General features: G+C 40.5%; 3 protein-coding genes across 3 annotated transcripts; 1 reads left to right on the top strand and 2 right to left on the bottom strand.

The window, feature by feature from the left end:
* Nucleotides 1-21992: 21992 nt before the first annotated feature.
* LAYN (layilin) lies at nt 21993-39939 on the bottom strand. Its single transcript, XM_063095621.1, has 8 exons — nt 39855-39939; nt 39183-39206; nt 36605-36902; nt 32031-32188; nt 27774-27806; nt 27080-27163; nt 24488-24587; nt 21993-22356 (listed from the first exon to the last, which is right to left on the bottom strand). Exons 1-8 carry the CDS (start codon nt 39937-39939, stop codon nt 21993-21995), a joined length of 1146 nt encoding a protein of 381 aa, XP_062951691.1.
* A 6529-nt stretch (nt 39940-46468) lies between these two features.
* On the bottom strand, nt 46469-66693 carry HOATZ (HOATZ cilia and flagella associated protein). The gene is made up of 4 exons (XM_063093296.1): nt 66468-66693; nt 65390-65460; nt 47115-47174; nt 46469-46525 (listed from the first exon to the last, which is right to left on the bottom strand). The coding sequence occupies exons 1-4, from the start codon at nt 66691-66693 to the stop codon at nt 46469-46471; spliced, it is 414 nt and encodes a 137-aa protein (XP_062949366.1).
* Nucleotides 66694-81949: 15256 nt separating this feature from the next.
* BTG4 (BTG anti-proliferation factor 4) lies at nt 81950-85913 on the top strand. The gene is made up of 4 exons (XM_063092474.1): nt 81950-82122; nt 82590-82727; nt 83308-83506; nt 85734-85913. Exons 1-4 carry the CDS (start codon nt 81950-81952, stop codon nt 85911-85913), a joined length of 690 nt encoding a protein of 229 aa, XP_062948544.1.
* Nucleotides 85914-122269: the final 36356 nt, after the last annotated feature.

Genomic DNA, 122269 nt, shown 5'->3' with positions numbered 1-122269 from the left:
ATAAGTATTTATATTATTATTAATAATAAGCAAATACATAAATAAGTACATAAGTATATATAAATAAAAACAAAAGGGGGCCATGCTTGGGCCGGTGAATGAGAGTGTGTCACAAATCAAAGATAATCCAGTTCTGTGCATGTGAGCAGAAAAACATCAACAATCCCAATCATGTTTTTGTTTTTACTATTAGTTATTATTAATTCACATTATAATCCTATTTTTGGTAAGCTACTATAATCTTCTTTTTACAGATGAATCAAAGCATAGTGAGTTAACATAATTTGTTCAAGTCCATGAAGCTTGCATATGGAAGAATCTAGAATGTGAAATCTCATCTGTTTGATTCTAGGGCCTAGATCTTAGCAACTGGGTTAGGCTGCTGGTCACTAAGACCATATTACTCATTAAGATACCCACCAAGAGCAGTCATTATGCTGAGGAGAACAACCTCTAGATATGTGGAGATAAAAGTTTACTTAACATTTAAATATTTTGCCACACAAAGTATGAGAAATTTGCACATGTGTGTCAATGTGGAGAAGCTGTGTTAAGAAGAAATCATATACATGTCATTGAGTAATAAGATTGTGAATGCAAGAGCTCAAGTTAAAAATATCATGCACTGTTGGATCAAAGTGATTCATTCCTTGTGTCTGCACAACCTGCCTCTTTCATATGCCCACACAAGAATGTAAAGATATAGAGAGAACATTCACAAACTTTTTTTAGCTGTTGTACATTTGCTATACACCTTATTTATTCTGGTTTGTGACATCACCCAAGCAAGTTTGTCTTCAATTTCACGCTTTAAAGAACACTAAATGTGGAGCTCATGCCCCCTCTACTGGTCAGCCACATTTTGTCATAAATGTCTTTCTAAGTAGGCATCCATCCATCTCCGAGTAAAGATAATTTGATGCTTATTTCTAGCGCTATGAATTCTTTTGGAGAGGAGAGTTAGCAGTGGGAAAGAGAGAAGAGTATATACCTCTTTTTTTGTGTGTGTGAAGACAAAATGTCACCAAGAACTTGGTTTGTGGGCAGATGCTGTATAATCGAACTTATTCCACAACTTTGGGGGAATAATATTGGAGGTATGGAGATCAGCTTCAGTGGCAGCATCTGTAGCCTTTGCTGTACTGCAAAAAAAATCTATTTCTTCAACCCATCGTCCAATTAAATTTATTAGGTACTCTCGCAGACATCTGTCTTATTGGGTGTATCTCTATCCTCTTCTCTCCGAAGGTCGTGTTCTTTTCTCCTTCCTGTGTTTACATGTCAAATCTATTCATCAGAGTAAAATGAGGACCTCTGGGAAGAAATCACGTTTAATTTTCTGTCGGGTTCAGCCCCCAACTGCTAAATAGTGCATACCACATGGTAAATAACAATTATGCTCCTTAGCTACCCCTCTCAAATTGCCACGTAAGAACAGAAAACATCCCCATTCGGTAGCCCAAGGAAATCCAAATCAAAAGGATAAAAGAAGATGCTGACCACAGAGCAGAAGACTAAACACAGTAATTTTATTGTTGTGTCCATAATCACTATTTGACCAGAAACATTTCAGGATATGTTGATTCCAAGATGTTGAAGTTCAATGATCAGGTTCAGAAAACATCTATCAAAACAACTTCCCTTTTCCTCCACCCATAACCTCTAAATCCTTAAACACTGCAGAAGTCTACACAAGGTGGTTCTTTTGTTCTCTCCATCTCACACACTACTTGACTACAAAATCCTGACAGAAATATAGGTGCAATTCTGAGCTTCAAGAAGCTAGACATGAGGCAGCAAGTTTCTAAGGGGGGGGAACCTGGAGCCTTGAGTTCTGATCTTGGCTCCACTGACTTACAGCTAAGTAAGTACTGGGAGTCACTTCAATTTAGTTAGTGTCTCAGTTTCCTTATTTGTAACATAGTAATAACCATATCTGCTTTATATACTAACTTCACTGGGTAGGTAGGCAATGTATTGTGAACTCTTTGTTCCTAGGTCTGCTCACTCTGTACACACTCTGGGGTGGTGGGGAGTGGGCTGGAGTGTCCCATCCTCTCCTACTTCATTATGCATCCTTATATTGAAAACTTCTAACTGTTCTCAGACTGGGACAAGCGAAGCCTGTCCTGGCTTCAGAGTCCTGCATATCACAAACCACAAACCACACACACACACACACACACACACACACACACATTGTTAAAGAGCACATGGACCCACCCCTCTTACAACTTGGGCATTCAGCACTGGCACAGCATGGCCATAAACCTAAACATCCACTCTTATAACCAGCACTGTTTAGGCCCCAGGAAAACATTTTTTCTACATCTCTTGCCTTCTCTCCTCAAAACAGCAAGTGGCTGCATGTGAATGCTATCGAGGTCTGTGGGTTGTACCATTCCCAAAGACAGACTGAGTCCCCACTGCTTTGATGTGTAGAGAGTATTTGAATGATGAAATTAAATGTTAGATAAGAGGAAAAACAAATTAATCAATTCTTCAAGTTCTCTCAGCTAGAATGAATAGATTTTTTTTCCTATCCAAGTATTGTTTTCCAATAGTGCTGAGTGTACTTTGTGTGTGTGTGTGTATGCATTTTTTGTGTTCATAAATTAGGGTGGTATTCACAACTCTTGCACATGGTGTCTGAGGAATATTTTGTAATATTAAGTAATTTACATATCTCTCCTAAGTTATAGCTGTGAAGTTGTAGCAGTCTGCTCAGGCTGCCTTAACTACGACAGACTGGGTGGCTTAAACAACAAAAATTTATTTTCTCACAGTTCTGAAGGCGGGAGGTCCAAGATCAGGGTGTCACAAAGATTGATTTCTGGTAAGGCCTCTTGGCTTGTAGATGGCACTTTCTCAATGTGTCCTCACATAGCCTTTTCTATGTGAGCTAGTGGTGAGGGGGAAAGAGAGAGAGAGAGAGAGAGACTGTGACAGAGAGAGAGACAGTGACAGAGAGAACGCACCATTGGGCTGGTTTCTCTTCTTCATATGAGGACACTAGTCTTGTTGGATTAGAACCCCACCCTTATGATCTCATGTAACCTTAATTCCTTAATTACCTCCTTAAAGGCCTTAACTTCAAATACAGTCACATTGGAGGTTAGGGCTTAAACTTACGAATTTTGGGGGGACAATTCAGTTCATAACGGAAGGTCTAACTAATATGAAGCATGATACAAATTCTTTGCATTGGCAGCTAGAAAGACAATGAGTGAAGAATCATTTTATTTTTATAGACCAGCAACACTTAGTAACAATTTAGTAACATTTCATTACTTTTTTTTTGTTTTAAAGATGACCGGTAAGGAGATCTTAATCCTTGACTTGGTGTTGTCAGCACCAGGCTCTCCCAAGTGAGCCAACCAGCCATCCATATATAGGGATCCAAACCCATGGCCTTGGTGTTATCAGCACCGCACTCTCCCAAGTGAGCCATGGGCCAGCCCCTACCATTTCATTACATTTTTAAAAATTAAATTAAAATACCAGATTTTTAAAAGTTTAATTTAAAATGTTGGTATTTATTCATTTTAATTTGTATTTTGCCTTTTAATTTTAATAAATACTTTTGATTATTTTAGAAGAGACATAACTTTTTTGACAATATATGAAAAATAATTTTACATTTTTATTTTTAGGTTTACTTTAGCTTATTATACTTTTGATGAAAATATAATAAAATTTTACACAGTTTGAATACACTTAATTTTAATTTAACTAATTAAATTAATTTAATCTTTTATATCATTACTGTTTATAAAACACATTATGTAAAAATCTTGATTAGAGCAGTTAATTAGTGATTTTGCTAAAATAAAAGCAAGAAAAATGATAGATGCTCCATAAATATTGGTTGAGTGAGTAGATAAAATGCAAGTTTTAATTTTAGTAGTAAATCACTTTTAAGAGTACAAATTCTACCTCAGACCAGTAGAAATCTATTACATAAGTGATTTCTCAAGCAGAGTTTTTCAAATGGGGATATGGGGTATGCCATGATTAGGGAGGGGTGAGGATTTCTCAAAGCCCTCGTTAAACATACTGCATCTCCTGGAATATCAATTTCCCTCTTAAACTTCTATTTCTTTAAGAAAAACAGAGTAAGTTGTGAGTCTTGAATAAATATTTAAGATAAACACAGGACTGTGGAAAAATTTTGCATTTCCCCAGAATTTTGGTTTGGATTACTTTCCCAGGGCTACGTATGCACACACGTGCATGCCTGTGTGTGCGTGTTGTGTACAGCTTGTATTCTTCTTTCCTAGTACTTCAGTGGGAAAGTTTAAAAGTACTGCAAGAAATAATAAACGACCGACTAGGACAAGAAGTGTTCGGATTAGTATGCCAAGGGAGGGATTGAAAGAAGGTTCCTAACAAGTCCTTCATTTGAAAAGGAGTGAGGCATTACATCATGTTACAGGCTCCGTTGATTGTTTTTGTGTGTGCCACTAATGAGATCAAATCATTGATTCCGTTTCTGTGTGGGCTGGTAAATTGAACTCTTTCTTTGCTGAGATGTCACAACCTTGGCCAACCTATTTGCTAGTGTCTAACTGCTTGGTCATTAGGAAAAGTCAAGGAGAAAGTGTGGGGGGCATAGCACAATCTAATAGTGCTTTGGAAAAACAACTAAATGGACGTTTCCACTGATGGTGAACGAGCAGTGTTTCCTTCATACAGACGGCTCTGCGCTCTGAGTTCTCAGTTCCTCCCAGGCACTTGAAATCAGGAGTGAGTTTCATATCCCTTTCTGTTCCTCTCTGCTGTTGTCTTTTTCTGCAACATGGAAAGAGTCAGTGGTCAGGCAAGAAAAAAGAAACAAGAATATTAGGAGCTAGGTGGCCTGATGCTGGTCCTGCGTAGGGCACAAAGTAGCAATGGACTTCAGAGCAAGTTCACTGAACTTTTCTAGGCTTCCTTTTCCTCATTTATAAAACCAGAGTTTTGGTCACTAGTTGATCTCTAAGTTTCCTTCTAATTCTGATATTCTGTATTATTTTTCAATATCTTCCTCCAAAGTTTTCCTTTACTTTTGTAACCTCCTAATATGCAAATTAATAAAATTCAAAAAAGGCCTAACTAGATGGCTTTTCAGGAATCTTTGTAGGGTCAACAAGTTTCTAAGCTTCTCGAAATAAAAGGATTATGCCTGTAGTTCTGATTTTGAATTGGAAATATCATTATTAATGAATGATGTGTATTAAAAATTTTTCCCCTGAAAAGGCCTAGAAATAGAGACCAAGTAGCAACAAGCACTCCTAGCACTCAGACTGAGGTCTCTATGTACTAGTTTTCTCTAAAACTAGTTTTCTCTAAAAATCAAGGTGTGTAGTGGATGCTGTGGTGTGTGACCCAGATCCCTCTTTTCAGAACTGAGGCTTCATTCCCCTAAATGCTGGGAACATTGGTGGCTACTGGCTCTCAGTTGAGTCACTCCCTTGGCATTGTCCTAAACCAAGGTTTCTCAGCCTCAGCTCTATTGACATGTTGTACTGGATAATGCTCTGTTGTTGGGGGCTGTCCTGTGCATTAGAAGATGCTTAGCTGAATCCCCGGCTTCTACCCACTAGATACAAGTAGCACCCTGCTCCTGGTGGTGACAACCAAAAATGTTTCCACACATTGCCAATTGTCCTCTTGGGGGTCAAAATTACCTTGATTGAAAATGACTGCCCTAAAATGAAGAGAGCCACCTCACCCGAGGTCACACCCCCTTCCCCAAGGGCAGCCCACATTCAATGACTGGTTAACATGGGTTATAAATATCAGGCTCTCTCACCTCACCTCAAGGCAGGACATCTTAGAGGGCTAGACCACCTCCAGCGCTGACAGTGGGGGTGGTTGTGGCTGCACTGTGGTTCATCTCCTTCCTCTGCCCTGTCCGACTTTTGTCCCTCCCCGACTAGTGTTGATTCTGAGAGCAGTCCCCAATATCCCCAATAAACTTATTGCATATAAATATTCAACTCAGAGTCTGTTTCCTGGGAGAACCCAACTTGAGACAGGGCTTCTTAGAGAAATGGTTGATTCAGGCTCTGAAACAGGGAATATGCCAGATAAGCCTAGAACATCATGTGATACCAGAAAGCAAGGAAGCTCTCAAGGAGTACTAGAGTCATGTCAAAAGGACTTAGGAGTCAGCTTAGACAAGCTCTTACCGGCCCAAGATGGTCAAAGACAAACATCAATAATAATAATAATAATAATAATAATAATAATAATAATAATAATAATAATAATAATAACAACAACTCAATGGATTGATGCTTAAATACATGATATAAAGATAAAAAAAAGTCATCGGTCACTGTGGAGGACGCAAGGAACTACCTCTTAACTTGTGCTCGTGTATAAGAGACTATTCTCAGTAACTCAACTCCTAGTTTTTTCTGGGCCTTTGAGGAAGCAGACATTGGTAACTTTGGTTGAAAGTTGGAACTAATATGCATAGCAATTGAGGCTATACAGTTGTTGCAAAGAGATACAGATGTATGTACAAGATAATGGATGTGTTTTGTCTATTTTTCAAGAGAAACAATACAGTTTTACTAAGATGGTAAATTTAATTGGGATAAATATTATCTTGTGATATTCTGGTAAGATCAATATGTTTTACAATTAAAATTAAAAGCTTCATGTTTGCCACTTAAGTTTGTTTATTTTTGTATGTCTAAATATATGCATATGATGGAATATTACATTTTTTTATGCAAAGGGAGCTTATTAGTGATGAAGAGGTGAACGGTAAGTATTTCAGAAGAACATTGAGTTTTGAGTATTCAATCTGCTCACAGCAAGAAAGAGCAAAAAGTTATTTTGTGCCCAGCTGGCAGATTCCAGGTGTCACTAAAATATACTTATTTAAGCCTGATAACATTTTGTAAATTTTTTTGGTCATGCACTTAGATAATTTTTCAACAAAGTCTACTTCTGAGAAATTTACAGTTCCTAACACTTACTGTTATTTGCTAGTGTATATTTTCCCTATAACCAAGACTGTAACCAATACTTGTATTTAGGCGCTTATGACTTATACTCCCATCTTGTCTTCTTTGATAACTTTTTATATTGGCTTTTCTAAATTCAGGTCCTATATTCTGAATAATAACACTGCTAAGATGCCGTTTACAACCAAACTATCTTTGAGGTTTCTCAGACAGCTGCTAGACAACACCAAAGATTTATTTTCTCATTTTGTAAAAGGAAGGATGCTGGAATCATTAGGTACATTTGGTATTCTCTGTATTGTGAGAACTGTTTGTAAAGCCCACAGTATCACAGTATGGGAAGAGCTGGCAAACCACCCTCCCTAGGTCAGTTGCCTATGAGGCATACAAGTAAGACGTTGTTAATATTAAAATGAACATGTTTCAGCAATTATCTTTCAGGATGGATAGAGCATACCCACGGTCATGTGCAAAGATTGGCACAGTAACTGTCAACGAGGTTTGTTTAAAGTTTTCTATCTATTTAAAAACACTTGTGTCAATTGGTTACAATAAAATACGTACTTAGTGTTAAATTAAAAAGCCCTGGAGATCTGTCAGTGCCCTCATTGTCCATATTATGGTACTTCTCTCAGTGCACTTGTTGATTAACTCCTTATAAAATCCTTATGCATTATGCATTATGGATATGCATTATGTCTCACTTTTCTTCTTGTAGATACTGTTGGTTATTATAGTAAATTAACCCAAGCCATTCAGCCTTGACATCAATAGGTGGCTTCTTCTTTTCCTTTACAATTGCCTAAACACCCCTGCTGTTAGGCAATAGATCAGTCATGGAGTCTAGAACATTGAAATAATCATGACCTCAGTAATGGTCTGAGTTAAGTACTCTTAACTATTGATACTAGATAGAGTAGAGTCATGGATATAGGCTTTCCACTGTAAGCTGACACTGTCACCAGGAGTAAATGGTCAGACTGTGTGACTGAGGACTTCAAGGACTTTTTATTAATCCAAAAGCAGATGAATTTGTGACAGTAGGTAATTAATTAAACCAAGATTAGAAAACAAGAATTAATGATGTAGGACTGGAGGAAATTAAGATGAAAAATTTACTTGTGGCTAATCTTCTATATTCTATTGGGCAAATAAGAATACTCCTTTTCTTTCTTCCTGATCTATCATTGCTACAACAGTTTTGATATGACTGGCCCTTCAAAACTCATGTTGAAATCTGATCCCCAGTGTGGCAGCATCGGGAGGTGGGGCCTAGTGGGAGACTTTTGAGTCTTGTGGGCAGATCCTTCATGAATAGATGAATGTCTTCTCTAGGGAGTGAGTGAACTCTTGGAGAAGGGATTAGTTCTCGTTGAGACTGAGTTGTTAAAAAGAGCCTGGCACCTCCCCTCCCTCTCTTGCTGCCTGTTTCTCCACGTGATCTCCTTGCACACGCCAGCTTGCTTTCCGTGTTCTGCCGTGAGTGGAAGCAGCCTGAGACTGGCACCAGATGCAGTTGCCCCAGAACTGTTAGTCAAATAAAACTCTTTTCTTTATAAATTAGCCAGTTTCAAGTATTCTGTTATAGCAACATAGAAAACCGACCAATTCAATCATTAATTCTCTATTTAACAAACTAACCCTGTACAAAATGGAACAAAACACTCTTTAAATGATAGCTTGTTGCAACTGATCTCTCAGAATTCAGAAAATAATCTATAAAATATGTTAGAATGTAGATTATAAGCTAATAAATCAAGAGGAAAATCTAAGAAGAATGCTTCTGAGGAAAAGAATGACACATACTGATTGGCTTGTCTATCAAACCATACATAGGAATGGTCATTATTAAAGCACTGTTTACTGCTTCCTCTTACTTTTCATGAACATGTCATTATTTACACAGGTTTAACACAGACCTGTCATCTTTTCTACTGGTGTATGATTGGATAGAGAAAATCTGTGATACACTTTTAAAAACAAGTCTCACTTAATTGGGCATGATAAGTCACTATTAAGAAATAGAGACTGTACTTCATATGTGGAAATCATGCCCATAAAATCCTCCCAGGAAACTTGCCTTGTACCTGCTCTATGGCTAGTGAAACTTCAGCCTTCCATCTAGTAAGGAATGCCACTTCCTGACAAAGCAGGAATATTGACAGACTTGGGGATCTCAGAGAAGGAAGGACACTATGTAGTTACTAAAGAAAAGTTTGGTAGAGGCAATGTGGATGCTTTTTCCCCCCGGAGTTAGAAAGGACAAGCTAATTGATAACAGCAGTTCAGAGCATCTGTAAGACTGATGTGATCAAACTATGACCACATACTTTAGGAAGACTCTAGACAGAAGTTAATTCTCTAAGCCTTAGTATTATATGGCTTTAATTTTTAAAACTGTACAATAAGGAAATCTTTGAGTATTAATCAATACCTCTTGTGGCACCTGTGTAGATTAAACTGGCCAAATAGAAAAAGCCCACCAAGTTAATGATATGAATCAGAAAATTTCTAACAAACTTACATGGTCAAATCCACACTTTTGGAGCAGGAACTGGCGAGAAGGAGGGGCTTAGAAAGCAGGAAGGATACCTTGCCCTTTTTGACTTAGCAGGTTACGTACCACAATTGAGATAGAAGGTGCTCAACTCTTCCTGGGTTCAGGTTTCAAGCCACTTCTCTGGGTCTCAAACCGCTCCCCTAGGACTGAAGCCCCACATCTGAGTCCTAAGCTGGTAACACTCAGTGTGACCTGTAGCACTTATTTTTGGTACTGGCACATGGAGACTGAGACCACAGAAGGCAGACTTATGTAATCTTGGTGGCCTAGCATGCTTAGTGAAAAGGAGTTTATCCTTTCAATGACCTCCCACTGGAGGCTTTAGCACCGAATATATTTGAATGTATTTGGTGCATGTGATGGAAAATGACCAATTAGCATGCTCTAAAAGAGACCAACAGAGCATGTGCAAGACTAGGTTATATAACTGAGAACCACCCCTTAGTTGAATATTCATTAGCTATCATGAATATGTATAAATAGCCAAACTACAAAAGCTGAATCTCGGCAGAAGGTGAGGCTCCTGCTCGCTCTCTCTAGAGCTAGCCCGCACTTCCCCTGAGGTGTGTATTTCTTACTTTTTGTTTCACACTTGCCTTTAGCAGGCTGCGCTCACTCTCTAGCCAGCCCAGACTTTGTATGTATTTCTTGCTTTTGTATAAATGTGCTGTGGCTACTGCTCAGTCTCTGGAGCTAGGCCACACTTTCTCTGTGAAGTCTGTATTTCTTATTCTCTGTGTTAAACCTATTCTCACTTTCCACTGTGACTCTGTTCTTGAATTCTTTTCTGCAGTGGAGTCAAGAACCTGGTAAGAAGATAGGGTGAGTTGAGGCCAACTATGGGGCCTCCCTGACCCTCTCCCCTGGTACCACAATCACAAAACAAAAGCAAAAATACCCCCCAAACACTTGGCATTTTTTTAAGGCGGAAGGCCCCTGTCTAACACTACTTTCTATATGAAGACCCATGCCCTTCTTGTAAGCTGCTAAGAACCTAATGCAAACAACTTTATTCCTGATTTTTTTGGTGTCAATGGATAGGTGACAACCCTCTCAGATATAATAATCATGTGAGGAATAAACTGACTATGTTTTTTCTCTAAATGCCTGCTGTGTTTTTTGTTTGGAGAGCTCAGTTTTTCTGAAGTATGGTCTCCCTTGCAAAATAGTGAAAGTAAAAATTTTTTCCAGAGTGCTTTTGGATCTGAGTTCTCCTTTCACAATGGATAATTGTTGAAGCTGAGTGAAAGGTACTTCAGGTCCTTTTACTCTTTTTTCTAATTTTGTATATGTTCTTAAATTTCCATAATAAAAAATTAACATATACGGGCTACATGAAATAGCAAAGAGACATTGTCAGTGCTTTCCTGCAAAGACACAGGACTTACTCTAATTTTAACTAGTTTCCAAACTTAACATCTACTTTGAGGCTGTATTCCATTTTAAAGCCCATGCAGCTAGTAGAAATGACGAACCATCACAAAGATAGAACAGCAGTTGGCAGCCTAGGACCAAGGAAAGTTATCTTTTGCGGTTGTGAAGCTGGTGTTTTCTGACCTCAGTAGTGAGGTTAGAATCCTCAATGTCAAAAGGCACTGAAGGGAGCCAGAGTTTCCATATTATTTGCTACATTCGGTATGCATGTCAAAAATAGATCCAAAAGCTATGGCAACTGAAAAATATTTGTTTTAATCGGTGTTTGGGAAACAAAGGCTGGTATCTGGCTTCAGGGCTGGCTTCTTCAGCACTGATATTGGCAGATCCAATTCACAATAAAGTCCTACGGCACTTGTGTTGTTTTTAAAAATCCCATATGGACTTTGCAAAACTGCTTGGCACATTTGCACATTTTTGTTTCTGGGAGGTTCCTTTGGATTTGTTTGTCTCTGGTATTATGATTCTTTATTATATGTTCCCTTGAAGTATAGAACTTGTTCTATTTTGCTATTTATATATTTAACAAATATTTATTGATCTCCTACTGTGTGCAAGACATTGTTCTAGGCTTTCTGGGAAGATATAATGAAAAGGAACAAGACAGATATTGTGTTCTCAGTTTACTTTCAATCCAGTAAGGAAGACAAGTTGTGGAGGAGATAATGAGCAAGGTGCTGGGGATGCAGAGGTGAAGGAAGCTCCTGACTTCATGTTGCTCCATGTAATTAAGACAAATAAGTACAGGGATTAGAGAAGGTCATATGGAGAAAATAACCTTGAAGTTGAGTCATAAAGGACAACTTAGAGTTAGCCAAACAAAGCAGAATGAGGCAGAAGGTGTACTTTGAGGAGAGGAAATACAGCAAATACATGGAGAGGTCCTGGCGTGGAAAAGAGCCCATGTCCAGTTTTTTTGCAGATCTAGAAACTTGATCCTTCCAGGATCTCAGAGTGGACTGGACTCTGGAGATAAAGTTACAGGAGCCAAATACATAAACCCAACTAGCAGTTTATTAATCTATAATGAAATAAATGTTATGCAGACCAGATTGCCTATGTCCTGAAATTTCTCTCCCCACTGATAGACCTATGTGAGAAGTTTATTTATGCCTATTAAGATTGCTTTCCAAACCTGGCATCAGCATTTGGGGGTTAGTTGCATGATTCGGAGCTTCCCAGTCTATGATTGCTGATACATGTGTCTCCACTACACGGAGGGAGCTACCACTGGGAATAGATTGGCTAAACCTGAAGGCCTTGTCCCTTGAGTAGTGTAGCAGGTACACATCAATCAATTGATCACTATATTTTTTTCTATGACTCCCTCTTTTCTGTTTTTTTTTTTTTGTGGGGGCCATCTGATTCTGGTTGCTACTTTTTACTTTTATTGTCCAATCAATTGCCAAGTCATTAATTCTGCTTCCTTAATGTTTCTTAAATTTATCTACTACTTTTAATTTCCTCTGTCCCCATAATCTCTTGCCTGTATACTGAAATATCTTCCTAAGTGTTCATATTCTCTCCTAGTTTTCCCCTTCTCCAATCTCTCCTCTACACTATGGTCATGATGAGCTTTCTAAAGTATAAATCTGATAATGTGATGCCCCTTTTAAAACTCTTGAATGTTGTAGTGAATTGAATTATGTCACCCCAAAACTTATTGAAACTTGAATTATGTCCCCCAAGTTTTATGTATTAGAAACTTAGCCCCCACGGTGACTGTAAGAGAGTGGGAAATCCTATTATGGTAATTGAAAGGTGGAGCCTTGAAGAGGCGATTGGATTGTAGGACTGTGCAGTAGTGAAAGGATTAAAAATGGTCAGGGGCATGGTTCTGAGGGCTTTAAAAGAAGACGAAACTCTGTCTCTCTCTCTGATCTCTCTGCTTCTGCCATCTTGCAATGTGAGACCCCTGGGTCACTGTTTCCACCACCAGATAGATTTTGGACTTTCCAGCCTCAGAAACTGTAACCAATAAATTTTGTTTTCTTATAAATTACCCAGTTCCAGGTATTTTGTTATAAGCAATAGAAATGGACTAATACAAATGTCTCCCCATAGACTTTGGGGTTGTGTTAGTAGGGATCTTAAAAAGAAATAATTTATCTCAGATGATTCAAAAGAAGAGACTTAAATGAAAGCACTATGTGCAGGTACACAGATAGGGTTTAGGATGCAAACTATGCATGGGAAGGCACCCAGAGACCAGCAACAGTAGGAAGCCATCCTAGAGTACCATCCTGGAGGTGAGAGGTCAAGGAAAAGAAATAGCGTTTCTGGATTACAGTGAGAACTTGAGGAGAGGCTAACTGGTGGAGCTTTAATTGCATAGGGTGTGACTATTTCTATTGATATGAAGGGAGAGGGGAAAAAATACCATGGGGAAAAAATACTCCTTCCCCCTGCTCACAGATGACACTCTGGAGCTTCCCATTACCCAAATTGTATGGGAAACCAGCTAGTAGGGGAGTTGGGTGATGCAGTCTGCAGGGGTCATCCTACCAGGGCACAGAGCAGGGCAGAGTGGGGTAGAAAAAGGATCTGGTGGGATGTGGCAATTAGCACAGGAGAAAAGTCCAAGTTCTTTAGCAAGGTTTATGAATCCATTCACGATCTAACTCCTTCTAGCCCATTCAGTTTTGTCCCCTACCCTGATCCCTACCCAATATCCTGAGCTCAATCATGCTGAACTATTTGAAATCCTGAATATGTGCCAAGTTCTCATTGGAGGCATCACCTCCTCTGGAAAGTATTCTTTGCATCTGGAACTCACCCATAGCCCTAACATAGTGTTCTCTTAGAGTGTTTCATTGACTGTTAATCTGGCTTTTTACTAGACTGTAACTGCCACGAGGGTAGACTGTATCTTATTCATTACTACACATCCCCGGTGTCAAGCACAGTAACTGTCATATAGCAGGTGCTCAGGACATATTTGTTGATTCACTGAGTAAAACACGTTAATACCATCTACCAGTAACTACAACCTACAGCCAGACTTCACTTGAAGGTCACACTCTGATGTTTTGGAGACATTTTCTCAGTCACAAGTCATTGTCTGGGTACAGGTTGATTTCCATAGTTAAATTCTCAAATAGCCTCTTTATTTTTAGGTACTAGGGGGTACTCTGCTGCTGTTCCATGCAATGTCTATAGGCAAAAAGTACCAGGAGCCACAAGAAAGGAAGATACAGGTAAAGAGTTAAAGGATTTTGGAAGAAGAGAGAGGCTTTAAGGAGAATGTGGCACTTAGTTGGATCTTGACAGATGGCTAGGAATTGTCATGTAAAGATGTAGGGAAAGTACATTCCAGGCTGAGGAAAGAGGACAAGCAAAGACAGCAGTGGGAAAGTGTGTGCTGGATTTGTGGGAGAGCAGAGTCTTGACTAGTTTTAGGGGAGGGGTGGTAAGTCAGATGAGGAAGTTGGGCCAGATCGTGGGGGTCACTGTAGACAGTGAGGAGTCATTGGTGGTTTTAGATCAAAAGGAAGATTCTGGGACATCCGTCCATTTAGAAGATGCATTGTAACCTTACAAATGCCCACCTTGTACCTGTTACTAAAGTGATTGGCCTATAAATCCACAGGACAGGCTAGGCTGGCTTCATGCTCATGACCTCTCCTCCCAGCAGTTTCCCAGCTTATACCTTTGGCAGCACCTACCTAACGACGCATCTCCTTGTCCAGGAGCAGAGCCATAAAACTCATGATGTCATAAAGACTTGTCATTTTTGTGGGTACATATCAACAGAGGAGACATTCACCATTTTCTTTAGTAAAAAAAGCAGAAAAGTATAAAGTTCACTTGGAGAGGACAGAGGAAGGACAGATTGGTAGAAATAAAGAGCTGATCCCAAGATACTAAGAGCATATTGGCTCAATGACCCTGAAAAAGTCATTTTGAGCAAATTCCTTTCTAGAAATAAAGGGGGAGGAAAAAGTGATCTCTTCCAAAAGAAAGGAGGCCAGTTTCTTTCTTAAACAAAACAAAACAGTCTTTTAAAACATAAGCTGGCTGGTTGTTTTCTAGAGCAGAACAACTTCTTAGAATGTAGCTCTTTACATAGGATCTCTCTGTCTGCATTGGACTTTGTGAGAAAAATACTATTTCACAGAAAGTGACCCAATCTTTGCATTTATCTTTATGTCTGATTACTTTGTAGATATTAGAAAACATTGATTTTTTGTTAAGAGATTCTAGATTGAATATTTCTAGTAGCAAAAGAAGGAAAAGATGCAAATTGAAAGGGCAATTGGAAAGGTGGAAAATTAATGCTGGTTGCACTTGCCAGAGAAGGTTTTCATTTCAACTGGATGCACTTATCAATTGCCAATTAAGCGCAAGGCACTGCTCTAAGAGTTGGGGGTCACAGGATGGATAGAAGGTGGTTTCTACAATTGGGTAGCCCATAGGAACAACAATGAATTCTACGGTGAATTAGACTGTGAAGAATGCTATGATAAAGTGTATGTTGAGGGCTGTGAGAAAAAACAAGAGCTGGTTAGTTTTGTCCGGGAGTGGGGGAAGCTTCAATGGGCAGGTAGGACTTTTGAAGACTGTTGGCCAGGCAGAGAAGAAGAGGTAGGATATATCAGGTTCCCCCTTCTGTGTGCTACAATTGACTCTTTGATGTGCCTCTTTGGTAGCAGGTAAAGCACAGTGACATTTATTTATTTCCAGGTGTGCTTCCCCAACTGGACTATGAGCAGCTTGAAGGCAGGGCTTTATTTATTTTTGTGTCCACAGTGTTGGAAACACAGAAGGTACTTAAGAAACACATGTTAATGAAGAAATGGTAGGGGCATTATGAGAAAAAATGCAAGTGATTTCCATATGTGCTCATATAAATATAAAAACAAAATAATACACATTTAAAGAAACAATTTACATCTCACTTGCACCCACATTGGGATACACAGCTTGGCTGTTTGTGGAATGATTTGCAGAATGTGCAAACCAAAGCCCTCTCTGCTATTCCCCTTATTGGTTGGGTGATCTTGTCTCATTCATGAAAATAATCTCTACCTTGCTGATCAATATTATTATGAGAATTAAAAAAGGAGTTGTTTGTAGAGTACTTGGCACAGAGTGGGTGCTCAGTGAATTAATCTTTTCTCATTTATCGTATCCCAGCCCCTGGTAGAGAGTAGATGTTAGGTAAATATGGGGGGGGCAGGAGATATAAATCCATGCTAGCTGGAAAATGAACTTTAATTTACAGTAAAAGTGTATTGTTGTGTCAGTACAATTAGATTAAAAGTGTACAAAGCTAGTATGTGCTAATATTTAGTGAGCTCTTATCATGTGTTATATTAGTTTACTCAGGCAGCCCTAACAAGGTACCATAGACTGGGTGGCTTAAACAACAGAAATCTACTTTCTCACAATTCTGGAGGCTAGAAGTCCAACATCAGGGTGTCAGCAAGGTTGTTCCTTCTGAAAGCCGTGACAGAGAATCTGTTCCATACCTCTCGTCTTGTTTCTGGTGGTTTGCAGGCAACCTTTGGCATTCCTTGGCTTGTAGAAGCATCACCGAGATCTCTGCCTTCATCTTCATGTGGTGTTCTTCCTGTGTGTATCTGTGCCCCTATTTCTACCTTTTATAAGGACACCAGTCACTGGATTAGGGTTCCACCATAATGACCTCATCTTAACTAATTATTTCTGCAAGGACCCTATTTCCAAAAATGGTCACATTTTGAGGTCCTAGGAGTCAGGACTTCAACATATGAATTTTGGGGGGAGTGGTGGTGGACACAATTCAACCCATAACATGTACCAAGTGCTTTACACATATTTTGTGATTTTTGTGATCTTTATTCTCACAGAAACACTTTCAGGTAGGTAACGTTATCCTCGTTTTAGAGATGAGGAAACTGAGGCTTAAATAATGCAGTAGTTTGTTTAAGATTATACACCCAGTAAGTGGCAGAAATAGGACTTAGAACCTAGACATCCTGCTGACAGACCCAAGATTTTAACTACTTCATTGCATTGTCTTATTTCTCCTGATATCCTTACTTCTCCTTCTCTTTATAGTTGCAGCAAGTTACTTGCCAGAAACCCATAAACATTAGAATGAGGTGAAATTTCTATGGCTTCCTAATACTGCCATCTGGTGGTGCAAACAATTAAAGCAACCTCCAGCTTCCTGGCAAAGTTGCATGACAGGAAATGCTCACAGGCCTTTTTCCCTAGTACACCAGTACTGTCAAGCAATTGTGAATTTTGCTTGATCCTACTTTAAACCAAACACAGAGCATATAAAAACAGAGAATAACAGAACAGCACAAACTCTGAGGCCCTGAAGGGATATAAATTTCTCTGTGTAAAATATGTAACGGATAATAGGAAACTCTCAGCTATCTATTCTGTGATATAAATACTTAACAGATTTATGTTTTTGAAACTTTGTACCTGGTCTTATTCTACTTTGAGAAACTGGTTTCTCCTGGTATTCTTGCTCTGATGACTCATTCACTGTTTCTTTCTGCTGTTCAAATTCAGGATTCAAAAATGATGCAACATTACTTAGCAATTAGTAAACATTTACTGTTCTTTGAAAGAAAGAAAGAAGGGACTGCATGGAATACTTCGCTTTGTTGCTTCTCCATCTCTGGGCGTGCGATTTCCTAGGTATTCATTTGGCACCTTATCTTCAGTTTGCTATCCACTATTAGGTATGTCTTACTGCGAGTTCAGAAGTAATGTGAGAATAACATGCTCGACAGTAAGTTAGAAAAAAAATCATATTGAAATCAAATAATTTTAGAACTGGAAGACACCTTGGAGTTTAGTCTGAATCACACAACCTATTTGTGTTTTCACAGGGGAAAGATGGGAAATCTTGGAGGAAAAGAATCTCTGAATTCACTTTTGGTGGGGGAGCTCATCATAGCTCCCTGTAGCCTGCAAAAGCATGGCAAAGGTGGGGCTCAGGGTCTGGGCCTGAGCCTGGGACTTGGGGGCTGATTGACAGCTTTATCAATAATTCATTTTTGTCTTGGATCAGAGGCTCTCAGATGTTCTCAACCACAACATCATGGCATACTGGTACATTGAGTTTAGATGCTTAGGTGTACTGCAAGTAATATGGTACCGGTAATTATAGTACCAATATTTGCAAATGTTTTTCCTTAAAGAATTGCAAAGTAAGAGAAAAGCTGCAAGTGCAGTACAAAGAACTCTCCCCCCAAACCCTGCAATCACCTGAGAGTAGTTGCCAACCGGATGTCCCAACCTCTCAACACCCTAATTTGTATTTCCTACAGACGAGGTCATCCTCTTAGATACCCTCAACACAACCATCAAAATCAGGAAATTAACGCTGGTACATTACTACCATTTAATTCTCAGACCTCATTCAAGTTTTGCCAAATGTTCCAATATTTTCCTTCATAGAAAAATGATCCAGTTCAGAATCAAATAATGCTTTAGTTGTCATTTCCTTACTCTCCTTTGCTCTAAAACAGTTCCTCAGTCTGTCTTTGACTTTCATTATTTTGAGACTTCGAGTTTGCAGGCTAGTTATTTTGTAGACTGTCCATCAAGTTGTTTTTCTACAATGTTTCTTCATGTTTAGATTCAGATTATGCACTTCTGGAGAAATCACGATGGGATGCTCTGTTTTTCTTCTTGTATCCCAATAAGTGGTACAGAATACAATTTCATTTTGTCCCCCCGCCCTTTTTTAAAAAAAGATGACCGGTAAGGTGATCTCAATCCTTGACTTGGTGTTGTCAGCTCCACACTCTCCCAAGTGAGCCACAGGCCGGCCCTTGTTCCTTAACTGACAATCTTCACGTTGATCATCTGATTAAAGTAGTGTCTGCCTGCAGTGTTGCCTTTGTAATTAACCAACATTCTGGGAGAGACACTTTGATACTATGTAAATATCCTATTCCTCATCAAAATTTCAATTTATCCATTTATTATTTTATATCATTTATTGTTTTATATGGTTTCCTGTCTTATCCAATGGGTTATAATTCACCACAATAATTATTTATTTTGATGCTCAAATTATCCCACATTTGGCAGATGTGGACCATTATAAGCTAGCTGTTGTGATCTATTAACATATCCCCATCATTCTTGAATATGTTCTTGCTTTCTGGAACCAAAAAATTTTCCAAACTAATCTTGTATTTTCCCGGCTCCAGCCCTGGAATCAGTCATTTTTTCAAGGAGCTCTGGTTTATTTTGGTGGAGAAAGGTATTTAGAAGCCAAGATCTGAGCACTAGCTAGAGGGTATACTCATAAGTGTGTATATACATACACGTATACACATACTCAATGTTGAAAACCATGAGGTGACACCAATGTTTCTAATGTTGGTCTACGACCATAGGGTCCATTCCGGTTTTCTTTCTTTTCATATCTGTAACTGCCCTCTCTGACAGTGAGAAATCTAGCTCTCCTCATCCTTAGTAGGCTTTCTTATTTTATCAACCCCCCTTTATGCAACCCATCTCTGATTGTTGCTGCTGTCCCACCCCCTGCATGGATGGCTTCCTTACATCTCAGGCCACCCCTGCACCAGGTCTCTCCTCCGCCTGGACACCTCCTCACCCTGCTCAGGCCTGATACCCCACTCTGAGCTACCAAGTCCCCCCACCTCCCTGGGCACCGATGCCTACCTTTCTCTGATTTTGGCTTTAGGATCCAAATGTTGAGGAAAGGAAGGGAAGGGAAAGGGGAGAGAGAATAGGAAGAGAGAATAGAAAGAGAATAGAAAGAATACAAATAATTTTAAAAAACAAATGACAGCAAATTCTCCTTCCCTCACTGATATTCTGATGTATCTTCTTTTCTGCACTAGAATGTAAGCTCAATGAGATGGAGCCCGAGTCTGTCTTATTTACCATTGTATGCCTAGCACCTAGCATGGTTCCTGATACAAAGTAGATGTGTTTAAAACCTTTTGAATATGTAAATGAATGAATAGCATGAGGGGAAAAAAAAGCCTTACAGCTACCATGCTGGAAAAGGCACATAACCTTCAAGCCGACTTATCCAAACTGCAGCCTGAAGTCTGACTGTGAGCCACAGCTAACATGGTGCATGGCATGTGAGGGTATTCAGGAAATGCTTGTTGAGTGAATTGACCCAAGGGAGTATCTGACACATACACTTCATCTGCCATGTGTGTCACAATGGAAAAAAAGGTTGAGAACTATGGCATTAAATGACAAAATAAGCTTGCTAAATTTCCAAAGGACACTAGCTCAGTGAATGAGCTCGATGTTCAATTTGAACACAGCGAACACTTAACATTGAACAAATGTTTGTTAAATAAGTGAAGTGCAAATGTTAGAGATAGAAATGGAGTTGCATAAAGTCAGACTAGGAAATCTGAGCAGGGAAAAAAAATTAAATAATTAAAATATGGGTTAAGACTGGCTGTGTGCAAACCCAGAGGGAAGAAATCTGTAGGTCCCAGTGGAGAAAACACACTACCGATAAAAGGAAGATGCTGAGGATGCACTCTGATGATAGCCTGACTCCCTTTACAGATTTAAGAATGGGTCCTCATTTCAAATTTTAGTGACATAATTAAAGTAACGTGTTAACACAACTCACCAGCTTCTGTTTACTTCTTACTACGCTTACTGCTTCCTAGGCAGTAGGAGTGCTTTTCAAACTAAAATTACTTAATTGTCTCCTTCACGGAGGGGGAGTGTGAAAAACAGGTTCTACAGACTTTTAAGCTGAAATATTCCGGCTAGTTTCCATCCGTCTGAGAGATGCATTGTTCATCTGTTCAACAGGTATTGACTGCCTCCTCTGCAGCGCGAGGTCAGGGGCTGCCGGAGGCGGAGGGGCGATGCTGACAGGCAGACAGGATTGCTACCATCGCGGAGCTTGCAGCCTGCCAGGGGCCAGAGTTGTGGGGCATGGTGAAGGACAAAGAGACAGATTAAAGAGCTCTGACTCAGACTAGTTAACTCAGTCTAGGTTGGGGCTCCATAAGTGAGGCAAAATTGCTTAACTTTTCACAAAATAAGATGCGTGAGCAAAGATTCAAATAAAGTTATTAAGCTGATGGAGGTTGCTGGTGATTTAAATAATAGCTTTTAGACCTTCAAAGTATATATGACAGATGTAGGCTGAGAAACTTTTCTCTGGATTTGAGACCAAAAGTATTTGAAATACGTCCCTAAAACAAAAGGTAGAATTATTATCATTATTAGTAATATGTCAATGCCGCAGTAAAAAAAAAAACACACGAACAGAACAACGTGTATCATCAGGGCTGGGAGCACACATAAGCCTAGAAGCTAAGATTCAATGTTCATTTTTAGTTTCTAAAGTATTTTCAAGTTTGGATGTCAGGAGAAAGGAAAAAAGGTCCCCTGAGGCCACATGCAGAGGAAGAGCTGTAGAGACAGACTGACGACCATTCTGCTTCCTGCTTTTTATTTGATTTTATTCTTTGAAAAAAACAGATTTGAGAATTGCTGCTGTGCAGGCCAGCTGGTGCCACCATATGTGAACTTTGAAAAAATTCTGTATTTTCTGTCCCTTTGTGATTACATGTGCTGCTTTACAGAGGCAAGGAAAACAAAGCCTAAAAGTAGGTTTTCCATGCTCCACAGCCACAACCCTTATCCCTGCCAGTTAAAGCACTGTCCCTTGAAAGTCAAATATAACCAGTCAGCTGACATTGATTGAGACTTTACTATGTGCCAGTCCTTGGGCAGGGTGCTCTCTCACAAGGTTGAGCTGGGTGGGAGTCTGGGATAAAGGATACAGCAAAAACTTGGGGATCCAACAGGGTTTACTGGGGATCCCAGGCCCACCCACAGGACCTGACTTGAGCATTTTCATAGACCTTCTGAGTATTTTCCATATAGAAAATAGGAGAATTTTGCTTTTTGTTTCTTTCTCATTTTCATCAGTTCAAGTTTTTTTTTTTTTTTTTGTCGTGACCGGCACTGGCCCGCGGCGGGAGCGTCGCCGCGCTCCCAGCGCAGCACTCTACCAAGTGCGCCACGGGCTCGGCCCATCAGTTCAAGTTTTTTCATGCATCCTAATAGCCATATATTTCATTTTCCACCCACCCAGACTCTTTGCTCCTTCCTACTCGGTCAGGGGAGAACTCATAAATGTCATTGGTCACAAATCCACTCTCCACGCTTGCCAGAGTCACAAACCCACTTTCTGATGGGTTCACAGCCATGTTGTCATAGTCACAAGACATGTCATCAGGAGTGGCTTCTCCCGAACACCCCCGGAATGAGATATTCTTCAGGTCTGGCCGGGTCTCAGCTAAGTCAGCTTCACTTTGTTTTCTTATGACATTGTAAACCTCTAGGTCCGGGCTGTTCCCTTGGTGAGGAGAGGGCCAGATGGTGTGTTGCTCCTTTGTGCTAGGGTCTGGCTGCTCCCGTTTTCTAGGAGGAAAGAAAACCAGGGCTGAGTTTTTTAGACCAGGTGATTGAAAATATCCCTGTGCTTCCTGATCAGGCAGGAGGAGGTCATCCTGAGCTCTCATTAAGCTGCACTTCTCACCTGCACAACTTTCAGGCCAGGCTTTGGGGTGTGGGGAAACAAAGCAGGGCAGTGTTTTGTTCAAAATGATTGTGTATCTGTCATTCACTGCTGCTGGAATGTAGGACAGGGTTATTATCCTGGGGTCCCCAGAGTCCCCAGCAGGTCCAGGGATAGAACAGGATGGGGGAAAAAAAATCACATTTAAAAAGACTTATCTCTAAGTGAAATTTAGCATGTCCTCCTATTATGAATGTAGGCAATAAACTAGAGTAAAATTTATAATATCTTTGACTTACTCATCAACAGAAATCATAGGTATTTTCACATCACATTGCAGTTATTATAGATGCCTTGAAATATTTTATTTTTATTTTTTTTAAATTTTATTTTGTCAATATACATTGTGGCTGATTATTGCTCCCCATCACCAAAACCTCCCTCCCTCCTCCCTCCCCCCTCCCCCCACGAATGTCCCCTCTGTTTGCTTGTCGTGTCAACTTCAAGTAATTGTGGTTGTTATATCTTCTCCCCCCCCCCGTTTTTGTGTGTGTGTGTGAATTTATATATTAATTTTTAGCTTGAAATATTTTATACTCATCTCTACTTCAAAATTATAATTATGCCCATCACTAAATAAACATTAATAAAGAAGCACATATATTGTTGTATCACATATTGGTTTTTGAAAATATTTTGCTAGACTATATAATAGTATAATTGCTTCAATGTATTTTATTTTATTATAATTATACCCATCACTAAATAAAGAAGCATTAATAAAGAAGCACATGTATTACTGTATCACATTTCCACTTTCGAAAATATTTTGATAGATTATATAACAGTATAATTGCTTTCTTTGCAACTCAATATATTTTATTTTATGCATTTAAAAATATTGTTCTGTGAAGGAGTCCATAGGGTACACCAGACTGCTAGAGGGGTCTGTGGCACAAAAAAAGTTAAAAACCCTTGGGATAGACAGACTCCAGCTTTAGAGTCATAATTCTCAAATTTTGGTGAGTAATTCTACTTTGGTTTATTGCCTACATTCATAATGGAAGTGCATGCTAAACAGATAGCATAGGAAGGGAAATAAAAAACCAACTGCAGAGTAGGCAGTTGGAAAATATATTTATAATTTTTTGAACTGAGTTCTATTTTTAGATTTAAAGGAAATCACTAATAGAAATGATCATAATAATAGCTAACATTTTGAGTGCTTACTATATGCATGCCTATTCTACATGTATTAATTGCTTTAATCCTTTAATCCTTGCAATAATCCCACAAGGAAGCTATTATTAAATGAAATAGGTTCTACATTGGAATCTTACTAATCATCTCAAATAGGTCATCAAAAGGAGTCAACTCTTGAATCAGTCCTTAGCCTTCCTGTTATAAAATGGGAACACTAGCCTTCTTCTATGTATACATTGTACCATGATGATGGGTAATAAAAAGGTAACTGAGAAGAGCTCTGGGTACCTAAAAAATGCAGGCACACGATCCTGACCATAAACAGGTTGTCTAGGCTACCTAGTGCACCTATTTTGTAATAATCTGCACTTATGTATTCAATTAAAGTCAATTAAAAGGAATTTGGCTCTTTCATTTTGAATTGAGTGGTTTAGTTTCAGATGTTTACCAGAATGCTTTGGAATGGTCGTTTTTCATGTGGCTCACGATTCATTCCTTCACTCACTCAACAAACACTCCCAGAGTGAGCCCATACACTCAAGGGGGCACTTTTGCTGGGTGACTCTTGCATACACAGGAGGTTAATAATACAGGTTTACCCTTCACATCATTTAAAATCTCCCACACACAAAAAATAATGTACGATCACTCTGTTAATCACAACTAAGCACAAATGCTGAGTACTGAATGCCCTGCGTCTGTCAGAGAATTGACTCTCAAATCTGCAGTGTTGATTCCCTTGTAGCTGCCTGGCTTTTAATGAAGTAACCAGGGCAACGTCCACATCTCAAAGAGTGTGGAAGACACAAAGGTTTACAAGGTTTGACTTGCCTCCTTCTGCAGATCCAAACCCAACATGCAACTGTGATGACCACCAGGAGGAGAAGGGGAATGCTGGGAATTAGGATGTAGGCAAGATTCAAGGAAGCTTCTGAAAAGAAAAAAGCACATTATCAGCATCAGTGATCCTTTCTGTGCTTCAAACCAGGCTTAAAAAGGCGTAATCAAAACAGAGTATTCCAAAGAGCACATTCCTAGAAGGAAACAGAGGCATAGTTGCCCAGTTAGCAGAGTCTTCTAGTTTCATTTAGCGGGCATCTTCTGACTGTCTTACTACCCTAAGTAATAATGAAAACGTTTCAATTTTTGGGTCCTTGCAAATATTGGAAGGGCACTTTTGCTATTGAAAAAAAAATTTCTTTTCAGAGAAAAGAGATTCCCTCTTTCCTTGTCTTTCTTCTCCCTTAGCAAAGCAGGGGCTGTTTGGCAGTGTTGATGCTTTGGCCTCTCAGGACAGCCATAGGTGTTCCTCGAGAGGAAGGGAGGAGAGTGAGGGAAAAGAAGCAAGCCAGGAGTCTCAGTGTCACTACCAGGAAAGAGAAGGTCACATGAAGCACATGAATTAGACTGTAAAACCTTCCCAACATTTCTGACTAAGAGCAACTGGATTTATTGGCTCCACCAGAAGTGACTGTGAAGGGCACTCAGAGGTCTGCTTTTCTGAACTTTCTAGTCCTTCAAGACTTAGAAACAGGGTTGTTTTCCTTAAGGGGATTTGGGAGGAATTAAGGATTGGAGACTAATACCCTTCCTACTCCCACTGATCCAAGATTCCTAACCATCCAGAGGCTGTTGCTTTTTCTTTCTGTGAGCCTGCAAACCTGGCAACCATCCACAAACTAACCAACCCCCAAACCCACCTTAAATACCACCATAACAGTGGGCAATAGAAATGCCTCCCACCTTTGCACAGGACTCTGAACTGTTTTCAAAGCATTTTCACACATTATATCTGTTGCTTAGTAAAGAGTTTGACTAACCTTCGTCCCTAGTTCCTGGGAGGGACGCTCTAAATCATTGGAATGTCCCAAGTAACAGGAGTGACTTTGTTATTCATGACTCCTCAGAACATACCAGAGTTTATCATAAGGAGATGTCTCAGGATGGGGGCTAGCCACCCCAGAAAGACAGACCAGGTGGTTATAGGGTTGGGGCTTTGAGCCAGGTGATACTAGCCTCACCTCCTCTGGAGACTGAGTTCTACCACATGGCCAATGATCAAATCAATCACGCCTACATCGTGAAACACCAGTAAAAGCTCTGGACACCAAAGCTCAGTGGAGCTACCCAGTTGGTAAACACATGCTTGTGCCCTGAGGATGATGATACATCCCAATTCCACAGAGGCAGGACATGAAATTTCCCCATTTGAAACCTTCCCAAGACTTCGCTCTATGCATCTCTTCATTTGGCTTTTCCTGATTTGTATCCTGTATAATAAAATGTAACCATAAGTATAGTGTTTTCCTAAGTTCTGTGAATTGTTCTACTGAATTATTGAACCTGAGGAGGGTCATGGGCACCCCTGGATTTATAGCCAATTGGTCAGATATGTGGGTGGCCTGGGGACCCCCAAACTTGCAGCTGACGTCTGAAAGAAACTAGGGCAGTCTTGTGGATTGTGCCCTTAAGCTGTGGGATCCATGCTACCAATAGTGGCTAGTGTCAGAAATGAATGGTGGTATTGCAATATCCTATTTCATTTTATTAAAAGTTTATTTATTTATTAATATTATTTTTTTTACTTCTAAGATGATGTTCTGGAGCAGTTGCAGAAGGGGAGAGAAGGAAATAGGGTGGGAGAAGGAGGAAGGAGGGAGGGCATGGTTGAGGCCTGTGGCACCCCCCTCATTCCTGCAGGGGAGACCAGGGGGCTTCCAGCAGTGGTTTGGTTGCAACTGGGCTGATTGCAGATGTCAGGGGGTGTGGCTGAAGCCCTTAGCCCCTAATAACCTATTTCATTTTATGGACACAATAATGCTCTGAGGCAGGTAAGAAAAACAGCATTACTTCCATTATGTAAATGATTAAACTGAAAACAGAGGAGTTAAGTGTTTTTTAAAGTTGCCCAGTGCCAAAAATCCAGATTTCCCTGTTGAAACTCAGGGTGTGCGGTTGAAAGTCCATTAGCACTCCAGTTTATCACCCCATTTTCTTTTACCTTTTATGATCTAACTTTTAAAATGTTTTCATCCATTTCCTCTGTTTTGCAGATGAATATTATTCACGCATATCATGCATCACAAATTGGGTCTTTCTGCTCTTATTTCTCTACATCCCTTCTCTCAGTACCTACCCCAACCCCCCAAGACTTCTGGGTGGTTCCCAGAAGGCTCTGTCTTCATGCAGATTTTTCACTCCCTGTCTAGTCTGATCTCCCTAATTGTCATAGGATAGCTCCCTTTGCATATTTTACTGATGAAACTTAGCATTTAATACAGTTTTTTGGCAAAGTCACAGATGCCCTGTCTAGCTCCATTTTTAAGTAGCTGTGGGAGAGAACAAATAGGGACTGCACCCATGGGTAATCTGTGAGCAAAGGAATCCCTTTACCTATTTTTCCCAGGAGAGTGCTGTACATACCTTTATTTTCTTTAAATGTTTTTTTGGCCTCTTCTTCCTGTGTTTCTTCTGGAAGCATGGGTGTTGCTGGCTCTGTCCATTCACCTGGAGAGAGACACATGGACTTGAGAACTTGGAGAAAGGCCACATTGTCGAGGTATTCTCTGACGTCCTTCTACATTCAAAGTTGGATGCAAAAAAACAGTAGCGATTTGACCAGTGCCATTTATAAACAGAAAAGTAAAAGACTGAATTATCTACCCTAGAGGTTTGTCTTCATCTTTTTGGTGAGACCCTTGTTGCCAAGGATCAGGTACCGAAACAACTCATAAGCATCCAGTGTGGACATAAAGTACTGAGGTGCCAAGGGGAAGGGCCAATGACTCACTTCTAAGACCATAAATTACCAATTTGACTCATTTCTTGCCTCATTAGATTAAATTATTCCTTTCATATTGTTGATAATGACAAGTAACATCCAAAACTGAATTTGGAACTGTTGCTTTTTGACTTTGAGAGAAATAGACAACACTCGGGGGTAAGATGGATGCACTAGTTATCAAGGCTGGGTGTGGAGTATACCTGTCTAGATTGTCTGAGTTAACACCAGGGTCCTTCTGTTGAATAATCTAGTCTAAAGGACACATGGTTCTAAACTTATGAAGGGGAGCTGAGAAACAGCCCAAATTAACCAAATCTCAAACGACTGGCTTACCTCCAGGCCGTGTAGAAGGAGCTGTTGGTTTCTCTGTAGCAAAAGAAACAAAAACAAAAATAATAACCAAATTTTTATGCCATCTGAGTTAAATTGGCTAGAGCATGGCATCCATTTATTTGCTTGTTCAGTCATCCAATAAACTTTATTTATTGTTACCAGATTAGCTATTGTTACCAGATACCAGAAACTAGGTCAGTAAATCCAAGGAATTGCTTCTGCACAAAGACTAGTCTTTCCCCAGCTTCACTTTGGTGCTTTTTTAAAAGTTTACTTTTTAGAAAGTATTTTAAAACTTTTATATAAGAGATTTCCAAATATGCACAAAAGTAGAAAGACTGGTATAAGGAAGCCCTATGTACCACACACAGCTTCAACTCATCAATGTGTAGCTAATCTAGTTTGAACAATAATCCTTACTCCTCTCCCATGACACTCCCAGCCTGGATTATTTTAAAGCAATCCAAGATGTTTTATCAATTCATACTGGGGATGCTTTAGAAAGCAATAAACACTGATATCCAAGCAGTGGAAGCAGTTTAGGGGCTAAGTAGACCACTGGCCAGCCTCAAGACACAGACTGGGGGTCTAGAACTCTGAGTTATTTAAAAATATTTCAAAGAGCCTCAGGAAAGTCAGGTTGCAGACAACCTACATCAAATGTTTTTGCTTTCGATTGGGAGTGTACCTCTTGTATTGGCAGCAAGTCTCTTATGCTAATCAGATGCTCTGGGGTTCCTAGGGACAGGGTCCTTATGGGCAAGAGTTTAGAAATCACAGTCTTAAGGCCAGGATGTCAAGCCTATTCTGAAGTTTCATTCAGAAAGGACAGAAACTTTTTAATGATCTTCCCACAAGTGTGTGCATGTAGAGGTGATGCAAATCCATTTATTTATTAAAACAAAACAAACAAACAAAAAAACCCAAAGCACTTATATGGTGCCTACCGTATGAATGAAACTGTCCTAAGTATTTTATAAAACAAACTCAGTTAATCCTGATAACAGCCTCATAGGTAGCCTTATTATTACTCTGGATTTGTATATGAGGAAACCAAGATAAAGGGAGATTAAGGAATTTGCCAAATCTCACAGCTAATAAGTAGCTGAACTGGGATTTCAACCAAATAAATTCAAATAAAAATTAAAATAACAAGGAGACAGACAAAAATAGTAAGGAGACAACTGTGTGAGGTAGTGGAGATACAAGAGCAAATGAGAAATAATTCTGGCCCTGTAAGGAGTTTATATTCTACAGGATTGCAATAAAATCTGCAAATAGAGGAGAATATTAATTAATATTAATTTTGTGATGTTACATTGAGATGCATACTATATTCAATGACATTACATGATCTATTCATAGTATTGTCTCTCTCTAGTTCACTCTATTGTGCAAAATCACAGTAAACATAGCACATCAATGCAGCATTTCCACAAATCCCAGCACATGCACCTGCAATCCCTCAGATGATCTGTCTCTGATTTTCCCTTAATACGCCTGTGCCTTTAGCATACCCCAGAAGTAATTAAGTGCTTAGATCTGGCTAGCATGCTGCTTACTCTACATGGCTATGTTCTGAAAACTAGTTTTAGATACTGTCATTCATCCAGTCTCTTGCCACTCTGGGGTCATGGAATGGATGTACAATCCTGTTGGAATCACATGTGTGATCTTCCCATGGCCCATCAGTGGTTAAACATGTACGTTTCCAGACTTCATGCCAACTATGTAATGAAGGGGACAAACCTGTACATAGGTAGTTAAAGTACTGTGTGTGTGTGTGTGGTGCTATGATCCTCATAGGAGGAACACCTAACCTAGTTCTGAAGGGCCCTGGAAGGGTTTCCAAAGGAAGTTATTTTTTTAAGTTATTTTGAAATCATTACTGATTTATGAAAATTTGCAAGAATAGTACAAAGAATTCTCATATATCCTTCACCTTGTCATTTTACCACATTTCGTTGACTTAATTATTCTGTCTCTCTTTATCTATCCATCCGTCCATCCATCTGTGTATCTATACACATATATGTGTGTATATATGCATAAATACATACATAACTTTTCTCTTGAGAGTAAGTTGCAGACATGGTGCCCCTTTATTCCTAAACACTTCAATCTATATTTCAAAAGGGAAGGGTGTTCTCTTACATGACCACAGTATGACTATCAAAACCAAGAAATTAACATTGATATAATACTATTATCTAATCTATAGACCTTATTCAAATTCTGCCAATTCTCCCAATAATGTTCTTTATAAAAAATCATCATCATCATCATCACTGTCACCACCATCATCATCATGGTCCCAGATCCAATCCAGGATCACCTGTTGCACCTAGTTTCTATGAGAGAAGGTGATGTTTAACTTGAACCTGAAGGGTGAGAATGAGTCGACTAGGAAAGGGAGATGGGTGTTCTAAGCACAGGAAACAGCAAATTAAGAGCTGTTGGGGAACTGCATTGGGTGCAAAGGTATTGAAATAGGATAGGGAAGGAGTTAGCATGGTGAGAATTGAGGCTGAAGAGTTAGGCAAGGGTCTGATCATGTCAACCCTTTACCGGCATGCTAAGGGGTATGAACTTATCGTGAGGATGGGTGGCCACATAAAAGCAATATGGTGGTTTTTCTCCATGTGCCCACCTCCCTTTGTTGGATCCATTCTCTGTCTTTCTCTGTGTCCTGGGAGGCTGATCTCTATGGACTGTTTCACTGGGGCTCCCATGTCCTTTGGTCTCTGATTGGACTTAGCCAATGGGAGGCAAAGGCAAGGAGATCAGAGGGGGGGAGGAGAGAGAGGTTATGGTAATATTTCCCATGCCCCCTTCCCACATCAGCATGATGTGACAGTATCTGCATTCTGTGGTTACAGCTCCTGTTGGGTGGGTCCTCTTCCATGACTCTGAGCTTTCTCTAGCTTCCCTTTGTAGCTAGTCTCTGGTACTTCACCATCTCTTGCTCTTTGCCTACACCTCAGCAAATATCCTTTTTATTACACTCTCCTAATTAAACCCTTTGCGTGTGCCATCTTTTTCTTGCCAGGAGTCAGTCTAATATAGGCAATAGCAAAAGTAATGAAGAATACATTTTTTTTTTTTTTAAAAGGTGCCAGGTCCAAAAATAAAAGGATATTAAAGCAAATTTCAAAATTTTACATTTCAAAAAATGTTAAAGAATAAAAGTTTAAACCATAGAGCTTATAGAATATAAACAAAAGTGATGAGTAGCCAGTTTGTAACAAGTGCCTTGATTTCACTGCTCTAAAAAGGTGACCTGCTAGGCCAGTCTAGGTCTTTGCAATCTCCCTGCCTGAGACAACTCTGTGTGGTGGGGAGGGGAGCCAGGACACGAAAGAATTCATCTGAGGGATGAAAAGGGGAGAAAAACATCTTTTAGTAGCAAAAGTTTGCCCCAAAGCATAGTCCAAACAATTTCAAAATGACGGAATTATTTAGTCCCAAACTGGATATAACAAACAAGTTATTTGACTCCTGTCAGGAAAGAATGCAGAACTGAGCCCAAGCAATTGGCTTCAGGAAGGTGAGAAACTTCAGGGACAGATCAAGAATCAGTTCAAGTTTAATCTACGTCAGTTACAATGAAGGAGTCTGGGAAACCCCAGCAGAGTGAGACTGCAGGCTCATAGCCAGCTCAAAACCCTTACAGACCTGGAAGCAAATGCACGTTGAATTTGCAAAGAGTATACAGAGGGTGGTCTGGGGAGTTTAAACCTGCTCATCAAAGTGCCTGCGATCTCTGCCTGCTGCTGGTGAAATTGCCATACTTTATCATCTCTGCCTCCTCTGGTAGTTATGATGTTTCCTTAAAGCCCCCCAAAATAACCTCACGTGGTTGTTAGAAGACTTGTTTTAGGAGTGATGGCCGGCTTATTACAAGCTCCAGCAGCCAACCTCACACATGGAAAGAATAAGACTTTGCACTTGTCCACTTAGAGGGCTTTTTATTTCCTGAAGTTCTCATAAATCTTGCTTTATCACACACACATTAGACCCTCTCTTTTTTTCATCCCTTCTCTTAGCATTTGATAACCTTTCCTTTGCTGGAATTAATCCTCAGTGAGAAGTGTCATTACATTTCTCTTTATAAGAATGCCCGAAGTTTAACATGTCTGGCATTTTCAACAGGTTTTCGTGTTGACCATATAACAAATTCATGGCACTAGCTGCTGCTTATTAAATGAGAGAGGGGGTTGAGAATTCATCTGCATAGCTTGGGAGAGGGTTCATTACCATCAGAATATTTGCAAATGAAATTGTTCTTCATGTTGCAGCGGTCATCGTTCCACTGGAACATGTAGGGGCCCCCGATGCCGGCAGGTGCTGATGGCTGATGGTACATGACCACGCAGACCTCGCTGCCACAGGAAGGCTCGTCCACATACCAGTTCCTGTAGGAAAGGGATTAACAGTGGAGGCAACTGGAGGACACCCCGAGATGTTAGAGCTTTTTTTCCCCATCTAGTGCCACTGAGCCATGAACTAAGATTCTGTTACAGAACTTGATACACAGAGAGAGGGAAGAATTGAGGTACTGCCAATAAACAGAACCACATGCTTTCTAATATGGACATCACAATCAATCATCTGACATTTGCCACAACCTCTTTGCAGACAGCAATACATTACCATATGATGTCTGCAAAGTAATTAAGAGCAAAGGCAGCTAGCAGGGCTAGTCTGGGTGATCTTACTTCTTCCTTGCTTGTTTATAATTGGGTTTTGTTTCTGTTTTTTTAGAGATCGGTTGCACTGAGAGGAGGCATGGATCGTCTCATCCAGAGCTTGCCTTGCTCCCATCCCCCCATGCTTTTCAACGGCCACAACCACCTTCCCAGCCCTGGGACATAGAGGACAGTTCAAGTGTCTGAGGAAGACATTTCAAAAATATAGAAGCTGTCTGGGCAGGTGAGGGGGTGGGGACAAGAGCAGGACCATTTGGTCTTTTTCAGTTTTCAGGTTGTTTCTACTTGATCAGGCTTACGAGCCCCTCAGCCTCTACTGCCAGATGTCTTATCTTTATCTCTGTAGCCCCCTAAAGTAGTGCATTAGCAGCCCTAGCTCTGCTGCCCAGTGGTACTTGGAATTAAGTGGTGCTGCCACCCAGTTGGCTATGTGGGTGCTGAGTTAAAGGCTTGGATCCCACAGTGACTGTAAATCTGCAAGCACCCACCCCATGTATTGACTCAGGGTTAGGCTTTGTAGTCTGCCTGGTTACCCGCCTGAGCTGTTTCCTTCTGGGGCTCAGATCTTGCCCTGATGCTCCGACTATTCAGCTGGGCACTGCTGCTCTGCCTGACACAGAGCCATTCCTCAGGAAGGAGCCAGCTAAGAGATAGGTTTCCTGGTAGCACTTGAGTTCTGTGTTGCCATCCACCAAAAGGAAGATCTTTTGCTACACTGACTGGGTTGAATTTGCTGGACAATAGTTGTGCTTGCAACAAACACTCCTTGGACACTATGCCTGGACAGCTGGGGGCCCTGATGGGGGCTGGGCTCTGCACCTCATTAGCTACCACCAGCCCATTTTCCAACCCTGGTGGACCTCTTACCCTGACTTCCCTTTTTCCCCTCCCTACTGGCCTTATGGCTTTATGTTATTTCATCTCACAAATAGACGGAATATTATTCCTGGCACACAGAAAACTGGACTTGAGCCAGTTTTCAGACTCAGAACTCACTGACAGAGGGAGAGCCCAGGTCCCCAGGAAGAAGGACCCCGCGGCATCATGGCAGGTGCACATGGTAATAATTTCTTGTTCTTCCCCCAAAGGGACCTATGGCCACTTATTCGAGTAACCATATACTGCAGAAGGGGGAATATCCAAATATTACAAAAGCTGTTAGACACAGGGTGCAAGTTAACATTAATACTCAGACTTGAAGTGTCATCAAAGCTATCCATTAGAGTGGGAGCACATTGGGGCCATGTATTAAAAAGAGGTCTAGCCCAGGACCAACCCACAGTGGGACCCAGGCTGTGGTTATTCCCCAGTCTCCAAATATATGAATTGAATAGACACATTTGGAAGTTGGTATAGTTTCACATTGGTTCCTTAGCCTAGGGAGTAAGAGCTATCATAGTGGAGACAGCCAAATGGAAGCCTCTGAAACTGCACCCACCAAGATAGTAAATCAACAACAATATCTTAAACAGAGGAAGATGGCAAAAAGTAGTGCCACCCTTAAAGACCTAGAGAATGCAGAGGTGGTGTTACCTATTATATCTCTATTTAATTCACCAGTCGGACTCCTGCAAAAGCCAAGAAGATCCTGAAAGATGATACTAGAGTACCACAGACTCAACCAAGCAGAAGCCCCCATTGTAGCTGCTGTGCCTTATGTGATATCTTTGCTGGAGCAGGATAACATATTCTTGGGTACCTAGCATGCACATCTGGTGAACACATTCTCTTTCATCTGTATCAGAAAGAGAATCTGAAACAGTCTGTGTTCATTTGGAATGGACAATGGTATACACTTATGTTCTTGCTTCAAGGCTATACTAATTTTCCCCACCCTCTGTCATAATATGGTGTGAAAAATCCTGGACTTCCTAGACATCTTGCAGAAAATCACATGGTCCTCTATATTGCTGACACCATGCTAATTGGACCAGATAAGCAAGAAGTGGTTAGTACATTGGAGGCTCTAATAAGACTCATGTGCTCCAGAGGGTTGGAGATAAAACCTACGAAGATTCAGGGGCCTACCACTCCACTAAAATGTGAAGGTGTCTAGTGATATAGGGAATGCCAGACATCCCTTTCAAAACAAAGAACAAGCTATTGACTCTTTCCATAATTTGCAGAAGGAAGCATAGTACTTGATAGGCCTCTTTAGGTCCTAGAGGCAGCGTATTTCACACCTGAGAATACTGCTCTGGCCTATATACCAGGTAATGCAAAAGACACCCAGCTTTGAGTAGGATCCAGAGCAGAAAAGGACTCTGAAGTGGATGTAGGCTATGTGCGAGCAGACTTGCCACTTGGGCCACATGATCCAGCAGATCCTATTACTAGAGGTTTCAGTGGTGGAAAAATAATACCATATAAAATTTGTGACAAGCCCCAGTGAGACAATCACAATGCACACCCCTAGGATTCTGGAGCAAGGCCATACCATCTGTAGCTGAGAACTAGTTACCTTTTGAAAAACAACTTCTGGCTTGTTACTAGACAAGGAGCACTGAGGGACCACGCAGCACAACTCACCCATCATGAGCTACTTAGTGTCAGATACAACTAATCACAGTTTGGTCAGGCCCAGAATCAATCTACTGTGAGATGAGAGAGGTATATCCAGGACCATAGGGCACTGTATGAACAGGCAGAGCAGACTGCCATGACATTAACTGCTGTCATACCGGAGCCTCCCTTTAGCCCACACCAATGATTGCATGGAGGAACCCCTTATGACTGGCTAATATGGGCAGCCTGAGCTTGGTTCATGGATAGGTCAGCTAAGTAAGGGAATACAAGCCAAAATGGACAGCAGCTGCACTTCAGCCCCACTCCGAGGTGGCCTCGAAAGATAGTGGTAAGGGACATCCTCCCAGTGGCCAGAGCTTTAGTTGGTGCACCTAGTTAACCACATTGTATAGAAACAGAAGTTATAGGATGTGACAATATATGAGGGCTCAGGAGTAAGGCAAACAGCAAGGGCAGCTGATCAACTGGAAGACTGGGGATAAAGAGGTCCTGGATGGAGTGATGTGAATGATATACAGGAGTGGGCAAGAAGTATGAGAATCTTTCCATCACATGTTAAAGCCCACCTGGGAGAATCTGCCATGGAATAGGCACTAAACAACCAGGGAGACAAATTGACAAAATGCCAGCCAGCCTGTTATTGGCCACCCAAGTGCTAGAGCCATAAATACACAAATAGAATCATCATGGTAGCAACGATGGAGGCTATGCATGAGCCCAACAAATTGGCTCCCACTCACCAAGGCTGATCCAGCCAGCTACTACTACTGCCAAATGTTCAACCTTCCAGCAACAGCGAGCAATGCTAAGTCTCTGACACAGCACCAACACTTGAGGAGCCCAACATGGCACTCAGTGACAAGTTGATGACATTGGAGCCCTGAAAGGGGTAATGATTCATTTTGACAGGAATAGACACATAACCTGGGTATTTTATATGTCAATAAAACATTATCATAAAAAGATATTAACTCTGTGTTAGATGGGTTACAAACAGTTTCTCAGTCTTATGTCTGTCTCTTAATTTTGATTTTTTAAAAAATGTGTGTCCATGTCACTGCGTTTGTGATGGAGGGATGTTGGCAACGTCACAGTGCCAGGGTGGGGGGCAGGTGAGTCTTGATGCTGTGAGTTCAGGAGGGTCATACAAACTGCAGCCTTCCTGAAGTCTCTATTCCTGGCCAATCCACAGAGTTAGATCTTGGATCTGATTTCTTGTCCACTAGCACAATTTCTGTGGCCTAAAGTCCTATCCTGAGTCTTAGTTCAATCGACCTTCAGTCTCTCAACACCATTCTAGTCTAAAAGGCCAGATAGCCAGAACCACTGACTTCAAGCATTGTGTGTGATTGAAACAATGCTGTTGGGCTGCACCCACCCACACAGAACTCTTTGGACATCAGCTGGGCCTAAATCAAGGCTGAGTTCACCACTTTCACCATATCGCTTTGCTCAGCAGCTGTTCTGATGCTACTTCCCCATCAGGGCTCTGCCTGGATGGGTCTTCTCTTCCCCACTGATCTGGCACTGTGGATCCAGCCTGCCTCTTCTGAGTTATGTCAAGTGAGTCAGCTGCTGTGGGTTCCACACACTTACCTAAAGTTTGATGTGCTGCCATCGGTCCAAGCGTAAAGGTCCTGGCAGGCCGTGCTATTACTTTGTTTCTCCTCACGCCTCCTGAGCCCAATCCAGAAATCACCATCAGATGCCAAGAGGTTTTCAATGAACTTTTCTATCAGTCTCTGTTCATCTTCAGACTCGATGCTAACTAGCTGGCCCCCGTCCCTCCTGCAGGATTCTTTGGCTTCTTCAAAGTTCAGTCTTCGAGAAGCATCGTGGAAGTAAATGACTTTATAACAAGGCCTCTGTGTCCCTCCCCGGCAGATAGGCTGCCCTAGAGAAAAAAAAAAAAAAAAAAAGCGAACCTGTTTCAGTGTCCTTAAAAGTACACCAGGGCAGGGCTGCTTGGAGGTATTTGAATGAAGCTGTTCCTGGGCAGGAATTCTGATTACTCATCGGTGGACTGTTATCATGTCAGTTAGGGTTCTAAGAGGAAATCAATACTCCTTCCAGCATAGAGATGCTGTGATTTAAACTCTGATGCCTATATTGTGTAGGGATGATGTGTTTTGTTTGTTCCATTACAGATTCTTGAAAAACAGGCATTCCTGATCCTTTAAAAGAGAAATAGATGAAGACTTATGGTTTCACTTAAAGGCACACAAATAACACTTAGATGCCATTAGGAGGTCTCAGGGGATAGTGTGGCTTAAAGTGAGTATCTCTGTTTGGTGGTTCCTTCAGGTAGGAGAGGTATTCTAAAATCAGACATGGGCCCCTCTCCCCTTGAACCCTCTACCTAGGCAGCAGGAGTGTGAATTCACTCAGTCTCTGGTATAAGCAGAAGCTAAGAGCATCAGATCCATGAGGTTTTCTGCTACTGAGAATCAGTCCCCTGACCTCAAGATAACAGCTAAGGTTTACTGAACTCTTACTATGTACCATGGTAAGAGCTTTACATTTACATACATGCTTTCTCTTACTGAATCCTCATGACAATCCCCTGATGCAGATGTTGTTTATGCTCATTTTACAAATGAGAAAGCTGAGGCTCAGAGAAATTAAATAATTTGACTAAGGTCACACAGCTATTAGCAGCATTATCTGAGTCAGAACCCAGATCTAATTACAACGTCATGCCAGGACCACTGAGCTATACTGCCAGCTCCCCACTCCACCCCAGGCTCACGTTTCGTCTGATTGACACCTGAAGGGCTGAAGACCATCTCAGACAAATGGATGGGATTCTACTGAGGAGCAAATAACAAATTGTTCACCAGTACACACAGCCCTAGCTTGTGTCTGGGTAACTGAAGCCTTGCTGCAGTTGAAACATTAGCCTCCTTATTCCTTTGTTCAATCAGCACTTAATTGATTTATACTCTGTGCCTGGCACCGTGCTAGGTGCTGGAAATACTGAAACAAATGACAGTTCCTAGTCCACAGGGGACCACAGCATATGTCTCTGGATCCAAATGTGCAAAGTGGAAACCACATCTCAACAAGGAGCGTAGTCCCCAGCAACATGAGAACCAGATTGTGGGCTGTGGATGTGAATTGCTGCCACAGAGCGAGGGGTAAAGGATTTTGGTTTGGGAACCTCTTCCCAGACCTTCTGGAATGTTTTCATTTTCCTGACTTGTTTTGCAGCTGTACCGGGAGCCAGATAGCTTTCATTATTCCCAATACTGTCCAGAATACAGGGCAAAAGGCCACAGACAGTTAACTACATTATTAGTGCGAAATGGGAAAGAGCATATACAAATGATCCAGGAGGCTCTTGTGAATCCTTATTTTTTTATTTCTTCTCTCACCACGTTGGTAAAGACATTCTCAATGAGCAACAAATCATAAGAGTTTTACATCTTCTTTCTTTTCCTGTCTGTCTTTGGCTACTGCTGCTAAATAGAAAAACTAACTGGACTGGTCCACCGGCAAATCAGGAAGGCACAAAAGCGGGATACTTTGATCAAGGAGATGTTCCAGAGACTCTGGCTGGGCAGGAGGCTGGGCTCCAAACCCGGCAGCAGAGGAAGAGCAAATGACCCCTCCTCCCCAGCACCCCCAACCTGGCCGCCAGCGTAACATAAACTGGAGTCGAATTTACTGGCAGCCCCCGCGTTTCCATTCTGGGTTGTCAGGGGAAAACAGAACACCTTGACGAGTTTCCTGTACGGTCCAGCCCGGCTACACATCCCGAGTCTGCGGGTGAGTGCTAGAGAGAGCCAGAGCTGGAAGGCGGCCCGAGGGCCCATCTGGTTCCCCTGCCTTCAGGAAGTGTCTTTCTCTCCTCCTTTTCAGGAAGGGGAAGGGCGGGAGGGCCTTCTGTCCCCCACGACCAAGGACGGAGCCCGTGCAACCCTAACCCAAGCAGCTCAACTCGGTCACTGTCCCCTTTTGCTGCCCCGCACCCCGCGCCCACCCTGAACCAACTTTAGATTCTTTAAATGAGTTTCTCAAGCTGGGATGCCCGAGTGCAGGAGGTTTTTTCATTCTCCTCCGTCCCTCTCGGTCAAGCTTTCGGCGCTCGCGAAGGGGACCACAGGAAAGTGCAGGGCATTCCCCTCCCGACACGCAGGACAAACGCAAGAGGCAAGAAGCCTGAGCACTGTACCTCCTCTGAGGTCCAGGTCCGAGGCTGCAGTGACACGACAGGAGGAAGGAAGTGGAGAGAGTCATTGCCAGGAGTCAGGCGGGGCTCGTCCCGCGCTAACTAGGCTTCTTTCCCGATCTCTAAGCGCTCTGGTTCCAGGCGCTGGATCCAGCCGTCCTGCCCCCAGAAGTGACCAGGAGGAACAGGTCGGGTTCGCACCGCACCGCCGATCCGGAATCCCCATCCCGCCGTCTCCGGGCTGTCTCCCCGAGGGGGCTAGTGGGTGAGCCTACCCCGCGTGGGGTCCCAGCGACGACCGCGCCGCGCTCAGTGGAGCGGGCCGAAGGGGCATCCGTGCGGGCAGTGCCCGCTGCCCCACCCAGCCCACGCCCTCCAACCCAGCCCCGTAACGCTGGGCCGGGAACAGACTTCGAGCGTTCCGGGATACGCAGAGGACTGGGAGGTCCCGAGAACCGGTGCTTGTCTCAGACGCCGGGCAATTGTTCCCGGGAAGCAGGGGAGTCCGGACGGCTGAGCCCGGGGGTGCTGCGGGGGGCGCCCCCCACCCCCACCCCGCGGAGGACCACAGAAGAGGCTCGGCGGCCCTGAAGAGTGGCCGCAGCAGTTGGGTGCAATGGGTGCATCAGCCGAGCCCACCCCGGCACCAGCCTCCGCCCCAGCGCGCGCACTCACCGCTCAGCAGGCGACCCGTCGCGCCCCGCAGCCCCGCCAGCAGCGCAGCCAGCAGCACCGCCTGCAGCGTCGGCCGCGGCTGCATCGCCCGACTCGGATGCACCCTCGGGTATCCGGGCGCTGCGGCGCTGGAGCGGGCGGACGGGCGGCGACGGGCGCGACAGCTGCAACGGCGGCAGCAGCAGCATCTCCCGAGGACCGACGGACCGGGCACCGGGAGGAGGCGGGGAGAGCATGGAGTCCGTTGGTCGCCCCTCCGCCCCCTGGGACGTCACTGCGGGGAGGGCAGGGCAGCCCCGCCAGCTGGCCCGCCCCCGACGGCCTCCTCCAGCGTGCTCGGCGCCTGACACTCAGCTGGCGGGAGGGGAGCGAGCCGCAGAGAGAGGCCAGCTCCCGCCCCGCTCCGAGTTTCCCAGGGAGATCCTGCGCTTGCCTAGGGCGCAGGGCGGAGGAAAACCCCAGTCTGGCTTCTCTGAAATCTGATGAAGTGGCTAAAAACACGATCACATTTCGCCTCTGCTCCCCGGGGCCATAGCCAAGTTCACCCAGCTCTAGTGTGGGTCAAGAAAGAGGCAAGGCACTCATACTTACCTGTGGCTCAGGAGGCCGCAGTACAGGAGCTCAGGGCTATATGTGAGAAAGGAATGGTCCATGCAGACAACAAATGCTCAAGCAGGCAGTGTGGCCACTGGCCAGGGAAGTTATGGGATACCCGGACCAGAGAAGGTGGCTGAGAAGAGAGTGGCTTCCACCAGAAGCCAAAGGCTGTCCCAGATTTCAGCAAGGAAAAGATTGTTTTTTGCAGGGCACATGTTAGGAGGTGGGGCTGATGGTATGGAGTTCAGCTTGGGACGGACTGGTGGTAGAAGAGAGATGACCCCCCTTTAGTAAAGAATGACCCTATTTCTTCTGGAAAATCTTTCCTAACCAACTTAGCCCTCAATACGTACTCCCTCTTCTAAACTCCCACAATAGTTCTGTTTTACATTGACTTTTTATAGTAAACAAAAGGTTTTCAAGTAATAATTCAAAGAATAAAATAATAATAATTCAATAATTCAAACAATAAAATAATAATAAATAGACTCCTGTCCAAAGGCTAAGGTACTGAGTAGCAGAAGGTGGTCTGATTTCCTTGTTTTTTTCTGCCACACCATGCTGTTCTGATGTACAGCAGAAGCCCCATCTGGGGCACGGACTTCTGGATTTTGGTTCCAGGTTTCTTCTGCTTACCTACTCTTACTGCTTTTCAAAACTACAGCCAACAACAGTCAAGAAAGCAGAGCTGCTCCTACGGCCTTGAGCCAATGCAATTCTAGACAAACAGGCCTAGATAAAGGCTGTGGGTGGGACTGGGAGTGGGGTGGGATCTATTTCAGTATCAGCTGAGAATATGGGGAAGTTCTTCTACAGAAATCATCTGCATCAGCAGGATGAGGACTGATCTTTACAGCTCTTCTCTATGTCCTGATTAGAATACCTCACGTCTAACACACACTCTTTCTAGAAATTCTTGGTTATCAAAACAGTCAAAGAGAATTGTTATGGTGAAAAGAAGCATTTGACTTGGCATCTAATACTGTTTCAAATCCTGCTTTTCTTCGTTTAATATCTGTGTAGCCTTTGGCAAAGTTCCTTTGACTCTTTTAAGTTTCATTTAACTCTTTGTAACATTAATAGAACTACCTTAAGAGTTTTGTGAGGGTTTGATAAGGCAAATATGTGTAATTGTGCAGATTGGTGGGCACTTTATGTGCCCATTTTCAACTGAAAATGATTTATTTCTAATATTACAACATCTACTACAATTTAAAGAAGCTGTTACTTTTGTCCAAACAATTAAATTGTGTCTTCAGATCTCCTTTTGATACCCTGGACCTTGGTCCAGATGGACTTTGTTAGCGTATACAGTCAACAGAATGTGTTAGATTGCAATGATTCCAATTTTTCACACGTCTTGCTATCCACATCCTTTACCATATGATTTTGCAGTTCCCCTTACTAAAGGGGCAGAGGGTATTTTCCCACCCTTTGTCTTTGTGTTCGGCCATGTGACTGACTTGTTTGGTTAACAGAATGAGCCAGAAGTTTCTGAGGCCAGACCAGAGAAGGCCTCAAGTGTTTTTGTTTGTTATTTTGCTTCTCTGCCACTCTCTGAGAGAAACATACCTCAGCTATCCCACTGGCCCATGTATATCCTCAAGAGGGTAGTACATGAGCTGCCTCAGTCAATCAACAGACTTGCAGTGAGAAGCAGAGCTGCCCTAGGTGCCATAGCCTGAAGCAGAGCTGCTTGGCCAAGCCCAGATAGGCCAAATCTCCAGCTGACCTGCAGATGTGTGAGTAATAATAAATGTTGTTCTAGACCCCTTTGTTATTCAGCATTGTTGCAGCGATAGCTAACCACTACACCTGGCAATGCAGGGAGGTGTTACCAGGCAAAGTCTGGTTGCCAAGAAAGTTCACAAAGTGGAATTTTTCTTGGTAGAATGTCGTTGGTCCAGGGTCCAAACTTTAGTCTGACAAGCTCAAACCCAATCTAAGAGACTAACATATTTATGCACTGAGAAATATAAACGTCAGGTAAACTGATGTTTGCATTGGCTTGTTGAGCACATATTGTCCCTCTGGGCAAGAGAAGATTTCTCGTTGAGCACAGTATGAGAACAAAGGGAATTAGCTAAACTATTTAAAAGTTTAGTCTTTGATAGTGTGCTATGTCTACCTTCACAATAGAGATCTGTCTGACAGACAAATATATCAGCCTCACAGTGTACCTTTTATCCTTGATGGTGCTGGGATGGAATTGCCAATTTATAACCTTTGAAATTTTCCTTTTCCGTCTCACAGTGCTATTTACAATAGCCAAGATATGGAACCAACCAAAATGTCCATTGATGGATGACTGGATAAAGAAAATGTGGTATAATACACAATAGAATACTACTCAGCCATAAAAAAGAATGAAATTTTGCCATTTGCAGCAACATGGATGAACTTGGAGAAAATTACGTTAAGCCAGGCACAGAAAGAGAAATATAATGTGTCCTCACTTATATGTGGGAGCTGAAAAATAAACAAAGAAGCAAAGAAAGCAATAAACACAATAATACTTTGAACATTCAGGAGAACAGATCTGTGGTTGTAAGAAGGAAAGGGAGAGTGTGAGGGTGGTTGGGAGAAACTGGTTAATGGACACAGAGAATGAGTATGTTTTGTAATTATGAAGATAGCAACTATCCTGATTTGATCATCACACATTTTACACAAACACTGATAGTCAACTCTGTACCCCACAAATATGTATAATCAATTATGTTTTAATAATACATATATTTTTCTCTTTTCTAGGCTTGACTACCTTCCTTTCGTTCCAAATGTTTTTCACAAATAGGATTGTGCCAGAAACTTGTAGCTGTCCCCTAATATCCATTCTCCACTTCTTGTGGTGATAGGGTCCCTACATTTTCACTAGGCAGATGATTCCCTTCCCCATCTAGACTATTTTCAGCCTCCCTTGCAGCTCGGTGTGTCTCTGTGATTAAGTTCTGACCAATGGGTCACCTGTTCCTCTGTTGGCACTGTGGATGGTAGCTGGGAGGTTATGTCCAAGAGTTCCAGGTGGAGGCCTTAGCAAAGTGAATAGCAGTCCTAAATAGAGCTGTGAACACTGGGGAGAACATGTAACCCTAAGCAGGACTACTGTCTGGACAATGCAGAAGGGAGAAATCCTTAACCTTCTTTTTTCCAATATATACTAAAGGGAATGAACCTTGAAAGTGAAGGAGGTTGGCACTGGGGTTATGTATGTGTGTGCAAAACATAGGCATGCTAGGTCAGTTATTCACAGGACTAGAAGCAATTCATTTCTGGCTTCAGACATGTTCCAGAAAAGGAATAAACCACATTTTGGAAAAGGGATTTTTTTTTTTTTAAGAAAGAAGACTTTACGTTTTCAGGACTGTCCTTTCCTTCCTGTTTCCTTACTTTTTTCCAAGTAGTCTACATGTTGGAGCACAGAAATCCCTTGTTTCCTGTTCATCTGATATTCATAATATAGGTCAAATATAAAAATTCTGTAAATACGCAATAAAAACAAGATAAATAGGAGTTTGAGAATGTATGAGAGATAATTATAGTGTGAGGTCAAACACAGTAGTATAATAAGCAAAATGGACACAAGTATTGAATAACTGATAAAATTCCTAGAAATGTGCACATTCAACTTTTATTTCTTTGTCTATTTTTACGTTGTGAGTGATCCCAATGAGCTAGATGTAGAAGTAGGTTGTTTCAAATGTGCAGATACAAGTAAGCCTTCCTTTGTCATGTTTCAGTAACACTATTCCAAGGCTTTGACTTCTTCTCGGTCCTCTTTATCTGACTCTGACATCACTTTCCTGTTGGTAGTAATATGCATCAGTTCCAAAACACAGAACCCTGTAGTTTTGAACACAATGTAGCATGAAAACGACTTCTCAAAATTTTCTCGATAAAAATTCACTGTTGTGGATTCTGAACATGCATTAGGTTTTGTGATCATGGTATCTCCCCTGCCAGGTAAGTGTGCATTAGGTTTTGCAACCAAGTATAAACTTATCTGTGGGAAAAGTGGTTATTATACTGTGAAGTTAGATTTGAAAGGCATAGGAGAAAATCCCCTATCCTAAATATATTTTCCTCAGCTAAGAGTCAAACTCCTGAGATTTCCTCATTGATCATTGATTTCTCTGGATTACCCATTGTTCCTTCTATTCAGCCCTCTTTTAAAATGCAAGTATTCGTGGGGTAGATAATAAATATATTGATACTAACACTTTACTATGAACATACTTTCCACTCCTTCTTTCCGACAGAAGGGGACCCAGACTATCCTAAGAAGATCTATTGAAGCAGGGATGGTTAAGGGTGCAACTGTGTATGTAGGGAAGTTTTGGGCAGAGAAGAAAGGATGGAGGGCAAAGTTAAAGTATTTTACAATTGTGTCTAAAATATTCATGAAGTTTAAAAAAGCTTACAAGTTAATGTATAATATAAAAACACCACTTTCTAAATTGGCTTAATACTGAATTACATTATATTTTTCAACTAAATTTTTTTGTTACAAATATTTTCCAAATTCTGACATGTAGGCAATGTGCTAGGCACTTTGGGTGGACCAATTTCTCACGGAGCTTACAATACTCGTATAGCTGTAGACAAGACAAAAAATACGTGAAAAGATAAGTAACTTAAGAGATAATAAGAGTTAAATAATTATAAAATATAGGCACAGAGTAGTGCATGATTAATCGCCAAAAGAATAGTACAGACAGTAACTATAAGAAGTTCAGAGGAAGAAGATGTCACAGTGAAATGAAATGAAACTCCAGGCTTCAGGATGGAGGAGAGAGTTAATACACAAATGGAATTAAGTAACTAAGCATTTAAATTACTAGAAGAATTTATCTATTCAACGTGTGTATCAGCAGGAATGCTCTGTAAAAATACACGCAGAAATCTAAGGCACCCATACATATCTGTTGATGCTACGCAAGTAGCAGTCTTCATCCATTCTTTGAATCGATTAAGTGAATCTTTTGATTGGGCCAGTTTTGCTCTACCTTTAGACGCTGAGTCAAATCATCTGATTAAAAAGTGAGAAATTAAGTTTTTGAGCATTGTATAGACAATATAGCCAGGTGATTAAATGATCTTTTTTCAGATATTTTAAAAATTAGTGTAGATATATTTATTCTTCTTTAAGGGTATTACTTTGATAACATTAAAGGGAATCAGCCTCGGCCGAGCCTGTGGCGCACTCGGAAGAGTGCGGCGCGCAGTGCCGCTCCCACCGCGGGTTCGGATCCTATATAGGAATGGCCGGTGCGCTCACTGGCTGAGTGCCGGTCACGAAAAAGACAAAAAAAAAAAAAAAAAAAGGGAATCAGCCTCAACATAAATGAGGTAAGAATCAAAATTCTATTACTTTCTGTTCTTCCCTGAATATAGTACAAAAATAAGTATTTGTCAAGTTAATGTTGAGTTAGCCACATTGATTTTCAGAAAAATGAAGAGATTTCTTCTTGCTTGAATGACTAACTGGTGATAGCTGGTTTCCTTTACATGCATTTAGACCATGTTCCTAATCATGTTCTAACATTATTACAGGGATAAGGCTATTACTCATCACTGAGAGGCTAAAGCCTTTGCCACATGAACTTAGCTTTTGCAACCTTAGATATGCCATTGGTGGGATCAGAGCTGGTGACCTATAAGACCTGGTAAAGATGGTAGGGCTAGGCGTTGGGAGGGGAGGTGGAGCTGGGAGGGCTTGATGGCAGATGAATACGATAGCCCAAGATGAGAAGGGAGGGAAAGAGAATGTGCCCAGAGCTTCAAGGCTGATCTGCTTTCCAGTTGGCAATGATTTATGCTTGTATATTCCACAGATACACAAGTGTGTATAGAAGTTTTAATATCTATGAGGAGAAATGGTTTATTCAAGATAAAAAATCCCTAATACAGTGGGGTGGACTTTTAGAAGATTTGAGGGTAAAGGGCAAAGTAAGAAAAATGAAGTACTTTTCTGCACAGTAAATTACAAGATGAGAATATTTTTGACAGAAGTACTCTTACTTGGCTTTGTGGACTTTGGCCTTTGGTTTATAAGGAAGAGAAATCAGTTCTTTCTGAAAAAACAAAACAAAACCAAAATCAAAAAGGGAAAATTTTACTTCTTGCACTAACTGAAATGTACTCACTTGAAAAAAATCTGAGGTAAAATCATTACAGAATTTATAAAGACTAACTTCTTAAATCTGGAAACTGTGGGTCCAGAAATGTTCCAGATTAGGGGATTTGGGGTTCACACACGAGTGTGTGTTTGTATACCCATAAGTTTACAGGGAGCTATTATTATTTTTATTAGGTATGTTTCTCTTCATTTAGCATTTATTTATGATATAGGCAAGATCAATAATTGCAAAACAAATATTAGCACTGAAGTAGCCCATGTTAATATCCTACAGCTTTATAATATGTGAACAATAAATTCCACCGACAATAACACCTCATTTCTTATACCAGCAGAACTCTGGAGAGTTTTTTGGTTATTAAAAATTAATTATCTGATATCTATACTCTGGCCCCTCCAGAATATAGAAGGCTCTGGACTAAGGGGTATCTAGATTTAAGGGCTTAATGTATAAAATCTCAGAGAATTTGTCACAGTTCATCCCTCCAGATAGAATTATCCAAATGCCTCATTATTGGTCTTACCGAGATTCTTTCTTCTCTTTGTTTTTTTAAGAGTTGGATAATCTCATCTCTCCTTTTAGCCTGTTTGAAAAAAAAAAAAAAAAAGTGGGTGAATCTTTTGACTCAATAATAAAGCCTTGTGCCTTTCTTTTTGTATTGGTAGAATTAAAAAATATTTTTTCCGTGATAGATTCATATTTTATCATTTGTAACACAACCCAGTTTTTGTTCCAGAGAATGGTGCTTTACAAAATAGTTTGGTTTTGATCCTAAATGGAGGTTTTTTTTTTCCCTCATCTAATAACTAAGTTTCATTAAGACCTTACCACATGAACTATGTAAGAGTTTTATAGACATCATGCCATTTTTTAAAATATATATAACAATTCAAAAGGCTGACACTACTATTACTCCAATTTACAGGTGAGGAAACAGAAGCTTAGTAAGATTAAATAACTTACCCAAGCTATTAAGTGGCAGAATTGGATTTGATCCCAGCTCCATTTGACAACAAAGTCCAAACTATTGACCACCACACGAAATTGCCACTAAATGGTAGCAAGATATAGGGACAGCAAGCTCAAACATCAGCTGCTACCTAAGTCCATGTAAAAAGGGCTTTTCTTAGTTGCTTCCATATGGGAACAAAGCTTTATTCTCTCTTCTCCCCTTTCTCTGTCTTAGATATTGAGACATACCATTCTCAGTAAACTTTCCTAAGTATAAAAAACTAGTTTAGTGCAAGCATGAAAATTATCAACATATAGACTACAGAATCCACCTATATTCAGCTTTGGATATAGCCAGGCAGAAAACCATACCTAGAGTATTTGAGAACAAAGGAAAAACCTGAGAATCTGACAAATAAAACTTGTAGCTTCAAATGGCCAAATAAAATGAAAGAAATTCTGTCTAGATCAAGGCTAGAAGTAAGAAATATATGAGAATAAGATAGAGATTTGTCATAGCCAGGTAAAGTCATCGCTCCATCCAAATTTCTTAAACACTGTACTATTTTCCTAGAGCTGTTGTAATAAAGTATCACAGACTGGTGCTTAAAACCACAATACTTGTCTCACTGGAGGCTGAAGTCTGAAATCACGGTGTCAGCAAAGCCACGCTCCCTCTAAAACCTGTAGAGTTTTTTTTCTCTCTTCCTAGTTTCAGGGTGGTTTGATGGCAAACTGTGGCATTCCTTGGCTTGCATAACTCCAATCTGCCTTTGTTGTCACATGGCATTCTCCCTGTGTGTCTCTGTCTTCACATGGCCATCTTTTTATGAAGACTCCAGTCATATTGGATTAGGGGCCCACCCTAGTCCAGTATGACCTCATCTTAACTAATTACATCTGCAAAGACCCTGTTTCCAAATAAGGGCACATTCTGGGGTACTGAGGGTTAGGACTTCAACGTATCTTATTTGGAGGGACATATTTCAACCTGTAATAAGCACCTATGATGTAACATTGTTGTGCTAGTGGCTGAACAAAACACAATTCCTGCCTGCAAGGTGACTACAGATTTGTGGAGAAAAAGACAAGTAAATAGTTTCAAAGGTGCTACGATGGGGTTAGTATGGGGTGCAATTAAGGAACTGAAGATCAGGGATCCTTAATTCAGACTAGGTGGGGATTGGGGCCAGAGAAGATGTCCTAGAGGAGGTGATGTCCACACTTAGACCTGAAAGTGGTAGTTGCCAGATAAAAATGGAGACAGGATAGGGAAGAAAGCATTTGAGGTAGAGGAAACAGAGTGTGCAAAGCCCTAGAAGCTACTGCATTGCTAAGTATTCCCCAGTCCTTATGGATCAGCTGCAAAAGAAGCTAGAAACCTTGGGCGTGACCCACCGAGACACGAGAGGAGGAGCCAGGCTGGGCAGCTGTGATCTGCAGCTGGGCCAGGTATACTGGGTACTTGGCTTTGCGTCACCCTGTCCAAGACATGTGAGTCCTGCCTTTTATAAGCCTACAAAGTTTTAATGTTATTTATTTTGGGTCAGGATTTCTATTTTTCACTTGAATTTTAGGCATCATATATCACAGTTACTGAAAGAAAAAATAATTAAGGTACTTTCGAAAACTAAGTTTTCACAATCCTTGTCAACTTGCTATAGATTGAATAAGATAATATCTGTAGATAAAGACCTGGCATATTTTCAGTGTCGGTACTCTTTTCCAACTTTTCCATTATCCGTATACTTAATTGGAATTAATTGCTCCTGCACTGTGATTACATAGCACTTTATACTTTTATTACAGTATCGATCTTACTTTCCCTGTTTTATCTCTTACTTGCTACCACGTGTCTTTCAGAATCTTACTCATCTTTTTATTCTTCCTTAGAGCTTAGCAGTACCTTGATACTCAATGAATTTTTTTTTAATTGAATTGATTGAGTCATGCTGTATGAGTGGAAGCATTGTACTGTCTAATATGCAATTATTAGCATAAGCAAACAAACAAAACCACAAAAAACCCCACAATGTTTTAGAAAGTGAAAGAAAACAGTGGGTAAGTTTAGTTCTTAAAATCCCCTACAAACAAAATTATAAGATTATTTCCTGTGTAACTATTGGGAAGGCAAAGGCAAGTTATATTTCATAAGCTTCCAATATAAAAAGACAAATATTTGGTTACAAGAGTAAAAAATAATGGAATAAAAATATATTCATTCATTTTTTTTCCTTTGACTTTAGGCTCTTTTTGTTACAATGGATTTTAGTACCTGATCAGTTTTATACTCTAATATGATGCACTAGAAACAAAGATTTCAAATGTGATTTGATTTCTGCTTTCTGGACATGTTTCCCGAGAATGAATAACGAAACTACTGTTAACAACTGTGTCATCTGAACAAAAACATTGTGGTCTATTCTAAGAAATCTCTGCCAGAAAAGCTAAATACAATTCGGTGGTAAGAGAAAATTCTTACAATTTACATTATTAGTAAGAAAGAATAATTTACTTGTTTATAACAACAAAAGAATTCTCATTTCTAATCATAGTGTTTTGGTTGGGATCATTAATGGAATTTTATATTTATAAGACATTTTAATCATTTAATTCTTAAAATAATACGATAAGGGTATCAAAATTTATAATATTTGGATATTTACTTATACATTTTATTTATATTATTTCTATTAATATTATTCTTGGAAAAAATTAATTAAAGAATAAAAATTGATTCCAGGAAATTAGGATATGATAATATATACATTTAATATGTCATAAATGGTTAGTGAATTTTAGTGTCACATCAAGAGTTAAGTTGCTTAGTTCTCTCTTTTTGGCTTTTCAGAACCAAACAACTTGGGTGGCAACATGGATTAGTGGAATCAAGTACATTTGGGTTCGAATCCCAATTCTGCTGCATGATTAATGACAAGTACTATCTTAACTGTCCCTCCCGGTTCCTCCTTTCCCCCTCCCACTGCAATCACTAACCTATAGGTTAGAGGTTTGTGATCTTGAGTAAATCAAAGAACCACTTCTTTCTGTGAGAAAAGTTGTTGTGAAAATTCGAGATAATATAAAAATTGCTTAATGTAATGCTTGGCATATGGTGGACATCTAACAAATGCTAGTTATTATAACATCATTATTATTATGAGAGAAAATTTTTCTTTCAGTGCTTTCAAAATGTTGAAAAGAGTAGGAAAATAAAGAGAAGGATGGACTGTCACCTTCTGTTACAGGCGTGGAGGAATTATGATGATTCAACCTCTGACCTATGGGTTAGCTGGTGCATACAGTAAGAGGAAGGAAAGGTGAAACAAGGAGTGATAGCTAAGATATTGTTTGCCATTAAATATGCAGTGCAAATTCTTCTGTCCATAAATTCTCCAGTGTATTATAAACTTTCTCAATCTATCTTTGGTTATAAAAACAGCTCTTAATAAACACTAAACTTCAGAAGAAAGTAAGAAAAGTAATAAAAATCAATTATGAATAACACAGAAAACAAAAATATGATAGAGGATAATAAAGCCAATATTGGTTTTTTGAAAATATTATTAAAATAGATAATACTTTGCCATAATTGCTAAAGAAAAAAATATACAAATGATTAGAAATGAAAAGGGGTAATAACTAGAGCTATGGCAGAGATCAAAAAGATGATTAAAAACATTATGACTCCTTTAAAGCAAGAAGTTTAAAAATATAGATGAAATGGACAATTTTAGAAAAATATAATTTACCAAACTGATTCAAGAAATAAAAAGCAGGCCCACCTATCTACCCAAACAAAAAAGCAAAATAAACAGTCAAACCGATAGTGCTTATGAAGAGTAGGACCATCTTTACCATCTCAACTAATTTCATTTACCATTTAACTAATTGATTGGGTTTGCCTTGGATTTACTTGGATCTAATGGCTGTACTATTCATCACTTCTGGTAGTGCCTTAGCTTCAGTAACTCAGCATCGATACTATAGCCTTTTTCTGGGTTCGCACGAACTGTTGCAAAGGATATACATATGCAGTTGAAAACATTCCTTTCCCAGTTGATTTTTGAGAGAGTTTTCGTTCAGACTTTCCCAATCATCAAGACATTTACCTCTTAGTCTTCACATGTAGAGAGAGGCATTATGATAAATTTAATTACTTTTATTTACCTGCAAAGGGTTAATTAACTTTGCCCACACATTTTTGCTCCATAGTTGAAATTTCGAAATAAATTTTTAGTGGTAATTTTTCTTTTTGCAGGTGATAACTAGATATGATTAAGGGAAAGTATGATAAGAGTCTCATTTTAACAGTATGGGCAAGCCAATCTTTTTTTTTTTTTTTTTTTTAATTTAATTTTATTTATTTATTTATTTATTTATTTATTTATTTTCCGTTTTATTTATTTATTTATTTTTTGTTTTATTTTTTAATTTTTTATTTATTTATTTATTTTTTAAATTTTATTTTGTCGATATACATTGTGGCTGATTATTGCTCCCCATCACCAAAACCTCCCTCCCTTCTCCCTCCCCCCCTCCCCCCAACAATGTCCTTTCTGTTTGCTTGTCGTATCAACTTCAAATAATTGTGGTTGTTATATCTTCTCCCCCCACCCCGGTTTGTGTGTGTGTGTGTGTGTGTGTGTGTGTGTGTGTGTGTGTGTGTGAATTTATATATTAATTTTTAGCTCCCACCAATAAGTGAGAACATGTGGTATTTCTCTTTCTGTGCCTGACTTGTTTCACTTAATATAATTCTCTCAAGGTCCATCCATGTTGTTGCAAATGGCAGTATTTCATTCGTTTTTATAGCTGAGTAGTATTCCATTGTGTAGATGTACCACATTTTCCGTAGCCACTCATCCGATGATGGACATTTGGGCTGGTTCCAACTCTTGGCTATTGTAAAGAGTGCTGCGATAAACATTGGGGAACAGGTATACCTTCGACTTGATGATTTCCATTCCTCTGGGTATATTCCCAACAGTGGGATAGCTGGGTCGTATGGTAGATCTATCTGCAATTGTTTGAGGAATCTCCATACCATTTTCCATAGAGGCTGCACCATTTTGCAGTCCCACCAACAATGTATGAGAGTTCCTTTTTCTCCGCAGCCTCGCCAGCATTTATCGTTCATAGTCTTTTGGATTTTAGCCATCCTAACTGGGGTTAGATGGTATCTCAATGTGGTTTTGATTTGCATTGGGCAAGCCAATCTTGATTGTGTCTTTTAATCAGGATGTGGATACTTGGGTGACCATGCCTTTAGTGATCTATTCATCATCCTTTGAGATTTACCACTTTAGTCAAAGCATTTTCATTTAATACTAAAGCATATTTTGTACCTGCTGAAATTTTATTTTTCAATCATGGGTTGAAAGAAAAAAGAAAGAGGGAAAGCAGAGGAGATAAAAACAAACTTTCATTGAGTAACTACCAGGTGTCAGGCCTTGTGTGAATTTCTTATAGCTTATCTCATTTAATCTTCATAACACAGTGAGGTAGGCATTATTTTATTACCTCTTAACAAAGAGAAGGAACTCAATCACATAAAAATGAACATTTCTCAGGGTCACTTAACTAACTAGTAACTAGCAGAGCCAAAAATTCAAACTCATTTCCAGTTCTGTTTGACACTATATCCTATGCTTCTTTTGCTACAATTCTTCAAACACATACTAGAGATTTTGGAAAACACATACACACACACACACACACACACACACACACACGTAGTGACAGAATAATTTCTTCATTAGATCTTCATTTTGAAAACGAAGAAGTAATTAGCATTAATCATGGTCAAGAAGACAAATATAGTCTCTGTTCTCACAGAAAAATCTATATTCTAGTAGAAAATGTGTGCTAGGGGAATACATAGCAGGGGCAGCTAATCCAGCGTGGGGTCACCCTTGATCAAAATTAATTTTCGTATTTGATGGTGTCATGCAGCACTTTGCAAAATGTGGTTAAAGGGTAAAGAATAGTTGAATTACAGTGGTACTTATAAACTGATAAGCTTTCTAAGATCTTCGTTAATGTAAACTAAATACTCGTGATAGGATTTTTGATTATAAGTTAACTATAAAATGGGAATTACATTCCCAATTTAGAATACTATTTAAGCAGAGCCAAGGTGCTATGGTTTAACAGCGATTGAGAAGATTATCCAATTTTTATTTTCTTGAGGCTCCAGAACTTAATTTTTAATCCTACGTCAATTATTGGGAGTTACCTGTCCTGAAAGGGCACTAGGGAATTGTGGTTCTTATTCTACACAGAATCTTCACCCTCAGTAGGATCTATTTCACTTCTTGTTACAAATGCAATCTTGAGGAAGGTGAGAATTATGATTGGCTTAAGGTAAAACTACTTATCAGTAAAAATCTCACATTTGGGCTTGATTCCAAAAGGCAGTATGCACCTTTTGGCTTGTTGATTTTGATAACAAACTGCTTCAAGTATCAATTTACTCTATGAATTTACTACCATTCCCTGTGCTTATTAACTGAAATCTGCTATGCAGATTCTACAACTGCCATATAGTAAATTCTTATCTACTATAATAAAGAGATATAGAACTGTTGGACCTCAAATGATCTACTATGTATTTTAAAGATAGGCTGAATAATCAGTGAAAAGGCTTTCTCCAGTACTAATCTGATTTTAAAAGGTAGACCTAACAGCAGTAATCTATGGGATTGGATGGAAGATGAATTAGGATTACAATTAGTAATTAGAGGGAAGAAAAAAACGCTGACTTGCAGGAAAAAGATGCAGATCTGAGCGCTTTTCCATACCTCCTGGAAATTGCTTGATCCTGGCTCAGTTCCCAGCTCTGACATATATAATTTTCATTTAAAAAATAACATCCTACTAAAATGAAAAAAAAACATATCAGTCATTACATAAGAGGGAGTCAATACAATTTTTCATAAATGTAGATTTCAATAAAGTATGAATGTATAAGTGTGGGGAAGAAAGTTTCTTTGTTCTGTTACATATATTTTCTTATTTCTGTCACTTATATTTTAATGGAAAGCCAAAAATAATTGCCTGAAGATTGTGGCTTTTGTTTTAAAACATTCACACACAAAAATGATGCAGGGCAAAAGTATAAGCGATCTTTAAAAAAACTGCTTCAATATTGCTCTAAAAGGCACTTAGTTTTGAAAAAGCAATAAGTGAGATTTGAATTATGTTGAGAAAAATATGAGCATGAAATGAGCATTATATTTTTAAATTCTATAAAGTATACATATATTAGGGGTACCTAATACATGATTGAATTATATGCTATTGATGATTCAGTTGCAATAATTATCAAAGATTGTCCTTAGCAAACAAAAGACTACTAACTCTTAAAGATTTTTATCATGTTGTTATGTAGATATGGTGAATGGGACTGACCTCACCTTTCCTATACGTGTTTCCTGCCCTACCCATAAGGACTAAAGACGAAGGGGTTAGGGGATTCCCTGCGTAGATGACTATCAAACTTCATCTCTGGTCCATGCTTTTCTGAGTTTCTGGCCCATATATTCAGAGACCTATTTGACAGATCCACTTGCTTATCTCAAAGGCACCTAAAACTTGATAAGTCTAAACTGAACTTTTAACCACCTCCCCACCCCCCACCCCCCCACCAAAAAACCAAAACAACCCAATAGCTGACCTTCATTTAACGTTCCTTGTTTCAGAGAATGGCACCGCCCATCCTCTTATGCAAGTAAGAAAACTATGAGTTATCTTTGATACCTTGCAATGCCTTATCTTCCACACCCAACAAATAACCTGACTCCTAGTTGTTTTACTTCCCAAATATCTCGTGAATCCATATACTTTTCCCCCCTCCACCCGCACCATCCTAATCCAAGCTACCATCACCTCCCAACTGCATGGCTGCAATGGCCTCCCGTTTGGTTGGCCCAGCTCTGCTCTGGCCACTTTCAATCCATTTTCCATATTACAGTTGCCTGATCTTTTTCAAGCAAACTTCATGTTATCATCCCCCGGTTGAAAACACTCCAGTGGCTTCTGTTTGTTCTTACTATGGCCTAATCTTCCTCTTGCATGACCACACTGGCCGTCCAGCTTCTGAAGTGCGTTATGCCTTTTCCCAGCACAGGGTCTTGCACATGCCATTTCTGCTGCCTGAAATGCTCTCCCAATGCTCCCTCCGCTGCCTCCTTCTGGCCTAGTGAATGCCTGCTCTTCAACTCTCAGCTTAGTCAATCTTCGCAGAAATCCTCCCTGATTCCCTTGACTGGATCAATACCACCCTAGTAAATGTTCTCCTAGCATCATGTGTAATTCTTTTATAAATATTTCTTTCCCTGATAAGACTGCAAGTATAACATAAGGGCAGAGTTTGTACCTTTAAACCATGTTTTGTGTTGTTCATCATTGTGCTCCTGTGCCTGGCACAATGCCAGGCACATAGAAATGCTCAACAACAATAAATATTTTTTTTAAAGATCTGAACCCGTGGCCTTAGTGTTATCAGCACCACACTCTCCCGAGTGAGCCACGAGCTGGCCCAGAAATGCTCAACAAATATTTGCTGAATGAATCTTGCACACTTCTTCCAAATCAGATTCTCCTAACTTTTGGCTCCATGATTAATCTTACTGTTTATGTCTTTACTTGGCTCTTCTTGCTTGAGATTGACATTGCCCCTCAGCTTTGACTCTAACTTGCCTACATCTCTTTTTAAGCCTACAGAATTTTCAGGTGCTTCTGGACAACACTCTACAAAGTTCAGCTTGGCCCCATGACCCTACATTCCAGTGCAGGGCCTTCATGTCTCTGAAGTGAAACCTAGACAATGTCCAATTCAATCTCACTCATACAGACTAATGTCTATATCCACACCAACACCCATTTAATGGTCAGAAATCCCAGAGAATGCCAAGATAATACATAAAACATTGTAACCACAGTTAAGATCTTTTTATTTCTGTTTCTAGTTATTCAGTGCTCTGAAAATTTATCCTTTCTAATAAAAGTTTCAAAGTTTAGATATCCTATCCTAAATAACTTTTAAGTTTTTGTAGTAAATTACTGAATTATTGTTACAATGAAAATAAGCATGTTTTTCCTAAAAAGTTATTTAATAGAGTTCACATTAACAATAGAACCAACCAACTGTTTGTAAACTGATTTTTGAACAATATTTTTTGGCTTGGCCAAGAAAATAAAAATAACTGTAGTTAGGTCAATTTATTTGTCTCATGTATTGATGGTTTTAAACTGGTTTTCTGGGAATGGCAGGAAGAAATGACAGAAATGTTTAGCAGTATGACTGGACTCTGGTGGAAGGGTATGTGCTTCTAGGACTTTCCTTCCTTCCTTCTCTCCCTCCCTTTTAAAATTTTCTTCCTTTTTCTTTTCTTTCCTTTTTTGTTTTTTTGTTTTTTGGTCAAGCCTCTCTTTTGTACCAATGTTCCAGTATACGGACTATCGTCTTGTCTCCTGTATCTACTTCCTAGTCTCAGTTCCTTGCCTAGTATTCCAGATACTCTGGTACAGTGGTTCTGCATTATTCTCCACTACTGCCCCAATATTCCAATTGCTAGGGCAAGGATTATCTTACGTATTCTTAAGCCTTGGCACCATGCCCTTAAACTTCTATTATCTTTTTCTGGGATCACTTCCTTCGGAGAACTTAAAATGCTCTGTTAATCTACTGTGACCTTCTTCTGTGACCTGCAGCCTACAGTGTACTTCCATTCTTGCCTGTTGCTCCCCTATCCTTTTGCATAACTGACTATGTGTCTGTTTAGTACCTGTGAGTCTGTGAGGCCTCTGGGTCATGGCCAATCTTATTCTGGCCTATTTTCCTATTAAATGAGTACCTTCATACTTAGCTCAAGGAACTGGACTATCATGCAGGATGCTGATTCAGCGAAGTTCATGCATTTATTCATTCACAAGCATTTAATTGGTAGGTTAGGAAGTCACCCACTATTTGTCAGGCCCTGTGATTATAAAGTCAAAAAAGCTACAGTCCTTCTCCTTAAAGAACTTAGAACTTTGCAGGAGAAATATACCAACTACACCACAGTACTATATTTCAGGGGAATGCATATAATGACAAGGGAATGCACAAGGTCCTACGAAACAAAGAAAGGGGCATTTATATCAGACTGGGCAGTATGTGAGGGTGAGAAAAGGCTTGAATGTGACCATTGAACTGTTTTGAAATACAAGTAGGTATGAGTGAAATGGGAAGAAATGGGAGAAAGGCATTTCCAAGCAGAAGAAACTGTAGGTTCAATGTCACAGAGGTGTGAAACACCTTGGTGGGTTCTTGGAACTCAAGTGGTTCAAAATGGCTATAGTATAATTGCACTTAAAGGGGAATGGTGATAGATGAGGCTGAGGAGGTATGGCAGGAGGCAGATAGTAAAAGGCTATATATATTAAACTATGATTCAACCAGTTTTAGGAGTACAGTTGATTCTCGTTATTTGCGGTAGTTTTGTTCTAGAGAGTCATCACAAACCCTGAATTAGTGAACACTGAACCACTGCTCTTAGGTTCTTGCTAGCCTCTGGTCACAACCTTTCATCAATGGAACAATACATAACCTTGTTTTATGTGTGTTTCAGTTTAAAGACACCTTATGTAAAATATACTGTTGATTTATCAACAATGAACTCATGGCCAACAGCACTGTATCTCATGCCTGAACAAAACTTACCTAATGCATGTATTTTCTCCAGAAAGCACATCACAGTCTTCTTGCACTTAGGAACACTAGGCAGCACTTCAGCTCATGGAGGCCATTTAAAAAAGCAAAATCACCATAAACAGACAGCAAAAGGACACTTCGTTACAGTTTGAGCGCCGAAACATGCCTTGTTCCACCTCAGCTGGGAATGTGTGTTTTGGGCAACTCAAATTTTTCACCATTTTGTGCATGTCTGCAAATGACCACGAAAGTGCCACGAGTATTGATTCTGGGGTTACAAATAAATTATAGCTAGTAGGCAAATTCGCAAATATGGAATCCATGAATAGTGAAGATCTAGCATATTCCCACATGGTGGCTTAGGAACTGTAAAATCTCAAGAGCCAAGTAGACAAATGACTGTATCACCTCAGGCTCTGAGGGCATTCTTGACCACACTTCACGTGACTAAAATTCATTGTCACAGAAAATGATAAACACAGTTGGCCCTCTCTATCTGTGGGTTCTGCATCTGTGGGTTCAACCAACCTCAGATTGAAAATATTCAGAAAAAAAAGTTGTCTGTACCGAATACATACAGATTCTTTTTTCTACTCATCATTCCCCGAACAATATAGTATAACTACTATTTATATAGCATTTATATTGTATTAAGTATTATTGGCAATCTAGAGATGATTTAAAGTATACGACAGGATGTGCCATAGGTTATATGCAAATACATGTGATTTTATATCAGGGACTGAGCATCTGCAGAAGTCCTGGAACCAATCCCCCATGGATACTAAGGGATGAGTGTATAGATACATAAATCATTTAACTTTATTATCTTGCTGTAATATAATTTGCCTAAGGACTTTTTCATTTTGCCTTTGATAGAGGCAAAGGACAAAGGTAGATTATGGTTTTAATTTCAGGTGTGCCATGATTATTCTCTGAGTTACCTAATCCATAGGATAATTCTAGATTTTTAATAAATCCTATTGGATTTGCCCTACTGCTCATAAGGTGTTTACTAATTTTAACAATAAGGCTTCATGTAACTGGAACCCGATAGATAGTTGTGCATTTATTTAAAAAATACATGATCCTTTTTTGTTTCATCTTGTGTTTGTTTCATTTAATTATGTTTTATAAGCAGATAATTAATGTGAGTCCTTGCCAAATAGTACCTTAGTGTTTAAAATGTTTTTATTTTGTTCTTACAGTGAAGTGTATAGAAGATAAAGTATACAGACCTTTGGGAAAAATAGGAAGAGATGCATCTGGGGCATGCCCTATCTAACTCTGGGATTGGGTCTACGGGGCAAATGAATTCAGCTATTTGATCCCAGATCTCATTCCTCTCCCAAGTATGTTTTCATGGACTGGAGATGTTATTAAAGAAGATTTAGAGAGGAACTTCATCTGTCAATACAAAATGTTCCCCAAGATTAAATAATTTTTGAAAACAAAGTGGTACTACAGATGATGTAAAGGAATGAGACATATTTTTATAGTATTTTAATTATCATTTGCTACCAAAATATTCACTCATTACTGCAAATGCACAGTCTGTTTTTATGACTCTTCCACTTGAATGCTTTGGTGAATTAAGAACAAGAATTTGATTGATTAAATATCTTTTGTTGATGAGAGAGAAGTCCACCACTTCCTACTGATACTCCTTCTATGGAGGAAGAGGAACTTTGTAAATGTTACATTAGGGTGGGATAGCAAAACTGAAAGCCAGGTAACACCATTACCTGGGAAAATTTAGATTGGTCTAGGAAGTGAATTCCTATCATTTTGACACAAAAGAGGATTTTCTTTTATCTGAGCATCCTGGCAATGACACTGAGGACATTCCCTACATCTTTGTTTCGACTCTCTAAAGCTGACTTATGATGATTCTGACTATTTCTTTCACTACTTTGAAAGTATAGGATAACAGATGATAATGTTAAAAAGTTTTCCACTTTCATGACTCAGTGTCTAGAAATACACATTTATGAAGCTCCTAAGATACTTTTTCTTCTAAGAATTGTTTTCCTCATAGCATGACTTGCTTCTGAGGAAGTGCCATATAACAGACTTTTGAGGGAGACACACTATGGTCAGTATTGGTCGTATAGGATGTGTAACAGAACAGAGTAAAACCCCATTCCCAATAAATAGCATATGTGAGCTGTTCTGCAGATCGCATATTATCCTTGAAAAATCCTTTGGTTTATATTCACTCATGATAAAACTTTGATTCCAGATGGACATTTTCAAATATGTCATCTATATATACTTAAAATACTGCTCTAATCTCTTCTTTCTTCTCTCAGCAAATGGATTATTCATAATTCTTTTTATAAAGAGATAATCAGCTAAAGAGCTTTCTTAAAGGTGGCAAAACTAAAAAGCAAATTAGTTTTATGATTTCAAAGAATTAGCTGACTATTCACTTACAATAATGTTTTCAGACTACTTTAGAACTCCCAAAGGAAGAAAAATGGTCCACGGTAGTACTATAAGGTTTCCTTTATGGACATAGTAAGCCATTTAATGTTGACAGACACAATTGTTTTTGATTTCCTGCCACGGATATCCATCAAAGAAATAGTAGTTGTGATTAATAGCATTTTGTACACTAACCAAAAACATTTATAAATGTATACCTGGAAAATATTCCAAAATGGCGAATAACATTAAAGTTAAAAAACTGTAACAACCGAAAAATCAATATCCCTTGGAGAGAGAGGGCTATAAAGACACTTTCAGGAGAGATGGAAAATAAATTTTTAGTTTTTCATTAATTTTAAGGAGAAAGTGGAAGAATAAACCTTCAAGAGAATTTATGGAAAATGTTTTTTTCCCACTTTAAGATGAAAATTATACCTGGAATTTACTTATCAACGTATATGTTCGAAACCTGTAGAATATTCTCTTAAATAGATTATTGTAAATATCTTCTTAATTAAAAAGATACAATCTCCCCCATTTGTTTTCTACCATGAAGCGAAAAATTCTAGAATGGGGGTGGCGGCAATGCGGAGAAAGTACTACAGACTAAAACAGTAGTACACAAAACTAGATTCGGTTTCAATAATTATGGAGAGTCATGTTTCCTCCTGTCATACCAGACCCATGAGATAAAAGCAAAACTGAGAAGAGAGATGATGTGATTTGGGGAGTAGTTTTGCAAAAATGAACAGCCTAGAAAAATTCACCAGATGGATCTATGTGGAAAAGGCTAAACAGAATTGAAATATCACTGCATACAGCATTCACTCACTCATTAACTAGTTCAATTATTATTCATTTATTCAATCAACAAATATCTGTTGAGTTTTAATAAAAAGAAAGGCACTGGTTAAGCAAATAAGACATGACCTCTGTCATAGAGGGCATTTGTTGAGGGCAAACTATGGCCAGGTGCTTTATATACCTTACATCAACTCTATGAGGTGGATATTTTTATCCATTCTCCTTTTATATATGAGGAAGCTGAGCATCACAGGGGTTAAATAAGTAGCTCAAAGTCACACAAATAGTAAGGGGCAGAGTTAGGTCTCCAAACCCACCTTGTAGCCTCCAAAGTCCACTACACTATGGTACTTGTAATCTAGCAGGAAAGAGAAAAACACACAATTATCTACAATACAGATCAGAGACTGTAAAAATACTAGAAGAGAGGATCTGTGACTTGCCATGGGAACACAGAAAAGGAAGCTATTCATTTTGTTAGTCTCTAGGTAACCTCGGGGAAGGCTTCACAGAACCTGGCATTTGACCCAGGCCTTGGAAGAAAATGGGGAAGAGCATTTTAGGTGCAGACACTGCACTGCAGGTTGAAGAAACAGCTTATAGTCGCATGGGCTGGAAACAGTGTTTCTCACATTTGTGTTCATAACATAGTTTTGAATTTTAGAATATCTGGCAGCATATCTGAACAATGCTATGGGCAGCAATCATTACAATACATGAGTTTATTATGAGATTAGTTTCATGCGCTTTAGACTTAGGATATTGGGCTTTGAATCTAGGCTCTGCCACTTACCAATTGTGGGAACTTTGGAAAATCATTTAAGCCTTGTTTGATCAACTGGTGATAATTGTCATGGGCTATTTTAAGGAATATATGAGTTGATACATGTAAACTGCTTAGCTTAGTGTATAGCACATGACATGCACTCAGTAAATTGGTTGTTATGAATACTGCATCAGAATAATATCTCAGCATATCTATAAGAACATTCAGTTATTGCAAGATTCTTTTGGTGGGTTGCCCTTTTGCACCATGGCATTGTTCGAATATAACTGTACTATATGGTACTCAGTTTTCCTATACATTCAGAAGGCACAGTTTCAGAAACATTCTCTTTCTTTTCTGGTAGCTTATTGTTTTGTAAGGCCTCTTACCTTCTACTCTCAACAAATACAATCATCTTCTATACTGCATTGCAGGACCCACTTGACTTAATGTACAGTTTGGCAGATATTGTGCATGTTTAGGTATAGCAAAATATATATTAAGCCTGTTCATCACTTTGGTTGCACATATGGGAAGCGGTAAGCAGTGTGCTTTGGCCTAAGTGGTTGAGAACCAACTATACAGAGGTGGGGTGTATAAGAGGAGTGGGAGAGTAGTAGGAGAAATCAGGTTATGGTCAGATTGGAAAGAAACTTGAACTATACAGACATGAGGTGCATGGGAGAAGGGGAGAGTGGTAGTACAAGTCAGGTTATGGTCAGAGTGGAAAGAAACTTGAACATGCTGAGGGGTCTTGATCCCGTAGAAAATGGGGAACCATAAGAAAACGAAATGAAAGAAGGAGAACGGCATAATCATACTCAGATTTCAGAAAGATAACTAGTGCATCATGGAGGATTGCTTCGCATAGACTTTGACAAATTCTGTACATATTTCAAAACTCAGTGCCTTTGGGAAGGTTTCTCGATTCCTTAAGCTTGATTCTGCTGTCCTTTAATGTGTTTTCCTAGTATTATGTATATACATCTATCATAATAATACAAGGGTACTTCAAAAAGTTCATGGAAAAATAGAATTAAAAGATAATACAAATCCTTCCATGAATTTTTGTGGGTTTTTTTTTTTTTTGGCACTGGTTGGTCTGGGGATCTGAACTCTTGACCCTGGTGTTATAACACTGCGCTGTAAACAAGTGAGCTAACTGGCCTGCCCATCCATGAACTTTCTGAAGACCCTTTGTGTATCATAATTATTGACTTTAATTGGCTGTCTCCCCCACCGGATTGTAAACTCCTTGAGATCAGGAATCACATCTTATCTTTGCACCCCCAACATCTAGTACAAGGATACTTCAAAGAGTTAATGGAAAGAGTCGTTTTATCTGTTAATTCTATTTTTCCAGGAACTTTTTGAATTACCCTCGTACAGTACTTGGACACAGCAGGTCCTCAGTAAATATCTGTGGAATCATTTGAGTAATTAATAAATTAACAGAAGGATCCAAGGCAAGGAAACCAGTTCTAAGATCATTAATATAAGCCTATTAGCATTACATCCACCTGTAACTCACATCATCGTGTCTTATTGTTTGACAAAAGCTGGTAAAAACTGGTAATAATTTGTTGTTATCATTTTATTTCTAACCCCTTCCTAAAATAAAATAAAAAAATTAAATTCCAAAGAAGTTGACTTTCAATGATTTTTAATTCACTGAATATTAGGTTCCCTCCCACCCCCCATAAAGTCATGGTATATACAGTAGGTAACATCCTAAAGAGAGAAGAAAACGCTGACTAATTGTTTCTAATCACCTAATTTATTTGAAGGAATCACCAGTAGTCCACAAAGTGAATTAATGTGAACAGCAAACTCAGATGCATTGTTCTGTAATTTATGTTGAATTCCCGATAAGTCTTGCATAGTTTGCCAATATGTCCAACGATTAAGACATTAGGTCAAAACAAATCCTCTATCTTTGCTTTTATAATACAGGAACAATTACAGGAACTGAACTTATCCATCAACCAAATAGGTTTAAAAAATTTTTTAAAATTTATTTTTATTTATTTATTTTTATTTTAATTTATCAATACACAATGTAGTTGATTTTCGTGTCCCTTTTACCAATTCCTCCTTTTCTTCCCTCTGTTTTCCCCCCTCCTCCCATCAACATCATATCTATTCACTTGTCTTAACAAGTTCAAGGAATTGCCAAATGGAATTTTAAAACAAATCTCTGTATTAACTGCTGAGTTACAGGCTGTGCCTGATCTTGAAAAGCAGACAAGGGACGGTGCTAAAAGAGACGCATGCTCAGTTGATTTTTCCACCAATGTGTTTAATTCCAGCCTTTAGTCAAAATGGGTCTGGATGACAAATTCATTCCTCTGATCAATTAATTTTTTAAATTAAGATAATCAATTCTATTTGATTTTTCCTGTTCTTGCAATATTTCTGTTCTTAGAACATTGCATATGGTTTGGGGACTTATTGGATGGAAAGTCTATGAATACATCTGTATTAGTTTGTTTTTGTTGCTTATAACAAAATACTTAGAACTGGGTGATTTTAAAGAAAATGAAATTTATTGCTTACGATTTCTGAGGCTGGGAAGTCCAAAGTCCATCTGGTGGTGGTGACAGTAACCCAGGGGTCTCGCATTGCAAGATGGTGGAAGTAGAGAGAGCAGAGAGAGAGAGACAGACTCTCCTCTTCTTTTAAAGCCCTCAGAACCACGCCCTTGACCACCATTTTTAATCCATGCACTACTGCAGGGTCCTACAATCTAATCACCTCTTCAAGGCTCTACGTTTCAATTACCATAATAGGATTTCCCACCCTCTTAACAGTCACAGTGGGGGCTAAGATTCTAATACATAAAACTTGGGGGACCCAATTCAAGCTTCAGGAAGTTTTGGGGGGACATAATTCAATCCACTACACCATCCTTCTCCACTTCTCTCTGATTCTTTTGTTCCTGTACATTCTTGGGTTTTTGCAGGGACTGAAAATAGCCAGTTTAATAGAATTTCTTAATCTTCAATTAAAATTCTAATAAAGGTTTTTCCAATTTGTTCAAGCTGATACACCAGAAGTGGTCAGTATGTGGTTAAAAAAAACAAAAGAATACTCAGGATTATTTAGAAATTTAAAGAAAATCAGATGACCTCCTGAAATACTGGCCTACCTTTTGGAGAAACTTTACTTTCTCCTCAGATTCCTGAATCTTTAGGGCTTCATCAATGACTTCTGTATTCTCTAAAGGAAATAAAGTCAAATTCAAACTAAAATAATTTTATCATGATTTTACAATAACATTGATATAAAATTGGATACATAGAGTAGGAAGGTAAACACAAATGCATACCGTATCTTAAAAGTTTATAAACCAGATTTGTAACTGGAGACTGAATTAATTAGCTGTGGCTGCAGGGAACCTTTAATCTCTTTAGATGATAGGTAAACCTGAGCCCAGAAGGTAGAAAAGGTCTCTAAAAAGAACATATCTGTAGTATCAGAGATTCCAATTTCTACATTCCTTTTCAGCCTGTTATAGGAATTTAGTCATTGCCCTTTGGCTAAATAGGATGGCCCCTTAGGCAGGGTCTTAGGTATGCAATTCAGAAAGTTATGCCAAAGTGTAAACTTGTACCCTTGTACTTATTACTTATTTTTCTGAAGAACCAAAAAGTCAGGATTTTAAAAGGTATAAAACTTGATACTTACTGTTATTCTCAAAGGGAAAAGGCTGGAAATAATTTTTCTCTAAAAAATACAAAAGGGAAGTAAAGAAATCATTGGAAAAGACCACAGTGTTAAAGGCGTTTGAATTTTCTATACCTATAAAAATTGCGTAATAACAGTTTCCACGTCCTAGGCCTCACTAAGGGCTGACGGGTCAGGGAAGTTGGTTTCTAATGTTGACTCTGCCTTCAACTTTCTCTAGAGCTTTTATGTTTGAACTCAATTACGTAAATTACTATCCTTAATATCCTTTCAACCAGCATATAACACTTTCTCAGATTATTCTACACTGTCTGCCAAATAAAACAATAGTTTAAGGGTTACTTAAGATGTACTTTTAGATGTAACAAAGATACCTCTGATCCTTCTTGGGTGGAAGGATTGCTGGGAAGGTTCAGGAACCTTTAACTATTAGTGTGTACTATTCAGACCTTTGAAATGAAAGATCCTTATTTTAGAGCTAGGTTGGGCAGTTTCTCTGGAAGGGGATCGGGTGTCCTCCAGGTTGCTACTTTACTCACCAGGCAAGCTGCTCCCAGAGGGTCGCGCCACCGGCAGGCGCTGACTGCTACCTCTGCACAGCACCAGCTGAGATTCGTTGGTGGGACACATCGACGCAGACATCCAGAACTGCTTGGCTAAACTGGCATCCTGTTCCGAGGAGCCAGCAAACACCAGTAACCCTGAGGGGCAAATTTCGTGAGGCTCATTTCGGCTGCTAGCACCCCAGCAGGGTCCCGTTTCCATGGCAACTCAGGACGCTCCTCCAAGCTCCCTCTCCCCGCCCCCAGCCCCGCCCCTCCGAGAACCGCCGGGCTGGTAACCGCCACCGCCAGGAGCCTTTGGTTTCCTCCGCAGGTGCTGGGGTCCAGCGCGCGCCCGTGGGCCATCTGACGGCCACTTCTGCGGTGATGACAGGTCTCAGGACCACTCCAAGCCTCGGAGTTGAGATGGAAGAGTCAAAACATCAACTTTGAGACGTGTCCTGTCCTGCTGGAGTCAGTGAGGGAGCACTTTAGCCTCTTTTAGCTTCAGTCAGCCTTACCCTCCCCCCCGCCCCACGATATCTAAATAAACTCTAAATTCCTTAGCCCCAAGGGCCCCTTCCAGACCCGACTGCCGCGGCTCAGCACCTGCTACTTGGAAATTGTGAGGCCTGCGTTAAGAATACAGCGACTAAAACCCTAGCCTATGGGAGCTAGAGGCCTGAACTGGATTTAAATTGTAACTACATTTACTAATCATTCCCACTAAAAGTTGCCTAGAGTGCAACAGTTGTAAATGATTACTTAAAAGAAGGGACATATCTAACAAGTGGATCGAGTCCCTTCATGAAAAATAACATGAAAAATTTCGTTAATGTATTCTTATAAAAGTATTAATAGGTGTGTGTGAATAGCTTTCCCAGGAGGTTTTGTTAATCTAGGAAGAATTTAACCATTTCACCGACAGAAAACTTGTAACTAGTGTGGCAAAACTAAGATGGACATCATAAAGCCTATTTAGAAAAGGACATATTACATATGGTGACAACTACAATTTTTGTCTTTATGGCATTTTATTCTTTCAAAATATTACTAACAACATAGTCTCAGTGAAAGCTAAAAGTTGATAATCACAAATCAATATAATAACAGATCAATCAGCTAAGGAAAATTAATCCTATTTCCCAATATAGGAAATATATTTGGTTAAGAGCCTGAAGGAATATTAAGAGTATATGTATATATATACACACATACATATTACATACATTGTATATTTAGCAGTTAAAATGTTGACTTTTCTCTTGGTTGAGCAATGGATAATTGGGCAATGGATAGTATCAGAATATTCCAATATCCCTCTCCCCCAAACACGTTGATGTTGCACAAACAGCTCATTTGGATGAATCCCCAAATCTTTTTACCTGGCCGTGTGGTTAGTGATTGGTACTATTAGCAATCAGCTAACTACACTGCCTAGTAACTAGACTCACAGAAAAAACTGGTCTCAAGCTAGTGCTCCCATACGTTGTGATAGGCGGATCACTGGTTAAGTTGTAGCTGATTTAAAGTTAATGAAAACTAAGCACAATGAATCACAGCATACGGCATTAACCGTTACATGGGAGCCTTCTTCAAGCCGTTTAAATGTCTTCATATATCAAAATTAAAGCCATTAAACTCCACAGATCTCGCTTTCCTTGCAGGAGATTGTACCATCTTGCTTTTACTCCTAGACAGCGGTAACAATTCAACCGTATCTAGCTGAAGCACCCCGCCCGAGTTTCCCCGGGTCCACTCGCACTGTGACAACGTGCTGGCGGAGCAGCACAGCGCGGGAGCGACGCCGACGCGTGACATCTCGAGGCGCAGCTCTCTCCTCTCAAAGGCTGCGGGGCGGCCCGAGCCGGCGTCCTCCTCCGGCGGGGCGGCGGGTGATGCTGTGCCTTGTTTTGATGGCAGTGGAGTTAGTGATTGCCAGCGCCGCAGTACAATCAGCTAATGACACTGCCTACAAACCGAGCACCGGGCGCCCGCGGCTGCAGCTCCCGGACGCGCCGCTGCGCCGACGCGGTGTCCCCGAGCGGGCGGGCCGGGGGCGACGCCCGACAGCGGCTGGGCGCGCGGCCCAGGGCGAGCGAGGGTCCCCCGAGGACGCCTCCCGGCCCACGGGCACCCTCGCCCGGCCCCGCCGGACTCGCGGCGCACACAGCGCGGAGCACGGCCAGCGGGCGGCGCTGCCGGAGGGACCCGCATCCCGTAGGGCCGCGCCCCGGGCCTCCCCTTCCCCGCAGTATCCCGCACCTCCCGGGCCCTCCTGCTCAGGCTGCCTTCCCCTCTCCTTTCCCCTTTGCTCCCTCGGACCCGGCTCCCGCTTCCCTCACTCGCGGTCCGGCCCGCCTCAAAACTTCTCTTCAGTTCCGGCCCAAACCCCAGAGCCGGCTCTCTCAAGCCCCTGCGCCCCGCAGCTCCGAGTGGCCGAGTGGCCGAGTGACCGTGGCCGTGGCCGGCCAACCGCCCTTGGAACCCCGCTGTCCGAGGGGGCGGGGCGGGCGCGAGACGGGGCGGCTGGTGGGGGAGGGGTTGGGGGAGGGGAGGAAGCTGCGAGAAGGGGCTGGGGGCGGGCCCCGTAGGGCCTCCGGGAAGAGGCCTAGGACATGGAGGGCACAGATTCTTGAGAAGTTCCTCTTCCTGGTGTAGCGAGAGGAGCAAAGACCTCCTTCTCCTCTCCCCCAACCCCCAAGAAGCCAGCAAGCCCACCCAGTTTTCGTGCCCATTCTGCTCTGGGAAAACAGCTCCCAGGTACCTCAGATTGTAGGTAGGTTTGCGTAGCCTCTACAGGCGGGAAGACCACCACCTGCACGCTTGCGTTCTGCCGGGGGCTTGGCCTCATACTCTTAGAGGGCCATGCAGTGAGGGGAGGGCTGCATCTTCTAGTCAGATAGTGAGCCTGCCAGCTTGTTAGGTAGATCGAAGTGTCCTCTTGAGATCAAGGCCACACTTTTGTGCTCTCAAGGTCAGCCTTAGGCAAAACTGTTCCTACTTCCAACACATGTTTATTTAAATACCTGCTATATGTTCAGCACCTAAAGTCATTCATTCTACTCTCCATATGTACAGTCTAGGTGGTGACACAAAGTAAACACACATTATTTACTATTCGAGACAGTATACAATAAATTACTAAACTGGGTAGACTTTACTGACAGAAATAGAAGAGTGGGAGCATTAAGGAGAGCTGTGAGAGGTCAGAGAAGGTTCAGGGAGGAGGTGAGACTTGACTAGGCCCTTGAAGCACAGACAGATTTGGATATTCAGGGTGACAGCTGTGGAGGCCAGAGAAACAATGTCTTGTGACAGTTACATCTTCCTGTTCTCCCAATGCCACATCTGATGATGTAAATGCGTTTTTGTATATTTGGAGTTAGTTGGGCAAAGAGGACATTTACAGAGAATTTCTGGGAGATCTCTACTAATAATTCTTTCTTTGAGTTACTCCTTTCCCTCTCTCCCTTTAATGAACGAATCAGGAGAGGATAAGGAATGTTATCCTTATCCTCACTTGGTGGTATTCAGCAGGAAGTAGCATCCCTAGGATATGGTCTTCATGTACCCAGTAAAGAGCAATCATTGTTGACCCTAAAGGCTTACTTTTAAATTACTTTCCACAAAAGAAAACTTCCCAGCTGTAGACTGACTCCCTAAAACCAGCAAGTGGTCTCATAGATGCCACTAGAAACATGAATAAGGCAGGTAATCTGGATCACTCAACACAAATTCCAAGCTCACACTATTAAAACACCAGAAAACTTCCCAAGGCTGAGTTTGAGTTATAGCATTATCTTTGGATATGAAAGACAGCACTTTTTTTTTTGTCAGATGCATAGTTCTGTAAACACCAAAGTGAAGGGTTAAGAAACCAAAGTAAAGTATAAAATGTACAGTATAGAAAATGTTAATTGTAAAAAATTAACTTGAAAAGTTAAATTGTAAAAGGCAGGTCATTTACAACTAACTGTATTTTGTATTCATCTTATCTTTAGAAGAGGCATGAAGGTGTAGCACACATTGCATCAATCACTCACACTCATTTAAATATGCACACATAAATAAAACCAGGTGTGAAATGGCCTCCATCCCATTAACAATATTCAGGCCTGTAAATCTTGGTTAAGACATAGTTATAAAACAATTCTGTTCTTTTGAATTGTTAGTCATTTTTACTCAATACAATATTTAATACTTCTTCCCAATTGATGTTTTATGATTATTAGTTGCATCTTAAATATCTTACCTGAGCTCATTGCTGCCATCCAAGGCAATGGTTGCGTTAGATGCCTTGAAAATCAGATTTTAAAACTTTTCTTCAAAGATAATAAAAAACGAAGAAAACTCATATATAAAAGTCATCAAGATGCATCACCTACTGAAAGAATTTTTTTAAATGCAATTTATTTTGTATGTCGTACACTAACAAAGTAAAATAATGACAAAAAAAAAATGTGTGGCCTAGTTCTGTTTGAAAAAAAAATAATGCTTGTTAGGGTTGCTGTTGATTTGGCCTGCAGTTACTAGAGAAACTCCAACGATCTCATTCCCTTTATGGATCATGTCTAGGCATGCCTGGAGTCCAGGGAGACCCATGACTTAATCTAAGTAAGAATGCTTGCGGTGTTTTAAATGCTGAAACAGAAGATTGCATTTGTTTTAGACAGCACCAGTAAGGCACCTTTCAGGGAAATTGTTTACTGTTTTAATTTCTGGGCTTTTGATGATTAAGGAGATGGGGGAGGCACTCTAAGGAGAGGAGGTGAGGCTGGTGATTAGTAGGAAACCAAGAAGAGTATAGAAAACAAATACCTTCTGCTTTAGCTTTGGCAAATTTATATTGGCTTAATTTGCCACTCCTAGGTAAAAGACAAGAGTGATGGAAGTTGGGGATTACAAGAGATGGAGACAACGTGCTCCCTGCCTTCGACACACACAAACACACCATCCGAACATTTCTTATTGTCACTGCTTTTGAAGGATGTTGTTAGGGGAGGAAGAAGAGAGGAATCAGACTGAAGAATCAGAAGAAGAGAATAATCAAATTATTGGATTTTAGCAGCTTCTTTTTATTTTTATTTTTGGTTTTTAAAAATTATTTTAAATTTTATTTTAATTTATGAATATACAATGTAGTTGATTTCCGTGTCCCTTTATCAATTCCTCCTTTCCCCCCGCCCCCATCAACATCATATTTGTTCACTTGTCTTAACAAGCTCAAGGAATTGTTGTGATTGTTATGTCTTCTTCCCCCTCCCTCATTTATTTGTCTATTTATTTATTTTTATTAGCTCCTACAAATAAGTGAGAACATGCAGTATTTCTCTTACTCTTCCTGGCTTATTTCACTTAATATAATTGTCTCTAAGTCCATCCACGTTGTTAGCAGCTTCTTTTTAAATGTGTTTCTTAAATGCACATTTTCTCTTAGGAAATATAAAACCATGTTTTGGTTTTTATATAGATCAATAAATGTCATATTACCTTATTAACATTCATGATAGTATACTTAGAGACTAGTTTATATGTTGAAGCAAGGCTAGATAGAAGTCAGTGTAGTGCCTTTGAAGAACTAAAAGTCAATGAATATGTTTAATTATGTGAGAAGATTTTCTTTTGAGCTAAAACGAACTGCCAGCAGTTTTTATGATTCCATACTTCTGGTTCCATTTCATTGTACTCTTATTAGTAAGAGTGCACCAGATTCTTAATTAGCTCTCGTTTATATTTATTGATTAATCAATACTATTGCTTTCAGTATAAAAATGTTAGGTTAATTTATCTTTTAGGTAAATCACACACAATAACAAAATAGGCTTTATAAATAAAGTTGCTGGAGCTCTTAGTTATGGCTTCAGCCGCTGGAGCAAACATGTTGGATATTTTTCAACTTTAGAGACACAGACTCTAGGAATTTATGGTCTAATTGGCAAGACAGACAATTTTAAATATAGGTAATTATGGCAGTTATGTTAATTATATTAATATAGTAATATAGTTCATATTACTATATTAATATGTTTATGCTATATCATGTATTTTATTTGTATTCTATATAATTATATTAATATCAAGATGGTTATATTAAAAAGTGCTTCAGGAATCCTGAATACTAATGTAAACTTCATTATTGTTGGCATTTAGGGAAAAGGAAAAGGAAAATCACCAAAGTTTAGGATAGAGAGAAGGCTATATGGAAGAAATAGGATCAAACTGAGTCTAGAAGAAAAAGTACGACACAGATGAAGAGTGGATGTTCTTGGTGGCAGGAACCATTTGTGAAAGAAAAACACAAGCAAATTCATGGAGACCATAATATACATGGCTAGAGCAACGAGTGTGTCCCCACTGGAAAAATATGATTAGAGAGGCAGGTTAGTGGGAGATAGATCATGGAGGACTTACATGCTAGCCCAGGGAGTTTTAATCTCATTCTTCTTACCGAGGATTCCCTGATGTATACAACGTGTTGTTTTATGGAGATTCATAAAGTAGCATAGATTAGAAGAGGGAGAGACAGAGGATACTCTAAGTCCATGTAGGGGATTATTTTAATAAGTCTAGGTATGAAATGATATAGAAAATATGGGATGGATCGTCAAACTTATGTTTTGTAAGTGAAAAAAGAAATACGGGATGAAAGGGATTTTGTGAAGAAAACTTGACAGGACTTGGTGACTGGTTAAAATGAAGAGAGGTCTAGATTTACTTCCAGGTTTCGATGACAAGTAGAGGTGTCGAGGGGGCAAATCTAGTTAGAAGATAATCATGATGGGTTGAGGTCTAGGCATGTGCAGTTTTAGGTAATGGAAGAACACTGTAGTGGAGTTAGATGTGTAGAGCTGGAACTCTAGAAAAGGGCCCGAACTGAAAAGAGAGATTAGCAAGTTTCTGAAGCTGTGATAGTTGAAGTCGTGAGGATAAATGAGTTCTCCAGAGGAGGTACATTGACCCACCAGCACCTGCTGTGGTTCATGCAGGATGGACAGAGTAGGTGACTGACAGCAATGTGTTATTCTCAAATAGAGAATAGAATGAGAAAAGCAGAAGGCTCAGGACCAAATTTGAGAGGATCCCTCTCCTATTCAGGGGCTGGCAGGAGGAAGTAAATCTTGAGAAGGGTTAGCCCATAAGAAGCAAAAGAGAGGACTCTCACAAAAGCCACGCTGTTTTAAACAGGGTGATATATACATATGAATTCATATTGGCAGCACCATATCCTAAGGTTTGGCCAGTGGGATTAGCCATAGGGCAGAAGATGATTGGATTGACTCTACCAGAATGTTTTGTTCAGGGCTTTACTCATTGAGTCAGTGAAAGATCAGTGATCTTCTCTAGGCTATAACTAAACAGATTAACTTCTCTGGCCACTTCCCACCACTGATTGGCCTCTGTCACCTCTCCAAAAACCTCAGGTAGGTTGTCAGGGTTTATGAAAGTAGTTTTAGCTAGCACTGTAGTCTGTATGTACTGTTGAAGAAAGTTTATTCTCCTTAAGAGCTTCAGGGTGTGTTCTGTAACTGTGAAGCCAAAAGGAGGAAATTGACTGATTATGATGTTAATTCATTTACAAGAAAGAAAATACTTTATGCCATTCTCTTAAGCATCACTTTATATCCACTTATTCTTGTTTTTATATATTCATTTGGCACTTAAGCCTTTTGTCCTATGTAGAACATATTTAGTTTTTAAAAAATTACACAACTCCCATTTGTTATCTTTATTTTCTCTATATCCATAGAATATCTCAAGGATCCATCATGCTTACATTTAGTAAAGTCCATATTGTCCTTCCCTGTTTTAGTTAATCTATAGCAAAAATTATAAAAAATCTTAAACAAAAATCTCAAGCTCAAGTCCTACTTCCTGGGTAAAATCTTCCCAGGTGCCCTTAGCTCATCTTGATCCTTTCCCTTCTCTAACCCTTTTTGCACTTCATATCTTCAGTCTACAATTAGCATCTTCCATTAGTAAAAGAGTATTATCCTTCTATGCTCTAATTGTATTGAGTTCAGTATTCTGAGTGCAGATACATATATACACACATATATTATATTAGTGTAGAGTACTGTATATGCAAACATTTTCTTATACTCTGAAGTATTTTTAGTGGGTTATCTTGGTCTTTAACTTGAAATATACAATTTTTTGTGCCATCTAGCACAATGTCACTCATATTATGAGTGTTCAATAATGCACGTATAAAATGTAAACAAAGTAGAAAAAGGCTTGTGGCAAATAAAACACTTGCATGGTAACTTTACAAAAAAGAAGTATGATATACTATATAGTTTAAGATTCATTTAGTTTATCAGTAAAGGAGTTTGATTTAGATTAGGCCATGCTAAACATAATTTCTTTGGGGTTCAAATCAACATCGCATGACTGTAGAATGTTATTAGGTAACATTTTGGGATATGCAATTTTGTTTCAACAATTAATGTAACTTCCTTTCTTTGCCTATTTTTAAAGTGTTGTAAGCATAAGTATTTTCATTTTATAGGTGAGGTTTAGCTAAAACCAAGAAGACTAATGTAGAACCAGATTTTCAAGTTTTATCTTTATTGATGAACTCTGGAATTTGACTATACCTTGGCTAGAAACTGTTACCTCTACAAGGTAATTTCAGTCATTTTTATGTTTCATACCACTTGATTCTCTGTAACAGGCTTGATAAAACTATGTCTTTGATTCTTCCTCTTCTTTCTGTTCTTCATCCTCATTCCAAGTGGCCAGAAGCCTCACATTTCCTGTTTTCTGTGGTGCCTTGCCCAGGCTTGATACCCTCCTGGAAACCATCTCCTGACAGAATCCTTTTGTTGTACCATGTCTATCTCATCTGACATTTTCAAAGAGAAATCCTTGAAAGACAATGTCTTAAGCAAGGGAATAAATATCTTATAATGGGAATTTTAGACATTATACAAGAACAGTGGGAGAGTTGTTTTTTTGTCCTTTAAATTTCAGCAGTCATTTTCTCTTCTACTTAAATCTGAGGTTGGCTTAGGCCAGCCCAGGTTGTACCTTCTGCTAAATTCTAATAGCCTTTCAATGGACATTATTACTTGGGTGTTTGCCATTGAAAACTCAGTATACTTCAATATGAATTAATCATCCTTTGTTTTATATCATCTCTTCCCCTGAACTCCTTAATTCTTTCAATGATAGATAACATTGTTCTCTTGGATACTAATGCTTGAAACTTGCAATAAATTTTGAGTATTCCATTTCTCAGACTTTGCATTCAAATAGTCACTTGTGTATACAAGTATATCTGATTTCCTTCTCTAGATTATAAGCCTATTGAAAGGAAAGTTGAATTTTGTTTTTCTTTTTAACCCCCCCTCCCAATACTTAGTAGTGTCTAAGGTGTAGTAGGTGGTCATTAAACAGTCATGGAGTGAATGTGAATTAAAACAGAAGGCGTAGTTGTCATTCACGTAAAGGAGTGATTTAAAAAAGGTGCTTAAAGTCATCATAACCAAATAACTTAAGGAAGTCTTGCATGATGTTTAGTTTTTATTTGATTGTTCTTTCCTGAAATCTAAGTACATTGTTATTCTACTGCTCTATTCATAACTTCCAAGGCCTGCCTGGGCCTGTTGCAGAGATAATGCTAGGGGAGGTTTCAAAGCCTCATAGTGAACGTGCTTCACCAACTCAAAGTGCAATAGAACAGTATGTATTTCCGGATGGTGAAGTAATGAAAAAACGATTAAACATCTGGCACCATTTTAATATTGTATATGCAAACACTAACCATTTGAAAAGGAGAAATTTGTGTATTTGCTATGTTGCCTTTAGTTCAGCAACTAAAGCAAATTTTATTCAGCAAATATACAGGGGGGTTGTCTTGATTTTCAATTTTGTCCCTTCTAACATAAAAAAAAATTTTCAAAAGTTGCCCCAGCCAATGGCTAGAAACGATGCAAATTTGCCATGAAAAGTGTAAAATATATTTAAAGTCTCTTTGATAGCCAATCTCCTTGATATGTCTTAATGATCTTTCACCTTGACTGCACATTAGAATCACTTGGGGAAACTTTAAAAATCCTCGTGTGCAGGTTGCACTGCAGACCAATTAAATCAGAATGTCTAGGGGTAGGAGGCAGGCATCGGTATTTTTAAAAGCTCTTCAGGTGGGCCGACCCCGTGGCTCACTCGGGAGAGTGCTATGCTGGGAGCGCAGTGGCGCTCCGGCCCCGGGTTCAGGTCCTATATAGGGATGGCCGGTGCACTCACTGGCTGAGCGCGGTGCGGCCGACACCAAGCCAAGGGTTGTGATCCCCTTACCGGTCACAAAAAACAAAATAAAAATAAAAGAAAAGATCTTTAGGTGATTCCAAAGTGCAGCAGTCTGGGAATTCCTGCCATTGAGGAAGGGAAATGAGGAATAGATCATTGACAGCTGAAATAAATAAGAACTGTGAAGAAAGATCATTAATGCCCTAGTCTCACCTTTATTTTATATGTCCTAGCCATATATAGACATTTAAATACTTACTAACTTGAACTAACCTTAATTAAATGTTAAATCATGTCATTTTTAGATATTAAGGTGCTCAGCCACCCGTTTCAATACTTATACTGTTTCTTAGACTTCTTGAGCATCAAAGATATTACAATAGCCAGCACACCCCTTAATCCCTGTATTCCACCTCAATTCATTACTGGTAAAAGTTTTAACAATTATGCCAGTTCAGCATGCCAGGAGCTATCCATATCCACATTCTCCTACCACTAGCGATGAGATTTTTATTCCAGCCAGGAGGTAAGTAATCCAGTTCCAAAGTCCCAGCTTAGGATTTGCTTCCTTAGAACATTCCTGGTACAAACTGTTTTAGATTGAGAGTTTTAAACAGATGTGGAGATGATTAGTTGCATGTGGCAGGTTCACTGAGGGGAGCACTTGAGAGATATGCCTATAAGGAAGTGAGGAGGATAGGACTGGACAGAGGGAGAGGCGATTGGTAGTGAAGTTGCAATTGAGGTCTCGGCCAATCTTATGGGGAGCTCTGGAGATGGGATGGCCCACTGGGGTTGTTGCACCTTGAGCCAAGGGGACCAGGTTTTTGTCTCCCCACATTAGTCTGTCAATGGCTTCAGGGCATCCCCTTGGAAGGGGATATAACTTTAGGTGAGACATTTCCTGAGGACAATTTTCAGTGAGAGATGTAGCTGTGAGCCATCAGCATCTGATATTTTCAGTAGTTGGGGGATGATTGTGTTGGTCTTGAAGAGAGGAACTGGTTGGAACACCGCAGTACCTGCTGCAGCATTCAGGTGGACTTGCCTTGGCTAATGGGAGCTCTTCTTGTTGGCTCTTGTGTCTTTTGACATGACCCATTGGATTTTTATGGCTTGCTTTCTAGCATAATACATTCCAGGTTCATCTAATATATTACTGAAATAGAATTGGACTCAGCCAAAGTTTTTAAAGTGGGGAATAGTATTTAGAGACCACAAAATGAGTACTAGGTTTGCTTATTGCTTATTGATTTTAGGACTTTTCAGTGGACAAAACTAAAACACATATTTTTGAAAAGAAAGAATATCACAAGTTCATATTAATATTGTCATTTCAAATTTAACATTACAGGGTTTTTACTTAATTTCTTTGATTTTACACTCTTTTTTCCTTACATTGAAAATCTTAGTCCATAATAACGTTAAAGTAAATATTTGCATTACCCTACCCTATTCTCTGTCTCTATATATTGATGATAGTTTCAAAATAGTAATGCTAATATTTCTATGAACAATTAGGCTACAAATGACTTTTAAACAATAAATCCTTGTAGCTCTGTCTTTAGAGTATCTTCCAATATACTGTACAGTCACTTGAAATATTTTTTTGAAATGTGTGGTAGTTGCTAGATATAATCTTCATCTTGTTAGTAGATTATAAGCATAGTAGATCCTAAAGATTAACATGTTTATTTTCCATTCATTTTGAACTTCTAAGTCAAATTTATTTTACCATTGTCTTTCATGTTATGTATTTGCTCATATCACAGACTGAGATATCTTATTCTGCCTTTTTTTCCTGAAGAACTCAGAGCATCTAAATTGAGACAGGGAGAATTAGACAAAACAGAGATACAATAAGATTAATTAATTTGCCTATAACTATAGGAAAAGTGGAGACATAACTAAAACTGAGGACTTTTGACTTCATTTTATGGAAATAAATGATAGTTTAGAAACAATCTTACTGGTCATCTTTAAAAAAAGAAAAAAAAGAAATGACATAAAGGGGTAAATATAATATCCTTTACTTAGTTTATTAATAAGAAAGGCTACCACTTTTTCAGCAATTACTTTATGCCAGACTCTCTGTTAAGTGCTGTATTGCAAAGGCAATTGTTGGAATCCTGCTGACATAGCCAATTGTTATGTCTGGGGTTAGAGATCACAGACCCTTCAAACCCATTGTACAGACTGGGTCACCAGACCCCTCACATATGGGTCCATGAGCTAGGTAATTGAGAAAGATCCTGGGAGCCGTTGGCAGACGACACAAGCTCAGTCCTCAGCTTTCTCAGCAGCAGCTTACAGCAGCCTTCAGCAGATCCAGCAGCAACTGCAGTGGTGGTGGCCTCCCAAAGCATCCCAGGGTCCCTGACAGCAACAGCTTGCAAAAACAGTAGTGGCCTCCCCGTGTGCAGGGGTGGGGGGACACTGTGGATCAGAGCCACTTGTCCTTTATATGTAAGTCCAGTAATCCAGGACACCTGGGTGTGAGTCAGACAACCCAGGAACACCTGGGTGCACACGCGCAATTACGTTAGACAATAACCAAGGAACACCCAGGTGCACATATTTACATCAAATGTGTGGCAAGATTCTGGACATCTGAGGGACCCTGATCATTTATCTTCACTTTCCCTACCGTGCTTTATATAATTTTATAATTTAATCTTGACAAGAACCCTGTGAGACAACAGTAGTACTGTGGTAGTGGTATTACTAGTAGTACTCATATCTACCATTTATAGAGCACTTACTGAGTACCAGGAGCTGTTTTAGACATTTTACACTTAATTGTCACAACAACATAACAAAGTGGGCACCATTGTTATCTCCTTTATATAGAGGAGGAAATCAAGGCACAGAGAAGTTAAGTAACTGGCTAAGGGCACACAGTAAATTGAGCTAGGATCCAAAGCCAATAGTCTAATTCCAAAGCCTTCATAGGTACATTTCTTACTTTCTTTTTACAGATACAGATCTTGAAGATTAAAGAAGTTGAGAGACTTCTCCAGGTTTCTAGTAAAGCTAGAGGACTGGGATTTGATTTGACGATGTTGATTTTATAGCTGATTTCTTAGCTACTCTGCTGTACTGCCTTCCTGTAGGTTCGGGACCTGGTGCTTTATCTATTGTAATCTTGCTCACAAACCCACCCAGGAGGTTGCTATTTTATCTCCCATTCACAGGAAACAAAGTTCCAGAAAGAGCGCCCAAGGATACGTAGATAGTGAGTCATAAAGTTGGAATTCACACCCAGGTCTGTCTGACTCCAAAACCTATATTCTTAAACATTATACTCTGCAGGAAGCAAAAGATGTGACAAAATGATAGCATTAGTGAAAAAGAGTACTTGTGAATTCAGTGTGAGGCAGTGTCCTAGAACACAGTATCCAAAAGGAGGGAGGTGACAGTCCCACACTAGTCTTTGCTGGTAGAGCACATCTGGAGCATTGTATGCAAGTCTGGGCCCCACACTTTAAAAGAGGATTGCTGACATACCTGAAACTCATCTGAATGTGAGTAGCCAGCATGGTGAGCTGGCTGAGTGATGTGTCTGTAGGAAGGACTGTTAAAAAGCTAAGAATATTTAGCCTTCAGAAAGAGAAGACTCATGGGAGGCTGAATGCTAGTATTTGAAATATCCTCATGTTTTGGAGAATTAGATACAATCTGTATAGTTCCAGAGGGAAAAACCAGGCTGCTCATGTAGAAAATCAAAGAGGTGGATTTGGCTCCACATAGGAAAGAACTAACTGGTATTTGGAGCTTTTTAGAAATGAGATGGGCTTCCTTGAAAGAGAGTGACTTCTTTTCACTGATGAAGAAACTGAATGACCACTTACTGTGAGTGTTGAAGACTTACGTATGTCAGGTGGGGTGGTTCTTAAATTTTAGTGGCTGTAAGAATCACCTGCGAGAACTTGTTAAATAGTGATCCTCAGGCCTTCCCTCTAGAATCTGCCTCACCGTATCTGGGATCTGCATTTTTAACAAGCAACCCAGTGAGTCCAGCTCAGTTGATCACTGACCCATCCTTTGAGAACTAGTGAGGCTGGATCTCTTCTACTTATTTTACAAGTAAACGTTTTAGTAAAAAAATGTGCGTAGTCAACATAACTGTTCAAGATTAGAGTTGTCATAACACATTTTGTAAAAGATCCAAGACAAAATTCTTTAATATTTTGACAGAGATGAAATTATTGGAATTTAGGATATTAGGATAGAGAAGGAGAAAGCTTGATTCTCACTATGTCATAAAAGATAAGACTTTAATAGCAAAATAGGAGATATAAATCCAGTTTGAAAATCTTTAAACATTTTATTATTTTTAAAAAAGATGACTAGTAAGGGGATCTTAACCCTTGACTTGGTGTTATCAGCACCACACTCTCTGAAGTGAGTGAACTGGCTGGCCATCACCCATATGGGATCCGAACCCATGGCCTTAGGTGTTACCAGTACCACGCTCTCCCGAGTGGGCCACAGGCCAGCCCTGAAAAATCTTTAAACATTTTAAAGAACCCACTCTACATATGCCAAGGAGCAATGTGATGTGGACCAGGAAAAAGCCATGATTAGCCTAATGGACAGCACCTGTGTAAGGGGAGCACTGATCAGTCCCTGGGGCCCAGACTTATATAAACTTTAGCCTTAAACTCACAAAACAAGTGGGTGAGCATTGGAAACATATAGTACAGTTGGTCTTCTAACTCCGGCCCACTTTTTGTTGGGACTAAAGAGCATTTGCTGGCAAGTATGATATATGTTTGATTAATCTTAAAGTGTGCAACTTGTGAATCACTTCTTAGAACTACTGTCTCCTGAAATGTTTTGCTCTTTGTAAATATGTTTTTTAAAAGTGGTGCTTGGTGTTAATTTACTGTCCCATATCAGAATCTTTTCAACTTAAGTTGCATAATGATATCTCATTTGTTAAGAAGTGTATTAACATTTTAAAAATAGTTTTTTTCTTCAGACAAGTTTAAAAATGGGCTAATTGAGGAACTTGATGTTCTTGGCTGTTTTGTTGATTGACAGTGTTGATGTGCATATTTCACTAACTTCATTCTAGCAAGTGATTTCTGTTTTAAATTTAAGGTATATAAAATTTCCAGGTGGTAGTTATGTATTGATAATAAGTTAAACACTTGTTTCTATTTAATTCTCCTCTCTTCCTTTTAATGGTTTCAGACCGCCTCAAAGGCTTTTCTTAAATCATGAGGGATGAAATTGCAACAACAGTTTTCTTTGTCACAAGACTGGTAAAGAAACATGATAAACTGAGTAAACAGCAAATAGAAGACTTTGCAGAAAAGCTGATGACAATCTTGTTTGAAACATATAGAAATCACTGGCACTCTGATCACCCTTCTAAAGGGCAAGCCTTCAGGTGAGAACTAGTATGCGGTATGGCAAAGGGAAGTCACCAACAAGCAATAACTTCCATCTCCTAGGAAAATGCAGTGGATTGTCCTCTGTCTATAAGTAACAAAAGTTTTATGGGCTCAAGGTCATTTGTTTGAACGTGGACTTGAGGAGATGTGACAGTCCAGTTGAAAACTATAGAGCAAACTCATTTAGGTGAATTAAATTATTTCTAACTTCTTTGCTATGAAAGAGATGCAGTGACCACCTGGTGAACTATTTATGTGACTCAGTGATGCCATATACATTCTGAGTCACTGTATCAAAAGCTGATGTTTTACTTGTAAGAGTGGAGGGGGTGGGGAAGTAGTGGTAGTTGTGATGGTGGTGGGTTGGAGCAGTACGCCCACAATGTGATTCTCCTGTTGAAGCAATTTCATCAGGTGTTCATCTTCCTTTCCTTTTTTATTTTAAAATTTTTATTTTGTTAAGGTGTATCAGGATAAACAATAATCAGAATAAAGATCCCATTCTAGAAAGGGCTTGTGCTGAGAGTAATGTGGATTTTTCTCACCTGGGACTTCCAAAGGAGATGACTATATGGGTAGATCCCTTTGAAGTGTGCTGTAGGTGAGTAATCTCGGTTTGTGTGCTCCGTGGTCCATGGAAACCTTAGGTTATTTAGTCAGCTCTATATACCTTCGTGGAAGGTGATGCCCCAAAGCCTTGGGTTAGCAGCAAGGGCACTGCTTGGTTAAGATTTTAGATGCAAACTTTTATTAGACAACACAGACTTAGTTCCATTAGGAGTGTGTGAGGTGGGAAGCACAAAGATTTTGCAGAACACTTAAAATGAGACTTTAATCACTACACCCTATTGCAAACTATAGACTTACACCTTCTAAGTATTTTAGGCAATATTAGGAAGGAAGAGGAGTTATCTACCATGGGGGCAATTCAGTGCATTAGTTGAATCAAAAGAGACTATGTCTTTTTCTGAGCAATCAACCAAAACAGCTCTTACAGAATATCCTCACTAACAGTGTAGGAGCTGAAGGTCATAATGTCCTTCAATTTGGTTTTTTTTTAGACCCACCCATTTTTAAAAACTCTTCTTAAAAGTTAGTACGTTGTCTCCAGAAAGGATTAGAGATAAAATTTGTCGGTAGTTGAATCCCTAATGAATACTTTAATTTCTTTTCCTACTTAGGTATGGAGAGAAAAACCCTCCATTTACAATTGCTTCTTTTAAAGGCAGATATGAGGAATGGGAACTATCTCAACAAATTAGCTATGCTGTTAATAGAGCCACCTTAGACTACTCCTCCGGCACTTCCTCCGATGAAGAAAGTTACTGCAGGGAACCTCGGGTCATTCCTAAAGTCAGCAATCCGAAGAGTATTTATCAGGTCAAGTGTGTTCCTGTTCTTCTCTATACCTTTCTTCTATTCTAATTTTAAAAAGAATGAACTTACTGTAAAAACAAAGAAAGAAAACATGGAAAGAACAAAACTATAAACAATATCACAATGTTAATATTTTGGCAAACCTTTTCTTCTTCACCCCGCACCCCCAAACCCTGTGTATATTCCATCTAGTCCAGAGTTCCCAGGATCTCCACTCTCTTCTGTTGTCCTGCTTCTTCAAACAGGATTTGAAGACACACAGGTTCTTTCCACTTAAATTCCTTCTGAATTAAATATTAAGATTAGTGGGCTTTTCTTGACAATTAAAAAGGATTTGAAGACACACAGGTTTCTTTCCACTTAAATTCCTTCTGAATTAAATATTAAGATTAGTGGGCTTTTCTTGACAATTAAAAATGTCAGTTTTAGAAAATCTGGAATATGCAGGAAAAGTTGGAGGGGTCTGTAATCCTGCCGTTCAGGCAGTTTTTCTCAAACATTTGTTTTTGTGACCACAACCCACTGAAAGATATGCATATTTATATAAGAAAACTTCATGAAACTATACTTATACTCATTAGGAGCAATGCCCCTAACACTTCCAATTACATTCATTTGATGATTTCAAGTACCTAAATTGTTTTTTATGACCCACGGTTTGAAAACCACTGATCTAGAGAGAAACACTGTTAACACTTTGTGTATGTATGCTTGTTTGTATGTGTTCTTAAATTAATCACTTATGTATTAAAATGTTAAAACAATAAAAATTTTAAACATTTTTTAAAGTTAAGAAGCTAACATTCTAAATCCATGCATGTAAGAAATATCCTTAATGTCTACAAAAATGTTCAGGTGTTAAGTGCCATTAATAAATGAAAATGGCTGGCTAGCCGGTTAGCTCAGTTGGTTAAATTGAAGTGTTGATAATACCAAAGTCCAGGGTTCAATCCCTGTACCCACCAGCTGCCCACCCCCCCCCCCCCAAGTTCACAGAACTTTATGCCCTTGGGCAGGACATAAAATTTAGACATAAATATAGTTCTTCCTAAAAGAACATGCTGTAGTTCCAAAAAAGAACTGAATAATTTATAACTGAACCACAAATTTCTTAACATTTTAGTATTTATTTGCCTCCCTTGTAGTTTACTATTACGGGCAGACATTCTAGATTATTTCTACATTGTTATGATAAAAAAAAAAGCTGATAACTTGCATAGCAATGTCTGAATTTTAAGTTATTTCTTGAGATTTAGTTCTCAGACATGAAATTACTGGGTTGTCGGGTATGTACATTTTATTTATTTAATATATGGCCAAAGTACCTTCTAGAAAATTGTATTTATTTGTAGCCTCACCAGTTCTATTAAAAGTGTCTGCTTTATCATTTTTCCTACAATTGTTTATTCTCATTTTTAAAACAGATAATTTGATAAAAATGGTATCAATAATAGTATTAGTGAAATTGAACATTTTAAAAAATCATGTGCCCAAATGTCTTAGGCATTTACTGTCTTATGAATTTTCTCTTCATCCATTCATTATTTGAAATCGTAGTGTATTATTATAGGCTCTTCATAGATCAGAAATATTTTAACCCCTTGTCATATTACGGGCAAATATTTTCCCCCAGTTTTCTAAACTATATGTGTCTGTATGTATAGTTCATATATAATTCTATATGTATAATCAGACTACTTTGTATATACTGAAATATTTGCCCTTAATTCTATTCTTATGCATAGAGAGGCCTTCCATATAGGGATCAGATCTATAATCAGCTGTATTCTTTTACAGCAGTGTCTTTTCAAAGTGTGGTCTGTAAAACATCTGTATCAGTCATCTGTGATGTATAGAATGGGTATTTCTAGGCCTTGGCCCCAGAGATGATAATCAGACAGTTTTGGATTGGGCTGGTAGGGGTGGGGATGGGGTGGGGATGGGGTGGGGGAGAACCCAAGAATATACACAAATTTGAGTAAAATTGTTTTTAAAATTTTTAGCTGGATTAAAGAATTTTGTTAAAGTATCAAGTGACTTTATACATCCCACCTCCCAAATGCTAGTGAACTTTCCAAAGACGATTACCTACTTTCGTTTCTATTCACTGTACTCCCTAAGCTTTTGAAAGGCTTAACTTCCAAGTTACAGGTTCATATTTAGTCGTGAGAGCTAGCTAGCTTATTGGTTTAGAGACGTTTATACTTTTTCTTTTTCCCCCCCCTCCCAGGTTGAAAACTTGAAACAGCCCTTTCAATCATGGTTCCAAATCCCCCGCAGAAAGAACGTGGGTGGCCGCGTGGGCCTCCTAGGAAATGCATATGGCGCAGCGCATAAGCCCCTGAAGAGTTACAGGCCTGGGGCTGCGCGCCGTGTGGACCGGTACCACTGGGTCAACGTGAACCGATAATGCAGCGACTGGGCGTGGAGGGACAGAACTCAAGGGGAGCGGCTCTGTTTCTCTAAAACAAAAATGAGTCTAAGGTTGAGAGGCCCGTGAAACAAAAAATAACCACATTAGGGACTAGGGTGCACAAGAGTGAATCCTCTCACACAGATCCTGACTCTGTTCTTAGCTGTACTTTTAATTCTTATTTAATTTTATATGAAGTTTTATGTAATATTAGTGCATGTAACCAGTAAGGCAATAGAATGAAGACGTTGACCTGTGATAAGATTCAATGAATTATGAAAAGTAATAGAATAAATAAACGTGTTATGTTTTTAATACCTTTTCCTAGTTCAGTTTGTTGCAGGGAAGTTTTTAAAAAGTTTGTGCATCTTCATTAGCCATCCTCTCTCCCAAAAAAGTAGACTTTGATTTAGGGGAAGAGTGATCCTGATAATACTGTATTCTGGCTTCTAGTTTATTACCTGCCATAGCTGTTCTATTTTACAATTCCAGTGAGATCTTGTTTGGAAATTATTCCTTAAGATACAAAATTCCCTTCTTGGTGTGTGTGTTTTAAAAAATTTGGTTTATTTCTATGACTCTTAATAGACTTAATAGTTATTACTTATTAAAGTGACACATGCTGATAATACAGAATTCAAGTTAAACAGGAAAACATAACACCATGAAAATAAACATCCCTACCATACAGCTAGAAATTACCATCATTCACATTAAATGGTGATGGTCTTTCTAGTCATCCTGTGTGTATATATACAGATGTAAGAATTGATAGACAAGCAATTTGATAAAACCATACCAGAAGAACTATTCATTAAACATTTGAATTTAATTTTACTTGATCCTAGCAAAAACACATAAACCTAAAGTGAAACTGAAAGAAACTGCAGAAACATCCATAAACTTTTCTGCCACAAAGTACTTTATTTCTTAAGTTTTCTCTAGAATGAAATGAAAAAGGAAAACATCAGGAGGCTAGAACAGTTTTTTATACTTTTCTCCCAATTTTGTACAGTATTGATTATTTGCTATGTCAGCTGCAGAAATTAGCATTCTTAGCCTTTTTCCCTTGTCCTTTATTTTTCGTCATTTTTAGTTTAACATTTATATGAACTTTTATATTCTGTCCTGAGGCAATCATTCGTATAGTTTTTTGTTATAGTTCTATATTTAAATAGATTCAGTGCTCAGCAATAATCTTCTGTACACATGCAATCTATTTTTGTTTTTGGTTAGCTGGATTTTATTAAACTTTTTTATCCTTATTTTTTACATATGGCTCATAGGTTTTTTATATTCTGTGAATTCATTTGTGCTTGAGACTATCTTGGTCCTTTTATACTTGAAGGACAACATTAGGTCATGTTTTCTTTCCCTTACAACTTCATAGACCTCACACTAATGTTTCTGGAATTAATGTTTCTGAAAAAAATCTGAGGCCAGCTTGATTTCCTGAATTCCCTGCCACTTACACATGTGCATTTACTTTTTTTTAGGTGGTTTCCTTTGTCTGCCAGTCTGAAATTTATTCTCCATTCTCAAAATATGTTTCAGTCAATCATTTTATATCAATTTTTCTTGAAACGTTATTTGCCCTTCTGATCTGCAGATTTAATTTTTCAGTAATATTAATATTTGAACACTTTGTCCATCCATTTCAGGGATACCAACTGTCTTTATGCTGATCATTTTTTTATCCTTCATATCTATTATCTGATTTTAATCTTTTTCTTTTAAAATCATGATTGTCTTAGCCTTTCTTCTGTTAATTTCTCAGTCCTGCCTAGTTTGTTTCTTGTTTCTACCATATTTATTAGCTCCGTAATGATGTTATTTCGGATTTCAATTAGTGGCTTTCTCTGTAGTCTACCTTGTCATCCAATTTTATTTTAACCATCTGTTTCTGAATGTTTGAATCAGTGTTCTTAGTACATTTACAAGGAAGGCATCATAGAAACTTTCTTCTTTCCCCTGGGTTATGATTTCTTCTCCACTGGACTCTTGTATTTTGCATTAATCTTTTTGTTATAATGTTACCTTAATCACCATGCTGTTTTTTTGTTTTTGTTTTTTTCCTTGTTCTTATTTACTTTGGATGGCTCTGTCTAGAATTTCCATTTGTTCTAGTACAGTGTAGATGATTCCTTTTTTCTCTGTATAAAATCTGTCTGTCTTCCCTGCTGGACTTAGAAATTTAATCTGCTTTTACATAGACTGAGGTCGTTATATGTTGGGGGAAGGCAGCTCAGCTGGTGCTGTGTGAAATCTTAGGGGGAAAAACAAGCTTTGCTTTCTGGGTTTTTGTTAAATACCCTGTATATATGCCCCTAGCACAGTAAGGATAGGGCTATGTCTCAGCTTTTACTCAATGTTTATTTATTTCTCCTGTCTCATCTATCTTTCTCTACCGTTCATTCTTGCTGCCTCCCTTCCCCCTATCATCTACTGTTTGCTGGAAGAAAAGGTGAAAAAGACTAGAGTCCATTTCTCTGCAAATTTGATATTGATGAGAATTATTTTGGCTGATGCTTTTTGATGTTTATGGAGTGAGGAAGTGCCCCTTAGGTTGCTGCTGGTGAATTCTGTACTTGATACATTTTATAGTTCTTTTCATTAGACGTCAGGGAGGGAGATTCTGCAATCCAGCCTTACTTTATTTGCCAAAAATAATTGGACTCTTCCAACTTCTGTGTTTTCAAAGTTGTTAAATTCCTGAAACCTTTTTGGTTGGATCAGTTCCTACTCATGCTGTTTGTTTTCAGCTGGGCCCTCATTGTTATTCATTCAGCAATTCCTTTTAATCTCCATTTAAGCCACATTGTGGCTCTCTTCTAAATCTATCTTCCTCCATCCCCCTGTACTCTTAGCAGGGGACTTGAGTTCTTTTTGATTCCTCTGACTTCAAAACTTTATCTTCTCCTCTCTTTCCATTTTCAAGCTTTACTCTTCTCCAGCTTCAGTATACCCTGCCTCTTCTATTTATTCTCTACTGCCAGGTTCTCTTGCCTAGTTTCTTCTGTTAGGTGGTTATGGATCCAGGAAATCAGCGGCACTGGAACAGTCTCAGCTTGGTTCTCTTGTAAATAGACTTGTGCTTTGGGCCTGTGACTCTGAGTGGATACAGAAGCTGTGACCGTGAGTCCCAACTTGGGTAGGACAAGATGGCAGTGGTCCTGCCAGTGTTGACAAGAGGGGCTTGATTCTGGCCTCATCGCTTTGGGCACAGCTCTTCGTAATCTTTTTTTCTATAAATGATGGTGCTTTAGGGCACATGGGAGCATTATCTTGTAGGAGAGCCCACCATTTTTGGCACAGAAAGCTTGACCTAACATGACATTGAGGGTAGGTGACTTTGTCCTCTCTTGAAGAGCTTGCTGCTTTTGGCAGGTGTTAAGATCTCCCTAGATTTCTCTCAGGGAAACTATAACACTAGTTTACTGGCCCCTCAGAAAACCATTGCCTGGAGGTTGTTGTGGTGTTTGCCAGGCTTTCTATGTGTGTGGCTGAATTCTAGTCTCAAGAAAATGTGGCAGAAACAAGACTACTGACAGTGGGTTAAGGTATTAAGCTTTAGGATGCTGGTGTGGATGTAGATGTACTTTTTTTCATCCTTAATTATCAAGTTAGAAACTGGTAACATTTTATTTTCTGTGCCTCCCTACCTTCTCTCCTGTGTGGAAAATTGTCATTAGTTACTTGACTATCTCGACAGTCTACTAACAGTGATAACTGTTTCATAACCCAATGTAATCCTTTCTTTAACCTCCAGTTTAAAATTTTTCAGTCAGGAAAATATTCAAGTTATGGAACAAGACTTACAATGCTCTTAATGATGTGAGTTCCTGCTTATCTTTCCAGTCTAATCTCTTGGCTCTCTTTTCTGACTCTGCTATATAAAAGTGCCCTTGAAGGGGATACTTTTCTCCTTCCCTCTTCCCTCTCCCCTCTTATTCTTTGGGAACCACCTGAGATGCCATCTCTTCCAGGGAGACTTCCTGGTCCCCACGTCCAGCTTAGGTTCCTATGACATTCTGTCTGACCCTATGAATTATAATTATTTTATAGTCATTGGTATCTCCCCATCAGATTGTGATCTTTCAGAGTGCAGACACCTCATATTCCCCTATAACCTTGGCATATAGCAGTGTTCAAATTTATTGACTGAATGAACTTATCGGTGATTAAATAGTTGCTTAATATATCATCTAATACACAGCATTAAGTAATGCTTGTTGGTTGATCATTCAGTGAATTAGGAAGTTTTGTGTTCTAGACTGGGTAATATTCTTACTACAGAGAAGTCATTGCTGTAAAAATCTGAAGCTTTTCTTCACATGTACAGTTTGTACTAAAACATGAAAGATTAACTGTATGAAACAGTTACTAGATATAAAACACACATAATACTTGGATATGACAGAATGGGTGATTTTCAAGAACTTCTGCGCAGAGGGTTTTATTAACATAGTGTCTCTTGAAGTTTGCAAGGTTGGTTTTAGAAAAGTTCTTCCAGCCAACAGAATGTATTTCTGCTACTGTACCCCATACCCATCACAAAGATTGCTAATCATTCACAATATTCTGACTTGGGTTTGGAAATTGCCTCAAAATTCTTGTAACACAGTACTAGAGATGGCCATTATAATTAATTGTGCCAAGTTGGTACTCAAGAAGCAATCAATTACTGCACTAGGAGTTGGTCCAGAGAAAGCCACCCTTGAGCTTTAAAGCCTTATGTAATCCTTTACAGCCTCTCATGATGTCCTGAAACAAATGTGTATGGGAAAAATACAGTGAACTTTATTTTTTTGCTGTGATTAAAAGGATTTACTATACTTGAAAAGCCCCCAAATACACAAATATATCTATTAGCAGATCAGTGTAATAACCAAATTAGATCTTCCTAGCCTGCATTTTGAAATTTCCTACAATGAATATGTACCACTTTTTCTTTTTTTTAAAAATTTTATTTTGAAATAATTATTTCTTACATGCAGTTGTAAGAAATAATATAGAGAGATCCTCTGTACTCTTTTACCCAGTTTCTTCCAATGGTAACATTTTGCGAAACCATAGTACAATATACAAGATACTGACACAGATGCAGTCAAGATGCAGAATGTTTCCATCACCGTGAGGGGCCCTCTTGTTACCCTTTTATAGTCACAACCGCTTTCTTCCTGTTCCTTCCATAACCCTCTGGCAATCACTCATATTTTTGCCATTTCTATAATTTTGTCATCTCAATAATGTTATAAGTGGAATCATACTGTAGGTAACCTTTTGGACTGGCTTTCTTTCACTAAGCATAGATCTCTGGAGATCCATGCAGGCTGTTGTAGGTAACAGTAGTTTATTCCTTATTATTGCTGAGTAGTATTCCACAGTACGACATACCACAGTTTCTTTAGCCATTTACCTGTCAAAGAACAACTGGATTGTTTCTGGATATTATGAATAAAGCTGCTATAAACATTTGTGTACATAGTATGTGAACATAAGTTTTTATTTCTATGGGATAAATGTCGAAGAGTGTAATTAATGAGTCATATAGTTGCATGCTTTTTTAAGAAACTGCCTGTTTTACAGAGTGCCTGTGCCATTTTATATTCCTGCCGGCAATGTGTGAGTGATCCAGTTTCTCCACATCCTCTCCAGCATTTGGTTTTGCTACAATTTTGTATTTCATTCATCTGATAGGTGTGTAGTGATAGCTCATTATGGTTTTAATTTGCATGTCCCTGGTAGCTGGTGATATTGAACATCTTTTCATGTGCTTATTTGCCATGCGTGTATCCTCTTTTGTGAAATATCTATATGCGTGTCTTCTGGTCATTTTCTAAATGTGGTGTGTGTTTGTTTTTTCCATGGAGTTTGAGAGTTCTTAATATGTTCGAGATACTGGTCCTTTGTCAGATGTATGTATTTACTTCCAGTTTGTAACTTGTCTTTTTTATCCTCTTAACAGGATCTTTTACGGAGCTAAAGTCTTTAATTTTGATGAAACCCCATTCATTAGTATTTCCTTTTATCGATTGTGATTTGGTGTCAAGTTTAAGATCTCGTTGCCTAGCCCTAGATCTTAAAGCTTTTTTGTGTTTTTTCCTAAAGTTCTACAGTTGTATATTTAAATGCATGATCCATTTTAAGTTAATTTTTGTATAAGATTGAAGTTCTTTTTTTTTTCTTTTTCTTTTTAAATCTATGAATATCCACTTGCTCTAGCACCAGTTGTTGAAAAGGCTATCTTTGCTCCATTGAGTTGTTTTTGCGTCTTTGTGAAAATTAGGTTGGGTATATCTGTGTGGGTCTATTTCTGTGTTCTCTACTCTGTTCCATCTTTTCTTCTGCCAATACCATACAGTCTTGATTCCTGTAGCTATATGTCTTAAAATTGGGTAGGTTGATTCTTCTCACTTTATTCTTTCAAAAAATTGTTTTAGCTCTTCTAGAGTCTTTGTCTTTCAATATAAATTTTGGAATACTCTTATCTACATGAAAAAATCTTGCTGAGATTTTGATTTGAAAGGGGTTGCCTTAAAAATTATATATCAGTTTGGGGAGAATTGAAATCTCTATTATGTTGGGTCTTATAATTAACACAATCTGTTTATTCATTTATTTAGATCTTCAGTTTCTTTCGTAAGCATTTTGTGGTTTTTAGCATACAAGTTCTGTATATGATTTTTAGATTTACACTTAAGAATTTCATCTTTTCGATCAATTATAAATTTATTTTTAGTTTCAGTATCCACATGTTCATTGGTAATATATAGAAATACAGTAGATTTTTTATGTTTATCTTTTGTTTTGTGACCTTGATGAACTCATTCTAGAAATTTTTTATTTTTATGTTGATTTCTTGGGACTTTCTATGTGGACAGTCATGTCATCTACAGAGAAAGTTTTATTTTTTTTTCCTTTCCAATCTGGATGACTTTTATTTCCATTCCTTGCCTTATCTTACCTGGCTAGAACATTCAGCTGTATGCTGAATAAGAGTGCTGTGAACAGACGTCTTTACCTTGTTACTTATCTTAGGGGAAAGCAGTCTTTCACCATTAAGTAGATGCCATTTTTGTAGATGCTCTTATCAAGTTGAGGAAGTTCCCTTCTATTACTTTTATTTTTGGAGGTTTAATCATGAATCGGTGTTGAATTTTGTCAAATGATTTTTCTACATCCATTGACGATGTGATTTTTCTTCTTGAGACAGTCGATGTGTAGATTACATTGATTTTTGAATATTGAATCCATGGAATAAATCCCACTTGATTATGGTATATCATTCTTTCTATATATTGCTGAATTTTATTTGATAATATTTTGCTAAAGATTTTTGTAGGTATATTCACAAAGGATATTCATCTGTAGTTTTCATTTTTTGTGCTGTCTTTGGTTTTGGTATCAGCTTAATACTATAAATCTATATATAAATACTATAATATATATAATATACATATATATAAGCATTCTAAGCACCTCATAAAATAAATTGAAAAGTAATCCTCTTGTATTTTCTGGAAGAAATTGTGTAGAATTGGTGTTAATTATGTTTTAAATATTTGGTAGAATTACACGGTGAAGCCACCTAGGCCTGGAGATTTCTTCTTTGAGAATTTTAAACTTATGAATTCAGTTTCCTTAATAGTTATAGGATTTCCAGTTGGTTAGAGCATGGCCTTGTAACACTAAGGTCAAGGGTTTTGTTCCTTGTACTGGCCAGCCACCACAAAAAAAAAAAAAAAAAAAAAAAACCTATGAAAAGCAAATAGTTACAGGATTATTCAAATCATATATTTCATATTGGGTGAGTTACAGTAGTTTCTGTTTTTTGTTGAATTGGCCCATTTCATCTCTTAAATTTATGTGCATAGAATTGTGTGTAGTGTTTCCTTATTATCCTTTTAATGTCTGCAGGATCTCTAATGATATCCCTACATTCATTCCTGATATTGGTACTTGGTGTCTTCTTTCTTTTTCATCATCAGTCTTGCTAGAGGTTTGTCAATTTTACTGACCTTTCCAAAGAAACAGCTCTTTGTTTTAATTTTTTTTCCTTCATTGGTTTCTGTTCTTTTTTATTTTTTCCTTATGCTTGCTTTGGGTTTATTTTTGCTCCTTTTCTAGGTTCTTGAGGGTAGGAGCTCAGATAATTGATTTGAGACTTTTTCTCTTTCTAATATATGTACTTAGTGCCATAAATTTCCCTCTCAGCACTGCTTTAGCGGTGTTCATAAATTTTGATATGTTGTATTTTCATTGTCATTCAGTTCAATGTATTTTTTATTTTCCTTGATTTCTTTTTTGACTCTTGGACTATTTAGAAGTATGTTTAGTTTCCAAATGCATGGAAATTTACATGTTATTTTTCTGTTATTGATTGCTAATTTGATTGTCTTCTGGTTGGAGAATACATTCTGTATGTTACCAGTTTAAAAAAAATTGTTGATGTTTGTTTGTACCCCAAGATATGGTTTATCTTGATACACATTCTTTTGCAAGTGCCCACAGAATGTGTATCCTGATGTTGTTGGTGCAGAGTTCCATAAATGCTAATTAGATACCATTGATTGATGGTATTGAGTTCTTTCATATCCTTGCTGATTTTCTGTCTAGTTCTATAAATTGTTAAGAGGAGGTGTTGAAGTCTCTAACTATAATTATGAATTTGTCTATTTCTCTGTTCAGTGCTTTTGGTCTTGCTTCACATATGCTGCGGCTCTGTTTTGTGCATAAACATTTAGGTCTGCTATGTATTCTTGATGGATTGACTCTTTCATCATTACATATGTTCCTCTCTGTCTCTGGTAATTTACTTTGTTCTGATGCCTGCTTTATCTGATATTAATTTAGACACTCCTGCTTTCTTTTGTTTAATTTTTTTCATGGTATAAATTTGTCATCGTTTTACTTTCAACCTGCTTATTTCATTATATTTGAGGTGAATTTCTTGTAGATGGCATGTAATTGAGTCTTGTTTTTTAGCTGACTGCCAATTTCTGTCTTTTAGTTGGTGTGCTTTGACTATTTACATTTATTGTAATTATAGATGTGTTAGGTTTTAAGTCTGCCATTTAATTTTTGTTTTCTGTTTTTCATTTCTTGGTTTTCTTTTCACTGCTTTCCTGTGGGTTACTTGAACACTTTTTATAGTTCCATTTTGGCTTATCTATAGTGTTTTTGAGTGTATCTCTTTATATAGCTTTTTAGTGGTTGCTGTAGGTATTGTATATAACCTGTTGTAGTCTACCAGTGTTATTTTATCAATAAGGTATAGAAACCTTATTTCTTCTTATGTCTCATTATTCTCCCCAATTTATAATATAATTGTATTAAATACTTTATCTACATAGATCTAGAGCCACAACAATGTTATAATTTTTACTTTAACTGTCAAACATAATTTAGAAAACTGAAAAGGAGGTCTATTGTATTTATCCATATTTTTGCTTACCATGTTCTTTATTCTTTCCTGATGTTCCATGTGCCTTTTTTGGGGGGTTTTCTTTCCGTTTAGATAACTTCATTAAACCTTTCTTTTAGACTAGGTCTGCTTGAGACATATTCTTAGTTTTTACTCATCTGTGAATGTTTTGGTTTTTCTCTTCAATCCTGAAGAATATTTTCACTAGATATAGAATTCTGGGTTGACAGTTTTTAAATTTAAGCACCAGAAAAATGTGCCATTTCTTCCTGGCTTTTATGGTTTCTGATGAGAATATTGCTCATTGTTTTTCCTCTATAGGTAAGGTGTCATTTTGCTCTGGATGCTTTCAAGATTTTTTCTTTGCTTTCAGTTTTCAGAAATTTCATTATGACATGTCATGGTGTGGATTTCTTTGGGTTTATCTTGTTTAGGGTTCACTCAGCTTCTTGAATCTGAAGGTTTATGTCTGTTTCCAGATTTGGGAAGTTTTCAGCCATTATTTTTTTGAGCACTTTTTCAGCCTTCCCCCTTTCTCTTCTCCTGAGGTTTGACTTGAATGCTCAATCTTTCTATAGTACATACCATAGGTCCCTATTCATTCATTTGTTTAGTCTTTTTCCTCTCTTGTTCAGATTAGGTAATTTTGATTGTTCTACCTAAAAATCCACCAATGTTTTTTCCTCTGTCCCTTCCATTTTACTGTTGGGCTGATCTACCAAGCTTTTTATTTTGGTTTTTATATTTTTCAGTTCTAAAATTTCCACTGAGTTCTTTGTTTTCTGTTTCTTTACTGTGATTTTATAGTTTCTTGCTGAGACTTTCTATTTCATTTGTTTCAAGCATTCATAATAGCTTATTGAAGCATTTTTGTCATAATCCTGAAATTTTTGTTGTAATCCTGACATCTTTGTCATCTTGGTGTTGGCATCTATTGACTGTCTTTTTTCACTTCGTTAGATATTGTTCTGGTTCTTGGTATGGTGAATGATTTTTGACTGAAGTCTGGGCATTTTTGATATTATGAGACTTGGGGTTTTATTTACACTTTGTTTTAGTGGCCTCCTTTGATTCCATTCCAGTGGGGAGGGAGGTGGGCGCTGCCTTGTAACTCCCAGGTGAGAGTGAAGTCCAGCTTTCCCACTTGGTCTCCTTTAATACCAAGGAAAGGGATTCCTCATTACTGCTGGGTAGTTGTGGGAGTTCCAGTTCCCTTTGTGGTCTCCACTAACACCCTGGCCAGGGTGGGCTCATTATCACCAGACAATGGAAGAAAATCCTGACTCCCTACTTGGCCTTCTGATTCCACTCCAGCTGAAGTGGTGGTGGCCGGGAAGGAGGGGTTATGACTGCCAGGTGTTGGTGGAGGTCCAGACCCCCGATGTGGTCTCCACTGACATCATGGCGTGGAGAAGGGTTTGTTACTGCCCTGTGGGGTGAAAAGATGAAAATTTCCAGCTCTCTGCTCAGTCTTCTCTGATATCACCCCACCAGGAGGATGGGGTGCTTTGGTATAGCATGGCAAGATTGGAAGTCTAGACTCCCGTTCAACTTTTGCTGATATGGTACACCCAGTTTTTCCTGTGGTGTTTTGCTGGAATAAAGCATTTATTGTCTAAAAGCTTTCTGTCTTGCTAGGATTTCTCTTTCCTGGTCTTTCAGCTAGAGAGAGCATGCTTTTGGGGTCTGTACCCATTGGCATTTATAGGTTGCTGGCTTCTTCATTTCTAACTCTGGAATACATGAGAGAAAAAAAATCTCTGGAGCTCACTACCATATCCTCCCTTGAATTCTGAGGTTCCTGGACAGTCTGCCTTCTTTCCACCTTTCAGATTCTTCTCATCCTTGTTTTGTATATAATGCCCAGGAATTTTAGTTGTAATTAATGAGAATAGGGAAAAAAATGTTTACTCCATTTTCCTGGAAGTGAAAGACTACCACTTTTGAAATAATAAATAATTCTCAAACCAATTAAATATATTTTTGAAAAAGATATTTTTTCCTAATAGTTGGTAAAATATAGCTTCTACATTTATTGAGGTTTTCTTATCCTTTTTCTGGTCAGTGGGCTGTACGTGTGCATATGTGTGTTCACACACAAGCTAATTCTTTAAAGATAACTAGAATCTAAACTTTTTGAAAGAAATTTGCTGTTGATTTGATTCAGCAATAGATACATATAATGCAGTAGGAAGGAGAAAATGATCCCTGCCTTGTAATCTGCGGCATTTCCATTAAGAAGAATGTGCTTACTAAAAGCCTGCAGCTGTTAGTGTATTAATGGAAATCGGATAGAGGGCCCAAGAAGTCAGCCAGGAAATTAATAGGTGCATGTTCTGGTAGGTGCCTTGTTCAGCCAAAAATGAGGAATATAGGAGAAAGCTCTTTAATTTCTGCACTACTTTTTCTTTACCACCTCTCCCAGAGGGCCTGGACTGTTGGCCTAACTATCCTAAATAGTCTTGTGTGTCTGGCTTAATTAATCTTCATGCTGCTTTCTGGGAAATACATTTCATAATTTATGTGAGTAGCCACATAATGTTCCTGAGGACACACACCCAATATTAATCAAATCAAACTAAGACTTGCCTTCTTCTCAAAGTACTAGAGAGTCTTTAATCTCGTAAAGTCATGAAGCATTGATGGGGGGAGGGTGCTTTGTTTAAGAATTCCCAGTTCCTGGAAGAGATGGGAGAACTGTTCCCTCACAGCCAATTCTTATGAGATACTACCATTTACTGGTGCCTGTGCTATGATAGCAGCAGGCGATTTTAATTAAAATGGTAACTAATGAGGCAGTTTTAAGGCTGACAAGTTTGGGATTTATTTTGCCTGATGGCTAATCTATTTAAACTGAATTAAGATGACTAAGTGACCAGTTTCTGACAGCAAAGAAATCAGAATTCAATGTCAGTGTAAGGTGGGAGAAATGGAGGAGTTAGGTGTAGTGAGTTGATTGTGAGCAGAGGTTGCTTATGGCTTGATTAAAAAATTTGTTAAACCTTAATTGTCAATCTTCTTGTTACCCTAGTGTTTTTATTTTATTTTCTCTAAAGTAATTTACCATTAATATTTTGACTGTTTGGATTTAGAGCTAAATGCTTGCCATGTATGGAGACCTCTTACTGAGGACAAAAGACCTGCAGAGCTTAAAATATCAAATAAGATATGGACTCTGAATTCACTAATTAGTATCATTCATTATCCACCCAAATAATGGTTGTTTAAATTAAAGTTTTAATTCTTTACTAGCCTGCCTTCCTTGGATTGCTTGTGTGGGACTTATTAATAATTGCTACATTAAAAAAAAATCCCTTCTGCTCCTCATTTTGGAGCACAATAAAGAGAATTACCGATGTGAGAAGCAGCTGGAATTGCAGGCATTGGGTTTGTGCTCTGAGCAGACTTTTGATTTGGAGTTTGTATTTGAAAAACAATTTTTTTGCTTACATTAAATTCATGTGATGGTGGAATGTCTACTGATCAGCACTCGGATAATTCAGTTTCAGATAACTGCTTATTTCTTTGAAATGTTCCAACCAGGGCCTCCAAAGTAAATTTTGTGTATGCCACAAGGCCTATATTTTAAGCACAGATGGTCCCTGACTTACGATAATTTGATTTGCAGTTTTTTGACTTTACAGTGGTGTGAAAGAGATGCACATTCCATAGAAACTGGACTTCAAGTACCCATTCTGTTTTTCATTTTCAGTACAGTACTCAATAATTCACATGAGATATTCAACACTTTATTATAAAATAGGCTTTGTGTTAGAGGATTTTGTGTTAGATAATTTTGTAGGCTAACATAAGTGTTCTGAGCACATTTAAGGTTGGCTAGGCTAAGCTATGATGTTTGGTAGGTAAGGTGTATTAAATGCATTTTCAGCTTTATGATATTTTCAATTTACTATGGCTTTATTGGGATGTAACCCCATTGTAAGTCAAGGAACATCTGTATTCATATTCTAGATCACCAAATATTGTGCAAATATATTAATCTGCTTTATGTGATTCAGTAACAACAATTTTAAATAAATTAATCAGCTCTATTGAACGATATATACAAATTTTACATTTCTAGAAAGAGGTTCCATCAATATCTTCAATGAATATTTTAATAAGATATGTAGCCTAATGATCTCTTTTAGTCACAGTGAAAATATCAGCAGGTTTCTTATCTTTTGTGGCAAACAACCCCTGTTATGACATACACACATCCAAAACTATAATACATATTTATGTGATTTATACATGAATATTATAGATATTTTCAGATCTCTTATTAGCTTTGTCAAATGTTGTATTGATATATTTAACACCTTTCAATCACGTAGACTAAAATGAGATCACCACTTTCACTATAGACCTAAAAATAGAAAAAGAAACATTATTATGTAATTATTTTTATAAAAAGTCCACAAAATGAGGAAAAACAGTTTCAGAATAAAAAATTCTTACAAATCAATAAGGAAAAGAAGGCAATCTGATGGAAAATGGGCAAAAGACTTGAATAGGCACTTTACAACAGAATATATTCAAATGGTGTATAAATATATGAAAGATGCTCAGTTTCACTAGTCATCAGGGAAATGCAAATAAAAACTACGAGATACCACACATCCAGAAGAATGGATAGAACAAAAAAGATGGAAAATACTAAATGATCATAAAGATGGGAAGCAACCAGAACCCTTGTCCACTGCTGGTGGCAGTATATACTTATACAATTAGTTTGGAACTCTGGTTGGTAGTTTCTACTAAAACTGAACATATTCATGCCCTAAGCCCCAGAATTTCTAGTTCTAAATATATATTTGACTAGGTACGATCACATATAGTTACCAGAAGGTGTGCAAGACTATTTTTAATAATCCTAGAGTGGAAAATACCCATGTATGTGTCAACAGTAGAATGAATAAATAGTGATATATCCACACTTTACAGCAAAGAGAGTCAAAGTATAGCTACATGCAACAATACTGATGAATTTTGCAAAGTTGAGCCAAGGAAACAAACTAAACTATTTTATGGTTTTATTTCTATCAAGCTCATGAATAAGCAAAAACAACTTAAATTTGAAATGGATAGTTGTTATTCCTGGGAGACAGGTGCCGAGAAGGAAGCATAGGTGCTTGGGAGAAGCTAGTGATATTCTATTTCTTGATCTGGATGCTAGTTACATGGGAATGTTCACATTGGACAATTCATTGAGGTGTATATTTGTGATTTGTTCACTTTTAAAGCTGTGTTATATTTTAATAAAAATCTTAAAGTAGTTTTCATCCCAAACATTGGATAAAGTAGATTGGGGGCCACGGCTGGAGTCAGTGCTCAGTTATTTCTCTAGGTTGCTAGTTTCTGATCTTGATCTCGACATGTTAGGTCACCACTTTGCTTGAGGAAAATGAAGACTTTGGAGGTTCTTTCTTTGCTAATGTTATCTATTGACACTATACAATGTTAGTGTTGGTGGTTTGGAACCAAAATATTTGTTGTTTTTTAAAGATACAGCATTTTAAATGCTTATGACTAGACATAACCTTCTGTAAAACAGCAGAAGTTATCATTATGATGTACTGGAAGGAAGCCTGAATGAGAACGTTGTAGACCCAAGTTCTAGCTACTTTTTCCTCTTCCAGCTGAGTGAATGGGAGCAAGTCAGAATCTCAGTTCCTTCTTGTTAAGATTAATACTTTACCTGCCTGAAGACAGAGGGATAACTTCATGATCGCTTGGGTCTTTTTCAACTTTGACATCTAAGATCCACCATCTCCTGGTACTGGGAAAACTCTTAAATAAGTAACTGATAATGTAACTTATTTATACCACCACTAATTCACAATCATTTGTTCTGCTGATATCTTCAGTTATAAATATGGCCCCAAATACATAACAATAACTTTCAAGGTGTATAGCAAAGTATAATCTTAATGCTGTTGATCATAAGGACATCTCACCTTATCTTTACCCCCAAATTGATCTCTTGGTTTTCTTAGGATTTGTTGCTCTGTAGTAAGGATGCTTTTCAGGAAATGTTCCATATTGGTGAAGAGGAGAAGGTCTTTGTTTTTCTTAATATACTGTAGAGAGTGTGGAGGACAGAGTTAATACCTTTGCTCACATTCTTTTAAGTACTCTTGTATCTTCTTAGAACATGGACCTGAGAGCACTATAACAATTCTGGTTTTAAAACAAAATGAGACCTCTTCATAGATGATGGTTCTCAGTAGACTAACATTCCAGCTCCACAACTCTCTCTGTGTCTTTGGCAAGTAGTTTTTGATGCTACTGAGCTTCAGTTTTGTCATCTTTAAATTAAGAATAAAAGCAGCATCTACCTTCTAAGGACAAGGGGAAGATTAAATGGGATAATTCATGTAAAACTTTTTAGCATAACATCTAGCATGTGGCAAATATGTAATGATTGCTATTTTCTGTCTTATAGTTAGTTCTGGTAGATTATGATATTAATACAATAATACATTTAAAACCTACTATGACACGTGGGCTATATCAGGAAGCAAACTACTCTGCTCTCAGGTAGCTCGCATTCTACTGGGGAAGACAGTAAATAAGTGTAAGTAAAATATGTAGTATGCTAGGAAGTGATATAGGAAAAAGAAAAGCAGAGCAGAGGAGGGGAGAGCTGGTGAGCAGGGGGTAAAGAGTGTTGCAAATTAAGATGGGGTAGTCAGTGTAGGTCTCACTGTGAAGGAGACATCTGAACAAAGTCATGAAGGAGGTAAGGGAATCAGGCATGCTCTAACTCCTTAGGCCAGAGTTTTTCAACCTCGGCCCTACTGACATTGTGGGATGGACAGTTCTTTGTTGTGGGGGTTGTCCTATGCATTGTAAGCTGTTTAGCAGCATCCCTGGTCTCTACCCACTAGTGTCATTAGAAACCCCCTCTGGAGTCAGGACAATTAAAAACATTTCCAAACATTGCCAAACTTCCTGTGGGGGACAAAATTGCTCCTGGTTGAGAAGCACCACCTTAGAAGAGGGAAGCTTTAAGAGGGGAGTGTACCCAGTATGTTTGAAGAACAGCAAGGAGGAAAGTGTGGTTGGAGTTGAGTGAATGAGGGGAAGATCTCTCGGGGGGCGAGAGATCAGGGGGACTTGGCTTCTTTGGCTTTTACTTGGAGTGAAATGGGGAGCCACAGCAGGATTTTCAGCAGATTGGAATTTCATTTTAAAAAGAACCACTTCGCTGTGTTGAATAGATTGAAGAGTGGCAAGGATGGACTTGGGGAGACCAGTTAGTGTAGTAGTCCAGGTGAGGGATGTTGCTGGCTTGCGCTAGGCTGGTAGCCGTGTAGTGATGAGAAGTCAGATTCTGGATATGCTCTCAAGGTAGAACGACAGGATTTCCAGACGGATTGGTTGTGGGGTATATGTAACAGAAGTTTTAAGGAAGGCTTTGGCTTGAAAAACTTGAAGAATAGAGTTGATTTCAACTGAGATGGGAAAGGTTTTGGGTGGAGCAGGTTTGGAAAGAAGATCAGAAATTGGGTTTTGGACATGTTGAGATACTTATTACACATCCAGGGGAGATGGCCAGTAAGCTGTTGGATAGATGAGTTGCATTAGAGAGTTGAGTTGAGGCTAGATAAAAACTTGAGAGTCACTGACATGTAGATGGGAATTAAATCTGTAAGACTAGATGAAACCTCCAAGGGCAGTGAATATAGATAGAAGAGAAGAGGAAATGACTGAATCCTGGCCCTCCAATATTGAAAGGTTAGGGAGAAGAGAAAAGATCAAAGCAAAGGAGATTAAGCAAGAACAACCAGAGAGGAAGGAGGAAAACCAGAGAGGAAGGAGGAAAACCAGAGGAGGCCAGTGTCCTGAGAGCCAAGTGAAGAAAATGTACGGAGGAGGAGAAAGTGATTGGATGTGTCAAGTGCTGCTGATCGATAAGGATGGAGAATTGACTGTTCTCTGTGCTTTATGGGAGTTGGGGTTTAGCAGAATTCTGTGATCTGGATGGCCATCATCAACATCAACAACCATAAAATAAACCTGTGACTCAGCAACTAATGGAGATTCAATCATGGAGAGATGCATATAGGACATTACTTAGGAGTCAGGAGATCTAGAGCTACTCTCAGATCCACTACTACAAACAGCTTCACGGCACTGGGCAAATTGCTTACTCTCTCCTTAGATATATAATGTAGCTAAAAATATGCACTTCAAAAAATTCATGGAAAAATAGAATTGAAAGATAATACAAGTCTTTCCATGAACTATTTGAAATATTCTTGAATGTTACCTATGTTGCAGCATTGCTGGGCAGATCAAGTGAGACCATACATATAAAAAAGTGGCTTTAAAAGTTATAAAGTTTGATATAAATAATGAAAAAAATATGCTCCTGTTTATAAGTCAAGAATGGGTTGGCCTTCAAAAAATGATTACATTGTATAATGTCAAATATACTAATTATCCTGATTTGAGCATCACATATTGCACACAGGTATTGATATTCAACTCTGTACTCCACAAGGCTTAGTGTTAATATTTTCATAAAAGTGCTTTCAATAACACAGTATTAAGAATACCATTGTCAAAACTGCACAGAACAGTACACCATAAGTTTGGATAAATATGCTACCACTTGAGCATCTAAATTTAGTCTCTGAGTCACAGTGAGTTACAGATGGAATTCTGCTTACTTATTGATTATATGTTAGTGGGACATGAAGTTAGCTATGTACCCTGTTGGCAATCCCCATGACTCAAAGAGCCGTGTGACCACTGTCTGCCATGTAGAATATAGGATTTAAAATATATTGTCATGTGTAGTGTGAGAAGCAGTTCGAGTGTCAAGGCAGTGCTCCCTCCTAGGGAGGCCAGAAATATCTGAATAGGTCATGCACTGAGGCATTTACTCTGTGAAGTCAATTTTAATCAAGGCCATGTGATACACAAGATAAAGTTAGTCACCTCTTCTGATGACTCTGACTCCAAGTGAGACTCGTGTTTCATTTCAATGAGTTTAGAGAGAAGATCTCTTTCTTTTTCAGAGATAGGCTGCTCTTCCAGCAAAATAGCACTTATGCTTTGGTCAAGCTTATTGTCCCAGGAAACTGCTGACATTTGCAGAGTGATAGAGAATGCTTCCCTGAAATAGGCCTTCAGCCCCTGGTCAAGGAAGAAAAGGTGAGGGTGGCAGGTCAGTAAGACTTCCAGGCAATTGCTTTAAAGCTTTACAATAACAGTGGAAAGGAAAATGGGGCTTGAGATTTATCCTCACTTGCCCTCACCATGGGTTATTACAGTCATCAGCAATTCTGGTGAGGTTTATATATTGACAAATATCCACAGAAAGCTGTGATGCTGTTCTCATAGGAGGCCCACTTCTCTTGAGAAGTGGTACATGCATTTTGTCATATGCTGCCACAGGGAATTTGATTAGGAAAATCCTTTTCCTGGCCCAACAGTAGGACCAAAGGCCACCAGTGGGACTCAAGTAGATTTGAAATGTCACAAATGTCTCCTGGGGAATGGGGACTGAGTCACTGAGAAAGAGAAGCTAAAATCCCAGTGCATGTTATAAATACCTCATGAAATGACCTCAGAAAGGCAGGGTTGGAGTCCTGGTGGAAGTCCCCAGCAGCGATGTGGGCCAGGCAGGGGATCAACAGCAGAACAAAGCTTCCTGCAGATGCCAAACACCCTCTCCCAACAAACAGCATGCTTTCAGCACTCTGAGTGGAGAAAATACCCAAACACCGAGATGTCATCCTCAGGAAACATTTCCACTGCCTCTTTCCGTTTCTAGGTTTATAAGACTCCCTGGCCCAAATGGAAATTTACTAAAAATGAAGATTCAGATGACCAGGAAAAAATTACTGTTTTAGTTCGACTCTCTGAATAGGTCATTTTCCCACTATCTTTTAATTTTTCCTGTTACCCCCCATCTTATAGAAAACAAACTATTAGAAATTCAGAACAAAGTTACTCACGTCTCTTCTTTTATCAGTGTCCTCCAGTCACCATTTCTTTAAGCAGCGGTTCTCAAATATTAGTGTAATAAGAATTGCAAGGGAGCGATTCAGTTCTTGGGGCCCATCCCAGAATTTCTGGTTTTGTGGGGCCTAGGCATTTCTATTTTTATCAAACTCCCCAGGTGGTCGATGCAGGAGGTCCAAAGAGTACAGTTTGAGAATTGCTGACTGAGCGGGCTGTCAGGCTTTCTTTGTCTTTCATGCCTTTACGGGAATCAAGTTCTCAAATCACCTGTCTTGCCTAATTGATTTGAAGTAATTCTCTTGTTCATTCTCTTAAGAGGCAGTATGTTGGCATGGAAAAATTTTAGGTGATTTGGAGCAAGATATTCTGAAACCTGTCCCTTCCATTGGCTGCGGGGGGCAGCACAGACTAATGGTTAAGTGAATGAGTTTGGTGTCAAATATACCTGGACTTGAGTCTTACTTAACTCTTGCTAACACTGTGATCTTCTGGAAGTTACTTAGCCTCTCTGAGCCTCAGTTTCCTAATGAATAAAATGGAGATAACAAGAGTACTTGTCCTACAGGGTTGCTGTAAGTTGTAAATGAGATAATACAGGTAAGACAGATGGCTGCGTACCTGGCACACAACAGTCAGTGAATCTTGAGTTTATTTCGTCATCGGTAAAATGGGATTAAATTCTTACTACTTCATAGAGTTGCTTTGAGGATCAAGTGAAATAGTGCCTGGAGAGTACCACACATAGGTATTTTTTGGTCTTATTAAATCCCCAAATGATCTGCTAGTCAAGTATAAACCATGTCCTGGTCCTCTAACATTGATTAGCAATTCCTCCTCAGAATCATTGTTTACCAATGGACTGTCATCAGTGTTTATGGTCTGTGAGGGGTCTTCAAAAAGATCATGGAAAGGTTCATATTATCTTTTAATTCTAATTTTCCATAAACTTTTTGAAGTACCCCGTGTATACAATGGCTTAGAGTTACCAGCAAGGCACTTCCAATCTACATATTTGAGGAAATACCAGGACAGGAACAATTGAGATTCTTTTCTGTAGAAAGATGCTGACTGTGCAGGATTTCCTGAAGCTGGAACCATGACTCTTACGGGAAATACCAGCTTGGAACCACTGACTTTGATGATAAAGATCCATTAATGGGCGCAAAGCCATTATACTTCTCTGGGCATGAGCCAAGGAGTATTCATTTCACTGATTAGAGAAAGCTCTTACACAGTGACATTTATTATGTCTTAGCTAAATGATTTATTTCTGAGGGGGAATAAAATCTGTCAGGATTTGAGAGAGAAAAATGCTTTATAAAATTTGTTCTTTTCGCTTCTATCTTATCTAGACCTCAGAATTCTATAACCTGCATCTGGGAATGAATTTGCAGCACCTGATAGAAGAAGGAACCTTGGAAGGCATTGCCTGAGGCTTCCATGGCAGGAAGATCAGAAGCAATCTGCAGGGTGATTTCTGGAACCTGAAAAGAATGAAAAACAATCCCATCCTTCTGCTAAAAAATTCTCATGCAGCTCAGCTAAATGACATCAAATAAATTCATGGGAAGTAAATGCATGAAAACATCAATTTAAAGTATAACAGGGTAAGTGTACATTCAGTATACACTGTGGGAAAGTGAAAAAGGTATTTAACTGTGTATTTAAAATTTATGCTCACTGTGACAATTTACTACTCTCCTAAATAGAGGTGGACTAGACTGGCAGTCAGACATGAGGGCTTTTGAGCCTTACTGCCTGGATTCTAACCCGGGCTCTACTTTTGGCTGTGTGATCTTGGGTGAGTTTGCTCAACTGTTGTGCTTCTTTTCCCCTTAATTTTAAAATGGGAAAAATAATAGTATTTGTGTCATAGAATTTTTATGAAGACTAAATAAGTTAATTCATGCAAATTATTTGAACATTTTCTGGCATGCATAAAGTGCTTAATTCATTCCACTCATAATTAAAATCATTCAAAAGATTACGTGGTGCAATAACTCCCATCAATCCCCTTAAAGGAGCGACTAGAAAGTTCACTGCTGCAGGTGTGTAATCCTAGGGAATATCCACTGCCTCAAAGGCTGCTTCCTGGCCACCCTGCCTTTCTCGGCTCCATGGGTGACTGCTCTGCAGAGAGGCCAGAAACAAGACTTACGTGAAGTTGGGGGATGAGGAGGTGCAGGATGGAGAGGACATACTGGTAAATCATAAACTCCCTGGCAGAAAGGGCTGTGGACTGCACAGTTACCAGCTCTTCATTCTGCATTGTCTGAGGTTTTAGGAGATCCTGCAAAGAACTTTCTGGGTCTACAGAGATCAAGAGAAACCAGAAATGAGTTCACTGACTTTTCTGTACAGTAATGCTATGTTAACAAGAACAACAACAACACAACTCAGTTTAAAAAAGGTTTATTTGCATCACCCATCCCTCCATCCTCCTGTGCTATATATTCACTGAGCCTCAGGCTTTCCTGCCCATCTTCATGGAAAAGTGATTGAGTCTTAGTCAATAGAAACAGAAGATCTAGACAAACAGATGAGGTTTCAGAGAAGATGGCAGCAGATTTGCTTCTGCTGTTTCATGGAGTTGTTTGGAGCATTAAATGTAATGCACTCAGACCAGTGTCTGGCACATGGTAAGCACTCAGTAAAGTTAGCTACATTAAAAATTTACTTCCCCCACAAAATTGTCTCTAATGGGCTTTGGGTATTTAAACATTTCTATTGCCTTTTTATTCTTAAGAGGACAATGAAAAGTGGCTTGGACAGCAAGGTATAGGAAAGAGCGCTGAACTAACAGTAGGAAGACCTGTCTGTGCTCCGGCCCAGGTTCTGTAAGAACATGAGAAGGTCACTTAACTTCTTTGAGCATCAGTTCTCTCATTTATAAAAAAGTAATTAATAATCTTCCATTATCTTATAGAATTAAAGTTAGGGTTCCCTGGTATAAACAAAACAATGTATATAAAATTGCTTTCAAAATTATAAAGCCAAGATAATTGTAAGACAAAAAAGGTTGAAGTGGGGATGGAAACTCTTAGAGAGCCTAGCTCTCTGCCTCTCCTCTTCTTGGTGTTCCCTCAAAGGGAGGAGAAATTATTAATAAGATTGGTTAAGTTCCACAATTGGCACTTTTTCTGTAAAGGGCCAGACGTAAGTATTTTAGGCTTTGTCAGCCAAGAGCCAGAATCTGGGTTTGAAGTTTCCCTATCGTCATGGTAGAACCGTGGCCTTATTATCCTACAAAGCTTTCCCTCCTTGCTTCTCGGATACACAGTGATCTGCCCTCCTGGGAACTCACCAGAACGTGTTGCCTGCATCTCTCTTTTGGCACTGCACTTATAGTTCGATAATTTTTCAAATGGGGAAGCATGTTAAGAGCACAGGCTCAGGAGAAAGAGTCCCTGTGCTTGAATTCCAGCCGAACTACGATTAAATGAGTTAAAATATCTAAATATTAGTGCTCCATAAAAATGTCGTTCTTCTTTTGACATTTTTTCTCCAATCATTTAAAAATGTAAAACCATGCTTAGCTCATGGGCCTATAGGGAGCAGGTCAGAGTTGGTCTGTGGACTATAGTTTGCTGATCCTTGCTCAAGTTTAGGGGTGTTCATGGAACTATGCTTACTAGTGGCCCACACCATGGTCTGCTGAAAGGCTTGTACTCATTTTCTGTCTTTTTTCCACTTGGGATGTGGATGAGTCGAAACAGACCTGGCTTTTCAAGGTGGGCTAGTCACATTCTCTCTTGACTTCCAATTTCAATGGGTGGTATTGGTGAAGTGATCTGGGGTCCCTTTTGGGGCAAGGTCTTCTCTTTGTTTCCTTTGTTTTTTTCCCTGTTTTACACTTTTCCATTAACTCCTTGTAACATGTGGCTGGCTGATATGGAGTAAAATCCCAATATTTAGATTCAGTGTTTAGTGGAAAAGTAGAGGGCCTCTAGGAATTCCTTTTTGGGAACTGGCCAAGTTATAATTACAGTGGTACTTTGATTCCTATTTGCTATTCCTTATATGGAAAAATACCTTGGGAATCTTAGGGTGGGGTTGGGGAGAAAGGGATGATTGGCAAGGCAGGATTCTGGCATTCCTGGTTCCTGGGGATTACACCATCAAATACAAGTATCCTCCGTGCCCTATGATAATTCCAAACAGGGGCTACCAGAGAAAAGGGGGTCACCTGGTTTGTGATGCACTCGTCCTTGCAGTTTAGCTCCTTCCATGTGGGCTTGGGACCAGATGTCTGTTTTCTTCAGGATGGAGAAGAATGGGGATGTCCTGATGATGTCAACTTTATCTGCATCTGCACAGAGAGAAATAAAAATAGTTCTTGGAGTAAGGGCATAGGAGTGTGGCCAAAGCCAAACACAGCCAGGTGTAGCATCAGGTGTGACAGGTAGCCTCTAAGAGGACCCCGGCGATCCCCCAGCCCCTTGTGTATCCATGCCCTTGTGTAATTCCTTCCCTGCGAGTGTTGCTTGGATCTAGTGATTCTTTTCACATGAACAGAATATGGTAAAAGTGATGGGATATTACTTCTGAGATTAAGACAGACAAGGACACGTCTTCCATCTTGCTTGCCCACTCTCTTGCTTGCTTGATTGCTCTGAGGGGAGCCTGCTGCCATGCTGTGAGCTGCCCTGTGATGTCTAGGTGGTAAGGAATTGATGTCTGTAACCAACAGCCAGCGAAGACTTGGGTTCTGCCAACGGGCAGAAGAGTGAGCTTGGAAGTGAAGCCTCCCCCAATCAAGCCTTGAGATGACTGCACCCTTGGCCAAGACCTTGATGGTAGCCTGTATGAGACCTTGAGCCAGAGGCACCCAGCTAAGCTGTGCCCAGATTCTTGACCTACAAAAACTGAGATAATTAGTGTTTATTGTTTTAAGCCATGAAATTTAGAGGTAATTTGTTACGCAGCAATGGATAACTAATATGCTGGGTTTCTCTGTGTTCTTCCTAAAGAACCTACTGTGGCCACACTCCTGTGATGCCTGAAGACGTAATTATAGTATTAGGACTTATCAAAATACATTCGGGATTGGCAGCGGAAGGGAATGTTGGACTAGTGGCCAGCCTTGCCTATTCCTGGCCTCTGATCAAGCCCGTGGCCTTGAGCTCTCACTAGCTCTGCAGTGAGGCGCTTCAGGAATGGGATCAACAGGGGGCAGGCAGCAGCCCAGTCCCTGGGAGAAGTGGTGACTGTGCCGTAGAATCTGTCTCCAGGGTAATTCTCCAAACACAAAGGAGTTCCCGAGGCAATAATCTAGGATGAAATGGTCAGAATCGAGTTCCATGCTTGGTTCCCACCTGTCCCGTGTGGCTGTTTTGGGAGTTTCTCTCTGAAGCCCCTATTGAAGATGAAAATGCAGATCTCCCGCATCGAGTCCAGAGGTCACTACCTGGGTGTGCAAGAGCTGGAGGCAGCTCAACTCCCTTTGACATTGCAACTGACCAAGGGCCCTGTCCAGGAAGTCCTGTTTCTCCCTCACCACCTCCTGAGACTCATCAAAGAGATGCCGAACCACCCAGAACACAGGGAACATAATGCCCAAATTAAACTGGACCTTCTTTCTCTTTCCTCTCACTCAGCTCCCAGCCCATACACTGTTCTTTGAGCCCACCTGCCCCTGAATATTACATTGCCAGGAAGAGCCACATGTGACAGGATCCCACGTGCGCCCCCCTGTCAGCCTCCGAGCCTCTCCTTCCTGGGATGGTTCCCGACCTGTGGGCTCTGATTCCTACTCTGCTGTAGCTGCATCTCCTCCTCCTGGCCCTGCAGGTGGCCCGCTGCTTGCCTGAGCTTTGCTGCTGCCTGCCCTAAACTCTGCAGGACCTTCCGCATGCCCAGCACCACCTGCGTCTCCTGTTCCCACTCCTCTCTGTCTGCTGCAAAGGGCAGAGAAAAGGGCCACATGGCAGTGGCCACCACCAGGACTAGGAAGGAGAAGAAAAGACAGCAGCTTATTGGAGCCAGGGGAAGCTTCTAGATTAGAGCCTGGGAGAGAAGAGCACATTCAGAGGGCAGGAGGGGCTCCCTGCTGGGCAGCTCCCAGGAGCCTTCAGCTCTGGGGATCTGGGCCTGGGTGATGCTTTCCCACCTTGAGTGAGCAGGGCCCTCTCTGGGCCGCTGTGTGACCTCAGGGCTCAGGTTCTCCTCTCGGTCTCCTGCAGGCAGCAGGACTCCAGGGCCACACAGGCCTCCTCGGCAGCCCTCAGCTGTGTAGGACAGAAAACGTAAAGGAGAAGTCATGGAGAGGAAGGAAGGAGCTCTGGGCTGGGCCACATCATGTTGGTCTCTCCTCTTCCCCCTCCATCCTGTTGAGGCACTTAGGGGCTACCAAACTCTAGGGCCTGGGCCTGGGGAGTCTTGGGAATGTGTCTTCCCTGGAATAGATTCCATTCCTGTGGTTGGGGGAGACCAGAACTCCAAACTTTCAAAGAGAAACCTGAGCGGTCTGGGCAGACAGGTATGTGGGACTGGTGAGGTGGCAACTCTGGGCCTCACCTGCTGCCCAGTGTCATTGCCTGGCATGAAGCAGAGTTCCTGGCTCAAGTGCCCCAGGTGTTCTGCTAGCTGCTTCTCCTACTGTTCCTGGAGGTGCCAGTGCTGCTCCCGGGCTCTCAGCTCCTGCTCCAGGAGCCCCAGCTACGACAACATGCAGATTATTTAGGGCTCACTGGCTTTTTCTGCTCACAGCCCCTTGTGGTCTGGCTGTAGATCCCCAGAGCTTCTCAAGACATGCCCTCCCCACCTCTGAGCATCCATGACTAAGCTTGGTGAGACAGCTGAGTGGGTTGTAGATGGAAAAAAATAACCACACACCTTCAAGCTCCCCAGTCTCTCCCTCCCTCCTTCTAACACCTGCACTCTCCAGAGTCCCTGTGCCTCTTGCCCCCACCCTTCTCTTGGGGCGGCTGAGGGAGATGGGCACGTGGCAGCAGGAAATTGTTCTCACCCCCCCCCCCCGCATATTGCCCTTTTATACAGATCTGTGAAACAGATTTAAATTTCTTGGCTTCTAACAAGAGTCTTTTATCACATATCTGTCTTTTTTTCTGAAAAACTGTAACTAGACTGAGAGTGTATGGGAGGGCTCTAAATCATTTTCATTTTGGTGGAGATCTGCCAAGGGCTGAATTACTGCAATAACCTCCTGATGGGGTTTCCTGCTCTAGTCTGGCCTTGCTCCCATCCATCCTCTGCACGGGGGTCAGAGGGAACTTTCTAGAATGCTGGCTATATATATATATATATATACACACACACATATATAAGCAATAAAAATGTCTGTGAAGAGGTGTGCCAACCTGTTAACAATGTCTGCGTTTGGTGTGGAGACTGGAGGAGAGGTGAGTAGTGTCTGGATGGGGGGCACCATGGGGGGATTGGTGGTGGTGGAGGGGGAGGAATGGGGGGCTTTTGTTCATTTATATACTTTAAAACTGCAGTAGGCTGATGAGTAATTATTTTCTTTTTGTATCATTCCATAGTTTCCAAATTTGAAAGTCTTAAATTATACCAGATCACATCACGTGTCTACTTGGAATCTTTCAAGGGCTTCCATGGCTTTCATGGTAAAAGTCACATTTCTTGGCCTCAGCCAAGCACGTGGGTTGTTCGTGATTCGCTTCCTGCCTTCCTCATTGGCCTCACCTGCTGCCTTTGCCCCTGCACTTCCTCGTTCTCCTGGAACATTCCCGGTCTCATATCTGCCGCCTTTGCGCTTGCTGTCCTGTCCCCCTAAGGCTGGAGTGGCTTTCTATGCCTCCTTTAAGTTTCAGCCCAAGAGTTACCTCGTTTGGGAAGCCTTCCTTGAACTCTCTTCTGTGTGTTTTCGATGCCCCTCTGCTGAGCTCCCTGAACACCCTTGAAAACCATGATCATGGTTGGAACCTATGGCCAGCCAGTTTCCTGGGGACAGGAGCCCTGTCTAGTTGTCTTTGTATCTCAACACCCAGCCTGTTGCCTTGAGCCTAGAGTGCTCTCACTCATCATGCAGCTGCTGCACGAATGCATGAATAAATGAACAAACTCCTCCTACATACAGACCAGGGTCTCTCACTCCCTGAGGTAAGGCCTCCAGCATCTGGACGATGGGCACCAACACTCTGGCAGAGGGATCCATTTCAGCACCAATGATGGGACCAGGTTCCCCAGTCAAGGGGTCTATAGCTTGAGCCCCAATTGAGATTGGAACAAGACCTGTGGGATGCCGAGCCCGCTACTGGATTTAGTCACAGAGATGGGGGAAAAGAAGGAAGAGGCAGTGATGGGAAGAAGAAAACATGGCGGGAAGGGAGCCAAAGGGCCCCTAGGCCTCCTTTTACCCTTCTAGAGGCTCTGAGCTGGATTAGAGGCCTTCGTGATGGCCACAAGCCCGGGGATGTGGATGGGTGGTAAGTCTGTGAAAGGACCCAGTTTTCTAAGGGGGGATAAATGATCTGTGGTCTGGGGTTTTGGAATCTCTGGCACCTTTATTTTGGGTCTCAGCAGCGCTAGCAGAAGCATTGCAATGACCCCATCCCTTGTCTCATGAGTGTGTCTCCTAAGCTTTGCAGAGTTTTCTCTGCCAGAGCTAAGCCACATTCCCGATCCCCCTTGGGCTTTCACAGGTCCCCAGTTCCATCCTACCTTTGCCATTGGCATCTTCTGTTGAGCCTGCCAGGGGTGTGGCATTACCAAAATTCCCATTGTGCTCCATGCCCAGGATGGGCACCTCGGGGTCTGGGATCTCCATCCCATACAGAGCGGGGACCCACAGCTCTGTCCCAGGATAGCACATCATTTCTAAGGCAAGGGGGAGGGGCATGGACAGGAGGGGTGGGGGATTAAGTGCTGCCCTGAAGTCTTTCCAGGCTCAAAGTGCTACGTCCCTGCCCATACAGACTTCCCTGCGGAGGCTGCGTTTGTTTCCTTTGGGCCCAACTTGACATTTTGAATTCAGAAGGGAAGAAAGGACGACACCCTGGGGGCCTGCTTTGGAAGGAGCAAGTGAGAATCAATTGGCATCAGACCTTTTGGGACACTGAGAATCTCCAGGCTACACTGAAAACTGGGGTGAGAGGGGGACTTGCATTCTCGACCACCTGCCATGTGTCAGCATCTGTGCTAAGAACTCCACAAAAATTACGTTTTACTTAGTCCTACAACTAAGTCTGTGAGGTGTGCACTATTTTTATCCTCACTTTTAAGATGGTAAAACCATGGCAGAGAGCGGTCAGTACCTTGCCCAGAGTCAAAGAGTTAATACATAGAGGGGCAGGTCTTCAAACTTGAGTCAATTCTGACCCAAAACCCTGGTTCTTTTTTGTCGCACTGTGGGCAGAAGGAAGCTTCTAGAAAGAGTGAGTAAGCTCCTAGAAGATGCCACCCCTGTTTCCTCTTCCTACCTGTCCTTGCATTAGGACTGTAGAGGGAGGTAGAGGATCTGGGTGGGCTGCTTTTCTGGTTTTATTAGTGGGAGGTTGAAGGCTGTGGCAGGAATAAAAGTGAGAAAGGAGTTGAGGACTCGGGAGATTCAGGCTTTAGGCCTAGCTTTGCAGCTAACTAGCTAGCGGACCCTGTTGGGCAAGTCACTTAACTCCTTGAACTTCAGTTCCCCACTCTAAAATGGGTGTCCTAACACCTGTTTTGGTGTTTGGTAAGCCTATGAAATAACAAGAGAATGTTCAGTTTACAAATGTAGAGTGTGAGACCCAGTGGCACTGGCAAGAGATGATCAGGCAGAGATGCAGCCAGGCCCTTGTGGGTTTGGAGGCATCGAGCTCCTCCTCTCTCCCCCTGGTCACGTGTGTGCATGACCAGTGGGGCTGCAGCCCTGTCCCTGAGCTTGTGGGCCCAGATCAGCTGTATCTATCCTGCCAGTGCTGGCCTCGATGCCACCTGCGGCCTCCAGCTGCCTCTCCAGTCTCCAACCCTGCTGCTGGACATGGTGCAGACTCAAAGCCAGTGCCTGTCTCATGTCTTTGATGGCAGCCTCTGGAGGCCCCTGGGTCCTTGACGCTAGCCTCTCATGACACCACTGTAGCACTGCGATCACTTGCCTTTGGGCCACCAGCACGTTGGCCTCCATCAGGGCCTATGCCCCTCCCATATGGGGCAATGTGCGGCCCTCTTGTCGGGAAGCCCCCTGGAGCTGGACTGTCTTCCCACTCAGTGGCTCCACAAAGCTGTCACCAGGCAGCATGAGGTTGCCCGAGGCATCTCACAGCCCTCCCAGAGCAAGCACCTGACCTGGCAGCAAGAATCAAGAGCACGTGGGAGAGGGATTGGAGGGAGATGTGGGCAGCTGAGGCCACGGGAGCTGCAAGGGAAAGAGAAGGTGGGGAGAGGCCAGAGGGGTAGCATGTGGCGGGGGGGTGGGGAGAGACCAGAGGGGTAGCATGTGGCGGGGCAGGAGGAGGAATGGCCCTCCTTGGTTAAAAAGCATCCACTTACTTTTACTGCAGAGAAGCTACCTCGCTTCTCTTTTCCCTCCCCCGGGGCATTGTGGTGGGACAGTGGGGAGGCAGAAGGGGAGAAGAAAGCTGAGAAGGAGAGGGAAGGTTGGGGGTAAGTGGCAGAGTGAGGCTGAAGGGTAGAAAGATGGGGGTGGGTGGAGTTTGCAGCCTGGGCCAGCACACGGAGGGTGGAGGGGCTGAGAGGAAGGGATTGGGAAGCCAGGTCAGGCAGAACGGGCAGGGGGAACAGCCCAGAAGGCTGCCAGGAGACCTGTGTTTTCATCCAGCTCAACTCCCAGGATCGGTGCGATGCCTCCTGTGACCGGATCCTCCATGGGGCCCCCCAACTCTAGAGGGGCCAAGGTCTTGGTGAGAGGATTCCAGTAGGTCCCCCCTGAGAGTGAGCCACTGCCTTGTTTGGGGGTGCAGAGTCACAGCAAACACGGGCACCTCGATGCCAGTTACAGGGTCTGTCATGCGAGCCCCTAGCTGTGATGTCCTTCTAGGCTGCAGGACGGGCAGATGTGTAGCTGGAGGGGAACCTGTGGCAGGACAGGTTGGGTAGGGCATGTAGGGGAGGTTGGCAGCTTTTGATGTTCGGATGCCACCAGGACAGGGAGACAGGGAGGTGTTTGTACCCCTTAACCTGCCAGCCTCTCTCCCTAGCCCTGCAGGGCAGGGGCAGAGAGGGGCCTGGGGCATGGGTTTTCTTTCATTGAGCAGCTCTCTCCAATCCTGGCACCTTCTGCACCCAGCAGGAATGTTAAGGTGAGGAGGGGGAGAAGGTGTTTACACTCTGCTGGTCACCAAGCCCCACTATCCAAGGAGAGAGCCCGGCTCCTGTGCTGTGTTCCCTGCAAGTTCATTCCACCTCTGAAGCCCAAAGCTAGGTTCAGAGTGGGCCAGTGTCTCACCAGCATTGGTGTCAGTAGTGGATCATCAGGGTGGCTCTCAGCAGATCATATCCCAGGTGTCCAGCCTCAGGCAACATGCGCCCAGTGTCAGGGTGGATGAAGTAGCCAGGGGGTATGGGCCCTGTGTGGCCTCTGGCTGGAAGCATCACACAGTTGGGGCCAGGGACCATCAGCTTGGTGACTGGATTCACACTGATGTCATCAGCATCCCTTTGAGGGCCTAAGGAAGGCAAATGTGGCCTGCTCAGCCCTGGGCCACAGATGAATTGGGCAGGCTGAGGGCTCCCTTGGCTGGTGACTGGAAGGACCTGGTGAGAACTCCTTCCTGTCTCCCACACAAGTGGTGCTGCTTGAGGGCAGGGGTCTCGTCTTTTGCAGAGTCAAGGGCAGGACTCCACATCTGGGACATGCTATTGTGATATCATCATTTTGCAGGCTGGCAGAGACTGGAAGAACCTTGGAAATGGAGGTGACAGCCTATGGGGTGATGAGATGGGGCCGGGGGGGCTCCCAGAACTCAGCATGCCTGCAACCCCCCAGGGGACTTCTTTTCCAAGCAAGTCTAGCATCTCCCAAACCGGCCCTTTGCATCCACCTGCCAGGCTTTTTCTTTCAGAAAGTGCTACCTGACGTGTAAAGTTATACTTTATGGTGGTTTTGTTTGTTTCCTCCTCAGTTCTTCCCATTTCCAAGGCTCCCTCTTCTTTCGTGCAGAGCACTGCACAGGAAGCCCCTCCCACCGTGGGGGAATCCACTTTCTTTTGCCCTCCTCCCCCATCTCCCCTGCAGGGTGTCCTGTTGCCCTGAATGCAGGGCCAGGTTTCCTGGGGGTCCTGGCTGAGGCTGAGCAGGGCTCACCTGGCTGCAGCAGCTCTGTCCCAGTGCCAGTGCCTAGGACACCCCAGGCCTTTAGGTGGGGGCCCTCCTGCAGCACAGCTTGGGACAGGTAGCCCAGCATGATGTCCAGTTGGGGAACCACCCTGCAGGGGCGCAGGGTAAGGTACATCAGGGTGCAGGGACAGTTAGGAATGGGAAAAGGACACTTTGGTGAGGCCAGTTCTGGGGTCTCAGGGAGACACACTCCTCTCCTAATTCATATCTTACTAACCCTGACCCAGGTTAACCAGGTACACATCCTTCTGGGTTCTGCCCCACCTGGGAGGATTTCTCTGGCCTGGAGCCTATCTGTGCCTTAAGCAGCCACTGAGCCTGAATCAGCGCTAAGCAGAAAGAGGCCCACCGCTCCCACCCGCCGGGCGGGGAGGTCTTGGCAAAGGAGCTCCAGCTGGTGACTAAGGCTTGCTGCGTACTCGCCTGCCAGCTGCCTCCTGTGTGTGGCCTCCTGCTCTGTGGTTCTGGCAGCTACCTCAGCAGCCTGGTCAGAGACAGCCCTGCCTGCTTACCTGCAGGGGCTACAGCCACCAGGGACAGCAGCCTCGGGGGACTGGATAGGGCCTTTGGACACCCAGCTTCCCCAGGAACTCCAGAGAATTCTGTGCAGGCATAGCAGCAGTGGAAGGGGGTGAGAAATTCCCAGCGATGGTGGTGGGGACTGTAGCTGAACACCCTGGGGCTAGGGAGATGGAACAGGTGGGAGGGGCTGAGAGAGGGGGTTGGATTTGGGCACAGTGACCAGACAAGAAGGTGTGAGCACAGCCCAGCCTGTTGCTGTTCCCTCTGGGTGCTCCTCAGAAGCTGGTCACTGGAGGCTGGGATGCAAAGCTTAGCACCCCACAGCTGCTAGAGAGAATGGGTTTCACTCAGAAGTCTGAGGTGGAGGAGCTTGAGCTGTGAGAGAAGGTGAATTCAGCCTGTGAACTGTTCCTGGTGCCACCCGATCTTTCACTGCCATGACTGCAGTGCCCCCTGTTGCCACTAGCTGGAGAGACTTCAGAGAGCCAGCCCCCTAAGACACCCGGAAGGAATGGATGGGGACCAGCCCAGGCTAGTCCAGGCAAGTCCCAGCACGCATATTCTGCTTGGGAACCCCTGGCCCAGTGTTGACACTTGGACTTCTAGTGTATTCTCTTTGCTTCCAATGCCTGTCACCCACTGCTCATCCAGTTGTACTGCTCAGAACCAGGGATGGGGATCGAAGAAGAGACTCCAGAGGTGGCACTGGTTGATTCCCTACCATTGTGAAGCCCTGGGTTTTATAAGATGAGTCGTACATTTAATCTGAAATCTTCTATCTCCCCTGCCCATATACACTCCTTTTTTCTGATTCCTTATGGATAGATTGAGGATTTCTTTAGGTTCCTCAGTCTAACTCTCCCAGAGATGAATCCATCTCCAATTTTTTCTCCAGCCTTGGGTGGAAGCCTTGCCTACAGCTGTTATTTACCTCCTCCTTGGTCTGGCTGAGTTTGGTCGTCACTGACAGACTCTCTAAGCAGGATCCCAAAGAAGGCTTCTGTGTCAAACCCCTCCAGGTCTACCTGCTCCTCAGCCTCCTAGCTCCCACCTAGGGGGGATGGGAAGCAGGATTATCCTCCTGAAATGCAAATATAAGCTTCGATGTACCTTCTGCCCACAGGTTCTCAGCAGTCTAGACTCAGTCTTGCTCCTGTAAGTGTGGTGCTCAGAGGATGAGCAGCATTAGCATTGCTGAGGAACTTGTTACAAATGCAGAGGCTCAGGCCCCATCCCCGACCTATTGAATCAGACGACCCCCAGGCAATTCATATGCACATTAAAGTGCTAGAAGCACAAACTAATTCCAGTGCTGCAATCTGAGGATAATGCTTCGAGTAGCAAGGGTGGAAGGTGAAACCTTCAGTATGACATATAATACCTTCAGCAGCTTGTTCTTCTCAGTAGTACTGGTCATTTCTTAACTTGGACACTTTGTACGTAGTTATATCACTTTTCTTTTGGAAACTTTGCATTTAGATATTGTTGGGAAAATAGAATAATTTAATCAGGCCTGTGGTGCCACGGCTAAGGCTAATGCCTGAAATCCTGCCACTATAGCCAATTGCAGAGCTACTTATCCCTGCTCGTGATGCCAGTTGTAAAGCTAGGTGACCATGCCAGTTGTTGGGCTCTTTTATCTGCCGGTAATCCTGCTGACTGGGCTGATTGTTGAGCTAGGGTTGGGTCTGGAGCTCTCAGACCCCTCAAGCCCATTCACAGACTGGGTCACAAACCCTTCATATGCCAGGCTGGATCACGAGACACAACACACGCCAGGCTGGATCACCAGATCCTTTCATGCAGGTCTGTGAGCTAGGTAACCAGCCAAAGGGCCTGCTTCACCAAAACTCTCTCTCTCTCTCTCTCTAGAACACAAGAATAGTAACAAAACTAAAAAGATACATTGGCACAGCATGTGCACTAACTCTACCCACCCACCCACACAATTTGCTTACAAAGAATGCAGAACCACACCCAACTGGACCCAAGGTGAGGGCCCTGACCAAACTATTCTATTTACCCAACAAGGCTCCCTCAGGTTAGGGACAGTTGGGGGTGGTGCAGTGCATTCTTTGTAAACGAGTTGTGTGTAGGTGGAGTCAGTGCACATGGGCACCGGTGATTTGGCTGGCCTCTGCCTCGGGTGTTTGTTCTGCGCGACCATGCTCTTGAACCTATGGCCTCCAATGACCTGTTTGCTGGTAACCAAGCTCATAGACCTGTGTATGAGGGGTCTGGTGACTCAGCCTGGAATGTTAAGGGTTTGTGACCCAGTCTGTGAATGGGCTTGAGGGGTCTGGGAGCTGGAGACCCAGCCCTAGCTTGACAATTGGCCAAGTTGGCAGGATTATGGGCAGGTAAAAGAGCTCAACAGATGTATCTCTTACCCTCTACACAATGTTTTCCTAGTACCTGGCAGTGTCTGGCGTACAGCAGCCACTGGATAAATGTTTATTGAGCAAATGAGTGAATGAATAGAGAGAAATCGAGCAATGAGTAAGCTAGGAAGATGAAAAAAGGAAGCAGGAGCTGGCCAATTGGATTTGGGGACACCTCTGGAATCCCAGCCCAGCCTATCACTCACCGTGACCTCCTTCAACACTGGGGACATCACAGTCTTGGTGAAATTGGCCTCTCCTCATCGACATAATTCTAATTCTTGGGGAAGTGTAGAGTGGGAGCGGCCTTCTGAGCCCAGCTCAGGCTGTGACACCGAATCTATGGGGTTCATAATGGGGTGGTGGGAAGGGAAGGGGGAGCCGAGGGAGAGCATTCTTTCTGAAGACTCTGAAGGGAGGCAGGTCCTGCACAGCTGTGATAGGGAATCCTCTTGCTTGGACCATTCTAAGGGCCTAGCTCTCTGTAGCTCCCCCAACCCCCAATCCATCTCTGTCTCCCACCCAATTGCTAGAGTGAAAATAAAAGTCTTACCAGGATCTCTCACTTGCTCAAAAGTCCTATCCACTACCTAGAGGATAAAGTCCAAACTTCTTAGCAGGGCCCAGGAGACCATCCACGTTTGGTCTCTCTCCTAGTTCCAGCCTTATCCTCATCCTTGCCCCTTAAGTCCACTCACGGGGGACCATGTTTGGTTCCCTGAGCAGATGAATGTGCTTCCTGCCTCTGTGCCTGTGCTAATAACACTCCCTTTCTCTTCCCCATCCCTCCTCCCAAGTGCATACCCCTCCCCCTCAACTCACCAACCCCCTTGTTAGCTCAGGGACCATGTTCTTATTGTCTCCTATTTCAAGCCTCATTCAGGGATCAGTCTATCTGGACCCCCCATGGAGAACAGGCCACTCCTGCTTTTGTGTGGCCAGGGCACCTTGGACATGCTTTCACCATAGCTCCTGACATTTGCTGACATTTATTTATTTCCTCGTCTGTCTTTTTCCTACTGAACTTTGAGCACTAGAGGCCTGAGGCTGCACCTTAGTCTCCTCTGCATCTTAGCAACTGTTGCAATGCCTATTGCAAATGGGGACTGGAAGGCCATTTACAGGGGATTGGAGAGGTGACCTTGCACAATGGTTAAGATGTCGCTTGTCCAACTTCACTCACTAATAGAAGCAGGCAGAGCCCCAGGAGCAGCATGATCTCACCCAGGACTCCAGGCCAGTCAGACCTCTTCAGGGGCCTGGAGAACTTGGTGATACCAGTTTGGATGAGATACCCGGGGGTCATGAGGGCAAAGGGCCCTTCTCCAAAGCTCTGCCCCCCAGATGGTAGAGTGCGGAGGTACTGGATGGAAAGAAGTCTGTTCAGTCTTTGTCCCACTGTCTGCCAGAGACTGGCCAGGGGACAGAGTGGGAACCCAGGTCTGTCAACACGAACTGAATAGTCTAGATCTTGTGCAGACCTGGGGGATGGGTGGGGGGGATGGGTGGGATCTGTGTTTTCCTGGGCAACTCAGTCACATCCGATGACTGTCTGTACGGGGAGATGTCTGCATGTGCCAGGGCTAGGGCAGCACAACTTTTTATTTTTTTATTTTATTTTATTTTATTTTATTTATTTATGTATTTTTTTACCTTCTAAAATAATTTTTTAAAAAATTTTTAAAAAAATTTTTCTTTCTTTCTTTCTTTCTTTATTTTTATTTTTTAAATTTTATTTTGTCAATATACATTGTGGCTGATTATTGCTCCCCATCACCAAAACCTC

The sequence above is a fragment of the Cynocephalus volans genome, chromosome 4 (assembly GCF_027409185.1).
Source record: "Cynocephalus volans isolate mCynVol1 chromosome 4, mCynVol1.pri, whole genome shotgun sequence".
Classification (NCBI taxonomy): Eukaryota; Metazoa; Chordata; class Mammalia; order Dermoptera; family Cynocephalidae; genus Cynocephalus; species Cynocephalus volans.
The sequence above is the reverse complement of the archived record's forward strand: the minus strand, read 5'-3'. Positions and strand labels throughout refer to the sequence as shown.

Excerpts from the sequence above, each read along its gene's own strand:
- LAYN (XM_063095621.1), bottom strand. The coding sequence starts at position 39,939 with ATGCAGCCGCGGCCGACGCTGCAGGCGGTGCTGCTGGCTGCGCTGCTG. Across the intron at positions 27,807-32,030 it reads CATTTGCAAATATTCTGATG|AGAAACCAACAGCTCCTTCT; the intron begins GTAATGAACCCT and ends CTTTTGCTACAG. Across the intron at positions 24,588-27,079 it reads AACATTTAAAGAAAATAAAG|AAGCTTCCTTGAATCTTGCC; the intron begins GTATGTACAGCA and ends TTTTCTTTTCAG.
- HOATZ (XM_063093296.1), bottom strand. The coding sequence starts at position 66,693 with ATGGAAACGGGACCCTGCTGGGGTGCTAGCAGCCGAAATGAGCCTCAC. Across the intron at positions 65,461-66,467 it reads CTCTGGGAGCAGCTTGCCTG|AGAATACAGAAGTCATTGAT; the intron begins GTGAGTAAAGTA and ends TATTTCCTTTAG. Across the intron at positions 47,175-65,389 it reads AAGTAAAGTTTCTCCAAAAG|GCTAAAAGGAGAGATGAGAT; the intron begins GTAGGCCAGTAT and ends TTTTTCAAACAG.
- BTG4 (XM_063092474.1), top strand. The coding sequence starts at position 81,950 with ATGAGGGATGAAATTGCAACAACAGTTTTCTTTGTCACAAGACTGGTA. Across the intron at positions 82,728-83,307 it reads CCCTTTGAAGTGTGCTGTAG|GTATGGAGAGAAAAACCCTC; the intron begins GTGAGTAATCTC and ends TTTCCTACTTAG. Across the intron at positions 83,507-85,733 it reads ATCCGAAGAGTATTTATCAG|GTTGAAAACTTGAAACAGCC; the intron begins GTCAAGTGTGTT and ends CCCCCCTCCCAG.